Genomic DNA, 138,669 nt, shown 5'->3' with positions numbered 1-138,669 from the left:
CCTGAATTTGCTCCCAATTTGCAGTGGAAACATGACTCAACCTCCATAATTCTCTTGCAGGAGAGCAACAGGTGAAACTCCAAACCCAAGACGAGAATCCTGTTTCAGGTCAGAAGCTCGAGGCTGACTCTTCACCCTGCAACTCCATGTCTTTCTCTTGTTTTCTACTCTCTTTTTTGCCACAGTCAACAACTTCACAATTTGTCACGCTGGTTTGTTTCTGTTTTTTTTATTCTTAAAAAAAAAAGCGTTTACGTTCACTTTTCTCTCGATGTTGTGCAATACCGATGTCAACCACCCTTTAACGGCCAGTGTAACATTACATCACCCAAACAAACTCGTGCAATATGGGTTGTATTACTGTAAGTAGATGAGCAGGTTGTGACACAGTCACATTCAGTGAGAACTTAATACAAATAAATATCCTTGGCATCAGTGGAGCACACACACCAGCCACCAGCTGAACAGTCATTACACGGCTGTTTCCTTTAGGTTTTAAATTAAAATGCATTAATATCCCATTTAAAATCCGTGCTTTAAATCTGTGATCCACAGAGCATCACCATGGAATTAGACTAAATTACGTTATACAAGATCGTATTCTTTGCTCTTTAGGAATGGTGCTGCTGAAAAGCATTCAACACAAGAAAACTTTCTTTTTTTGTTGAGTGTTTTTTTATTCTTTCACACAATTTGAGTTTCTGAAAATAGAAAAGTATCTTCACAGTTTGAGGTCCCCTGTGTCGTCACCAGTGAAAGCACATACTCATTCTACAAGGTTGTTGACACTTTTATCTCTTCTGGAGAATCAAGTGCTATTTGATATGTGATATATTTGATTTTAAAATACATTTTGTTGGAGAGTCATCGACTTTTTGATTTTTTTATCTTGATGCTGTTCTGTCTTTTGGAGACCTAATGCACTTCAAACTGTTCAGGGAAGATGTTAAGAGCCTCATTCAGAAAAACATTATGCTTTACATATCAGTGTAGCTCGATCTCTTTTCTGCAGATGTGCATAAATACCAGGGTTAAACACAATTAGTAGACGTGCAAAAGCTGAGCAGCGTTCAACGTTATGAATGACGCCGCCGAGCTTCTCGGTACACCTCTAGTTTCATATTCGGTTTACTGGTTAGGAGGGCAAAGCGCATACAAGAAAATATTGTTGTTAAAATACATATGCAAGGCACTTAAAGGGGCCCCTGTTATCTGATTTTCGAGGCCGAGGGCCATTGAACGAACGTCGCCATTTAATGAATTGGGAATGAGGCTGTGTTGCTTTCAGTGCGTAATATTTTAATGTGCAAGCACACGATAATTGCAACATGAATAAAGAAGTGCCTTTCATAAAATACTTCAAAAATACATTTCTTATATGTTGACAAACTTAGATCAATTTCATCCTTGTTTATTGCTAATCATAATTTTATATTGGTCGAAAAAATGTTCACCTTAAATATCATGTTGGAAACTAATGTGCATATTTTTATGACACAGTTGAGTCAACTGGAATCCCAAGCTGTGAATGTGTGTGTGCGTGTTTCTCTTTTGTGAAACTATGGATACGCAACGCTCCTTACACAACAGACTTGGTCTTGACCTCCTGAACTGACAGTAATCGGTACGGTCGAACACGTCGTTACGAAGCGGCGTATCTTCTGGAACTGCTATTTATGGCCGATGTTGGGGCAGGTCGTGTTGGTATTAATATTATTGTGACATTTTTATTTTTATGCTTTGGCAACATGAAGCCGCGCTGAATTGTAACACAAATAGAGACCTTCCTAATATGGAAGATAAAAAAACCAATATGTGGCTTAGCTACGCATCATTATAAATTCAATTTAGGCCGAAACATTACAAAGCCCCCTGAACTAGACCCTGAACAGCCCCCTGAACAGCCCCCGCTCCCGGCAGATGTGTTTGTGAATCACTGTTTTAGATAGATAGATAGATATGTACTTTATTAATCCCCAAGGGGAAATTTGTCGTAACAGTCGCAGCACCAATAAACTAAACACACAAGAATAAAAAAATAAGTTTGGTTTCAACATCACGACTGACTGGGTTTAGTTTGGCACTTTCAACCTTTACCGATTTCACGACGCCAACTGTGGGAAGTCATTTTGTGGTACAATCTACATTTTTATTGCGTCAGCAAATTTCCGGATTATTTCTGTTGAGGTGACACTCAAATGTGGTGGGTGTCGAAAGCAAGTCTAAAAATGTCATAGTTTGCATTGCCTGAAACACAATATGTATCATATGTGCATATCACAAGCGTATAGATATCCTTCGCCCCTCTTTAGGTTTGTTTCAACACATTTTATTTAGTGCACCACTTTGCTTATTTTAATTTGTAGATTTGTTTCCTCTTTTGAGTGACCTTCATGACCTTTATGACCTTTATGAGAACTTTGTTATGTATCGTTGCCTGTAAATAATGACTTTTTGTTTGATCCACATCTTCTTTTTATAATCACATAACTGTGTTAATCTGTGTCTTCAAAGCTTCATTTAAAAATATTAAAGAGTTTAAAAGAAGAAGTGTGTTTGAAGTTATATTCTTAAGGTTTCGGCCTTCTTTTACCTCTCTCTCCCTCCCCCCCCCCCCCTCTCTCTCTCTCATTGGCTTCTATTTCAGGGTCAACGGAGTATTTGGTTCCGGCTCTGCCATCTCCCGGCTCTTTCACTCTTTCAGACAGTTCTCAATCCAAACCGTTATCTTTCCTCTCACTTCGTTATCTACAACTTCTCTGACATCTTTTACTGTCTTTTATCTTTTGTTTAACCTGTTATCTTTTCTTTTACCCATCTCTCCCACCCATTGTTTTTTTTCTTCTTTTTGCACCATTTCCAGTCTTCTTTCCCCTCTTTGACACTCTCTCATCCTCTCACCAGCTCGTTGTCACCTAATCTCCTTGTCTCACTCTCTTTATCTTCCCCTCTCTGCAATGGTATATACACTATTTGAACTTTATCCCACATGGGCTAAGTCCAGCTCACATGTTCTGGCAAAGCCTCTGTCCATATATCATGCCCACCTGCTTGAACTCGTGTCACTTCTCTGCAGTAAATACATTTAGGTCAACTACATGGGAAAAAAAGTTCCACGATTGAATTTCATGTCCAGTATAAGTTGCATATCTGGACTTTAATATGAATGGAACATTTGTTTAAAAAGATCAAACACAGTTTGAGAACTAAATGCAACCTTTTCTTCAGGAAGAAATGCACAAAATGTCCACATGTCAGCAGCTCTGATAAATATCACCTCCTCTAAGATAGAAAAAAACCAGAAGCGTTTAAAGAGTAATTCTGGAGCCGTTTCTGTTTACTTTGGACAGACTCAGTCTTTGAAATGATTTATGTTTTCCCGGGCGCATCACTGCAGCCCACTGCTCCTTAATAACTAAGGATGGGTTAAATGCAGAGAACTAATTTCCCCTTGGGGATTAATAAAAGTGTATATTTTATTTTTATTTATTTAACTTTATTTGGAAAGTTTTGAAACTTTTTGTTTTTGAAAAGTTAGCAGGCCCAATATTATAACTAAATATGCTTATTGTATTGAATCCCCCTATAAACCTATTTGTTAAAAAATACATGCCAAGTTGTATCCTTTTAACCATATTTTACAGTTTGTCTACGTATAATCTACAGTTTTTATCGAGATTTTGCCAGAGGCTTAAATAATACGATAACGACAACCAGAATTAAATATGCGTATAATAACTGGATACAATACCATGAATTTGGTCTCAAATTAATTAAAAGATTCATTTTGTTTTGCTGAAACTGATATTAAAATGGTCTTTTTTACCCCCCGTCACTCCGTCTCCCTCGCTGCTGCTGTGACGCGTCGTGTTACATTTCGCCCGCGATGCGTGGGGTCAGCACCGTGTCGTGTGACTTTCAACACCACCTAATCAAGTCCACCTCATTCCGCACCTGTTGTGCTCAGCGAATAGAAAAAATTCCACACTAGATGTTCACCGATCAAACAATTAGTTAAATGAGGAGATCTGTGTGTGATTTGTGTCGTTGACATTTTGCAGATGCTGATCACCACTGACCCCAGCGACAGTAAAATAGCCTAATTAAAGTGTTAACTACCTATAGGTCAGCCGCCTCTTCAGCTCAGTTCAAAGTAAAAGCGACATTGAATCTCCCCGTTCCTTCACTCTGACCCATTTGGCATTTGACCTCTGAACTCTGACTTAAAAATAAACAGTAGAAAAATGTGTGTGTGACGAGATGTACACATAGGAGCCTCAGGGACAATACGTCTTTGTGTTACTATGTTTGCCAGGTGGAAGTAGAGTAAAGACCACGGGTGACAACTGCTCACCCCTCATGTGCGCATGTGTGCTTGTTTGTTTGCATGAGATTATTTTTGTGTGTGTGTGACTTGATGAATCTTCTGCTCTCTTTGTCCCTTTGTCTATTCAGAAAGACTCACGTGGATTCTGGTTCTTTTCAGACTCTCCTTGTCACATTTCTGTGACAGCAGACACAACAAGACCCCATTAACATTCTCTCTCAGATAAACACCGACATCGCTTTCCTTCCCGCGGGTGCATTACTGGCGCTAATGGATGCTCGTAGTTTGAGGCTATGTAGCGATTTTTCTATCCGTCCATTTCAGTATTAATTATAGATCAGTTCTTTTTGTTTAATGCAGGAAAGGCATGTGGAACACATTCTGACGCTCATTTACGCTCTTGTAATAAACCCCCATAAATCCATTATTCATCATAATGATCATCTCAAAGGGGTCCCGTGGACATCAGATACGGAAATGGTCCCCAATTCCTAATGAGGATCCATCGGTGGCAAACTGTGAACTCCAGCTGTACTCAATGCTCTGCATGGAAACTGATAGGAACTGTGTGTCTGAGGCCCAGAACTCGAGACCTTATTGAATTCCAGACGGAGCCCTGTGTTGACAAGGTCAAGTTGAGGTCAGGACTCTGAAAGGCTCTTTAGTTCTCCCTCGCCATATCTCTCTATCTCCTTGTCTCTCCAACACTCCTTTCAATTCCCTTCCCCCGCCCTCTACTCACCTCATCCTGCACTGCAATCCTAAATGAACCCCTCTCCCTCCTCCCCCCTTTCCAGCTGATCACGCTCTCACAGCGTGGACCCCTAGCGTGGCATCGCGTTACAGCTGCACACTTCTGAGGCGAACCCCCCACCGGCCGCGCGACAGGAATAGCTTCTCTTCCTTCTCGTTGAACGTGACTCCAGCTGGCACGTTGAGGAGGAAATATCGAGATGGCAATTATTTTCACACTGCGGTCGGTTAGCTTTTTGTTAGATCTCGAAAATGTTTGCAATTTAAACATGGACATGATGACTTAAGGATCTGATTTGATGACCTGAGGATCTGAGTTGAGAAACACATTGTGTTTTCCTGCAGTGTAAACAGAGCCTCAGGTTTGAGCTATTTCTGGCCACAACGTGGTCAAAGTCAGCAGCTAAGAGATGATGAGAGCTAAAGAGATGGTCAACGGGTTGTCGACGAGCGACGCTGAGGAGATCACGAGAAAATAGGTCGAGATGTGGTGAGCTAATGATCATTTTCATGGCTTCTCAAAAGCATGGCTAACTCAAGTTCAAAGTTCTACATTTCTTTAAAGTCTTATCTGTTGGAGGTTAACGTATTGATACGGGCTGCTGAGTTAAACACCCACTTTAGAAACCAGGTACAAGGTAAAGCTGATAAGAGACTCACGTTCCTGAGTGATAAATGCTCCCATTGGATTAAAAGGTAACCAATCAACTCCAATTTAGTACGTCAGTGCAGTTTTGAGGTTTTGCAACTGACTAGTATTGTAAATGTGAGACACTTTGTTGGCCTTGAAGAGAAAATCTAAAGTCTAAAAGCTTTCGGAAAATGTAATTAAGTGGTAAATAGACTTACTTTTTTCAGGGAATCTGCATTTCAGAGTTCGTGTTCATTTCATGTCATCTTTTAAATAATGTTTGTCACTCTGTAGCTGAACTGTGAAATGTTCTGATGAGCCTGTACTGACTACTTCCTGTATTGCACCTCTTGCTTCAAGAAAGCCTATTTGCAAGTTATCAGATGTTCTTTGTTTCACGACCCTATCTGCATGGGTCTCCATAGGTAACTACGTAGCTTCACTGGTGATGGGGCTTGTTTCAATGTCCTGGCAATCCATCCAATAATTGCTGATATTTTTCACACAAAAACAACAAAATCTCGACCTCATGGTTGTCCGAGAGGAAAAGTCAGAGGATGACCTAAGGTCTCAGAATTTATCCTCTGGGATGAGTGTCTGTGCCATGTCAATCCATCCAGACGTTGCTGAGATATTTCAGTGTCAACTTTTTTTTTTTTTTTTTTACATGAATGTTACTGATAGATTTGACAAAAATACTCAAAAGTGTAAGGAAAAAACAGAAGCTATGTCAGGGACATTAATCAATGGTCACATTTTAAAAATTTAGCAGAGCCAGAATGCATTAAGCCAAACAGGTATCTAACTAAAATAAAGACTCTTTAATCAACATGTGTATTTAATGGAGATAAACAACAAGTTAATTTCTCCTCTCTACCACTTCAACAGTGTTTGTCTCATTTGAAAACCATATGGATGGAATACACAACATGTCAGTCATTATTGATTCGTAACCACTCGTTTACCATCAGTAAACACAGTGACAGACTGAAGTTCAGTCAGATTATCAAACTTCTCCTTTTCAGATGTTTTTACTGGGTTTTAAATAGTTAACTTTTAAAGAGACTTATCAATTAATTGAAAAATGACAATATATATATATAATCTAAATATATATAATATATATGCTTTTGAAGTGAAGTCCAGAGTTAATGTAAAGTATATGTGATGTGTAGTAACCTGACTTCACCATAGATAAATACTGATATGGTTCTTTAAATCTGAGGGACATATTTCTGCCACAGAGGAATGTGATCTTGTGTTTTTTGAGTTCAGGAGACTAAATACTTCTATGCTGTTTGACCTTTAAGGCTGAGCCAGACACAAATACACACACTGACGCACACACTTTTCCCATGACACGGACATAAACACACACACAGCGACAATTCAGTCGATGCTAAAACATACTTATGACCTTATAAACTGAGCAGTCTTCCCAGCTCCCAGTGTTTAACGTCAAACAGCGCTGCATACAAGCAACAACTGGAGCGAGGCAGGACGAAGAAAAGACCTCAACCTCCTCATTCCTCGATTGACCCGAGATTGTGAGCACCAACAGTGCAAACAACGCAAACAGCTCTCACTGTGCTAACGGTGCAAACAGCGCTGACAGCGCTAACAGCTCTAACAGTGCTAACAGCTGTAACGGCTCTAACGGTGCAAAAAAAGCACGGCCATTCTGCATGGCTATGTCAACTCTTTGTGAACTCAACTCTTAAGCTCTTGTTGTAGAGGTAGAGCAACTTCATTTTCTCCTCAGGTGGACATCTCTCCAAAAACAACCATAGAAAGTGGTCAGTAGCCTATATACAGAAAGCACAATAATAAAGTATGCAGGACTCTTCCTCTCCCCTCAATAAATCGACTTATATCCAAACTAGGTTTAACAGTAATGTATCGACTTTGCATGACAGAGCAATATGAGCATGTGGACTTGAATAAAAGTGAATAACTAACATATACAACTTAGACTAATGCAGTAAGCACACACGTTTCTGAATTTGGTTCCTTCTTTTTATTTTCTACCTTTGTCATATATGTCTCCCAGGCATTGGTTGGTTCCATTAAATAGAGTGCTGCTGACTGGCTGACGGAGATTATTCAAACACAAATTGCCATTAAACTTTCTTTTTCCTGTATTATGTAACTGGACTTTTATTAAGATGTTCTTAAGGGACAGGCAACAGTCATCCAGTCTGCAGTTTGTATTACATGTAAAGGTTGATGAGGTCCGGTGATGCATAAAAACATCACACTTGACTGTATGTGAGGTTATCTCTGGTCCGAGTTAAAGCCAGCACCACATACAGATCACGTAAAGCATGTGCCAGGAACATTCCCAATATGAAACTCCCAGCACAGGTAAAACTCTGACATCGGCCATCTTCAATGCTACTTTAAAATATGTTCTTTTCTGCAGCAGCTGCGGATTATTTAGTTCCGTGGAGCTAATCTGGTACCTGAAACACCTCTTTATACCCAAATGTGATGCAGTGGCCAAGACCACAAACCACATGCAGGCCTGCTGATGTGCCATACGATCCCGACCTGAAACCAGTTGCATGGCCCGCTCTGCCTGTCTGCCATCTCCAAATTGTGCATGACTCTCTCAAAAGCTGAGGATTTCAAAGAGTTGAGGCTTTTCCATAAATGAGAAATCACTTCCCAGCCGTTGTTAAGGTCCTGATATGTAAAAGGGGTAAGTGTGTAAGCATGGAAACAAGAAGGTCTCTGTTGTTAGTTACTGTTTTAGATTTTAGCCTCACCTGAACGCCATAGAGACCTTTCTGTATTTGTGCATGGTGGCTTGTGTACAGAAGTGTTTCTGCTTTGTAATTCGTCTCACAGCATTTTGAAGAGATATACACCAATATACACACACTTCTGAATGACTATTGTTCTATATCCTTGAAGACTAAAGCTCTCTATTGAGATCTCACCAATTAAAATTTAGGAGATCTTTTAGACAGAGACTCTACATAGCTGTGCAATGTTAGGAAAACCCTGGCTATTAATTCACACTTTCTCGTTAGCTTTGCATTATATATATTTTGTTTTTTTATTTATTTATATATATATATATTTTTTTTAAAATATATATATATACTGTATATACTGCCCACTTTCATTCATTCTCCTGCAGATTGAGTTATGTGTTTGCTGCTTCAGGTTTAATTGCTGCCGGTCTGCTTCTTGTTCTTTTGTTCCTTTTGTGTGATCTTTACCTGAATATGTTTCCCTTACCCTTCCTTGGCCTTACCTTATTCCTTTTGTCTGTTTCTGGCCACAAGTCAAACTCAACCTTTATCTTTACCTGCCTGAGTCATGCTTTTGAGTCCAAACCTGGTCATACTGAACCATGACATAATGGCCACGTTGCGACATCATTTTTTAATGAATCATAGTCCCCAGACGATAAATCCCAAGAACTCTGTAAACTCTTCAAACCTCACTGTGTTTCATTCACCAATCTTGTGTCTGCGATTTCCTGACACTCGTCTTCTCGGCATGGTTTTGCCGACTGTGGGTCGTTTTCATTCAAATAACTGATATTCACAAAATATAAAATATTTGGATTATTGTAGTTTCTAAATAATGTAAAAACGGCATGGGACCAGCATACAAGGCACTGTATAGATATGCTCTCAATACCATAAGTCATGTCTTCATGCTAATGATACTTTTTTTCCCAGTGTGTGTGTGTGTGTGTATTTCGGGCTCACATGACCTCCTACATACCCAGTCCGTACATGTCTCCTTCATGCACAGGCGGCCCTCGTGGCTACCTTCCAGCGGGTCAGACAGACAGTCTGCTGCATCAAGCAGCTCTTCAGCTATTCCCATCACGGTTAACCACCGTTACACTCCTCCTTCAGACAGAGCAGAACCTTTGTGCGAAGAGAGATGTGTCCTCAAACCTGTGAGCCTTTAAAAAAGAAGAAAAAAAACCAGCTCTAAAATTCTAAATTCATCTCCGCTGCTGTACTCCCTCCTGGATAAATCTATATTTTGTGTTTTATGTATGAACACCATACGCAGCTCGAGCAGCAGCAGTGAAGTGAAGCTCCTTGTGCCTCCTGAAGCGAGGGTACTTTCTTCTGCCTGGCTCCACTCCTTTTTTGGCCTTAAATAACACTAAATGTAACATTTACTTTTCTACGAGGGATAAATGTCCTATAAAATTACACTGGTTTTGTTTTATAAAAAAATGCTCAGCTTTTATGAACTTTCAGGATTTTCTAATTCTAACAACTGATACCACAACCATCACGTTACAGTGAAAACCATCTAAGGACCTTCTGTGATTGGCTAATTCTGTATACTGTTTCAACCCCACAGTCTTGAGGATTATATCCACAGTTTTAAGGGGGAAGTCAAGTCTGTCAAGCCACATTGAAAAAAAGTCTCGGTTTCATAATATGAAGAGCAAAAAAAGAGAGAGAAAGAAAAAGATGAATATAAGTTTCATGAATTGCATTCCTTTTATTTCTGTCACTGGTTTCTTGTTGCACATTGTGTGTGTGTGTGTGTGTGTGTGTGTGCTCGTGTGTTTGTGTGTGTGCGAGTGCTTTACTATTTTATTTTTAAATGATTTTCAGAAGTTCCACACCAACATTTCTTTCCAGAATAATCCCTGGACATCATTGTGGACACTTTATATCACAACATTCACCATTCGAAAAGTACTTGCAATTATTGAAAGCCAATTACTAAAATAATCCATTTCTAACAAGCATCGTTTTGAAGAAGTTAAATCTGCTCAAACTTTGACCCCCTTGGGATCAATACAGGGCAATCGATGAAACTGATCAAACACACTGGCACACATACACACACTCTAAAATAAAACCTTCTGTCCCGACTGAATGCTTATCTAACTGGTCACATGTTGACACTTTAAACACACACACACACACACACACACACTCACACACACAATGTAAAAAAAGACAGAAACGGGTAGTTCAGTCTAAAACAAACACACACACACACTCACACACGCACACACACACACACACATACACACACTCTAAAATAAAACCTTCTGTCCCGACTGAATGCTTATCTAACTGGTCACATGTTGACACTTTATACACACATACACACACACATACATACACACACACTCACACTCATAATGTAAAAAAAGACAGAAACGGGTAGTTCAGTCTAAAACAAACACACACACACACACACACGCACACACGTGTATCTTCTTGTCAGTACAAATGTTAACTTGTTGAATTCGTTTATTAATGTTAAATAATTTGGTCATCCTGGTCCAAAATAATTGCAACATTAGAGCTAAAAATACCCACTAATACAAATATTATTACCTAATGTTGTGTTAGATGACTTTATGACTGAAGTTGTTGTGAACAATACATGTTTTTACCATGTGCTCATACATCTTTTTAGCAGAAAGAAAAGCATAAATAATAAAGTATGTGATTAAGTAATGAAACCTTATGACAATCAGATTAAATTAAATATTTGTTTCACCGATAACACTTTTAAATTGTTCAAATTAGTTTAGAAAGCAACCAAAGGGTTACGCATATTATTGAATGTCCTGTCAAAACAAATCTACAACCTCTACACTATCCACTTGACCTAGTTTTCTTTTCCTTTTTTCACAGGAGGAGTTGGTTGCATGTGTGTGTGTGTGTGTGTGTGTGTGTGTGTGTGTGTGTGTGTGTGGGGGAGGTTCCCTCAGCAGTTCAATGTGGTGTGTTCATGCCGGCCTGCACGTAACGCCTCTGCTGAGCCTCCTCCATGTGACTGAACACAACCGTGATGATGTATAATTATGTTTTCTCACTTGTGTTGACCTGTTCATTCACCCAGAGGTGAGATGACTACTCTACTCCTACACCTGTGCAAATGAAATCCTTTGTGAATTTCATAGGCTCTTTGTTCCCATATCTGATAACTGATTAGCTACCATACATTGCCTTTAATTGCAATTAATAAAGTTGGTTATTTGAAGTGTGCACCTCAGTAGACTTGTTATATCTGAAGATGAATAATTATTCATTCAGTACTATGGAGCACTTTCTCTGACTAGCAGAGGAACTGGACTGGACTCAGTGTGGATAACAAAAAACACTCTTTACTGAGGTCAAAAAGGTTACAAAAAACAACAAGGTCCAAAAAGGGGCAGGCAGGGGATCAGAACAGGCAGCATACACACTAGCAACAACAAAGACAGGATTACTGACAAAAGACAACAATCCAGCAACAGACAAGGGAAAGACTGGCACAATATATAGGGGGGGGAACAGGTGTACGACATGAGACACTAACAAGACGAGAGTGGCTGAGGGCAGGTGCAGGGAATTAACCAATCAAGGAGACAGGAGTGGCTGAGGGCAGGTGCAGGGAATGAAACAATCAAGGATACAGTAGACAGAGGAGACACCGAACAGAGCCTTACATAACAAGTAACTTTCCTGGAGGACATTTTAACTAAACTGTTTTTGGTCGCCATAAAATAATAAACAGTTTATCCTTATAACATTTTTGGGAAACCATTCAGACATTAGCGTTGGTTGTCTTGGACTTTTTTCTTCCACTTGACATTTTTTTACATCCCATTCCTTCTTTATTCTTCAGTTTCCTTTTCTCTTCCACAAGCGTACACACACACACATACATACACACACACACACACACACACACACACACACACACACACACACACACAGACAGACAGACGCACACAATTCTCCTTCCTGTGCAAACACTTTACGTTCCATCTTTACGGTTCCTGACCAATCACTGCAAGGGTGGAAGATATATGTTTGTGTTTTGACAGACTCTAGAATCCTATAACTTGTCTGTGAGTCTTGCCCAGTAAACACAACATTTTGTCCACATTTTTCTTTTTGCATTTATTTCATTTTTTGTTTGTTCTGGAAAGCTTTTACTTCCAACTCTATTTCCCCATTTTAATGATCCTCATTGTATGAATTCTTACATAAAATAATGTCTGTAGCTTTAAAACAACAGCACATTTGAGTAAATAAAAATCCTGAATTGCCCTTAAAGGACTTTTGAGTAACTTGTGTTTGTTTGTGTGACCTTGATATCGCTGCATGGGAGATTACTGTCTTGTTTCATCCTCATTGCATCATCCGGGTCCAGTCATTCTGTGGATGGATTACAGTTTGACATGTGACTGTGAGCTCCATGACACTCCAGCTGCACATTTCTTGGCTGTGGGTGAGGGCGGAGGGCATTATCGGTAAAATCACTTTTGAATTCACTCAAAGAATGTAAACAGCAAAAGAAAAGGAAATGAGAGAAAACCACGGCCATAAACACAGTGAATGCTACGTAGGTATGCAGAGGGGATGAAATCAGAAAGATGGAGGATTGGAGAGAAAGCCGCCGGCTACGGTGATTCATCAGGAAATGAATGTATCAGCCGGCAGTTGGAGATGAGCCGCCGCCTGAAGGCCTTTTCAGTTCACCACGACGCCGCCTTTTGAAGCTGATATTGGATTCGATTTTCCATCTTCCACAATAAACCCCATTCTGAGAACCGGAGGTCCAACACACCTCTGAAGAGCCCCAAAAAAGAAGTGATGCATCCACAGTATGCATTACACCGCAGTGATTCTTTTAAAATCTTAAGAAAAAACTGAAGTCAAGGTTAAAAACACCAAGAATATGTTGTATATTAAAGATATTTCTGCATAGACATTACAAGTCTGTATCAGTTCCAGCTATCATCGACATGGCAACTGGGTAAAATACCACTATGAGCCATGAAAATAGCATGGCATGGTACTTTTAGCTGCTTTAAATGATGTATACCTTTTGTAAACATAAAACAAGGACATTTAAGGCTGTAGTCAAAGAGTTAAAACTAATAAAGCAGGAATTCTCAAGCTTAAGAGGGTTGTCCTGGTCCACCCGGAGGCCCAGAGGAAGGGGGGGAGCATTATTCGTGCTGACTGAATAAACAACATCATGGACAGTTGAAAAGAGTCAGAGGGAAGAGACTGCTGCAAGCGAGTGAGGCTTTTCTTCCTGCTTTCATCGTCATCCCAAATATACAATAAACAGAGGGGTTTTGCAATGTGTTCACTGATACAAGTTTGTTTTTCACTATCATTTGAGGTTAAATAAATAATGTAAAGGTCATGCAAATTAATAAGGAGTATTGCAAGTTATACATTCAAATTGCATGAGGTAGATTGTGTGTACAGGATGCAAAATAAGTTACATTGGGCGCGTATACTCATGTGTGACTTAACCTTTTAAGCTCCAAGCTATTTTTAGGCCTCTGCTCTGAAAATTCCATACCCAAACTGTATCTCTGCAACCAAGAGGGCTATTTAAATAATTTTTTTAATGTTTACCTTTTACATTTTTTTCTTTTGTTCAGATGTGTACATATCAGTCTTTATGTTACTGGGTAAGAGTAAATGAAGATGGCACACGGAAAAAATATTAAAATGTCAGGTCCGAATTGAAAAAAAGCACTATGTGTGGAATGAGGCTGATTGTACTGGTGGCTCATGCAGGAATGCATCATGGAGGTTGCTATAAACCGGCCAGCTGATGATTGGTAACATTATTTTGTCGTGTTGAATTTGTGGGTGACCTTTATTTAACCATAGTTAATATGCTTTAGACAAACAAAATGAATATGTTTACCTAATACTACAGTAGCTGTCAAAGTAAAAAAGACTTGTCGAGCTCATGCATTGCACCTCCTCCCTTCACAGCTGTAAGGCTTCTTATTGGTTTTCCCCCTGAGGAGGAATAAAGTCAAATCTAATCGAAACACATTTGTTTATCTGTACAGTTTATCTTTGAACTAAAGTAAACAGTACATCCACTTGACCAAAAGTTATAATAAAGGCCTCATTATGTATGCGTAATATATTGATGTAGCCCTAACTAAACACGAGACTGTAGTTTATAATGTTTACTCCTACAGTGTGTTTACAAACATCCCCTATCTTAGTAAACCTCCAACAGGTTTTATTGCATGAGTACATTTGTTTACATTGTTTACATGTCTGAGTTTGTTGAATCGTTGTTTGATGATTTGACTGATTATATATTTTTTTATCCTCATATAGCCATCAGAAAAGACATTGTGGAAATACGGAAAAAAATACAAAAGAACACCTGTAAACATGTATAAAGAGCTGATAGAAATTGAGAAAAAATAATAAGGAAATGATTAATCGTTGGACTTTTATTTCTAAATCGTTCGTACATTATTATATTAAATGTTATGACACACTTAAACACTTGGTAGTCTTATCTTGATCATCATACTGAGCAAAACAAACACAACAAACCAAAACATTCAAAACAAAATCTTCGTGAGTCGGGAATCTTGAGCACAAATATACAAATTTATTTCTGCTGCACGGCGTAAACTTCACACACACCTTCAAGTGAAACAAAATGCTGGGCGAAAAGACCTTTCTTTATGTTGAGAAAAAGAAAAAAAAGTTTCTAAAAAAAGAGAAATCCCACTTCCAGCCAAACACACTGTACACTCATCTCATAATTGCACTTCTTAAAACAGGCAAATATAAACATTCATCTTCCTTCATTTTCTTTCTCGACATACTTGAACCACCAATATTTCAAAACCTCTTCCTCATTCGAGACAACCAATCACGTGCAGAGTCTCTCCTCTGTTCTTCAATAAACCCCAATATTACATCTTTCAAACACGACATGTGCAATTAACATAAAAGGTAAAATAAGGGTTGCATGAGTCGAAATTAAAATAATTACGGCCTTTTGAATCCCAGTTTATTGTTTTGTTTGGTGCAAAAGTTTAGTGTGCATTTTCCATTAGAAATGAATCAATTGCGTTGAGAAGCGCTGTACCGCCATGCACTCCCCGTACCTTCCCTTCATTATGAAGGACTTAATCAGCTCCATTTCCACATCTTCAGTTTACAGACATCACATTGAGAGGGACATGGCAATCAGTGCATATTTAACCATTACATCAGGCCCTCACAAAGGGCTCAACACTTCTAGTGGGATGTACAACTTGTCTGTATATTAGTGGGCAGGCACTCTGAAAAAGGCACATTACTATTTTACAAATGAGCAGTATGTGAAAAATTACATGTCTTTTTTCCCTCCATTTATTTGTCCTCCATCAACATTTCATTAGGCCTTCACACCATCCCCTCCCCCACCCCAGGCCAAATGGCCCTGTTACAGCAGGAAGCGGATCAGTTGAGCACATGTCAGGTGTCTGACTAGTTTGTACTCAGAGGTCGCTCGCTTCAGTTTCAGTCTATGCACAGTCGGATTCCAACGACATTTTCTTCAAAACATTCGTTTTTTCACCAATAAGGCACGGCGGTAGCGACCTGGCCCCAGCTCTGCCATCCCGGAAAAAGACCGTTGCACATCCTAGGGCTGCCGAACTGATCGAACTCCATCTCCAGTACCTTCACGCCTCCGTGTTTGTGCTCCGCTGCCTTCCTCTGCTGCACGGCGTAAACGTTCGAGTCTTCTCCGTTGCAGCCGCCGTGCTTGACGACGTAGTTCTTGCCGTCGTTATTGTCCCAGAAGGTCTGACCCTGGGATTTGAAACAGATGCAGAACTCCACGTGATTCTGCGGCTGGATGTCGACGGGCAGTTCCAGCACAAACGCAAAGGTGTCCGTGTCCTGGCAGCTGTAGATGTTGTTCATGAAGGAGCATTCGATGTCGGTGAAGCCGGCCCACGAGTCGTACGTGGCGCGCAACTGCACCGACTTCTCGAAGCCCATGTTCCGGACCTTGATGGTGCCGGTCAACGAGCGCTCCTGCAGCAAGCAGTTCTCCAAGCAGACAGAGTTGTGAATCAGGCGGTTTCGGAAATCCAAGTAGTCGGCCGAGGGCTGTTTGAAGTCCAGTGCCAGGTTGCGGATCGGGCTAATCTTAAGATCCATCGTGGCCGTTTCCAGGTCGGTCATGTCGAACTGCAGGTCCTCGCCGATCCCCCTGCAGTGCTTTCTTTGATACGGCTCGTCGTCGAACTTGGAGAAGACGTGGATGGCGGTGAGTGACATGCCCTTGGTGTCGGCGAACACCACCTTCTTCTTGCCGGCCTTGCTGTCGTTCCAACCCACGCGACCGCCGGCGTCCACGGCTTTCGGCGGGTTGCTGAGACACGGCCGCAGTGGTTTGTAGAGCCGCTGGCTGTGGCTGTGGGCAGTGGACTGGTTGACCCGGTTCCGGTTCCTCTGGAGCTCCTCGTAGGAGCTGAGGAAACCTCGGAGAAGAGGCGGAGACTGGCTGATGTAAAATCTCATGGCGACGTCCATAGGCATGACTGGGCCAGGCATCGATGGACTGAACGACCTGAGCAAACTGAGGGAGGGAGAGGGGAAGAGAAGTGGTGCAAGAGAGGGAGGGAGAGGGAGAGAGAGAGAGGTGGGGAGGGATTAGAACAGTGGCTTTACTTTTCTCACGAAAGAAAGTTCTGGTTTGATGTAACTCGACACTTCTGCAATCAGCAAAATGCCCAAACTTTGACATTTCTGTCCCCCATTTCACAAACACCGCTTCTTTATTACACGACGCTCAGATACTAAACCAGACTTCTCGGGAATCGAAATCATGCACACTAAAAATATGTTTGAAGATGTTCAATCTTTTCGATGTTTTTCAGAATTACTTTTGCAAAAAAACCCTCTTTGTGGTCCTTACCTTGCAGCACTCATGGAAGAATGAAATAAACAGTTCCAGGGGAAAAAGGCGCTTTAAAAAAGTTTTCTGTCCCTTAGACTGGTCGCATACTGTCGTCACGCCTCCTTCTCTTCCGGCTCACTCTTGCTCTTTCTGCCTCACAGTGTGGGGGTTGCTCAGCACTCAGGGATTTCAACTGCCACATAGAGACCATTTGCATACGCTGTCATATGGTTCTTCAAACAGCCAATGAAAGGGTTGAGGAATCCCTCGCCAACCAATCGGCACACACATGGGCCTGGCCAAAGGCCAGCTGATAGGGGAGTGTCACCCGCATGGGCCTCATAGTTGGGATGCCTCAGCCTGTTGCCTCAGCTGCTATATGAGAAACATGATGGACCCCTGCTGGTGTTGGAGATGACCTTCATGGCAGAGAGTGCTGCATAAACCCCTCTGGCTCTCCATGACTGGGATTCTCCATTTGACAGCAGGATTATGTACAGTATGTCCCGGTGACTTTGTTGAAAGCAAAGTGTGACGCATGAAAAAGACGATTGTCCTAATTCCTGAAACAAATCCCTCTTTTTGTATTTAACATATTACGTATTTATTAAATAATGTATAATGTCAGTGTGAACTTATAGGCGTTTCTTCCCCAGTCTTGGTGTCAAAACAGAGCAGACCAAAATACGTGAGGAAGAACAACATACTATATTCATTTAAAACTTTAAAAGTCAAACTTGAAGGTTTTGGATTCCCCCTGTTGGTCAAAGTAGGTTTGACTTCCACATTATTGACATATGCTATTTATAAAGCTTCATTGATTCTTCAGAGTTGGGTGGAACATCATGCTCAAAATCATCAAATGGAACTCAGCTGACTTTATTTGGGGAATGGAGGCCAGTCAGCAAGGTTTTATCAAGAGTGACATTAATGGGTAAACTTATTTTAATTTCACCGTGTTAAATCTTTTAGTTATTTGATCATTTAGTAACAATGCCAAGAGAGGTAAATGCCCCCTTTGTGCCCCCTGGAGGTTGTGCTGCTTCAAACCAGAACAAAGAGGTTTGAACTGAGGGACAGACGAAGAACAAATGGCCACACATAGGTCCAACATCGAGTTGATTTCCCTGATTGTGTTTGTTTCTTTAATTAAATATAAACTCTTTGATTTTAGAGCCAGATACCAGCTTCTTTCTGATCTTTGCAAACCTCCAGGTCAGAGGACATCTGGGATGGGTGCCTCTGGATTATCTGCAGAGAGACTTTAGACTTAAAGTATCAAACATGCCACTGGTGCATGGCCATAAAGACAACAGACTTGTCCGGCTGTCGACGGGTTACTAAAATCAATCTCAACGTGGCTTCAGGGTCGCATCAGAAAACATATTTCTCTATAAAGCAGCATTTACAACCAAGTAAACTTAACAATGACCAAAACGGCACATAGAAAATGTTAACAACCTTTTAAAACACGGATAACAGGTTTGTAAGAAGAAGACACGATTAATATTGTTCATAAACATGGTATGTAAAGAGACTTTATTTTTACCTATAAGATGATAGTTGGCGGTGAATTTCTTTCTAGCAGTAAAGTTGATGTTATTGATTTTTGGTGGTGAAACTACTGTGAGATTTCGATATTTGATGTTTACTCTCTTACTGTCATGCAGTGTTCATGTGATCATGCCAAAGTTAATACAGAAGAGATAACATTATGCACATTGAATTATATTAATATCTCTTTCATCTGTCCATGCGTGCCTTCAACCATCCAGTTTCTGTTGGATTGCACCAATCACTTCATTTAGGGAGTAATTGTTTCTCTACATTATTTGAACAGGGTTAACACAGGTCATCAGTTCCAGCATGGACAAAAAGCAAGTAAACAGCAAGGACTGCCATGGCATCAAGGACATCATACTAACACGTCTAAAATGACCAATGGCTATGTTATATCCAGTATAACTATAAGACAAACATTTTTTTCTGTTTTGTGCTCTCACATTTTAGTAACTTTTCATCTTTAATTTAATCTCTCTTTTATTTAGCAATTCAAATTCAGTGACCTTTAAGAGCTCACCAGGACTGCATGTGTACACATTGCTACATGAGGAATACAAACATGGACTGGGTGCAATGATGAAATGTGTAATAAGATCAATAGTTGTATATTATTTGTTTTAGAATACAGCATTTAAAATATTATACAGTAGAAAAATAGTATCAGTAAATGTTATGCAACATAAATACTCGTACACATTACGCATTAAGCAAATTAGTAATCCTAAAATGTAGCATATATATATATATACACACATATATATATATTATATATATATATACTCAACTTTAGGATTACTAATTTGTATATATATGTATGTATATATATGTGTATATATATATATGTAAAAAAAAAAAATTATATATATATACACACATATCTATTGTCAATTGTAGGATTACAAATGTGCTTATTTGCTTATTGAGTATATATATATATATATATATATATATATATATTAGGGCTGTGAAACGATTAAAAATTTTAATCAAATTAATCACAGGTTTCTGTGGATTAATCATGATTAATCACATATTACCGATATTCTCGGTATATTTTTGTGAGAACATAAAGATTTATGACAAAAGACGGATATATACATTTATACACAGGGGTGCACATAACTTGCTCACCAGTGTGCGCGCATCGCGGCTGAGCTCTGCCGCGCGCGAGCCGAGAAGAGTTGTTTAACGCGTTTACGCGTTATTTTTCACAGCACTAATATATATATATATATATATAACCTCTGATATGTATATATATATATACATCAGAGGTTCTGTGAGACTCCAACCACAGCTGACACCTGTGGAGAGATTGCAATAAAGATTAAGGTGACGATGCCTCCACGTGTTATACACATCCTATGGTTGTCTGACCTCAATATTGCAGCAGGAAATATGTCTTGTGGGCGTGAACGTCGATAAACTTCAAGCGTTCCGGTTTTGCCGAGATATCCAATCTCAACGTCATTATTATTGTCAGAATTAGGTGTGCCCTGTGCATGGCTTGATTATCAGGAACTTCAGGTCACCATTGACTCGAAGGTCAGGTGACCTACCGGTACCTCTCCGTGTGCTCCGTCTGGAGCAGGGCGACATTCCAACGTCCAAGAGTTCAGTGGAGGAGAGTTTTTTTTTTTTAATCGCTTGTTTGCTATCAGTCACACAGTGTGAGCATGCTGAAGGTGTGTATCCCTCTTTAACCCTACACCGGCACACACAAGCATTGTGGGGAAATGAGGTCAAATGTACATGAGACAGACATGCAGCTTTTAGTATCTAACCTCCGTTTGTGTACAGGAAATGACTATGAACACATTGCATTTAAACTGTAAGGTACATTCCATCCACCACACAAAATGATGCTTATTATAGGCTACTTATACATATTTCAGTCCAACATTATCTCTCTTGAAATATTATTTTTCGTCGTGTATCGGTGTTATGTATAAAATAATATATAAATATATATATATAGATATCAAAACGACATCTATATTTCACATATTAATCTATGCAACCAGGGCATATGAGGTGAGTAACAACAACATTGCTTAAATATATATATTTTCCAGACTCAAGGACCGACTCCATATCATCCTGCTGCTCAGACAGTGTGATAATACGAGTGTACCGGCGGGGCGGGGCTGATAGATGAGTAGCTAGACATGTTAAACTCATTCAACACACCATGCATGACGAGAGCGAGGCCAGTAGTCACGTGCCCCCAGAGTGAAGACAGCATGTAAGAAGCAGCAGCTGCTGCTGTGTGAAATGCCCACGTTTCAGTTCTCTGACCCTCACTGCTATCAGCTGTCAAGGCCCTACAGGTCAAAACCATTAGTCAGCAGTTTGAGACTTTGTCATTAATGAGTCACGTTCTCAACATTTTAGATAGCTCATTTTTAAAAGATGAACATTTCATATAATATAACGTGTTACCTGTGAATAAAATATACACTGCACACCCTGTGTGTGTATGTGACAAATAAAACATCTTGAATCTTGAATCTTGAATCATCTGGGACATTTAAACCTGATCTCTATTTCTGTCCCTCACTAGTCATCATAAGTAATTTCCAATATTATATACACACATATATATAAATAAATATATATATATATATATTAGTGCTGTGAAAAATAACGCGTTAACTCAGTTAATTCAATTTTTCAAAAACTTGTTTATTTTTTGGGTGGTGAAAAAATGAAGGGACAAAATGACCAATCGTTACAAAATAGGTCGTCGGGAAAAGTCACTCAATATAAATAGACTTCTTACTGTTTCCAATCTGAACTTCGCGGTCTCTGTTCTACAGGCAGGAACTTTTACTTCCGGTGATCCTGGGGTCTCCAATACGTCTTTCACGACCTGCCACCCTGCAGTCTGACATTAAACATTAAAATCCCCCCTGAGCCATGGCGTCATGAGGCTAATAACCGCGTTAACTCAGTGACACATTAAAGACTGGCGCCCCCCCTGAAGTGGCGCGCCCTTAAAAAAAATATCCGGCTAAAGCCCGGATGTTTTTTAATTAGCCCCGAATGTTAATTTCAACAACAACAACAAAAAAGATTTGGCACACAAGTGGTTAATACCTCCAGGTCGCACGTGACGTCATTCACCCAAAACAGCGGAGTCAGACTGGCAGCAGGCGCACGTAACAGCAAGCTGCTGTCTGAGAGTGTTTCTATGTCTACACATTTCTGCTTCACTCCTCTGGGCTAAGCCCAGCGCCGCCGCTCCCATAACCCATCGCTCTGCCGTGATGCGCGCCGGCACATCCGCACACAGGTGAGCCCACTCACTAGAAACTCACTAGCACCCCCAGCAATTAAAACCTCCAGAAAATTATTAGAATTAATATTGCTTCCCAAGTTTAAGTGTGAGGTACTTTATGTTTGTTTGTTGACTACCTAAATAGCCCTTTAAATAAATAAAAAAGTTGATATTTCTTATATGTTTGACACAGTGAAAAACAGCCTGGGGTCAAATTGACCCCAAAGAACACCGACATTAAACATTGAATGGGGTCAAATTGACCCAAAAGGTAACAGGAGGGTTAAACATTCTGTTTAGGATGAAGATGTATTAATGTTCCATCTGGAAGAAAACTGCTAAATAACTGCTGAGTTGCAGCACCATTGTATAGAAGAATGTATAAATGTATATATCCGTCTTTTGTCATAAATCTCTATGTTCTTACAAAATATACCGAGAATATCGGTAATATGTGATTAATCATGATTAATCCACAAAAACCTGTGATTAACCCGATTAAAATTTTTAATCGTTTCACAGCCCTAATATATATATATATTTCATACATTGTACATAAGTGGAACTCCATGAGTATCTTGTACTCACTCTTTTAGTGTTTCTATTGCAGTGATCCAGTGGGACCTCTGGTGGCAGGTCTTCATTGGCCATGTGTCTGTTACTGTGCAGACATTTTCATTCCGTCAAAAAGTTCCATAACATCATTTGAGAATCAAATAATGCTGGTTAATAACATTCATATTGTTTGGGGAGAGAAAAGCACTCTAAAATCCACAGTAAAGCTACAATGGGTCAGTTATTATATGCTGCAATCAATCTATAAATGTATTACATACCAATATTGTGTAGGCTGACAGTTATAACACTTCACTCATATGTTATCCATAATAATGCTTTATTCTGGATTTGTTGAATTGGATATTGACCAACATTATGTAATTTTAAACCTTTTCCAGCAGAGAGCAGCAGACCGACTGAACTCAGGGGTCAAACTCAGGGAATTTAAACCAGCATCTGAAGTGCTGTCAGGCCTGGACTAAAATGTGGACTCAGATGCAGAGAATATAACGTATAAGCCCACTTTATTGAATTCCGAACCTTTTTGAGGAGTGACAAATAAATGGGCTATGAAAAAACTCACTAAATATACTAGGGCTAATCTAAAACCCAAAATCACTCCAAACGGGAGGACAGCAAAACGGCTGACAACTAAAACAAAACTAAACTAGAAAGTTTAAAAATCACTCTCAAGGAGGAAACAGAAAACAACATATGTGGCGTGGCAATACTCAGGGAAACCGTGACTATGGCTGTGGCAAAGGGCTGAGGTGCACGGACAAGGATGAAACACTTTGGCACAAGACAAAGGGGAGACGCAGACTATAAGCACATGAGGGTAATGGGGAACAGGTGGAAACAATCAGGGATCAGGGGAGACAATCAGACCGGTGACACATGTAGAAGACCTGAAACGAGAGGGGGAGTTAGGCTTCAAAATAAAACAGGAAGTTACGAGACAAAAACCCAAGACAAGACAAACGTCACCGCGGTGTGACAAGAGCAAACAGATCTGCAATCAGCTGCTCTTGAGTTCAGCTGCAAAGAAAACAAATCTGATGTCTGCCCGCTGATACATAATTTTTGTCAGATCAGTCAGATACTTACAGAATTTCCGTTAAACTCTCTCTTTATTAAGTTAATACCATTGCACTTAATGCTGGGCATATGAACATACTCTGTTGATGGAATGACCTCCCAAAATAAGTTACCATTGGATGAATTTCAAACTTTTATTTTTGACTTTTATCTTAGACGTGTGTGATTGTTTCTGATACTTCTTGCATGTGTGTGTGTGTGTATTATTAATAATAATACAGTATATTGTTTGTTTGCAAGTTTTTAAAAACTGTTAAAAACTGACAGTATCTTCAACTTTGAGTTATCGTTACTAATAGTGTTGTTTCGAGATGTGCCGACACTTCGAAGCGTGTGTCGAGTAATGGAGGGGGCGTTTCCTCGAAGCGCGTATCGAGGCTTGCTTCATTTAGGGGAGGAGCCAAAAATGATGACGTCCGAAGCCTCGCTGCCCGGCTGTACCACGTGACTGCTTCTGGAAGTGGTTCAGATATTTCCGGGAGGTTTGACAGCAATATAAACCCCTCAGGCTCCATTCAAAATGTGGGTTGTTGGTTGAGAGTTTGGAGAATTTAGAGAGAGAGATAGTTTGGAGAGTTAGGAGAGTGAGGAGGGAAGGATAGGTGATAAGATGGAACTGTTGAGAAACTGTTATTTCTGAATAAAAATGAATAAAATGTCCCTTGTCCTGTACATCACTGTCCAAGTTACACACGCATATGCAGTCCCCTCTTCCTAGTTACACACACACACGTTCACTGTCCTCTGCCTGCTTAAGCCCATGCCATTTTCCTAAAGTGACATAATAACATTATTACACAACCTGCCATATATGATACTACCATTTTGGGAACATTTACACACAGAATACATTCAAAAAATATTTTATTATGCACATATGTGATAATTTATGCACAGAAATGATTTGGTCATACATTTGTGTCATTCATAGTCATTCCCAGCAGCCATAACAGACACAAAAATGCAATGCATCACATTATGTGGTTCAGATACAGCTGCCTGTGATTATGCACTTGGCCAGTAGGTGGTTTCGTGAGCACATGAAGCTTCGAGAAATGAACCCTTTCTCGAACCAATTGGCTGAAGTGGTTCGATGCCTCATGAGGCTTCATCTCACCATCACTAGTTACTAAAGTGATACAATGTTCTCGTAGAGCTAGGTCTGTAACACCCTGTTCTGTGTGTCTCCCCAGCCTCTCTTGATTGTTCATTCCATTCACCTGCCCTCAGCCACTCCTCTCTCTCCCTGATTGCTCATTCCCTTCACCTGCCCTCAGCCACTCCTCTCTCTCCCTGATTGCTCATTCCCTTCACCTGCCCTCAGCCACTCCTCTCTCCCTGATTGCTCATGCCCTACACCTGTGGTTTTCCTCTTTATATATTCTCCCATTCTTTCCCATGTCCCCTGCCAGATTCTTGTCTTTGTTAGCGTCATTAATTCCTGTGATTCTTACCCGTTGTAGATTCTCCTTGTGTTTTAGCCTCTATAGTGTTACATTGCTTTCAAGTAGAGTTTCTATGTTTAACTTGTTCTCAGTAAAGAGAGTTTTTGTTCCACTTAACCTGGAGTCCTGCTAGTTCCTCTGCACCTGAGATCTTGCCCCGCCACGAAACCCGTGACAAGATCATGTAAAGGGTCAGACTGTGTTGTTTTTAGAGATTGTAATGACAAATCTGATCAAATTGATGAGATTGTTTAGCTGAAGAATGTGTGCTATAGTTCAGATCCAGTGTGCAACTTAAAATATAAAGTCCAAACAACCAGCAGACAACAAATCAATGATCCCTGTTAAGACTACAAAGTTGTGTCTTGATGTGTCTTGAAAAATGATATTTTATTGCCTTCATCTCTGCAGAACCGTGGATCTGTTTGACAGTGTGCATGGTGGTGAGTGCCCACAATGACCAAAGGGGGAGAGGAAAAATGAAGATGGTCGTAAAAAAAAGCTGAGGAATAAAAGCATAGCTGAGCCAAGGCAGAGAGCTGCCAGACCCTCACTATGCCCGAGTCCGTATGGGCAGACAGCCAGCGTCCAACATGGGGGTCTTCGTGTCCACATCTATGGAGGATTTGACCCATGCTGCACCCTGTGTGTGTGTGTGTGTGTTGCACAAGGACAATCAGGCGACTATGCAGTCGTGAAGTGGATGTGAGGTGATTATGATTTGTGGTTATTTGAGTCCCGGATCTTAAAAGCCTATAATAACGGGGAATATAGACAATCCACCTGATTACTGTGTTCCAATGTTGCTCTTATGTGACCTTTGTGATTTTCTACATGTAAAAACACTGTTGTTAACACGGAGGTGGTCTAGCAGAAAGCCTCAACGTCAGCACGCACACACACAAAGCCTGATACATTGAGGGTGTTGCTCCACTTTAACATGACATATCCAACATGTGGGACAATTCATAAGAACCGGTATAGAGATGAGAAACATAGGGAGTGCAGTTGGCTTCATTTAGAGTTCCCTGGATTGTTCGATTGGTATGCAGATGATCAGCTCTCAGCTCAGTTGAACACCAAATGATGGAATATATTTTGGAAAATAGCTGCGCTGTTCTGCCACGGGTGGTTTAAAAATGTAAACGCTGTCCTCGAGGCTAATGGTGCATCAATAAGACGCCTCGCGTTTGTTGTTATTGGGGATCTATTCAGCAGCGGCGTGTTTATTCAAGGACGCAGCAATCAGCCTCTACCTTGGGGTGGCACATCGGCAACTATTCACTGACCGAATCACAAAGTAGTTAAGGGGTGCTCAATACGTCGATCGCGGCGACCTGCCAGTCGATCGCGGCGTAGTATTGGTAGATCGCATGACATAAAAAAAAATTGGCCCGCCCCCCTGTCACTTTCTCTATAGCGCCACATTACAGCAGAAGCATGTCATTTCTGTCTCTACGTGTCGCGTTAACAGTCCTCTGCCTGCCGTCTCGTGCGCCGCGGAGCTCCCGACACCGGCTTGCGCGCATCGGGACGGAGCAAAGAAAAAGTCACGAGCACCCCCCCCCCCCCCCGTCAACAAATCCTCTCGGCTCGCGCGCGGCAGGTGAGCACACTTACTAGCACCCCCCCCCCCCCGTCGGTCGATCGCCTTGACTTGGTCACATAATAAGTAGCTCGCATGCTGAAAAAGTGTGAGCACCCCTGCTCTAGTTTATCAATTGTGCTGATTGCAGATCTGCTTGGTGCCTATAGAGCGTATTCACTCACGTGACCACAACAACCTTTGGCGGCCATGTTGGGGTCCATGCACGACATTGTTTTGCTTTTTTTATGCCGCTCTTCTTTAGAAATGACCATCATATCCTGAAGGAGACACAATTTCAGTTCAAAACGGTGTGCCTGGTGATTATGGTACTGTGCCTCATTGTTGAATGTGGGACTAATGATTCAGAATATGGGTTTATCAGCTCAACAAGACAGGCTATTACTTCAACTTGTTATGCATCTACTTCGGCTTCACTCGGCGTATGAGCGTTAGGACTGTTCTTGTGTGTTTTTGTTGATACATCGGGTTGTGGGCACGTTTCCATTGACACACTCTCGTCAATAATCTCTTTTTGCTTTTTCGCAGAGCGAAAATCAATGTCTTTCACTTGCGCAAAAGGAACTGTGGATGGAAACTTGGGAGGAAGCCATGAGCATGGCAACTCCGTCGGGCGATGTCTGCCTTTACTCTGTGATTCATTTCAAGGTAAAATAAAACACTGGCTCCATGGGAACAGCACTCAGCACGGCCAAACAGGCACTGCTGGTCCTGAAGGAGCTGCAAGCGGCTTCATCCAGACACTCGTCCTGGAGGCGGAGCTGTGCGACTACGGATCATAGTATGAACCCAGACACGGGCGCTTGATGTTCCGACATTTGTGGTATTTCTACAACAAGTATAACGCAGAAATAGTTGTTGATGTCCCATGGTCGATAGCGGAAATGAAAACTGTTTTACAGGAATGTGACCGGGTTATGTGCTGGTAACTAGGGGTAACTAGCGAATTAACCACAGAGTGTTGAGCGAGTAAAATCAGGTAAAAAAACGTTGCGAATATTCAATTCCAACCGCTGAAATCTTTCTTTGGTAATGTAGAAGGACATGAGGTTGCTGGGCTCTCGCATAATCAGACAGCGGACACGATAGCCAGGTCAACTTCTTCTGACATTTAATAAGTGGGACCCCAAGATGGCGCGATTGAGATGCTGACATGACGTGAATACGCTCTATAGGTTTGGATATGGATCGGCAAAATGCCTGCATTCTTTATTATTATGGACACTGCAAGCCCATTAACGTTGCTTTTTGTATCATGCGAATGGACACAGTCCGAAGACGTGCAGCTGAGGTTAATTGAGGACTCTTGATTGCCTGTAATTGTGATGGAGCGTGAACGATTGGCTGTCCCTATAAATGTCAGACCTGTGATAGTCCGGTGTGACGGGTTTGTTGCTGTCACCAGTGGGTTTCTTCCCACAAGCACCGAAGGATAGGTGTACGAGGATGGATATTTTGGAATATCGATTATTATTGTTGTTGCAGACCGCTCTTCAGTCCCCACTGCTCCTTTATGGAGCCAGACTTCCAGATACACAAACACACACTGATTGTCCTCAGTTGGGCTGATTACCAATCAGCCACACCTGAAGACAATCAGACACTGTTCCCTGAACCACACCACTGCTCAACCCACTCTGCAGCCAAGCCTAAACACACCCCACTGCCACGACCCGTCCAGGCTGAACTCCGCCTTTGTCCAATGTCAGCTGGGTATCTGCAGAGCTGTGGACTTGAGACTTGGACTTGAGTCCGATTTGATTCCCTAAAAATATAAGAGTGTGAGAAGTCGTTCATGCTTTCGGTCTGACGGCCCGAAGATGCTACTTGAAACAAGAGGGTGAGAACTTTCCAAAAAAGCAATATTTTTGTTGTTGTCAGCTCTGCAACTCTGAGCACTGACAAACTGGTGCGGTTGATGGGGATGCACAATGGCAGTCGAGTGTTGAACGCTTTGAAATAAGGTATGGCAGGTACACGGTACAAATGTTTCTGTAACAAACATATAATAAACATCAGTATGATGTGATTTGGTAATAATTAACATCTTAGAATTGTAACTTCATAAAGTTAGGAGGACCGGTGAATAAATGTTTAATGGATACATGGATGCGCGATTCAAAGGAATATATGATCACCATGGACTCATTAAGAAGAGAGGAGTCCTCCCAGTTCACATTGCAGTTCTTTAGATTAGTTTGGGTGGGCCAGTGTGTGTGTGTGTGCATGTATCTCACACACAAACACATACACACGCATACACACTTGGTCCTGCAGGGTCAGACAACCCTTTTTAACAAATTGCAGGATACAATAGGCTATACATCTTGCCAAATTGCCACAGAAACCACTACAACACGCACACACGCACACATACACACATACACACACACACACACACAAACACACAAACTGCCTCTTAGGCCGTTGCCATGGGGACATCGGAAAGTTGTCCAGGCTTTCCAAATGCTCACTTCTTTTTTCTGTTCTTGGGACTCCTTCTCCTGCTAAGTTATTGATGTTGTATATTTAATGCCCTTCTGTAGACGGCGTGTTAGGTGGACAGGCACAAGTGGTACTTGTGTACATATATATTTACATAATTTCATATGAATGACATCATACAGCCTCGCTGTCTGTAACTGCCCTTCTGAACAATTTATATCAGCGTTTACTAATCTGAGCAGTTTCCAGATCAATGTAAGAGCCATAAAGAAACGAAAAGTGCAGCTGCGGTGATCACTCGCGTGCAACAGTGGCGCTCGATAACTCCACCAACCAATTTTCATTTCTTTACCTTTCTCCGGTTTCTGCTGTATTTTCTCCATTCGTATACTACTTGACTATCACTGGCAATAAATCAACAAACTGGAAATTGACAAGAAAAAGGATGGAATGAGGATAAATCAATTTGAGAAAGAGTGGGAGAGTAAGAGAGGGAGAGAGAATAAAATAACCAGACTGAACTGAAAATGGTAACGAAATAAAATAAAATATGGAACTTGTGCTTTTTCTTCCAGTAATTACTGATGATTTACTGGAGTTTGCACTGGACACTTTTTTATTAAAAATAATATCACATTAGTATAATCAGATGAGCTATTACTACCATGGTGCTACTGAGCTGTAATAAGTCAATAGTACCCTCACCCTCAAAAACTAAACCTTTGATTGATTAAGCAAAATATGATATGGTTAAACCTCTTTAAATTCCACTGTATATGTTATCTCGTATTTACCCAAAAAGTCAGCCATTATATATTTTTATAATAATGTGCATCTCTGAGGTGAATGTGAGTGTTTTTCAATGGCGAGGTAGAGATGAAAAACAAATATTTGTTTATTCAAAGAATTTAGCTTTAATAAAAAAAAAACTCCGGAACGAAAGTTAAAATGTATTTATTTATTTTTTAAACAATTCCTCTGGGGTTCAACTTCCACAAATCACATCCGACATCAACCAGATTGCAGAACAGTTACACAAAGTGTACACAAAATATTAGAAACACGTCACAAAGATAAACTAATAATCACTATTGTTGCCATCATCGTCAGTGATGACCATTGCTTGATTGTTCACCAAAACACAATTTACATTATTTTTAGTCAGAAAGTTCCAACATGACACAGTTTATACAACTCAACTACAACAACGTATATATGACATAACACATCCAAAAGCTAAATATAATTAATTAACTGAAAACTGAAGTCAAATGTAATAAACATGTTGTTCATCAGGAGGGGCATCTAGTGGATTGTGGCTTTTAATTAATATTGAAGGTTTAATATAATGGTGTTGTATGATTCATATTGCCAGGTCTTAAACATCCATCATTTATTTTAAAAGCTCATAAATAAAAAAGAAATCAATTTCTTTTCTTTTTTTTCACAAGTAAGCTGCCTGGTATTTCCTGTAGATTGATTTATTTTTATTTTTATCCTTTATAATTTCCTATCAACCCTCAAAGAACTTGACAAAGAAGGAGCAGACGGAGTGCCACCCCTCTCTGCAGTAACTCTGCACCGGCTCTATGTCGTTCACCACTCCTTCCTCATCAAACCCAGTCCAATCCTCCGTCTTGATCTCCTCTTCCTCCTCCTTCTTCATCCTCCTCCTCTCTGCCTTCCCTCCGTCTGAGCTCTTGCTGGCCGGCGGCACTCTCTTCTTCCCTCCCTTCCTCTCCTCGTCCCCGCTGCGTTGGGCGAGCTTCATGTGGGCCTCGGCGGCAGCCTTCTTGCAGGTTTTGGCCTTCAGGACTTTCTCTCCTTCGCAGGCGTTCTGCCTCTTCTTCAGCTTCCCCACCAGCTGCTTCCAGTACTGGCTGGACTTCACTCCGTAGGCCTGGCAGAGGTCTGGCTTACCGGCGTACCGACACCAGTACCTGGAGGGGAAGGGACGCAGATACAAAGAGTACTTCCTGATGGCGCCGCGGACGGTCGCCTCGGTGTGTTGGTGCGCGATGTTTTTTGTTGTTTTCGTTTTAAATACTGTTTTCTGCTGGGATTCCCAGAGCTCTTTCACCAGAGAAGAGCTCTTGAACATCAGGGGAACAACTCCAGCGGATTTACTTCCAACGTTTTTAACTTCTGTGGAGTTACTGGACATTTTTGTAAAAGGTGTGCTCACCTCGGGTGAGTGTTAGCCGCCCGGAGAGGAAACGCTCAGGGCGCTTATGCGGCTACGGAAACGGGATCTCGTACAGCGCTGCCGGGCATATTTCTCTCAACGTCCGCTCACTGTGCAACAAACTGGACGAACTCCAGCTGCTGGTGGGAGAGACAGAGACTTCTCCTCATCCTCCGTTCTGTGCTTCACGGAATCATGGCTTAGTGGCTCGATACCAGACTCTGCGCTCCAGCTCGCTGGCTTCCAGCTGTTCGAGCGGACGGGTCACGGAGCTCTCCGGAAAAAAAAGGGTGGAGGAATCTGCTTTACCTCAACAACGGCTGGTGCAACGACGTAACGGTGATTCTACAGCACTGTTCGCGGACCTGGAATCTTTATCATTCACTGCAAACCCTTCTACTCCCCGTGAGTTCGCTTCATTCATCCTGGCGGAGTTTACATGCCGCGTGACGAGGCACAACAGACCTCGCCGAACAGATACGGTGTGTGGGCGGACCTTCCGGACTCTTTAGTTATTGTACTGGATTTTAACAAAGGAAACCTCAGCCACGAACTCCTAAATATAGACAGTTAATTAAATGCCCTACCAGAGAAGAGCATTCTGGACCACTGCTACACAACAATCAGCAGGGCCTATCACGCCGTCCTCGAGCTGCACTGGGAAACTCTGACCACGTCATGGTTCATCTGATTCCCTCATACAGGCAGAGACTAAAGCTCTGCAAACCTGTGGTGAGGAAGTTCAAGAAGTGGACCAGTGAGGCTCTGGAGGATCTCGGCGTGCTTGGACTGTACTGACTGGGATGTCTTCAGGACTGCTACCAACAGCCTGGATGAGTACACAGAGGCTGTAACTTCCTACATCAGCTTCTGTGAGGACAGCTGTATTCCATCCAGCTCCAGGGTGAGTTATAACAACGACAAACCCTGGTTCACAGCGGAGCTCAGGAAGCTAAGACTGCAGAAGGACCAGGCATTCAGGAGTGGGGACAAGGACCTGTACACAGAGTCCAAATACAGGTTTAGCAAGGCGGTGAGAGATGCTAAACGACTGTACTCTGAGAAACTGCAACAGCAGCTCTCAGCAAACGACTCTGCTTCTGTCTGGAGAGGCTCAGGCAGATCACCAACTACAAGCCCAAATCACCCCACTCCATGAACAATGTGCTTCTGGCAGGAGGCTAAATGAGTTCTACTGCGCTTTGAAAGACAATGGAGCAGTCCTGAGACAATCCCCACAGCCCCACCAACAAGCCACAGACCATCAGCCCACCCTCCCCAGCCCATCAGGGGCTCACACCTCTGGAGCACCTCCATCAACTCAGCGACCCCTCGTCATCCTGGAGAGCCGTCAACAGGCTGTTTAAAAGCAGAACCCAAAGCAGCGGGCCCGGACTCCGTCTCCCCTCCACCCTGAAGCACTGTGCTGACCAGCTGTCTCCGGTGTTCACCGACATCTTCAACACCTCCTGGAGACATGCCACGTTCCAGCCTGCTTCAAGGCCTCCACCATCATCCCGTCCCAAAAACCCAAGATCACAGGACTCAATGACTACAGGCCCGTCGCCTGACCTCTGTGGTCATGAAGTCCTTGAACGCTGGTCCTGTCACACCTCAAGACCATCACCGACCCACTCCTGGACCCCTGCAGTTCGCCTACAGAGCCAACAGGTCTGCAGACGATGCAGTCAACATGCCCTTCACTACATCCTCCAGCATCTGGACTCCCGAGGAACCTCGCCAGGATCCTGTTTGTGGACTTCAGCTCTGCCTTCAATACAATCATCCGTCCCTGCTGCAGGACAAGCTCTCCCAGCTGCACGTGCCGACTCCACCTGCAGGTGGATCACAGACTTCCTGACCGACAGGAAGCAGCACGTGAGGCTGGGAAACACGTCTCAGGCTCCCGGACCACCAGCACGGGTTCCCCAAGGCTGTGTTCTCTCCCTCTGCTGTTCTCCCTGTACACCAACAGCTGCACCTCCAGTCACCAGTCCGTCAAGCTCCTAAAGTTCACGGATGACACCACCCTCATTGGACTCATCTCTGGTGGGGACGAGACCGCCTACAGGTGGGAGACTGACCACCTGGTGACCTGGTGCAGCCAGAACAACCTGGAGCTCAACGCTCTAAAGACAGTGGAGATGGTTGTGGATTTCAGGAGAATGCAGCCCCACCCGCCCTCTCATCCTGTGTGACTCTCCCGTCGACGCTGTGAGTCCTACCGCTTCCTGGGCTCCATCATCTCCCAGGACCTCAAGTGGGAGCTGAACATCGGCTCCATCTCCAAGAAGGCCCAGCAGAGGATGTTCTTCCTGAGGCAGCTGAGGAAATTCAACCTGCCAGGAAGATGATGGTACAGTTCTACACGCCATCGTTGAGTCCATCATCTGCAGCTCCATCACAGCCTGCCACCCTGCAGCCACAGCCAATCACAAGCGCAGGCTGCAGAGCTTCATCCGCTCGGCCGAGAGGGTTATCGGCTGCAAAGTGCCTTTCCTCCAGGTCCTGTTCACTTCCAGGTCACTGAAGTGGGCCAGAAAGATTGTGACCCTCCCACCCTGGACACTCCTGTTCGAGTCCCTCCCTCGGGAGGAGGCTGCGGTCCATCATGACTAAGTCCACCCGCCACAACAAAGCTTTTTCCGTCGCGGTCGGGCTCATGAATGGACCCCGGACTGACTGACTGTCACCCCCAGGACTACCACTCTTCTTCCACCTTCCTCTCTCCTCCTTCTTCCCTCCTTCCTCTTCCTCCTCCTCCCTCTTCCTCCCACTCCTCCTCCTCCTCCTTCTTCTTCCCTCCTCCACACACGTCACTTTAACATGCACTTTAACTAAAACACACCACTTGAAGCACACACCCAAACACTCTCACATTATTTGCTGTCTTTCCGTCGCGTTGATTGTTGTTTGTTTGTCATGTCCAAATGTTGCACCTTCCACCAAAAAAAATTCCTCGTTTGTTTGTGAAAACATTCTTTGGCAATAAACCTGTTTCTGATTCTGATTCTGATTCTGATTCTGATTCTGATGAGGACAAGGGCGAGTAGAGGTCGGAAAAGAAATTGAGAAAGCCGAAGAGTGGAAGACATGTTGAGAACAACAACAACAACAAAAACAATGTGGGAGACAAGAAAGTGCATACACTTGAAATAATGAACGAAAGAATGAAAGAAACAATCTTCACTAGGTACGTTTTTTCGAATGGCTTATGAATGCGAAATAAAAGAATATGCAAGAAAGTGCATCTCTAATATTCTAAATATTTCAACTGTGCCACACATGTCTCTCCAGCCACAGCCCCTATTCTCCCACCTGCTCACCTGTGTGCCCCCTTTTCACATAACACCTCCCACTATTTCCCTTTTTCCCTTTGTCAGTTCGTTTTCGTTGCTTTGTTGTCGTTTTCTGCTTTTTGTTTTTGTTTTTCAAGCCTCTAGTATATCTGTATGTTGCCCTGTGACTGCGTGGCTGTCTACCTGGCTGGTTTCCATCCCTGTTGGCCTGCATAACCAGGTGTGCAACCTGACCCTCCCCATGTCTATAGATGTTATTTTTGGGGAGTTTTTCCTGATCCGATGTGAGGTCCTGGGACAGGGATGTCATATGTGTAGATTGTAAAGCCCTCTGAGGAGAATTTGTGATATTGGGCTGTACAAAATAAACTGAATTGAAATTGAATGTGGGTCCTGGTCTCCGGGGGTCAAAGGTGATGAATTTGACACACATGTCACTGACAAATATCTCTTTTAAACATCACACATGTTGTGTTCCTGCTCCCATCAAACCAGAACCGGCTCAGTCTGACTCAGCCGCCCCGTATAAATGATAAATATGTATCAAATTACGTAGAAATCACCACGGCAGTGATTTTAATAATCATCTACAGTTGTGAGTATCCATCCCAATTCACACAGTGAGAGTTTAAAGTTTAAATGACTGAAGATGGACTTGAATTGCTCACCTCTGCTGGACTCCCAGTGTCTCCGTGCTGCAGTTGACCAGCAGGCTGACCAGGCCCTCGCCAGACGTCTGCCAAACGCAGCTGTGGCCCTCCTTGGTGGTCAGCTCTCCGGAGCCGGGCACTGAGCGATTCCTCGCTCTCTTGGCCGGTTCGGGCGACGGCGGAGGCTGCCGGGGTTTTTCGGGTTTCCCCTCGCCGGGCTGCCGCTTGGCCTCAGCGACGACGGGGAGGCAGAGGAAGAGGAGGAGGAGGAAACTGCTTGGCAGGACACTCATGGTGGCTGGAGACAGTTGGAGACATAAATACAAGCTAAGAGGAGAACATATAGAAGTATATCTCTTTTTTGTTTATTTTGAAAGTCAATGTCATCCATTGATTTTAGTTTTGTGACAAAAAAGACAAAAAACTCCATCCGCCTGGTGAAGAAAGTGTAAAATGAGTCAGGTAAAGAGACAGATGTTTCTTTAGGAGTTGGTAAAAACCATAAACAGAGTGAAACAAAGGGAACACTGGATCCTATATTTCCACTCAACTCTTCCTGGGGAGCCCTGAGGCCATCCCAGGTAGGACAAACCATGTCAAATCACTCCAGTGTGGTCTGGGTCTTCCGCAGGGCCTCTTGGCATCCTGGTCTGAGTCTTTTAATGAGCTCCCTCCGAATTTCTGAGCTCCTCCAGCTATTTCTAAGTGCCGGCCCAGCCACCCTCCAGCTCACAGCCTGAGGCGAGCGTCGGAGCACAGACGGTGGAGCTTTGACCCGATGGCTCCGTTTCCCCCCTCACCACAACGATCAGAGACGAGGACGGTTCTGAAGGAGCCAACAGAGCCACATCGTCTGCAAAGAGGAGAGACGAGTACCCACCAGAGGACTCCCTGGGGCACACAGTCTTTTTAAAGATGGGGACCCCTCCCCACACACACACACTCACACACACACACACTGTCGGCCACTCCGAAGCCACTGTCCCGACCTGTACGCCACACTGAAGAGGCGTGTCAGTCAAGACAGCCCAACAATGTCCCAAAGCTTTCCCCCATTGATGAGACTTCCAGTCTTTCTTAACACATATTCAACAGAAGGCCAAAGGAAATGTTTAGAAAACCTATGACAGCGCTATAAATCTGCATTGTACTTCAATACACCGAGCGAGAGCCAAAATAAAAAATATTCGGGCACTTGTAGTGTCAACACGAGCACGTGCAATTTAAAGTAATTCTCTCTTTCTGAAGTGATTCAACAGTATAATCTTTGAAAAGATATCTTTTTTTTCTTCTTTTCTTGCCTCATCAGTATCCAAGAGGTCCAGAATGTCATAAAGTGACACAGCACGAGTGTTAAATGTGTCCGAAAAAAAGAGAGGACAAAGAACCCAGCGGGGGGGGGGGGGGCGTGAGTCTCTGCCAGCGACTTATTGAAAATCAGTCAAGCGTCAGAAACTCTTTCCCAAGATGTCTCAGACCGGACGTGCAGCTACAAAACATCAAGCAAGGAGGGAGGGAGGGAGGGGAAGGTGGAGGAGAGAATTACAGCTGGACTACGATTCATAGTTAATTTCCACAAAAAATACAGTCGTATCAATGCAACAAAACAAAAAATAACGGGAAAATACAGTCGATGATAGATACATTTATATTATATATCGTATATATTATCATTCTAATGTGAAGATGAAGTTACATCCTTTGTCTCTTAGTTCTGCCTGCAGCTGATTTCTCAAGTTAGCTGTTGTGTGTTAAATTAACTGAACTGGTTTAATGAGCATCCGTATCCTGTGGCCCCCGCGGGGTTAAACGCGTAGCAGGTTAGATACCGTTAATTATGTTGAGAGGTTCCATAATTACTCCCATTAGTAATGTTTTTGTTTGTGTTGTTATGAGCTGGGACATTAAAACAATAGTACATGATGTTTCTGAGCTGTGTTTTTTTTTCAGGTATAGCCGAACACTTTGCGATCAAATGAGCCAACAGGCACTTAAGTATAATTATTTAGTTTTATTTATCTATATTGCACATTTGGAAGCAAAATATAAACCCAGAACAAAATAGACTGATCACAGAGCCTTCCTGCTCATTGTCTTATTGCAAAACTGTAAAAAAAATATAATTATTTTGCTAGCATGATGAAAAAGGCGAGTTATTTTATATTCCAATGCCACCAGGAGTACAGAAAAATACAAGTGCTGGTTTGTCCAGCAAGGAAACAAAATACCACATGTACAAAGGCATCGCACATATTCCAACAGCATGTTCGGTTTACCACGACATCTCCACCACTTTTATAATACAGAGAATTATGCGACACATGTGAGCCAATCAGAGTTGAGAATTCTCTGATGACATGGTGTGCAATTGATAAGTCGTCATGGTATGAAGGTTATAAGCCACTCTGTCCTGTGCGGTGACAAAATATAACGATCGGATGAATGTCGGCCAACATTTCATTTCATTTTTCAAAGTGTTGCTGAATGTAAATCGATTATAATTATTTTCTTGTTTTAATAAGAGTGTGACCCTGCACTGATCTAATGTTCAACTAGAATGTGTACTCAGTAGAGAGTATACAGGACTGTCTCAGAAAATTAGAATATTGTGATAAAGTTCTTTATTTTCTGTAATGCAATTTAAAAAACAAAAATGTCATGCATTCTGGATTCATTACAAATCAACTGAAATATTGCAAGCCTTTTATTCTTTTAATATTGCTGATTATGGTTTACAGCTTAAGAAAACTCTAAAATCCTATCTCATAAAATTTTAATATTTCCTCAGACCAAGTAAAAAAAAGATTTATAACAGCTGAGTGTTTGTCAAGGCTCAGGAAACCCTTGCAGGTGTTTCGAGTTAATTAGACAATTCAAGTGATTTGTTTAATACCCTACTAGTATACTTTTTCATGATATTCTAATATTTAGAGATAAGATATTTGAGTTTTCTTAAGCTGTAAGCCATAATCAGCAATAAATCAGAATAAAAGGCTTGCAATATTTCAGTTGATTTGTAATGAATCCAGAATGCATGACATTTTTTAATTGCATTACAGAAAATAAAGAACTTCATCACAATATTCTAATTTTCTGAGACAGTCCTGTATATCTCTGCCAGGTGTGTCTGCTGTAATGAGTAATAGAATCAATACAACACACAATTGGGTAACACCCTGGAAAACCCATCTATTCTTTATAACATTATATTTATATATATAAACATTTTAATATTATATATATTTGTTTTATATAATTTATTTTTTACATATTATATATATTATATATAATATATATAAAATATAATATAAAAATATATATATGTATATAATATAAAAAATTATATATATTATATATATATATTATATATATATATATATTACATATATTTATATATATTTTATATTTATATATCTTTATATGTTTGTATTTATATATAAAATATATACAAAAGACATCAAGTTGCTTTTGTAAATGACAAAAGCCACTTCTGATTTTAGCAGCTGTGTGTCACGATATAATAGTGTCCCTTTTTTCTCTTAAATTGATTTGGGCTTTCAGATTCCTCTGACAACATATTTAGGATTTATTTCAAGTTCATATTGAAATAAGAATAAAGTGTGAAATGGCTTTCCGGTTTCTGGGAGATGAAAAACAAAGACACACTGCACCCAAACAAAAACAATCCCCCCTTCCACACACACCCACCCCTCCAAATGCTTCCTTCATAAGTCATGACAGAATAACCTACGTTTTTTCTTCTTTGTCTCTCGCGCTCGAATATTTGATTTTAGAGCCTTTGGAAGATGCAGAAAAGCAGAGTTTAGTGTTCAGGGTTATTTAGTGTGAGCAGAGGCCCGGTGTTCTTACCATGTGACGTTCCACGGCTCAGAGTCGCTGTGGGAATGTGGGGACCACAAACACTTGGATAAAAGAGGGGCGCAGACGAGGATAAAGGAGGAGAGGGTGGAGGAAGAAGGCGTGGAGGGGAGGGGGGGGGGGGGGGTGAGGAGGACTATACGAAGAACTCACCCAAAAAACAAAAACGCCTCCCACATTCACCCCTCCTGAGGAAAACCCCTATGTGTGTGTGTGTGTGTGTGTGTGTGTGTGTGTGTGTGTGTGTGTGTGTGTGAGAGAGTGTGTGTGAGAGAAGAGGACAATGGATACACTTGCCAAGGTTTCGCACGCTGGGAGACACTGATGACATCTCAGGGGTTTGGATGCTTCAGTTTTATTCATCTCCAGAGCAAAACACTTTTTTAATAAAAAATATAAATATATAAAAGTAGAGCATCTTGATTTAGTTTGATCTTTTTAATAGGAATATGATAACGTCATTCTGCAGTCGCAAAAGGATTCTGATGTAAGCGTGAAGGATCTGGTTATGAGTAGGGCTGCAACTAACGATTATTTTGATAATCGATTAATCGGTTGATTATTTTATCGACACTTAGCTCCGTGAATGTCTCCGACTACGTGAATGACTTCCGCATCCAGCGCCACGTGAGCAGCAGCAGCCAATTAGATTCATCAACAGAGGAGCAGCTCAGCGCTGATTGGCTCTCACAACGCAGCGTTCCGTCTCTCCTCTCCCTCCACTCTTGTTTCTCCTGCGCCGCTCTGCGCTCAACTCAACTTTATTTATACTCCGTGACTTATTGACCGCCGTAATAATCGCGCGACACAACGAATCGATAATGAAATTCGTTGCCAACTATTTTAATAATCGATTTTTATCGATTCGTTGTTGCAGCCCTAGTTGTGAGTGTTTAATATTTTCGGTGCGGCCATTAGAAAAAAAGCACCAGACAGCTGATGTTCAAACCACAAACAGTGAGACGGATGAAAATGAGAGTGAGATGTATAAGATATATAATCTCTGATGAGCTGTGGTTATTACAAAATAATGAGTAACATTACTGTGAATCTGGTGCATAGATTGGGAACCCCTATGTACTACGACAGCGTGTCATTATGTGAGGATTCAACCAGAAAATACTATCAACTCTTCAGAGTCACGGCCTTCGATAAGTAAAACAAATTAAGGATTATATAAAATCATCAGGTTCTGAACGCCATCATTTTGCCCAAATTCAATACACTTGCTCCGAAGAGAAGCAATACTGGACTTGGGACGGGGATGTCAAATCTGTGGAGATTTTAAATCCCTCTAAGGCAAATTTGTAATTTGTGATTTTGGGCTGTACAAAATAAACTGAATTGAATTGGACTTTAATCTCTTAAAATATTCATAATTTCTTTATAGTCTAAAACCTCACAGATAGTGTCTGTATGTCATAAATTGGGCAGAAACAATAAATAAGCTGCTGATTATGTGCCAGACTCTCTCGACAAAGCTAAAACATAGATTTGAATACATTAACCACATCGATATAGAGTGGTTAAACCCAATGCATGATCATTTGCTGCAAGTCTACTGTTTTTCAGGTTGAAATCAGCAAATATTGATTTATTTTTGATTTAATGTCTGCCTGCAAAAGACAAAATGACAATTGCAGCATATGGCTGCAGTCATATTGATATTGTGTCGGGCGTAACTGGATCATAGCCTCCCGTTAAAATGGAGATCCTCGAGACGGCGATGGTAAATATGTATATTTCTCAGGACTGTGACACGAGCTCCTGCAGAGCCGGTGACCTTTACAGCATAAACCTGCACAGCTCGTTCTGGAACCTGAGATATACAAATACAATATGAACAACAACAACAAAAAAAGCTTGTGAGCTTCTCATTATACACATCCCAAAAAGAATCCATAATGCATGACCTGTCGCATGAAGGAACATCGAAACTCAAAATCACTCTTTTTCTACTGGGCCCTCGAGTCTCTTTTCTCTCTTCCCCCCGCCGGCTTTCATAGCAATCAGCATCTCGGCCCTCAGCGAGATGAATGAGGAGAATCTTCTCTCTCCTCCAGCACAAAGAGTCGTGCAGGAATCTGGGTCACGGCTTAACCCCCCGTCGACGGCGTGTCTTCGCCCGCCCCGGCTGCCTCTCATTCAGCTCAGACGATGCTTTGCCGGGTCCAAAAATCTGCTTGGCCAGAGAAGGATGTTCTCAGCATGTTGTTCTAAACATGTTGTTCTAAACATGACGTTCTCAACATAATGTTCTCAACATGTTGTTCTTAACATGTTGTTCTAAACATGACGTTCTAAACATGACGTTCTAAACATAATGTTCTCAACATGTTGTTCTTAACATGTTGTTCTAAACATGACGTTCTAAACATAATGTTCTAAACATGACGTTCTAAACATGTTGTTCTAAACATGTTGTTCTAAACATGTTGTTCTAAACATGTTGTTCTAAACATGACGTTCTAAACATGTTGTTCTAAACATGATGTTCTAAACATGTTGTTCTAAACATGATGTTCTAAACATGATGTTCTAAACATGTTGTTCTAAACATGTTGTTCTAAACATGTTGTTCTAAACATAATGTTCTAAACATGACGTTCTAAACATAATGTTCTAAACATGTTGTTCTAAACATGTTGTTCTAAACATGACGTTCTAAACATGACGTTCTAAACATGTTGTTCTAAACATGTTGTTCTAAACATGATGTTCTAAACATGTTGTTCTAAACATGATGTTCTAAACATGACGTTCTAAACATAATGTTCTAAACATGACGTTCTAAACATGACGTTCTAAACATGTTGTTCTAAACATGTTGTTCTAAACATGATGTTCTAAACATGTTGTTCTAAACATGTTGTTCTTAAACATGATGTGCACATGTTGTTCTAAACATGTTGTTCTAAACATGATGTGCACATGTTGTTCTAAACATGATGTTCTAAACATGATGTTCTAAACATGTTGTTCCGCCCGGTCCGGGCCAATCAGGAACAAGCGTGTCAGCTTGTTTTCAGCTTGCCGGTACACTCTGGAGCCGAGCAGCGGCGGACGCAGCGATATGAGAAGCGTGAGGTGTGGTGTCAGGGTTTGTGTGTATGACTAATAGAGGAGGGAATAAATTATGTGGAGAAATAAAATGATTTTGGCACCTGTACATTTTCCAATTTCTTTAATTTTGTATAGATTTTACACCAGTGAGAGAGTGATTTATCATTTAAATGTATGATAATCTCCATTTAGCTGAATCACAGTGTGATATAACTGGATGGCAAGTGGAATCTTGCATTTAATCTTTTACTAAAGGCTGCAGAGATGACACGTGGTCGGACTCAGGCCGGGCCCATCCAGCATTCGTAGCGATTCCTACAAAAATATAATGCGCCGTAATCCGTCGATATCCCCAGAATTTGTGTTATTAAGACGTAACTAAGGTGGAGGGCTCCACCGAAACGTGATCAGTCTGTTCCTTCCACATGTGAAACTGGAAATCAATGTCTTATGAGGGTAAGTTGACTGACAAAGTTGGAGGAAACGCACAAGGATGGAGGAAACACACAAAGATGGAGGAAATGCACAAATATGGAGGAAACGCACAAATATGGAGGAAACACACAAAGATGGAGGAAACACATGAAGATGGAGGAAACACACAAAGATGGAGGAAACGCAAAAATATGGAGGAAACGCACAAAGATGGAGGAAACACACAAAGATGGAGGAAACGCACAAAGATGGAGGAAACACACAAAGATGGAGGAAACACACAAAGATGGAGGAAACACACAAAGTTGGAGGAAACGCACAAGGATGGAGGAAATGCACAAATATGGAGGAAACGCACAAAGATGGAGGAAACACACGAAGATGGAGGAAACGCACAAAGATAGAGGAAACGCACAAAGATGGAGGAAACACATGAAGATGGAGGAAATGCACAAATATGGAGGAAACGCAAAAATATGGAGGAAATGCACAAAGATGGAGGAAATACACAAATATGGAGGAAATGGTGGTTCTGGCTAACCAGTTAGTGAACTTACTTCCCATCCAGCTCACAGAGAGCAACATGATCATCAGGTGGAGCGGCGTTGGTGACCACATGATGAATTACGTTCAGTATTTACCTTCATTTTAGCTCTGATTTTGTCTCCATCACCTCCACCCATTACCTGACTTATGGACCAGATCTGTTCTCGCAACCCGACTCTATAGTCCTCCAAATACACGACTCAGAGCTGGACTACAGGACATGTTGTAAGGGAATGCTGGGTACTGCATAGGTCGAGGAAAGTAAAGAAATAAATGATCAAATAATAGTGACACATATATATGTATAGATTATCTTTACTTATCAAAACAACAATGATGATGATTTTTTTCTGTGGTATACATTTTCAATCTAATGGTGGATATAAATAGACATAACAATACAAGACAGAACAAGTGGAAGAGAACAACCTCTGGTCAGTGTGTCCAGATTCATTGGAGAACAGATCCGCAGCTGTGACTCTGTTGCCTCCTGTTGGTGGATTCCAGAAACTCAAATCCAGAGAGCTGATTAGAAAAAAGTTAACTTTTAATCTGGAGCAAACGGTTTAATGTGTACGACCTAAATGGCATGAAGAGCAAATAAGTCAAATTCAGTTGTTCTGAACAAAGAGCTTTTCATTTCCTTTTAAAACATTAGTTTTTGCCACAAAGCATGAGCAACACCATGTTGTCATTCATCATGTCTCCTATCGTGTGTGTGTGTGTGTGTGTGTGTGTGTGTGTGTGTGTGTGTGTGTGTGTGTGTGTGTGTGTGTGTGTGTGTTTGTGTGTTTGTGTGTGTGTGCTCACGATGAGCTGGTAATTACTTGGAGCACTTGACAGCAGACAGAGTTCTCCACTTTCTGGTGTCCAACAGTCGTTGAGAGATGGCCGCAATCAGCGCTCTTTCTCCGCCGCCACCTCCTCTGCCGTGATTGCTGCATTGATTATGACACCAAACCACGACCTTGAGTGTGTGTGTGTGTGTGTAGGTGTGTGTGTGTGTGTGTGTGTGTGTGTGAGAGAGAGATAAAAGGGCAATAGGAAGGAGGTGAAGTGGAAAGAGAATGAGATGGGATCGGATCACAAGCTGCCTGAAAACATGTAAAGCTGAAAGAGCTGTCGTCTGATGGCATGTTTAAACTGCTTGAGGGCATCAAGGATGTTACATGTCTGTCCTGAAGGATGTTACATGTCTGTCCTGAAGGATGTTACATGTCTGTCCTGAAGGATGTTACATGTCTGTCCTGAAGGATGTTACATGTCTTACCTGAAGGATGTTACATGTCTGTCCTGAAGGATGTTACATGTCTGTCCTAAAGCATGTTACATGTCTGTCCTGAAGGATGTTACATGTCTGTCCTGAAGGATGTTACATGTCTTACCTGAAGGATGTTACATGTTTTACCTGAAGGATGTTACATGTCTGTCCTGAAGGATGTTACATGTCTTACCTGAAGGATGTTACATGTTTTACCTGAAGGATGTTACATGTCTGTCCTGAAGGATGTTACATGTCTGTCCTGAAGGATGTTACATGTCTGTCCTGAAGGATGTTACATGTCTGTCCTGAATGATGTTACATGTCTTACCTGAAGGATGTTACATGTTTTACCTGAAGGATGTTACATGTCTGTCCTGAAGGATGTTACATGTTTTACCTGAAGGATGTTACATGTCTGTCCTGAAGGATGTTACATGGCTTACCTGAAGGATGTTACATGTTTTACCTGAAGGATGTTACATGTCTGTCCTGAAGGATGTTACATGTCTGTCCTGAAGGATGTTACATGTTTTACCTGAAGGATGTTACATGTCTGTCCTGAAGGATGTTACATGTCTTACCTGAAGGATGTTACATGTTTTACCTGAAGGATGTTACATGTCTGTCCTGAAGGATGTTACATGTCTGTCCTGAAGGATGTTACATGTTTTACCTGAAGGATGTTACATGTCTGTCCTGAAGGATGTTACATGTTTTACCTGAAGGATGTTACATGTCTTACCTGAAGGATGTTACATGTCTGTCCTGAAGGATGTTACATGTTTTACCTGAAGGATGTTACATGTCTGTCCTGAAGGATGTTACATGTCTGTCCTGAATGATGTTACATGTTTTACCTGAAGGATGTTACATGTCTGTCCTGAAGGATGTTACATGTCTTACCTGAAGGATGTTACATGTTTTACCTGAAGGATGTTACATGTCTGTCCTGAAGGATGTTACATGTTTTACCTGAAGGATGTTACATGTCTTACCTGAAGGATGTTACATGTCTGTCCTGAATGATGTTACATGTTTTACCTGAAGGATGTTACATGTCTGTCCTGAATGATGTTACATGTTTTACCTGAAGGATGTTACATGTCTGTCCTGAAGGATGTTACATGTCTTACCTGAAGGATGTTACATGTCTGTCCTGAAGGATGTTACATGTCTGTCCTGAAGGATGTAACATGTCTTACCTGAAGGATGTTACATGTCTGTCCTGAAGGATGTTACATGTCTTACCTGAAGGATGTTACATGTCTGTCCTGAAGGATGTTACATGTCTTACCTGAAGGATGTTACATGTCTGTCCTGAAGGATGTTACATGTCTGTCCTGAAGGATGTAACATGTCTTACCTGAAGGATGTTACATGTCTGTCCTGAAGGATGTTACATGTTTTACCTGAAGGATGTTACATGTCTGTCCTGAAGGATGTTACATGTCTTACCTCAAGGATGTTACATGTATTGTCATAAAACAAATACAAAATAGTACAAGTAATAAAATTGTGAAACAATCAAGGTACATTTTTTGTGGCATTTGGCTTCCTCCAAAATATGACTCAAGGCTAATTGGAGCTTTCTGAACCCGGTTCAGGGGATTACCCATGATGCAACAGCATTTTATTGACACACATATAGACTGTACCAGCCGAGTTCCACCAATTGGCATATGTTGTAAAAATATTAGTTGAGTTTATATATTAGTTTTTCCCATTTTTTTGTGTTTTGTATGCAGGTAAATGTCTTCAAAGAGGTAGATACAATTTCACTTCCTCCCAAATAAAGACACATTAACAAAAACAATAAATGACTTTAAGATTAATACTTGAAGCTCTGGGTGAATGTATTTGACCAGTCCTCCCGAAGGACCATGACATGTTTCTATGACAACTTTCTGTCTGACCCTCGGCAATGGGTTTAAATAATGTTAAAGTGTGACGGTATGGCGCTGTGTGATTACAGGAAACAAAAATGCCGCGAGCTATTCTGAAGTGCTTTCTCAACTGTTTCTCAAGTGATTTCACAAGACCAATACGTTTCATTTTCAAATATAAATATGTATTCACAACATTTGTTCAGGGTCCACAGTGCATTGTGGGAGTGTGCTCGACATAAATACATGACCACGCACACTCGATCAGGAGTTTTTACTCATTAAAGCTGTTCTGCAAATATACAGAATCAATTAAGCGTTTATAGCTCGCTGTGTTACGAGGTCACGGCAGTGTGTCATTTTAATCTTCTTCAAATAAAAGATTGTGAGCGAAGCCGCTGATGCCTGACAAAAGGAAACATCATTTTTCAAAGCAATAACTTTCACAGAGGTTGTCATCCTATCTTGTGTGATCTGTGACAGGTGTGCCATGAAAACCATCTTAACATTTTTAGTTTTGTGTTCCTTATGGCCCTTCTTGGCTAGATGCATGGTTAATTTTTACTTTATTTTTATTATTTTCATGTTTTATTACCTTCCCATTGAAAATGCGGTGTTAGGGTTCCTGTCTGCTCCTAGTGTGTGATTCCCTGTCTTGTTTCCCTTCTGTCTGTGTGGTGTTGTCTGTCTATAGTATCCACCCCCGGTTTCCGCCCACTGCCACGCCCGCTTCCATTGGACCAGCTGTGTTGAGTTCGGGTAATCACCAGCAGTGGTTATAGGGACCATGTCTTTCTCTGGCTCACTGTCAGGTCGTTCCGGTAAGACCAGTTGTTCATCAGCAGCGTACAGGCTCGGTTGAGTTTCCTCCCGACTCCACAGGCTCGGTGGAGTGGCCCTCCCGACGCTGGAGTGAGACTGCCAGTTCCCCCGTGTTGAGATTTGTTTGTTTGTTGTTTTTTTGGTTTTGTGACTTCAGGTTAATAAGATCCTGAATTGAATACTGAAGCTACTGTGTTAAATGCGTTTGGGTCCTCCACAACGCTCATAGCATAACAGAACGACCTGACCATAATGGACCCAGCCGCAGCAGCAGCTTCACTTTCTGCGGATCATCTGCAGAGGGCGGTTAGCTCTCAAGGTGTCCTCCTCGGCCGACACCACCAGGTATTGGAGGACCTACTGACGTCCCAGCGAACTTTCGGGACCCAGATGACGGAGATAGGAGGCCTGTTACAGGAGTTCACACGGCCGTTCACCTCGAGCAGAGCCGATCTCGGATGACGGGGAGTTGTCCAGCACCCATGAGTCTTTTGTTCCTTCACCCGTGCCCTATGGTGGAGCATCCGGAGGTTGCAGAGGTTCATGCCCAGTGTGGTTGTTTTCGGTCAGCAGCCCCGCATGCACGCATCGGACAATGCGAAGGTGGCGATATGGTGGCGTGCCGACAGGGCGCTGGTCTGGGCTGAGGCATGGCTCACAGACGCTCAGCTCGGGTCGCCCACGCGCTTCGTGGAGGAATTCAAGAGGGTTTTGATCACCCGGTGTACACCGGGACGTTGTTCAGCGACTTCAGCCAGGGTTCCTCCAGTGTAGCGGAATATTCCGTGGAGTTCCAGATTCTGGCCACAGAGCTGGCTGACAGTGAGGCGCTGAAGGAATATACCGCTGCAGTCTGTCGGATCTTCTGAGGGATGAACTTCGCCGTCCGGGAGGAGCCAGACTCTTCGAGGAGCTCATCACCCTCACAGTCAGGTTGGATAACCGTATGCGGAACGTCGGGCCGGGAACCACGGGTCACCGCATGACCGCTCGGCCAAAGGAGCTCGCCAGTAAGAGTGGGGTGCTGGCGATAACACCAGGAGAATTCCCATTCTGGGCCTCAAGCACTGTTTCCGTCACCCTGCATTTGTCATCTGGGCCAGTGCAACTGTTGGCTCTGATTGATTCTGGGCTGAACAGAACTTTTGGACACTGGGTTTATTAAGAGCCAAGGAATTCCTGTCGAGGCACTAGAGTGCACTTTGCGGGTGAACACTGGATGGTAGTTCACTGGCGGAGATAACGCACTGGACTCAGCCAATTACCTGCACGTGTCCGGCAATCACAGTGAGACGACCCGTTTTGCGTGTTTCCGTCCCCTGACACCTTTGGTCCTGGGACTTCCTGGCTCAGGGCCCATAATCCTCAGATCGACTGGGCTCGGGGCAGGATCACCGCTGGAGTTCCGCCTGTCACCACGCTGCCTCAGATCTGCTGTGCCTCATCAGGTTTCTTCGCCCAGCAGACCGGACACCGTTTCAAGAGACGCGGCAGTGCCCGAGAATATGCAGATTTGGGAGGCATTCAGCAAGGCCGGGCCCTTTCACTTCCTCATCGTCCCTATGATTGTGCCATCAACCTGCTCCCGGTGCTCCACTTCCCACTAGCTATTTAATCTCTCCCGGCCAGAACGTGAGTCTATGGAGGTACATTACAGAGTCAGTTGCTGCGGAATCATCGCCCTTCATCTTCACCTGTGGGAGCGGGTTTCTTTTTGTTTCAAGAAGGATAAGAGCCTCCGTCCCTGCATTGATTACCGAGGTCTGAATCAGATCACCATCAGGAATAAATATCCTTTACTAATCTCCTCTGTTTGTGAGTCCTTAGCAGGTGCCAAGGTTTTCACTAGCTGGACCTCCGTAACGCCGTATCACCTGGTCCGAATTCGTGAGGGTGATGAATGGAAGACGGCCTTTAATACACCCTGGGACACTTTGAATACCTGGTAATGCCGTTGTTGACTAACGCTCCTGCGTTTTCCAGACCCTGGTGAGCAGCGTCCTCCGCGATTTCCTTAACCGTTTTGTGTTTGTGTACATTGTGACATTCTCATTTTCTCCCGAATCCCCAGGAGCACACTAACCATGTCCGCCTGGTCCTGCAACGACTGTTGGAGAATAAACTCTTCGTTAGAGAAATGTGAGTTCCACGTCACTGTACAGTTCCTGGGAATCTTCATTGAGGAGGAAGGGACCCATGAAGGTTAAGGCAGTAACGGATTGGCGGTGCCTGCCTCCCAGAAAGAGAAAGAAGCTCCAGCAGTTTCTGGGGTTCGCAAATTTTACCGCGTTTCATCCGGGACTACAGCCGGCAGAACCATTGACACGACTCACCTCCTCCAAGGTGCCGTTTTCGTGGACCCCAGAGGCCGACAGGGCTTTTCGTGGCCTCAAGGAGCGGTTCGTCTCGGCCCCGATCCTGGTCCACCCGGACGAGACTCGCCAATTTGTCGTCGAGGTGGGCGCTTCGGACACGGAGTCGGAGCTGTACTTTCCAGCGGTCAGCTTCCGACTCAGCTCCATCCTTGTGCTTTTTCTCCCGTAGACTGTCCCGGCGGAGAATTATAGCGTTGGCAACCGTGAACTGTTGGCAGTCAAGTTGGCCTTGGAGGTGGAGGCACTGGCTGGAGGATCGGTGCTTCCTTCATAGTCTGGACGATCACCGAACCTGGATATCCAGTCGGCGAGACGCCTCAATTCCGCCAGGTTCGCGGGCGTTGTTCTTCACCGTTTAAGTTCACTATCACCTTCCGCCAGGGCACAAGAACACCAAGCCAGACGCACTCTCCCGTCAGTTTGCCCGGAGGAGGAATCCACTCGACACCATCTTACCCGCTCATGCATGCTTAGTGCGGTTACCTGGGAGATCGAGAGGTGGTAGGCGAGGCTCAGCACACTCAACCTGAGCCCGGAGGGGACCCCCTGAACCGGCTGTTTGTTCGTCTGGCTGTGCGGTCCCAAGACCTTCGGTGGGCCCACAGTCTCGTCTCTCTGGTCACCCTGGCATCCGTCGCGGATGATAAGTTGGCTAGCTCCGTTTTTTGGTGGCCGTCTCGGGGACGCCTGCGGCATACGTGCTGGCATGCACGGCGCGCCCGCAACAAGACTTCACGCCGACCACCCGTGGGGTTACCACGACCACTTCCTGTGCCTCGACCGTGGTACACATCGCGATATTTTGTACTGTCCCCGTCTGATTTCCGCCTGATGGAATACGGTCATCCTGACGGTGGTGGATCGGTTTTCATTTCATTCCCTGCCCAAGCTTCCTTCAGCCTGCGAGACCGCCGATTTACTGGTCCAGCATGTAGTCAGACTTCATGGCATCCCGGCGGACATAGTTTCGACCGCGGACCGCAGTTCTCTTCCCAGCTTTGGAAGGCTTTCTGCCACACCCTCGGCGCCACGGCCAGTCTCTCTTCAGGATTCCATCCCCAGACTAATGGCCAGGCGGAGAGGATGAACCAGGTGCTCGAGGCCATCCTTAGGTGCGTGATCGCCACCAGTCCCTCCTCATGGAGTCGTCATCTCCCTTGGGTGGTCGCCCACAATCCTCCTCCACCGCCACCGGGCTATCCTTTCGAGGCCTCTTTGCTATCAGCCCCTGTTCCCGAGCCAGGAGGTCGAGGTTGCGGTCCCATCCGTTTTGAGCACTGCCCGACGCTGTAGGCGCATGTGGAAAGTGGCTCGGGCCGCCCTGCGCAGCTGAGCAAAATAAGAGAGTGGCGGATCGACATCGAGTGCCAGTGCCAGCTCCCACCTACCAGGTCGGGCAATCGGTTTGGCTTTCGACCAGGACATTCCCCTTCGCACTGAGTGCAAGCTCTCCCCAGATATGTCGGCCCTTTCCCATCATCTCCATCATCAACCCTGTCTCGGTGAAACTTCAATTGCCACGTTCCATGAGGGTTCACCCGTTTTCATGTTTCCTCCTCAAGCCCGTTGTCTCTAGCCCCTTAATCCACCGCCAGACCCTCCACCCCGGCTCATCGAGGGGCCCATTACTGGTCAATCGCCTCCTGGAGGTCCGTCGCCGTGGTAGGGGTATCAGTACCTGGTTGACTGGGAGGTTATGGTCCGGAGGAGCGGTGCTGGGTTCCCTCCCGAATCTTAGATCCAGGCCTCATAACTGCCTATCACCGGCGGAACCGTTAGACCTGGTAGTTCGCCAAGAGGCTCCCGTTGAGGGGGTACTGTTAGGTTCCTGTCTGCTCTAGTGTGTGATTCCTGTCTTGTTTCCCTTCTGTCTGTGTGGTGTTGTCTGTCTATAGTATCCACCCGGTTTCCGCCCACTGCGCCCGCTTCCATTGGACCAGCTGTGTTGAGTTCGGTAATCACCAGCAGTGGTAGGGACCATGTCTTTCTCTGGCTCACTGTCAGGTCGTTCGGTAAGACCAGTTGTTCATCAGCAGCGTACAGGCTCGGTTGAGTTTCCCTCCCGACTCCACAGGCTCGGTGGAGTTGCCCTCCCGACGTTGGAGTGAGACTGCCAGTTCCCCCGTGTTGAGATTTGTTTGTTTGTTGTTTTTTTGGTTTTGTGACTTCAGGTTAATAAGATCCTGAATTGAATACTGAAGCTACTGTGTTGCGTGCGTTTGGGTCCTCCACAACGCTCATAGCATAACATGCGGAGGGTTATGTTTTGATCACCGTGTATTTATTCATTTATTTATTTGTATGCGTGTTACTTGCATAACTCCGAATCGCATGAAATTTGGTGGGATAATTGGTTATTATCCAGGGACCATTTGATTAGATTTTGGGATCGATCGGGTCAAAGGTCAAGGTCGTTAAAAGGTCAAAATCTTCTTTTTACCATAGCGCGGTCAATTGACAGGCAACTAATGCCAAAATGTTCATAATTCAATGCCCGATCTTGTAATATGCGAAGGTATGCGCTCTACCAAGTGCCCGTTCTAGTTATTATTATGCATTCTTACTTTTGAAGGCTGTATTTCTGTAAAAAGACCTAAATAAAATATTTAAAATAAATAAATAAATAAAACCATCATTCTAAACCCAGAAATTCAACACCTTCTCAAATGTGGCATTCAGATATATATATATTTTTATGTGTTTTTGCATGTTTATTTGTCCCAGCTGACGGCTATAGCTACGCACCAACGATGTAACAACCCACGCGGTGATCTCAAATGTCTTCTTGTCCCTCATCTCTGAAAATGTTGTTCATTTTTTGCTCATGTTAAAACATTTTCAACTCACTTGGATGCATATTCACATCGATTGAGCGTTGCCCTACACACAAAAGTCCACATCTGCACAAGTCCCGTTGCTGTAATGCGTTTGATGCATTCACATTTTGTATATTGAAATATGTCAAATTGCTTTGCCTTGCATACAGACACGACTGTCCCTCCAAATTTAACATGTGTTGTTTGTCCATGCTCAGAACGGCACACAGTGTTTATATGCAACGGCCCAACCAGCCGGACAGCGTCACCAGGCTGTGATTTCCTTCTGTTTCATCATGTGCCAACTCTCTGGTTACGGTTTGAAGGTTTAGGCACCAAAAAATAAATTTTTGAGGGCATCGCCCCTGTTTCCTCACCAGCTTTAAATTATGTTTCACCAAAAACAGAATGATGTGGGCAGAGAGGAGGGACGGAGGATGCAGACAAATATCAGGTTTATATGCAAGAGCTGATATTAGTTATTGTCTGGATGGAGCCGATGCAGATTGCATTTCATCGGCAGCTCAAAAGGTACAGGAAATGGTGTGTGTCTGCGCGTGTGCATGTGTGTGCCTGTGTGTGTGTGTATGTGTGTCAAGAGCGTAGAATGGTGCTCGTTCTGGTTCATTATAACCCAGATGTCACAGAATTTAGAAGATAATCATAGAATTGTGAAATATTAACACAGCACATGGTATACATGATTAGTATAGAGCTTTAAAATATTACTTCATAGGAATTATTAATAAATGAAGGCCGTGATGGCATTAAGGACAAAAATAAGTGTTGTATTTGCAACTATTCTGTATTTCAATGCATTGTAAACTATGTTCATTAATTTTTTTGATTTATTTTTGGCAAATGATAGATGATGAAGCTGGCAGTGCTTAGCATAGTCATCGCATCTCTGAAATGAGCTAAAAGAAGTGAAATAGGAAAGGATGAAAACAGAAAGGTCATATCCATATTCAAAGCGTAGAACAATGGTGTAATAAAAGTATATTGAGTGTCTACTTTATGTGTCTTTATATTTTCACGGTAGATGTCATTAAATGTGGCCGTGTTGATGTGTTTTTAATTTGACTTCGGGTAATAAAGCGAAACATTGTTTGACAATTTTAGATTAATTTTTAATCTGTACACAACTGTGAGAAACCAACTGAGTAGAAACCAGGAACGTTTTCTTTTGATTTGTATGTATTTATTACATGTTTTAAATTAAAATTGAGTGAAACAATATGGTTGTTAATGGACACTCATATTTGTTGACATGAATCCCAAATCAGTGCATGATTGTTCAATCTATTCAAGGTCGGCATATTGTTTGTTTTCATTAACGGTGGAACGACAGTCCGCTTTAAATGTTGCTGCTGCAAGGAATTGTGGGACATCGCTATCTCCTTTCTTTTGATCAAGGATGGTCCAATGTATCCTTTGCTAAAGGAGATAAGAAAGGAAGCATTAAAGCACCCATCACAAGCATTTGGAGAATTAAACTCACTCTTATCACGGCTGCCACTCAGACACTTCAAGGTCATTTCACTTAGTAAGAAAGATTCCTAATTATAAAAAAAACATTAACCGCAGCTTCAATGCTGCCGATCCTATAGCGTGGAAAAGAATAAAATATAATAGAAATGTGTCTGTTAAGGTCTGGTTATACGGTTTGACATTTCGTTAAGTCAGGGGAAAGCTTATGGTGAAAATGATGAATGCAATAACATCGAATAAATAATATAAAATGTCATATTATCATTGGTTTAAACACTGGACGCATTTCCCATCCGTCAACCGCCCCGACCGACACACACGTCATGTTTTATGGAACTATATCTTCGACACATCTCTCTCATCCGCCATACTAATGCACTCTGCCTGAAGGAGACACCTGTGGGGGTCAGGGGGTCGTCCCCTTTCGCGGCCCCCCTGCTGAAGATTAAAGGAGAGAGCAGAGGGATGCTGGGGAAAGAAAAACATTCATCATCCTTTTTTCATCTATCATTTTTGTTTTCTTTTTTTCATTCATCAAGCATTTGTGAGAGGTTCTCAAGACCTGACTGAAAGGTTTCCTGTTGGTTCATTATGTGAGAATACGAAGCGCATTCTGTTGGTGAAACTCAGGATAACATCAATAGTGAGATAATAAATAATTAAATATTAAATAGTATTGATGATGTCATCCTTCCCGAATGACTGAAATGATTGTAAAGCATTGTTCTCGCGCCAAATCACATTTTATGATATATTGCCTCTGCACCACAGGTGTCAAACACAAGGCCCGCGGGCCGAATCCGGCCCACCGCATCACTTTATGCGGCCCCTGGCGGCTTTAAAGACACGTGATCACCTTCTCTTAAAAATATCCCGTGCTTTTATTTTGAAGGTTTTAGCTTAAATGGATTTATGTTGTGATATTATAGACATTTTTTTACGTACAATATTTCTACACTCAAATAAACAATAATTTATTAAAAAAAGAAAAACTGAAATATCACATGGTCATAATGAGAAATAAAATGAACTTTTTGTATTCTTTTTTTTTTGGACCCGATCTTCATTAACAACCACATCGGTCCTTTAATGAAGCAGCTTCAGCAGTACTCAGTATGAACTACTAACCGGATCAGCTGTTCAATTCTGAATTACGTTACATCATCTTAAAAAAAGGATCATGATTCTACATTTCAGCCCAATAGCTACACACATTGAATTACCACCAACAATACACCATTTTTATTCTTTTTGCTTTGGACTACCTCATATTTCACTCGGTTAATTATAACTATGATAAAAGGATGTTATATGTGTCCCAAATATGTCATCCCTCAGTAAACAACATGTTTCCCACCAGTTAATAATCTGGCGGTGTTTGTCGATGGCGCTTAACACCTGTGGGATATCTAGAGTTGCTCTTTGAGGTTGGCTGGTTGCCCGTCCAGCATACCTGGCACCGCGTAATGGCTGAGAGCAGATGTGGTCTCGTGTCCCGCACAGCTTGTACCAAATGTTTACAGATGGCCTCTGAGTAACATGCATATTAGATTTGTTTATTATTATTAGCAAAAACAAAGGGGTGGGGGGTAAGTATTGTAATCGATGTACTGCCCGAACGCTATGTACTATACCAGGAGCACTACAGAGACAAGCACAGCGTCAGCCACATTTAATTTAAAAATGTACATTCAAGAGAAAACCTGAGAAATGACAACCAATAACCAAAACGGTTGCGCTGATGAACGGCGTTGTGGGAAACGTGAAAGAAGGCATGAAAACATGTGCAGCGGTCGATGCTGCAGCAGCCGTCTCTCAGTTCTCAGATGCTGGGTTGTCACAACTCACATCTCGCCTCAGTATCTCTGTTAGATCAGCAATTCTCTACAGATCTCTACAGATCAGCAACAGCAATAGCAATGTTAAATACATATGTTAAAGACAAAAAAATGGAAAAAATGAAGGTTAAATAATCTCTGGTAACCCTGGGGAAAATCAGCATTTCTGTCAATCAAATTGTTCGCTGAAATTGCTTAAGTGACCTTCCCTTCTGGAAAGCCAATAACCTCGAGGTGATTCATTTGAAATATAGGACATTTTTAAATAAGTACTGGTATTGCTACAAACATTTTCTAAATCTTAAAATGGTTCTTAAAGATGTTTAACTCCAATTAAATTTCTCCATCAGCCCTTAAAAGTAGGCCAACAAATCAATCATTTTAAACCTTTTTTCATATAGTATGAGATAAAGACAATGAATAATAAACATGTGTCAGTGGGCGGTTCAGACTTGTATGAGTATGCTGTCGGTTGTTGTCACTCTATGGGGAGATAGTGGGATATTTATGTCCTAGACATTACACTTCAAGGTTGGGTCGTTTTATAGCAATACAATGTTCAGAATGTTAAATACAGCTTCTTTAAGCTCTTATCTTACAGCTTCTTTAGCTCTTATCTGAAATCAAACTAAATCGCCCATTTAAACAATGTTTAAACTAAAACTGAAATAGAAATATCCAGCAGTCACACGGAAAAAACCCAAAGTGTGATGTCGGCATATCTGAAGCTTATGCTTACAGCCGAGGTGTGGTGTGTTTCACCAGATATTTAAGTGAGTGTAGAGGCTGTAGAAACCCCACATGTTTTGATATTTCGTCAAGCCGACGCTTTATTCTGGAAAGCAACACAGCATAACTTCCTCCTGTTTGGTTATGGCCTTCAGCCCATGCACTCTCCTGGTGGACTTGTCCCAGTAGCTGCCGCCTTTAGTTCTTTACCACCGACGTGAACCGCCGTGATCGCCTCCAGAGATTTCCGCCTGTCCTCCAGTTTCGGACGGTGGTTGAAGAAGCAGTCCTCGTCGTTGGCCGGAACCGTTGACACGCATCAATTGGCCAAACTGGGGTCGTCCCTCTCCAGGTGGTCGGACACGCTACGGTGCGCTGTTGGTGATGCTGCTGCGCTGCGCCGGGCACCAGCCGCCTTTGTGGAGCGCCGGTCGCAGTGGGTAGACGCCAGCTCGTCGAGTCGGTCTAATGAAATCAAACTAAATCTACGTCCATTTAAACAAGCGCAAACACGAAAACTGAACAGAACGATCCAGCAGTCACACGGAAAACAATCTGTAAAGTGTGATGTCGGCATATTATCTGAAGCTTATGCTTTACAGCCGAGGTGTGGTGTGTTTCACCAGATATTTATGAGTAGCTGGGCTGTAGAGTCCTGCGATGTTTCGATATTTCGTCAAGCGTACGCCTTTATTCTGAAAGCAACACAGCATAACTTCCTGTTTGGTTATGGCTGCCAGCTCCATGCACTTCCTGGTGGACTTGTCCCGGTAGCAGAGCGTCGCTCTCGAGCCCCGCCGCCACCGACGTGAACGCCGTGATCGTCTCCAGGGAGATCTCCGGCTCGTCCTCCAGCTGGACGGTGGCGGGAAGCAGCGGCAGTCCGTCGTGGCTCCGGGAACCGTTGGAGACGATCGACTCCTCGTCAAACTGGGGGCTCATGTCCTCCAGGTGGTCGGACCCGACGTTGATGGTGCGCTGTTGGTGATGCTGCTGCGGCTGCGCGGGCACCAGCGTCTCCTTGTGGAGCGTCGTGTCGTGGTGGTAGGACGCCAGCTCGTCGCTGAAGTTCACGGCTTCCACCGCGTTGTTGGGGCACATCTGGTTGCAGCCCAGAATGGTGGCGAAGGCCCGGCGGAAGTCTGCGTTGAACGCGTAAATGACCGGGTTGAGGGAGGAGTTGGCCCAGCCGAACCAGACGAAGACGCTGAAGGTGGTGTCGCTGACGCAGGGCGGGTCGCAGAACGGCACCGTGCAGTTGAGGACGAAGAACGGCAGCCAGCAGCAGACGAACACGCCCATGATGATGGAGAGCGTCTTCAGGACTTTGGTCTCCTTCTTAAACGCCGACTTCAGCGAGGCCTCCTCGTTGGGCCTGTGCGGCTGCTGCTGATGCTGCTGGTTCCGGTTCCCTGCGTGGCCTTGGTTCTGGGCCTGCTCCGCCGCCCTCTCCAATGATGTGATCCGGCGTATTTGCGTCTGGGCGATCCTGTAGATCCGGGTGTAGGTGGCGATCATGATCACCACTGGGAAGTAGAAGCTGATGAGGGAGGAGGAGATGGCGTAGGTTTTGTTCAGGTTGGCAATGCAGCTCTTGGCGCCCGTGCTGGCGTTGAGGTTGCTGCTGTTGGTGAAATTCCTGCCACTGGCCACCATCATCTCCATCACGTCCGCCATCGCCTCTCCTTCCTGCTCCTCTTCCCCGACCTGATGCCAGTTGAGCTGCACCGGGATGAAGGAGATCAGGATGGACAGCGACCACGCCACGCCGATCATGACGAACGCCACGCGGTGAGTCATCTTCCGCTCGTACTTGAAGGGGCTGGCGATGGCCCAGTAGCGGTCCACGCTGATGATGCACAGGTTCAGGATGGAGGCTGTGGAGCACATGATGTCGAAGGCGATCCAGACCCCGCAAAAGCGTCCGAACAGCCACGTGCCGGTCACCTCGGTGATGGCCTCCCAGGGCATCACCAGCACGGCCACGAACAGGTCGGACACGGCCAGCGAGATGACGAAGAAGTTGGTGACCTTGGAGCGCAGGTGGCGGAACCGGACCACGGCGGCGCACACCAGCGTGTTCCCGAGCAGCGTGGACACGATGAGCAGGAAGAGGACGCAGCCGACGAGGACGCGCAGTCCCCCGTTGGTACCACCGCTCCCGCCGCCGCCCTCCTCCGCCTCCTCCTCCTCCTCGCCCGTCCCGTCCAGATCCGACAGAACTTGGGTGAAATTACTCCACGTCGAGTAGTTCTCCATGTTTTTTTTCTCCCCCAAAAGTTGTAACAGGTGGTTATTAATATCCGCTTCGCTTCTGTCCAGCTGCTCCGGACGCACAAAGCATCCTCTGATCTCTCAGTGAAGAATAAAAAAACAGTAAGATAAAGTGTCTACAATAATAAAATCCTGCATGTGACTTTCTTCTTTAAAAACAAAAAACTCAGATCCTTTTGTCTGAAGCGCAAAAAAACAAACAGAAGAGAGATCCGCGCGTATTTATCCTCAGAAAATGTTATAATTATAGAGATTTTCTTCTTTTTAAAATATAAATCCTATCGACGGTAGATGTCTCCACAGGGACTGAAGGGGTCTCTGTCCCGGTCTCTGTCCCGGTCTTCGGTCCCGGTCTGACTCGCACCGACTCACCTCTGTTGGTGTGAAGCTCAGACTCACCGTCAGGTGGTGGAACCCTCTGCGGGGATCGCTCCCTCCTTAGCACGTTGGTGCCGTCCAGTGCAGCGTCGAGTCCAGAAATATGTATATCATTTATAAAAATGTAATGTCTGATTTATGACATAATCACGATTTATGGCCGAGGGACTCAGCGTGAGGCACATAGCCTTTGTGTGTTTGTTCTCGTGCGCTTCTCTGTGAGAAATAAATAAGTGACTTAGAATAAATTAAAAAAGAAGACAAATATGACAATAGAATTATTTACTTTACTATTATTTTAACTCAATCTAAAATGGTGTGCTGTTCTTTACCAGGAACACTGAGGATGATGTCATTAGGGTATCCAAATATCATGCAATCAACAGGTTTAAAAAAAATAACAATCCAGAATAATTACTATAATATTTACGATAATAATAAAAGCAACACACAAACACACACACACACACACACACACCATACTCTGGATTATCTAATAGTATGACATACAAACAGAGTATTTAGATAATTTGTTTTCATAAACAGTTGGAATACGAAGCATGCAGTAATGGCTGCAACCCTGTCCACACTATTCATATCCCACTTTTGAATACACACACATACACACAAATAAGCACAACATAACACTTCAGTACACTGGACAGCTCAGTGACGCACATTCAAGCCTGTTGTTGATGTTGTGGTGAAGTAAAAAAAAAAAAACTCATTAACCATCTATATATTATCAACAGAACATCCTTAATTGAGGGATGCGAGTGTCCCATTCCTCTCACAGATGCAGAATCATCCCTTAAATGACATCTTAATGGCCAACGTGTATTTTACATTACATTATTGTAATTAAAGAGAAGTGTCATTTTCTAGTTCTAGCACATTCTCATAAAAAAACAATAATGTTAGATAATATTACACAGAATGGTCATCTCTGCTTGGTAGAAAAATGTGTATGTATATATGCTTTTATTTTGAAAGTTGAGGATTAAATGGATTCATGTTGTAATATTAAATACATTTTCTAATGTATAATATTTCTACACTCAAATAAACAATAATCAAATGCAAAGAGAGTTATTTAACAATATCATCGAGGAGTTTATAAAGTGTTTCCGGCCCTTTAAGAGGGCGGCCATGACGCTGATTAGGCCCACGGTGAACATGAGTTTGACACCCCTGATTAAGACCATTACAAGCATTGTTCTTCTGAACTTCTGATCATTCTGGGGTCGCTATGAGGCCCTCTGCTGGTGTCGGCTGAGAGTGAACAGCGTTTAGGGATGGATCTATATTGCATAATATAAAACATATACTTGTAGTTATTCTCTTTTCACGTATTCCCCACAGCTCCATAGAGTTGGAGAGAAGAACATGTTTAAAACAAATCTAAACATCATCAACGAATCAAGTGTAGGTGTCAGTTGAGCTTGAAAAAGTGAGGGCATCTTGTAACTCGAGGATAAATCCATCAGCAAAGGGGGGAGGATTTAATAGAGCATTCTCAGAATATCAAAAATGTCTCCAGAATAAAGTTTCATCCAGCTATTGAGTCATTTGTAGCCATAGATTGACACATTTCAGGATGGAAGAAGAAGCAAACGCATTTGTTTTCATGCTACAACTTCAAAAAAGGAAATTTATTTTATGACAAAGCATTGTCAACCGTACTCTAAAGGTTATACGGTTATATTATTTCAAAAACGCATGAGACACTTTCATTAAAGTTGAGCTGAACATCTTTCCGAATCCTCTGATCGTCCACTTGACTTAAAAAAGCTTCCTGTCCAAAATAGCTTTAAGGCTGATGGTAGAAACCTTCATTGTATCTCCTTCATGTGACAGTGTTCCTCTCCTCATCTGCTATTGGTGGAGCTTTAATATATCTGATGGATCGCATATTAACTAATTAAAGCTGGGGAACATATGCTTCAGTGAAGGACATTTAGTTGCAAATATTTTATCTGATTTATCAGAAAACTAAACGTTTTAAATGCTGGAAGTTGTGCAACGTCCACTTCTGACCACTCGATGGCGCCCGATAACCAGCTGTAACTTCAGAGCGGCGTTCTTCAGACTTTCCAAATAGACACATCAGGTCACTGTGAACATCTCATCATTATCATCATTACCTTGTGGGCAATTAGCCAGAACATACCATGTGAGCCTCCGCCCGGGGGTGCAGTTACGACAGGTGTAGTATGATGGATGTGTGTTTGATGATAGTGCTTGAGCTTTACATACATAAAGGTGTAATTAATGTTGACTGCAGCAGCTGATGCTTTGTTTGGATTAATAACAGAAAACCTGTTTTAGCTGTTCATAAAACAACCCCCCCCCCCCCCCCCCTCCCGGTCTGAAATGGTTTGTGTGCAGGATTGCATCCTAGAACAGATAACATCAGTATCTCAGTGGGAACATCTGTGGTTTGCACCTCTTGGCAGGGAATCGTGGTCCGAGCACCGCAGATAAACGCCGACCTCACTCAGGCTCTCAGGTATTTCCGAGGCCCTGCGGTGGAAGTGAAGGCGTACAAGCCGCGAGGGGCCTCCCGCCGCATCTGAGCCACAGGAAGAATCTGTGGAGGTATTTGGTGGCAGTCTGGGGGCTTTCCTGTGGAGGGGGGGGGGGCTGGAGGGGGAAAGAAGGAGCCTGCTGCCCCCCGGGGGGCCTCTGGGATACCACAGCAGGGAGGCAGCGAGGGCCGAGGTCAGGGCAAAGGAGGCGGCACTGAGAGGGGAATGGAGGAGAGTTTAAAGAGCAGGAAAAACACACCGGCTGCAAACGGGAGTGGAAATCTGGAAAGAGGAACTCAGAAATAAATCAGATGTCAAATCAATCAGGAGCAGCGTTGATGGACACGGCGGTCCAACCATGTGACGCACGCTAGGAATAGACGGCAGGAAAAAAAGGCGAAACGACTTTCATCTTATCTGAAAACATGTTGTTTACTGGCAGTTTGTTTACTTGCCATCCAGGTGCACAAGCTGTCAACATGTTTTTATTTTCCAAACATCAGCTAATTCTACACATCAAAACTATCATTGTAGGTGCTCCTGATTTCTCTGCTAATGGTTAATATACTTGTTTTTTATTATTGATTAATTTGTTTAACCCAGAGTAAGTAAAACGGTTTATTTTGATTGCCAAGATTTCTGATTTGTTTGTCCAAAAAATTGAAATGGCATCTGTTGTCACATGTGCGGTATTGTTAATACAAAACAGTAAATTAACTTTAAAAAGGGATTAATATGAATATCATAATGCACGGTGTGTATTTTTTTACAGGCCTATAGTATTCATGTATATATATATATATATATAGTCATGGGTGCACATAACTTTTTCAGTGAGTTACTCAGATGAGTACCGGGAGATGGTGTTTGGTACTCACTCCATATGTACCGTCAGCTTTTGTGACGTCCACCTACGGGGGGGTGCTCGTGAGAGTGTGCTCACCTGTGTGCGCGCATCACGGCTGAGCGATGCGCGCGCCGGCATCGGAGCTCTGCGGCGCGGGAGACGGAGAGCGGAGAAGTGTTAACGCGACACGTAGAGACAGAATGACATGCTGCTGGTTAGAGACGATCAACATCAGATCGGTCAAGTACGCAAAGGCGTGAAGTAACACAAGTGGCATTACGCATTGTTGATTATTTTCGCCCATGCGTACCTGCGTACCAGTTATGTGCACCCCTGTATATAGTGACCAGGCACGTGCACAGATAGACCCCTAGTGGTGCTCAAGCCCTGGATGAGAAAAGTGCCCCTTCTGCTGGAGACAATTTCGAAAGTATGTTGAACTTATTAATTTATTTTATAAATTGTTTTTATAGATCTAAAGATGTAGATCAATCTATGAGTATTGAAGAGGATTTAAAGATCAATCTATGGGTATTGAAGAGGATGAAAAGACTAAACGCAAGAAAAAACAACACTTGTAATAACTACTTACTAACCGAGAGTGTGGTCATTTATAACGTTTTTACAGAGGTTTGATATTTCCCAACATTTTCCCGCATTTCCAGAGCGGTCGAGGTTAGTAAGTTGTTTATTATGGCATTTTTCGCTCCTATCATTTTTTAACTAAAAACAAATTGTATTGTTAATAGAAAAAATGTCATTTTGTTCAGCTCTCATGTCTTCTCACAACACAATGTGTTTCAGGTGTTGCTGGCAACCAGTTACTTAACTTCAAGTTGCAGTGATCAATAGAAAAATCCTTTTGCCGATGGGAGCCCTTTTTTTTGGTTTGAGCACCTGCCCCCCAAAATGTCTGTGCACGTGCCTGATAGTGACGTTGAATCTTCTTAAAAGCTGCAAAATTGCCAGTTCAAAATGTGTTTTGAGAAATTAAAAAATATATATCTTAACAAAAATATAATCTATATATCACTGACCTCAAGGGGTTTAACTTCTCACTTAGCTGCAGCGAAGTGTCCTTCAGGGTGTGTCGTACACTATGACATCACTGATGGGCGTGGTCACAGGTGCGAGCTGTCACTCTTTCAACGGGCAGGTATAATAATAACAAACTAAACTAGGGGAACCAAAGAACTGAATAAAAGGACGACATCTCTTAAAAGCTGTTCTATAAAAATGGGTTTTATGAAGTGATTTAAAGTGATGGCCCTTTAAAGGAAAAGGACAGTTCATCTGAACTAATGTGTTCTCCTGTCTGAAGGTCTCATTCATCTCAGCCCTAGAACATCCCATTGAAAACACACTTGTTCATTTATAGATGATTATGAGTGCAGTCATTATTACTACAAAAAAATTGCAAGCGTCTGGACAGTTATCATTAATCAAATCACTTAAATGATATCAGAATGTTTTGTGTTACTGTCCCTTTAACAATTATCGTAAGACGCTAAATCTGTACTCATTGATAAGAATGGACATGACAAATAAATAAATATTATACATAAAAAGAGATATTTTCAACATGGACTCGGTGAAAACGAAGACGTGGGAGGAAGGCGGGTGCAGACGATGGGTCAACACGGTGTTTCCTGTCCCCTGGGATGTCTGGTTGCTCTGGATGACTGGATCACTCATCTCTCCTCCTGCACTCTTTCATCCCTCCCTTCGCTCTCTCTCTCCTCCTCCTCCCCCTCTCATCACTCCATCGCCACGGGCGTTTTTGGTTTCTGTCCTCGTTAACCTCTGCAGAGGGTTGTCCAGCGATCACGCCGCCGTTTCCACGACTACCACGCCATTTGATTGACAGGTAGAAACTGGGATGTCACCTGTTGGGGGTGAATTCTGATGAACCCTGAATTCCAGTTCTTCTCAAGCCCGTCACATCAGACTCAGAAACTGGATTCATGTACAACTTTGAGGCAGTTTTTACTTTTTTACTTTAATTTCATAAAATGTTATACTCCACGACATCTCAGAGGGAAATATGAAGTTTTTATTTTTATTTGACTGCTGGAGTTTCTAAGTTTACAGATAAATTAGAATTAACTATGCAACAATATGTAAATGAGTTCAAATGTGCTCCGACTCCACAGGTAATAACATTTAAATAATATAACATCACCTTTCTTCCACCATTGTATACATAGCATGTATTAAAGTATGAATTTCCTCATCAGGATGCAGTTATTCAAATATTAGGGACACCTTATGACATCAGTCTGTAGACTCAAAGTCAACGTTTCAATGAAAAGCCAGCATTTCCACAATTGTTTAAATATTAATGTGCCATTTCTTTTCTTGTCTGTTGGAGTGTAACCCTTTGAACTCTTTGCTGTTCCTTGTTTTGTTTTTCTTTATTTGCAGGTTAATGGTGTTGACCAACATATAAGAAATACAACCGGTTTCCTATTCTCAGAATAAGTTACTCTATTCACAAAAGCCATCATTTGAGATAATTTGGAGTTCCTGTTCCTGTGACTGAAACATAGTGACAGGAATGTCTTTTTCTTGTTTACACTACAGTTCCCATCATGCTTTTGGTGAGTTTTCCATGTTTTTAGTCCTTACTGACATCGGGTGCTTTCAAAAGAACCTTCCATCTTCACAGGAAGGTTTAGATAGTTTAGTTTTAGGAGCAGAGCTTTGTTGAAGTCAACTAACAACTTACCGCGGTCGCGAGGGAAAAACGAGTTACGTGAGTCACATGACCAACCGGTCAGGTGACAACATGTCAACATTAGCCTTTAAATGGTGAATGGACCTGCGTCGCGCTTTTCTAGTCTTCCGATCACTCAAAGAGCTTCACCATGTCATCATTCACCCATTCACACACACACACACACACACACACACACACACACACACACTGATGACAGGGGCCACCTGCCCATCAGGACTCTAACCATACATTCACGTTCTCACACACACACACACACACTGCCATAGTGATGACCCGGCTCCACCACTGAGCCACATTGGACAAAAAAAAACAGTGTTGACAAACACCAATATCTTTTTTCCCCTTTATGTAAAAACTACATTTCTTTTGTCAACAAATCCCAAGAAAACCCCAAAACCAACAATGTGAGTGAAAAACAATGAATAAATAAAAAGTCTCCAGTGTGTGTGTGTGTGTGTGTGTGTTCATGGCAATGAACATGTCACTCGGTGCAATAGTGTGGCTCATAGACGTGTTTGAAGATATGACATCAGGTTTTGATGCACACTACTTCAACATTTTTTAATCACACATTTAAATTGAACCTGCACATTGGGATTTGTTTCCTCTTTTCTTATTTGAGAGTTTATTTTGTAGGTTAGCACGCGACGCTAAGATGGTCGACACGTGGTAAACACAACACCTGCGTGAGCAGGTTAGACCACCGCTCACCTGCCAATCAGATCGCCCTCACCTTCCCGCACGACACGCCTGACTTATTTTTTAAGGTTCGCTTTTAAAACTTATCACGACTGGATAATTATTATTATTACCACGATACCGCTGATATGCTTCTTTTAAAACCTCCTAATAATTCATCTTTTCAGGGTGACTGTAATAATGTGACATGCGTCCCACCTGTGTTCACGCTCAGACCTCAAACAGTGGCAGAACAAGCAGTTTCCCATTAGGCCGGCGGTCGCCCCGGGAGCCCGATTCTCTTTAGCTCCCTTTTCACTCGCCGTGCAGCGGACCTTGCCGGGTCGGACGGAGGGGAAAGCCGCTCAGCGCCGAACTGCAGCAATTAGACGCTCCATTATATAAAGGCATATTCAGATAACAGGGGCACCAATGAGGTCAGTACATGCCTTTTGTTGTGGGATTAATGAGATTTTTAATTAAGAAAAAAAAAAAAAGCCCCCTCCTCTTATTGTAATGACCTAATGAGTGTCGGTGGCGCCGGGCCATGTTGGTGGGAAAGTCCCGTGGTCGAAGAGGGTCGCTCTCTCTCGGTACCCCCCAACCCCCCCACTTCATTTCCCTTCGTTTCCCCTGCACCTGCATCAACCCAGTGCTGCCCCCCCCCCCCCCAGTGTTTGTATTCAATGCCAGGAACCAAAAGAGTGTTTAATTACCATAAAATGCTATCGGCATTTAGCCCCCATGACAATATGAATGGCAACATAGAGCTCATTGAGGTTATCAACAAGGGGACCACTGGTCAATTGGGTCATTAATTTGGATTGTTTGAGGCCGCAGGAGCAGGAGCAAGCAAATCGAGAAGTTTGTCACAGAATCTGTTGGAAGGGGCTGTCAGGAGCGATTAGGGGCCATGAAAGGCCTCGGCGATCAAACGTGGGCCCGTCCCAACGCTGCACATTTAATTAGAATTTGCATGGCTTTGTTCCTGACCCTTCAGCAGGCATGATCTGATTACAAGGGTGAACAGTTACCGCCAGGGGAAAAAGGGGAACTTGCAATGTGCAACTGCGTGCTGATTTGTCTGAACACAACTAATCATTATTTTTTTTTTTACTTCAAAAAAATCCTCACTCGGTGAGGATCCACCAAACCGGGGTGTTCGGGTGCGCCCCTGGGACGATTTACCTCCTCTTCTGCTTTATTTTTTCGGTCTCCCACTGAATTGTGGGAGTTTGGGAAGTGGAGAGAGGAGGTGTGGGGGGGGGGGGGCTGAGGCGCTCTCTGGCTCATTAATTGGGAGGCACAGCGCCCTTTGACCCCAATGATGCAGGGTGACAGGGGAAATGAGGAGAGGCGATTGGCTAGCAGCTTCAGCGGTTGAATGTGCCACAAGTGGTGTTCCAGGATGGAAAAGGGCAGCGCGGGACAACACATTGCTCTCTTCCTTTTTCTTTTGTTCTTCCTCTCAGTTTTTCTCTGTCTCTCTCTCTCTCCCTCTCCCTCTCTCTCTCTCAAATGTTCCTTTCCTTTCTGGATTCCTCTGCTTTTCTTCCATCTTTTACCAATGTTAGAAAAGGAATTTGTATTTCTTTTTTTATATTCATTACGTGTTTTTGTTTTCTTGTTTTCTGTCTCCTTCTGTCTCTTCCGTATGGCCGACACCTCTCGCGGGTCTTAAATATATTGTAAGTTGAGATTGTTGTTTCAAAACTCACTTGACTTCATTTCAACACCGATTATAACGAAAAAAATATTTTATGAAACAATCAAAACAAGCGACAAATCGGAAGGGCTGATAACGGAAATCCAGAAATAACTGATCATTTTAAAGGGATGTAGATTACCACACTGTACCGTATTCTTTTATTTAGTTACTTGGAAGAAAATTGACACATTGTACCACAATATTTGTGAAACAATATAAATTTTTTGTTATGTATATATATGTGTATGTATATATATATATGTGTGTATGTGTATATGTGTTTGTATATATATGTATATATACTGTATATCTATATGTGTTTGTATCTATATATATACACATATATACATATTATATAAACATGTATATTATATATTATATATTTTATACATATATATATATATTATATATATATATATATTTATAATATACAGTATATGTATATATGTATAAAATATATAATATATAATATACATGTATATATAATATGTATATATGTGTCAATATATAGATACAAACACATATAGATATACAGTATATATACACACACATATATATACAAACACATATACACATACATATATATACACACACATATATATATATATATATACATACACACATATATATATATACATGCACACACATGTATATATACACACATATACATATCTACACACATATATATATAGACATACAGTACATATATATATATATATCCTTATTTTGGCCCTCCTCCTCTCATGACATCAGTTAGTTTGTCTACTTTTATTGTAACGACAGATTTTATTCTGTTAATATCAGCCTACATCAGTTTTCATATATGCATTTACTTTATATTAGTTTATTCACTCTACACTATTGTATTTTATATTACATTACATTTTTTTTTTTTCAATATTTTAAATTCAACTTTCATCAATACTTTTAGACTTCACCTTGAACATGTTAGAGTAGCATTGTTGGATCCCGAGAACAACAATCACATTGCAGCAACGGATTATTTGTTATTGTTGTGTAAATAAATATGCTTTCTTTAAATAGTTAGTAATTATAAAGGTGTCATATTGTTTTCTATTGTTAGCTTATAATTAGTTGTAAAATGAACATCCTTCTTAAATGAAGGACAATATGTACATGTGAATATGTACATATATATGTTTTAATAGTTATATAAATACACATTTAACTCAAGAAATTAAGATAACATTATACATTTGCATTCTTTTCCCTCTAGCATAACAGAAACACTTTATTTATTTAACATTTTGTCATTTAATCTGAATTATAAGTAATAGTTTCAATGTAAATGTGCATACCTCAATTAACATCTAATATAATCAATATTATTTGTCACTATGATCATCATTTATAATGTTATATGGCATTTAAAATCTATTTATGTATGGATACTTAAAAAATATATTATTATTGTTTTTCATTATTATGACTATGTTTTATTATCTGAAATTTAAAGCACATTTAGGCATGGATGCAATAATACATAAACTTAATTTATTTGATTGGTTTAGTGGGTTTCTCTTGATTATTTCTTCTTACATTTTCCAACATTTATATCTTTCATTAACTGCCATTTAATTGTCCATTTTAGTCTAACGTCTTTTTAATTAATTATTTTTCACGAGTCCAACAAGTTGGTACGCGCACACACTCACACACACACTGGTGTTTTGGAAGCTACGTGTAAACCCAGCTTCAGTAAAAGGTGATCTGATCTGTTCTGAAGGATTTCAGCGTTAGGGCAGAAACTTGTGTAATTGTGTGTTTTTGGTGTGCATGGAGGTCATTAGCGTGTTGCATTTGCATGTCGTCCCCTCTCCTGTCTTTGTTGACGTGTCTCCAGTGTGTCTGGGATGGAGGCACGCACCCTGTGCTGCTTCCACGTCTCTCTACCTCCACCCGCCTCTTGAATAACCACCTCCTCTTTATTTTCTGCCTCCTTTACCTCTACTCATCCGGCCTCCCCGCTTTCTCTCCAATTTTTTTCCCAAGCTATTAGGATATTGCTTTATTTGTTTTCTATGGAGCGGAAGAAATATGCTATATTAATTAAATGTACAGCACATTAACTGTTGGAAAAAATATGACTGCGTCCACCTTCTTTCTGCCATGCGACGATGCAACATCCCTCTAATATATCATTCATTACAGTTACTTCACTCTTCATGTGAACAACCGTGTGCAACATGAGGAATTTCTTGAAGAAATGTGTCTCAAAAAAGGTGGACCGTCACATATTTAAACTATGACACTTAATTTCCAATAACTACTCCTGTTCAAACATAACCCATCTTCTCCTTGTCCACCTCCTTTCCATTGACAACCGTCCCCTCCTCCATCTTCTCCACCTTCTAGTCCTTCTTTTTGATGTCCTTTCATGTCCCAACTCTCGCCTAAATCTCATCGATCCGCAACTAACTTTTTGTATGATTCAACTTTGACTTCCTTATTTATCTGCTTCAGCTCATTTCACTTCCCCACTTGTTCCTCCAAGTCTTTGTGTTAATCCTCATTCGGCAACTCCCCAATTTTTCTTACTTGGTGAGATTTGTTCTAAACCATTTCCGGTAGTATCTGCATTAATAACTTAAATGGTTATTTATGATTATTATAACTATGCTTGTCCCCTAATTTCCTTAGGAAAATGCAAAAATAAAAATACACAGACTTACATCAAGGTCATTTCTATACCTTGCATTCTACATTAACGTGCCACATACACTTTACATTTTTTTTCATTTTTCTTTCACAATGACGTTTGCAATAAGGCCTTTTTTTTCTCGGCGGCGTCACAAGCCGCCATCTGCCGGACGCCGACGGTCCGCTTGTACCTTTTTGATGACGTTTTTCGCTTTGTCAACGTTTCCCACCGACGAGAAAAAGACAACAGCGCTCTGGGAATCGCTCGATGACGTTGGAATGACGAAAGTCGAAGTGATATGAGTTCGCCCGCCAAACTTGCTGCGCCGAGGCGGAAAAACAGGCTCCTGCTCCGCTGCTGTACTCCCTGAACCCTGAAATAATGACCCTTCCTTGTTTATTAGTGTCAATCATAACACATCAGAAATGAGTTTAGCATTCAGGCGCAGGACAATTGACCTTGTATGTGCCCTTCCTCACCAGCGAGCTGTCACAGGGCTTCATCCAAATTGAGGCAATTAGCTGCGATGTGTCTCCCCCATTAAGCTGAGTGTCTCCACTGTGTCCTAATGACAGCGGCAGGACATGGCCTAATCAGCCACAACGTCTCCACAGAGTTCACATCCACTCCAAACTGGCACACCCAGGGAGAACAAGAACTGGGTGTCCCAGTCCAAAAAAAACCTACATGCAAACCAACCAGGCAGCGGGAACCATGTTCAGACGTGATGACAACATGAGAAAACAGGTCGGACTCGCAGTATAAAGTACTGAAGTGAAGCCAAACTCTACAGCGGTTCTGTCAACTTTTTGATCTGTTGATTTTCCTTATTCAATTCAATTCAGTTTATTTATACAGCCCAATATCAAAAATTAGGAATTTGCCTCAGAGGGCTTTACAATCTATACACATATGACATCCCTGACCCAGGACCTCACATCAGATCAGGAAAAACTGCCAAGAAATAGAAAAAACTCTCTTCACGGGGAAAAAAGTGAAGAAACCTTCAGGAGAGCAACAGAGGACGATCCCTCTCCAGGATGGACAGAAGAATAGATGTCATGTGACCAGAAGGAATCATTACAGAGTTACAACACAATCAATGAGTATGACAGAGTGTATGAATAGTTCATAGTCGACATGGGCCACCAAATGATGTAATAACTGCTCATGAATCGAATTGTTTAGGCAATAAAAGACACTTCAAGTTCTCTTCTAATAGAATTTGGGAGCTGCAATACATATTACTCAGTGTGCCGTGGTTTTGCAGAAATTTTTGGGTTTTCGTGAAGAAGAAAAAAGAGGAATCGGAAAGGGAGATTTTATGCATTGGCAATAATTCTCAATTCCAGACTGGAACGTTAACCAAAACAATTCATCCTTCAGCATGAAGATGGACAGAACAAACAACTCTGGCTTCATGTTATTAAACAGCACGACTCTGCTGTATCATCTTCATCTTCATCATTGTTGGTCCAAAAGCATGAAGCCTTTTGGTGGCTGACCAGTGCATGGCCATGAAAAATGCCATGTATCAGGTTTGATTCTAGCCTTGGCATCTTTGTTTCATATCATATACTTTGGTTTATTTGATAAGGGACAGTGCACATTAATAAAAACATGTCTCTAAATGTGCCAGAGTTATTAGCCAAGAGGCTATTTTGCATCTTTGTTTCATGTCATGTCCCAAATGGGATCTGCACTGTTGTAATCCCTGACCGGTTGACCTCCCCTTGGCCTCTTTCAGTTGAACCGTCCAATAATATACTCTGACCTCCACACGGTCAGAGTGTCGTTGGGTTATGTAAGCTGAAATTCCAGCAACACAGAAGAGAGAGAGAGAACATTGGAGGTGGCGTGTACGACCGATGAAGCGACTGAAGCAGAAGGACGGTAGGTTACATGTGTTCTGTCCCTGAGGCACGGAGGAGGGAAAGCAATTCAAATACTTTACAAGGACGACAGGTAGATCTGATCCGACGACTACATCCTCCTCACCTTTACTTGATGGTCTTCTTTCAATCACCCCGTGCAACTGTAGCATGGAAACAAAAGCATAGTGTGTTTGTAATAAACACATTATTTATGTAGGTTTGCAGGGCTCTCAAGTGGCACGCATTGAGCGTGAGACTCACGCATTTCGGTCTTAAGTCACGCACTCCCGCCACACATCGTATTTCTCACGCTGAAAAAAACTCTCGGCTATTTAATGTTTTAATGTGCCGCAGCGCGCAAACATGAGCTGGCCGCGCTGCCCTCACCGTGGAGGAATCAAGCGGGGGGGGGGGGGGGGGGGGGGTGATGGAAATGTCACTCTTGCCTGTCTTCAAAACTTAAGAGCCCTGGGTTTGCTATGTATGTATTATCCCGGCTTAATTGACCCAAAAATAGCAAAGAAAGAAAAATTAGATGCCAATAATATTACCTGCTAACTACAAAGGCTAAGGTCAAGCTAAGTGACACAAAACCTTCCAGGCCTCACCACATGCAGGAGGATCCTGACCCAACATCTACCCTACAAGGTCACTTACACACGGTTGTTGAGACTCATTGCAAAAGCAATAAAGAAATAATGTTTTATATCGAATAGCAGAGTTTCTCTGGTGGTTTCCCTCATAAGCTAACTATACGTTAGCATAGCAAGCTCCACAGAAAACAAAAGAAACCACTAACATACCTAATTACTAAATAACGTGCAGGGTAAGACTGGTCCAGGTAGGAAGAAGTGTGCTTTTAAAGAAGCCCTCAAAGAAAGTCCCATTTAAATTACGAATTAGGAAAAAATACAGCATGAATGTAATCAGTTTACTGCAACAGGTGTTTCCAGTTAACTAATTAACAACACAGGTAGCCACTCCAAGAAACTCCATCGCTCATGGTTTGACAGGCTTTACTTTTTAATTCAAACAAGCTTGTATAATATATCACCTTAAAACATGAATCATACCATCTGATTTTAATGTATGACTCCTCTGTCTATCTCCTTCCAGCAAAGAGTTATTAAGCAAATTGTAGTTCCCATGATCCTTTGCAATCACTGTTGGTGTTTTCGCTCTGAAACTGAATAGGAGGGGTGCAGCAATTATTATTTGAAATAAGGAAAAAGAGAATAAGTTAATTATAATCGGAGAACAATATTTTTCTAAATGACCATGAATTGAAACAAAGTGAGTTACAGAGCTTGTAGATGTAACCGCATTTGTGCCTGCCTGATTAGTCAGTGTGTGTGTGTGTGTGTGTGTGTTTCTGTGAGTGAAATAAAAGCTTGTCTTGTTTAGCAGGCGGTTAACAGTGAAAAAGGCTAATAGGCCTGACCCGCCGCTCACCCTGGAGCAGCAGCAACAGAATGGGAAAGAAAAACAGAGGGAAGAGGAGCCTGTATTCTTCTTGTGCACGAACGAGAAGGGTGAACGAGGGACCGAGCCGGCGCCGGGTGGCAGATTAATTTAGATCGTGCCCCTTTGAAGAATGGAGGGACGGCTGGGAGGCTCCAGTCAATAGAGCCGCTGATGAGAAGAGAGAGGAACAGAGGGGAAGGGAAGACACAGGCCGAGGAAACGTCTTTGCGTGTTTCTGTCCGAAGGAGAGTCACGAGTCGAAAGAAACTAAACGGTTTGGCGTATAGTTCAATGTTTTTATTGTGACCGCCTTGTCACAAATGTCATATTTGTTATACATATGATAACTCTGAAAAATGAGATCATCATGTTTTTATCAAATCTAAAATTCAGCACTACAAGCTACCAGTCCCAGCTGTGGCGACACTGGTACAGCTGTCTATTTATAAAGCATGTGTAGGTTTTTTTCTTTGTTTGTTTTTTACTTGTGATTTTGTATGTTTTTTATTACATTTTCATGTTTGGTACTGTCTGGACCTTGAGTCTGTAATAAAATATTGATTCATTGATATCAAGATGAACATCTGAGGATGGAGGACACTTTTTGCCGTGCAGTTTGTAGAGAATATTTGCAACAAATAAACACTACAGACATAAAAATGTCTGTGCATTAGCAGTTCAATGAGGTAATCCTTCACCAACTGTAACCCACGTAATGATTCATCATAAGAATTAAGCGTCGCTGCAGTTTGGAGAGCACATTTGTGATTTTCAGTTATATAATTAAAACTGACTCGACTTGACGAGAGTTCAGGTGACGTCCGACCTATTTTCAAAGTGTCCATTATTTGTGATATCATTGTTGTTAGTTGATGTTAATGGTGGCTCATATACAAAGAAGAATATAAACACATTTATTTGACAATGGCTGCAAAAACTATGGTTCATCGTATTATTCTTTTATTTTTTATTTTACAAGCTGCCAACAACATATACGCATTCATGAAGCGTGTGCGAGTGAAAGCACTCAGAACGTTTGATGAAGTTAAACGTGACGTGGAGCGACGGCTCGTCCAACAGGAGGTTCGACTCGAACTCCGGAAAAAGGCCGACAACACTTCCTGCAGCCGGTGTGTATTTGTTGTTCTGACCTCATCAACTCGATACACCTCAGAGGGAACTGGCGCCCGACCGGCCCCTCCTTTAATAGTACGGGATGCCAAACCAGGAAGTAACTCCTTCTAATAATCACTGATGTGTTGTTGTGGAAACAAGCTGTGATGGCTTTTCTCACTCGCTGCCACCGCTGCAGTCACGGCAACCGCCTCCCTGCTCTCATCAGCTCCCAGTCGGAAAGAGACGAGGGGCTGCCAGCTACTGACAGAGCAGGGACAGCCTGGAGTGTGTGTGTGTGTGTGTGTGTTTGGTTGTGTCATGTAGTCAGATTGATTGGGTTATGTGTGTGTGTGTGTGTGTGTGTGTGGACAGAGCCGATCACAGGGTTGCTGCATCCAGTCTCAGTGATTTACACAGTCACACACACACACACACACACACACACACACACAAACAGAGTCCGGAAACAGCAGTAATTTAAGTGTTGACGTTGTAACAAGACAAACACAGATCCCTGATCAGCCGGCCACAGTCTGTGTTGTCAGACGAGACACAGAGGCACTTTGTGGGAGCACATTGGTCACATGTAAGGATGAGTGTGAAATTAGCGAATAAAAACCTCTCAATTCAATGGATAAGATAGTTCTTCCGACATAATGACTTCACTTGGAAGGGCCGCCCAGGTTTACTGACAAACTATATTTGGCGAAAAACATCCTTGCTGTCATTTATGTGGATTGCGTGAAGCCTTCACCTCGCTCTCCGAATCAATAGAAGCAGTGTGAGCCGAAGCGGCTGCGTAACAATAATAATAATAATACATTTATTTTATAAGACGCCTTTCAAGGCACTCAAGGTCGCTGTACAACACATTAAAAACAGTTAAGACAACCGGAGAGCAGCGGCAGCTAAATGCGCCAGCGTTCACTGCCGGAAGAGACGTAAAGGATGAAAGATTACAGCACAACATGAGGGTAAAGAGGAGAGAAGAACAACCCTCAGACTACGCTCCTATAGGAGGACAGTGTGGGAGCAGGAACACACACACCTCAGCACATAAGCACAGACATTTAAACATGACTTGCAATGGGAAACAGGCGAAGGCGTGTTGAAAGTTCGTGTGTGAGTGGCCTGTGTTGTCGTCTTCCCCCAGGCCACAATCAGACAGTTCTCAGTTCGCAAGATGGTCGTTGCCATGGAGACAGCCTTGAAAAGGTCCCGGGAATAGTCAACAATCCACAGGTGTCTGTGGAGAGGGGGAAGGGAATGCGAGAGATTCTCACTTCAGTGAACTTCAGGGGAGTTGTTGTTCCAGTAACGGTCTTGGCTAAGGCCGTATTGGTTGAGGGAGCCGAAAGCAGATAATATGACCACTGGAGGAATGAAACGTTCACAGTAACCAACGTCGTCTCTCTGTCGACCATATAACTGAACACATCGTGGACCATTTCAAAACTAATTTGTGTTTTTGTGACAACGTTGAAATCCCGGTCGGTGCTCATTGGGACACCTGTCACTAGAGGGGTCTACTGACAGAGGAAGAATTCATGAATAGAATCAATCCATTCACACACAATTAGAAGGCTTTCATAAACACCTGAGCATATACTGTTCAAAAGTTTGGGGTCACCCCCCCGAGACAATTTCGTGTTTTCCATGAAAAATCTAACTTTTATTTATCAAGTTAATTGCAAAATGAATAGAAAATATAGTCACAGCATTAGGTTAGAAATAATGATTTTTATTTTAAATATTATTGTTGTTCTTCAAACTTGTCGCTCAAAGAAAGGCCAGTTTTATAGCTTCTCTCACCAGCATAACTGTTTTCAGCTGCGCTCACATAAAATGGGTTTTATAACCCTCAGTTTGTCTTCTAAGGTGATAACACAATGTACCATTCGAACACTGGAGACAGGCCTCTATACCAGTGGCATCCCTAGGCTAAAACATCTAGCCCCGGATGTTTTTTAATTAGCCCCGAATGTTAATTTAAGAAAAAAAGACGTGTGACGTGTGTTTAAGTTAAAGTGCATGTTAAAGTGGCATGTGTGTGGAGGAGGCCTCCAGGAGGGAAGAAGAAGGAGGAGGGAGGAGGAAGAAGAAGAAGAAGAAGAAGAAGAAGAAGAAGAAGAAGAAGAAGAAGAAGGAGGAGGAGGAAGAGGAAGGAGGGGGAAGAAGGAGGAGAGAGGAAGGAGGAAGAAGAAGGAGGAGAGAGGAAGGAGGAAGAAGAGGAGGTAGTCCTGGGGGTGACAGAGTCAGTCAGTGGGGGACCCGGGCTCCATTGATGAGCCCGACTGCCAGTCAGCGTGTAAGAAGCCTTGAGGATAACTCTGGGATATAATGCAGCTCGGTGGTCGTGGTCAGCACACTGTATGCTGGGTGTGCCTCGGTCCTCGCACACATGAGACAAAAAATAATCAAGACAAAAGATGACACAAGTCTGAATCCACAGCGGTCAAGATTTGCTTTCATTTCAAACAAAAATGGTGTCTATTTAAAAAAGAGTAAATTAGAGTGAAACTCCCTTTTTTGTGCTTTTCTGTGTGAACACACACACACACACACACCACCCAGTGGTTAGTGGTTACCAGGCGGGCTTACTGGTGCGGAACAGAGGACCAGTAAGGGGGTCTGAGATGCTAACTGACAGGCCCAGTGTCTGATGGGGGCAGAGGGGCCTGAGGGGTGTGGAGGGCTGCTGGTGTTCTTATTAGGCAGCGCTGCGTGGGCTTTGACCTCTCACACACTTCACGAGTTCACTTAATGAAGCCCTGAGCCTCTGCGCCCCGCTCTGCTCCCGCCGGCCTCACATGTGTAATACAGTCGTGGTGATCCGCCGTGAATCTTTCGAAGCCCTCCGTCAAAGAAAGTATTAAAGTTTTGAATGAAGCCGCAATGATGTCCATGAAAATAAAAAATGCATCAAGGTCAAATGCAAACCCCTTTGATTCCTGAAACATGTCTGTGATGATGTTGTTGGTGTCAAACTGGTGTCAAAGCAAACACACACACACACACACAGCTGCTCCTTAAAGCCCAAATGTCAATTAGGTAAATGTCAAGTTCCTCTTGTGCTATACACTTCCCCTTTTCTTTTCTTTTCTTGTGTCTTTTCTTCAGAACTAGAATATCTTGCTGGTTGAGCCCAAACATACACGCTTTGTATTCTAAAGAAACAGAAATAAGAACACGAATCATTTCATGTTGATAACAGCTATTTGCTGATTAACATAGCTGTTTTCCTAATTGTTGATGGATATTTTATATTCTCATATATTCTGATGAGTTATGACAAACTGAACAGCATAAAAGGTGCGTTCAGGTTGATATGACGTCATGTGACTGCTGCAGTGGTTTCTGCAGGCTGTGTTGACTCCTGTCCTCAAACTTTCACTTGAACACACCTTAGTTCTCCCGGATGCTGTAGGCGTAGTTTACCGACACGCTGACCGGCTTCTCTTTGACATTTTTTGTGGAAAAATGTAGTCTTTGGGTTAAAGTCATGAAACTCAACATGTAGATCTGGTTTCCAGGTCAGCAGAGCAGTCGGTCTGCCTCCCGTCTACCTCTTGACCCCTTCTGCATCAGCCAGGTTACGTCAGCTTAGCCTTGAGTTCGCTATGCCGTGTATTAAAAAGGACTTAGCGGCATGCCGGGTCCCTCCGTCAAGAGCCATGGACACCATCCCCACCCCCCTCCCCCTGTGACGACCTCACAGGGATCAAGTGTTCCACTGCGGGCAGAAGACACCACTGAGTTCACTTAACTCACTCTAATGAGTGTTTTCATGCTATAGATAAATATCCTGACATATAACAATAAAAAACATTTTTGTCCTCATTTATTTCTGACATCAATTTCTAATCACTACATCAAATTCTACTCATATACATGATGATGATGATGATGATGATGATGATGTCTGTATTTGGTAACCTGCTGAGACATTTGCTGAGAAACTTGTAACTTTAGAAATGACGTACATGACGTAAAACACAATGCCTTTGAATGGTATACAAACCATAAAGCACTTAGCTATTGGGCAGATCAACCTCCTCAATGTGTTATTTTAATAATAAACGGCACCCTGTGTCATGTTTGGGCTATTGGTCTGATTATGTAAAATAAAAAAGGAGATGACTGGAGTGGAATGTTTCATGAAAGCCAAATCTAATGTAATTAGAGGGGGGGGGGGGTGATGACAGCCGCAGATTACTGATAATAAAAAATTAGTTGCACAAATGAATTATTGGAGAACATTGGAGTGAACATCAAGTGAAGAGACAATTACACCCACAAAGAAATGACGACGGACGAGAAATATTACACAATATCTCTAATTATAACAATGAAAGTTGATTTATAGAACTGGAAAGCGGAAACATAATGGTACGTGAACAAAACATTTAATAAGGAAGAGATAAAAAAAAGATTAAACACCATCAAGATCAACGCTTTTTATTTTCTGGGTTAGTCGGATGCAAGCCTATATTTATATTTGGCTGAAAAAACAATGATAACATTCTGTACCTGTACACACAGGGACAGACAATCATTTTGATGATTTAAGAATGAATATATTCTGGCAAGGAGTATTAGGTCTACAGAAGTTTGTGTTAAATTCTGAGGATTGTAATTTTTTTTAAAGGCTCAAATGATCACAATTAGTAGATTTAAATGTGTTCACAGAGTCTCAGTGATCTATTCCCACCATCACCAGTGAGCTGTAAACATCAACTGGGCTACCTCTATTTCAAAAGATTCAAGAGGTCCTTTCTGTGCTAGGCCACTGGTAGAACACTGGTAGAACACTGGTAGAACACTGACAGGCCACTGGTAGAACACTGGTAGACCACTGCTAGGCTACAGCTAGGCCGCTGCTAGACCACTGGTAGGAAAATTGGTATGCCACTATAGACCACTGGTAGGCTACCAGTTGGCCACCGGTAGGCCACTGGTAGGCCGCTGCTAGACCGCTAGTCGACCACTGGTAGGTGCTGCTGGTAGGCTGCTGGTCCACGCTGACATCAGCAGAACCGCAGAAAGAAGCCTGGAAGTTTCAGAGAAGCTCCTGAACTCTCAGGCCTTTATGTTGACGATGAATTATAGGCTGTAATGATAGCGTGAACGCTTGCACAATCCGGTGTGTGTATGTGTTTGTGTGTGTAAACGTGTGTATATCATTCATTGTTATGTATCGTGAGGTATTATTTTGTGTGCGCGTGTATTTCGTCAGTCGCTGTTTGTTGTTTGCCTCCCGGCTGCAGGCGTCACCAGCTGAGCCCCGCCCACTTCTGTGTAATACGACTTAATGGAAAGAAGGAGGCGTAGGGTGTGTGTGTTTACCTGCACGAAGGTCTGTGTGCGTGTGGAGAAAACCTTTAATTAACTGTGGGGATACCACAGAACACATCATTAGTGTAAACCCCTCCATTTAAATATTAACTTGAATAAAAGTAAACAGGCTTTGAGAGTAGACGGGATTCAACAGTCGGAAAATAGTGACGGTCGACGGATCAACAAAGTTTTGTTCATCCGACTAAAATGCTTACGGTAAATAGAAGAACAACGTAGAAGCTTGAAGAGGTAAAAAGTGCGATAAAGCTGACGTGTTGGTGATAATTATCTGTATATTTGTCACGCAGCCAGTTTGCATTGCTGACGCACGGAGCAGCCTTCAGCCTCAGGATGAGACACATTTGATCTTTTGTTGAACTCAATACATTTTTGGAGCACTGTGGATTTGTACCCAGGTACCGACGGGAGGTTATTAAAGCCATCAAAAACTCTCTATTTGTATACATGTTTTTTTGGGAAAAGATACTCTTTTAAACATGATACATGCAATCATGGAAAACCACGAAGCATGATCTAGGTTTTGCTTTTTAATTGTTCATTATCAGGTATGATTTGTTTATCTGGGGATAACAATATTACTGAACAACTGAAGTATTGCTGTTTCCAGCTAAAATATACATTTTATTATTATTATTATTATTATCTTTATTTAAAAGGCACCATGTACAGTTGAAACATAAATGTCACCATGTGATCCTCTGTACCAGATTTTAGCTTCAGCTAATTTGCATCTGTAGTCCCTTGACAGACCGAACAAACATAAACCAATAACACACAGTACAGGATAAGACACAACGCCTTATGCTTATGTTTATATGAAACCAGGGTGTCGGGTTTTTTAGGTTCAAAGTTTTGAAAATGTCTCCTCCTTCAGCCTTTTTCCTAGCGCGGTATCGAGAATGTCTTATTATTGCTCTGACTGTAAAACTCGAGGCAGACACACAGTTTTTGTATCTGTCGTTAGACCTGCATGTGTGTCTGTGTGTGTGTGTGCTCGCCTTACTTTGTGCTTAAAACCTGTGTGTGTGTGTGTGTGTGTGTCCCTGCATCGGATCTGACGGTGGGTGTTTGTGAAGCTCAGATCTGTCAGCAGGCGGGGTTTCTATCCCCGGAGTCCAGGGGGATTTGACCCCCCCCCCAGCTCCACCCCAGAGGTTTGTTGACTGACCAGTAGGTCTCAGGCTTAAATCCCGCCTTGACCTTTGACCCCGACACTAATTACATATAGCCCGAGTGCTGACGGCTATAATACACCCTGGGATGAATAGAAAGCCTCCCAAGGTTGTCTACAAAAGACACGGAAGCTGCCGAGCCGAAGACGCCTTGAACCTTTAAGCCCGGCCTGAGACCCGCGACTGTGAGGGGAACCGGTGATCACTGGAGGGACGGAGGCGCTTCCAGAAGAGCTAACGGGACCTTTTGTTCTTCTCTAATCCCACAGACAAATAATATGATGTCACGATGATAAGGTGGCGTAATGGAAAGCGGGTCATGATTGTTCAGAATCAGTGGGGGGTGGGGGAGGGGGTGGGGGGTGGGGTTTTGGGGGCCTCAATTAGAAAAAAAATACTTTCATGTAAAGACACGTCGACCAATTAGATCAAATCTACATGCGTGTAGAGATTCATACAAAAGGTGAAGCTATGATGAATATCCAACACACACTCTGTTGCAGGAGTTGATGGCATGTAAAAAAAAAAAAAACACACACAAAACTGGTACACTCATACTACACACCGGGCCAAATGGTGGATCGTGGTCCGATCCGGCACGTGACCGGTTTCTGATAAATTCATGGGAATATAAAAACAACCTTCACAATTAGAGAGGCGCAACTGATCCAATATCTTTCCTCAATTGAGCCCATAAAATCGATTCTTCCTGGTCCAACCCTGATCTGATGTGAGGTCAAAGGTCAGGGATGTTGTATGTGTACAGATTGTAAAGCTCGCTGAGGCAAATTTCTAATTGGTGATATCGGGCTGTACAAAATAAACTGAATTGAACTGAATGAAGTGCATTCATGGTAAAGATAGATATTTCAATGTGTCTAAATGTTAAAGTATCCTACTTTAAAAATTAGTTATTTTTTCCAGACAATGTCAGATGACTATTATCAAACCTTATTGCAGCACTTTCTTTCCGCAGTTGTCAAAAGAGACCTGGAGGGCATCAACACACTGCTACGCTAACCAGTTGTCACAATAGCTCATGAGGAAACAATCCCAGACGTCTGTGTTTTCACCTAAAAATGTACACAGGGAGGGAATTAAACCCGCGGCCCAGAATCAACACAAGCTGCCTGGAAAAGAAACGGATGACTGTTGGAAAAATAATGAGAGAAAAGTGAGATAAAGGAAGGATTGAAGGTTGAGGGCGGATGAAGTTAAGTTCAAAGCCCACATTCCCCGCGATGACAGACATCTGCATCGCACAGTGGAGGATGGGCGGGGCCACCTCCAATAAAACCATAACCACAATGCATTATTATGACTATTATTATCTTCTCATCTACTGAATCTGTGACTCATTGTTTCAGCGTTTGTTGACTCAAACCTGCATTTCATCATTCAGTCATTTTATAAAATGATGATTAAGCTCCATACAGCTTGTGGGTGAGCATCCACCCTGCCTAGGAATGGATGCATCAATGGAGGTGGGTGCATGTATCAGACAGTATTAACGTATGTCAACGCTGTTTGTGTAGGATGTCGTGTGCCGGAGCCTCTGTGTGTGTGTGTGTGTTTGTCACACGTTTGCAAAACACGCCTCCCAGAGCAGGTATGCGTGTTCTGCGACGCCGAACAGGTAAGAACAAATCTGCGGCGTCCAGAGGAGACGACGCGCTGCCTCCGCCGAAGGAATCCTTTGCATTCTTTCTTTTGTTTGCAACCGAGGCCCCAAAATTACACTTCAAGATCTGGGCTTCGTCTTTTTGTTTGGCGACAAATATTCGGAGGAGAGCTTAAGATCGCCGGGCGGATAACGGCATTATGGTTTTATTCATTTTAATCTGTTGAGTGAGCCAGAAGTATGGAGGCACTTCCAAATGTCATCGGTTTAAATACCAGACGAGCCTGTCGGAGGCCGGGGGAGAAGGAGCAACGGAGCCTCGGGAGATATTTGAACTTTGGAGCGATGCCTTTGTGTTACTTGTTTGTAACCATGCCCACGTCAGGCCGGAGAACAATACAACACAAACACAACTACCACTACCTTTAATGGGGACAATCTCATTCCATTACTTTGCTTTTGGTTTGTAATCGTTTATTTCTTCTTCATTTCTTACGTGTATCTCCTCCTCAAAATATTTATTAATTACACAAGAATTGTTGGAGGAAATTGAGAATTTATTTTCTGATGCATTAATTACCTTATACAAGATAAATTATAATCAAAATATAGGGTTTAATTTGAGATATTACCTTCAGCAACAGCAGCATAAAGCTGGTTCTTTAACTTTCTTTGATGAACTTGATGATTTTGCTCAATCTATACAAATAAAAAACCTTCTCAAATGGAATTTAAAGTTTTGGTACAACATAATTAGATTAGCTGTTGTTTCGGGTAACACCTAAATTGACGCTTAAAAGAAAAGTTCAGATTTAGTTTTCCAATGTCTTGGATAAGATGCTCGAGACATTTGAACAATCCCTGAATGAATGAACCCGACTCTGGGGCTGCCGATCGGTAATAGTTTCATTCATGATTTTATCAGGACGGACACAGGTAACACCCCCTTCCAACACACACAATCACACACACACTCACACACACACACACACACACGCTCCTGCTAATCAGCACAGTTAGCCTGCTGTCGCCCGTTGCAAATTGAAAGGTTTGTTGTGTAAACACTTCAGCACGACCGGCCTGATTCGGCCTCCACCTCCATCTCCTCCTTCCCCCGGCTCGTTCGTCTCTTGCCTTCGCACCTCACCTCTCCTCTCCTTCCTCACTCCTTGTTTCTTTTGCAGGCGACACGTACCCTGCACAAGGCCCTAACCAGCCAAACGGATTTCTTTAACTTTCTCCGTGGCGCATGCATTTCAGGGAGGGAAGCAGATGTGTCAGAGTTTCAGTCGAGTCAGCACAAACAGATAAATAAATAATCTGAGCCGCCGGCCTCCGAGATCGAAGCAGATAAATTGATCCGCGGGCATCTGGCCCCTCGGGGGGAGAGCAAATGCAGACAGCAGGCGGTCATCAGTGCTATCAGCTCGCTAACGGCTCGGCCGCTGATAACACACCACACACACACACCTAAACACACACACACACACACACACACATGTGATAACCTAAACACACTCATTAGAGGAGAGGATTTTCGGTGACTGCGTTTAATCCGTGGGTGGTTAATTAGAGTGTGAGAGACACTTTACAATCACACATATATTCAACCGATCATTTTTAAAGAGCCGCCCAGGAATGCACTGGTGTGACCTTTTTGGGGTTACTGGGAGACACCCGACGAGGGTAAAAGTGACAGCCTTCAGATAAAAAAGAAGAAGCGTCGTCCCTGGAGTGAATGTAATTAAGTTTGTGGCGTCATGCCACGGAGGTTTGCGTCAGGTTGGGGTTGCACCTCCTCCGCCATCATTCCCCATGATGACTCACTGCAGAGTCACAACAGAGGGATTTAAATACTGGACTGAAACAGATCTGAGCTCAATGAGACAGATCAGTGCGGAGCTTTTTAAAGGCTGCTATAGTTAAACCCACACACACGCACGCACGTTAATACACATTCAGATACGTACAGATGTATCAGCTCAATTTATTAAATTGCTCATTTATTTATCATTTATGTGGAAGTGCTGATCCATGTGTTTGTAAATGTTTATACATTAAAGAAAGCTCAATTTAAAAAGGCCTGTTCACAAAAAAACTGAATTTTCTGTATTTTTATATATTTCGTTTCAAATTGTATGCACACATATTCATTTTCTTTGATTTATTATATGTATTTCAAAATAAAGGCCAAGAAAGGGTACATTTCTCTTTCCCAAAACGCCCTCACTCCAAACATATACTTCACATTCTTCACTTTCAAAACACAACATGTCTTCCATATTTAAATATGAAATACAAAATAAAAAATTCTCTTTCAGATTGTAATTATGTATGTTATTTTATTCTTAAAAGTATAGTGGAAGTGTAGATGTTGGAGAGAGAATAATGTGGATTGTGTTCCTTCCGTATATTGTGGCTTTTTAACAGGGTTTTCTTAAATATCCAACTTCGCAGCATCCTTGAACCCATCATCACATTACAAAGTCTTTCTGTGAGCAGATTTGAATAGAATGTATCTGAAGCCAAAGGCGGCTGTTGCCATGTGTATGAACTAAACCACACAAAGCAGTGGTATGGCCCTTTAAGCCCCAAAGTGCACAGACTCAGTGTGAGGCCTTCAGCTGTACCTCCAGCACAGGTCAACGCACCTTCCTCTGAGTCAACACGCTTTAAACACGGCCGGAGGGCAGCAGCACAAGATATGTCGAGTAATTGCTTGTAATTAGCGCCATTAACGTGTGAAGATGTGTATGAGAGAATGTGTAAAAGTGTGTGTTGAGGGGTTAACCAAAGGTAAGAAGAAGCAGAGTGGAGGAGGAGGAGGAGAAGAAGCCTTTTAACTTTGAATGTGTGCGGCCAATCGACTGAACGCCTGGAACTAAGCCAACTGCCTGCTGATCTACCTGTGTGTGTGTGTGTGTGTGTGTGTGTGTGTGTGTGTGTGTGTGTGTGTGTGTGTGTGAAATACTTCTATACTTGTGAGGATCCTTTTCGACATAAGAGGAAGAAGAACTTTCCAAGAATGTCTCACTCTTCTCAGTGTCCTCGCTACGTGGAAACATTACACATATTTTTCCACAAAAAATATCTCCCCTTTCCAATGTCTTCAAATGTCCTCAGATGGAAAAATATCCAAGGTCAGATGGATGCTTCCACAAATATCCTCACTTGCAAACCGTGTCCTCCCTCTCCAAAAAAATGTCATCACATTCCTAAAGATGTTCAAAAATGTGACCATGTCCTCGCTTTCCCCCAGAAAATGCCTTCACTTTCAAGGTTTTAAAACTCAATCCGGTCCTCACAAAGATGGAAAAACACCAACACACACACTGAGTTACTACCGCGGTGCCTGAGGCCATTTCATTCCCCGTAACCTCTCCGCTGTGATTATCATATCAGGTTCACAAAGTGGAGGAAGAGAGAGCGGTTTAATACACAGTATGAACAATAACTCACTGATGTACCGCACGTTATGAACGGAGAGATGATGAGACCACCTACCGCATCCATGTCCTCCTCTTTGTCCACAAGGAATCCCTCGGTCGGGTATCTGATCAGTTAGCGCGGCTTTTTAGCGGCTCAGGGCGTAATCTGTGTAATTGTTTAAACGTCAGGAACGTTTCTGTCAGTTCATGATCTGGTAATTGCCGTTGTCTGCAGTTTGGGTTTTTGTAAGAGTGTCCTGTCTGAAAAAAATCCCCTATGACAAGCACGTTGTCTGTTTCCCCTCCGCCCGAAGGCCCTGACACGGACATTCATATGAACGCTTTATTCTACATCTGCATTTTGCATCTGGTGATAATGACAAAATATTCGAGTTAATGTTAGAAAAAAATCCAGGAATTTTTTTCTCAAAACCCTCCCGAAAATATGTGGAAAACTCAGGACGTATACCCCTGAAAATAATTATTCTATTTTATTGTCTTGCTGTCATTTTATACTTAGAGACTCTGTATACACTTTAATTTTCATTAAATTGTTTACTTTTCATTTATTATTTAAATTCTTAAATGTATCGTGCCCTGCTATTTTATTTCATTTTATTGTATTGATTTAATTTTTTACTGAGAGACTCTGTATACACTTTATATTTTATTACATTTTTTACATTTCATTTATTATTTAAATTCTTAAATGCATCATGGCCTGATATTTTCTTTTCTTTTCTTAAATTGTAAAAAAAAATGTTTTGCTGCTGCGGCAAGAACTTTTTGGGGGATTAATAAAGTAAAATCTAATCTAATTTAAAGAAGACATAGACACATAAGCCGTGTGGACAGAATGCAAACTGAAAACACAAAGAGAGCTTGCAACTCAAAATAGTAGAAATAAAAACCTCTACTCTGTTTAACAAGTTGCCAGTTCAGTACTCATTACATCTAAATCTTGTAATTTTATAATTTCACAGCCATATTCCCCCCTCTCCCTCCATTGGAGGAGGGCTTTAACTCATTACAGGTTAAAAAGTGGCAATTAAAAAAAAGTTGTTGCTTTCAGATTTGGCACGCTCTACTGGTGTCATGCCCTAAAGTCACAAATAAACTCTTCCTCCACTCGATGAAGACGGTTTACGGGATGCACACGTACGGTACCAGGCTGCGGACCCTCTCTCTCTCTCTCTCAGACGTCCAGAACCGCGGAGGAGCTCGGTGACCCCGGCTAACGCCAGCGCTCGTCCAGCTGGCGGCCTTCTCCGGTCGGCATGGTTGACCGGTGGGCTGAACCCGCCACACCGCTGGCCTCTAATCCTGTTAAGGAGGAAAGAGACAATTACTCTGCTTTGCCCCGGCTCAGTGCTCAGATCCGAGCGGCTCGGTGCGAAAACACTCACCTCCAGGGGAGCGCTCGGCTTCATCAACCTCTACAGGTGGATCTCTCTCCACGTCTTTTATCTCCACTTCTGGGACTCAAAGTGAAACCAAATCAAAGCGACACAAACAAAATGGGACTTGGAGCGACTCAGAGTGTCGTTAAATGGACCAGAACCAATCATTTCATATCCGTTAATGTACTTTCTATGCATATCAACCACTCAATGACATCATCGGTGAGTCTATAGCGTCACCTCAGAGGAACACTTGAGAGTATGAGTAAAAAGCTATGGATTATGAACATTTTGTGTTTTGTCAAGGCCTTTTTTTTTGGAGGGGGGTGGAGGGTCGGGGGGGGGGGGGGACGAAACCCTGAAGCCAGTTAATAGAGTGGTTATTTAATCGTTTAATTCAAGATCAAAAGTAAGTTGATTCCTTGGTGCTCGCGGCGTTCTAGAGGTGATACACCTCTATCGAAGAAGACTCACACACACACACGGATCACACACACACACACACAGGGTGGATGTCTTGTTTCGCCCCCTTGGAGACAGACGCAGGGCGGAGCTTGGAGACACAAACACCCGCTAATCACCACTTGTCACAACTCTCTGGGTTTGGTTTCCAGAGCGGCGCGTCGCTGCATCAATCTGCGTGATCCCCCGGCTCACCTCGCCGCAGCTTCAAAGATCTCACCCCCGTCTCCCTCCGGCTGTGCGCCCGGAGGTGTGTTTGAGGCCGCGTCGTCGTGGAGAGAGCGTGCGTGGTGTGCCTGTGGGCGCCATCAGGACGTGAGCCGCTTTGATAAATGTCTCACGGCTGTTAGATTAGACTTGTTTTACAGGAATGAGGAAACCTACCCATGGGGACTGGACCCGGTTCAGCCACTCTGTCACACACACACACACACACACACACACACACACACACTCACATGTAGAGAGACCCTGGAGCAGAGTGCTGCATAGTGGAGTTTTTTTGTCTGATTGTTTACAGCAGGCCCTTTTTTCTGTTTTTATTGTCTTTATTTGGTTATTTCTAAATCTAGTTCCTCATAACTGAGCCATGCAATACATTACTTTACCCAATCCATCTGGTTCACACACACACACACACACACACTCAAACATAGGTGTTACATTAAATTAGCATGGTGTCATTTTCACATAATTCCCGGATTCAACAATACAACAGGAAGTTGCAGCTTAGTCTTAGTGTGTGTGTGTGTGTGTGTGTGTGTGTGTGTGTGTGTGCGTGCGTATCTATATGCGTGTGTGCGTGCATGAAAGAGAGAGGGACACTATTTGGGGGATGGCACCCTGGTGCACATTGTTAGAATGATTGACAGCTTTAGGAACCCAGCGGAGCACGTGCACACACACACACACACACACACACACACCGCCCCCCTCATGTCTGTGTGGACCTTTCTACATTGCCAGAGTGTCAATCAAAAGTGTGTGTCGCAGGCTATGGCTCAAGCATGTTTTTCTTCACTTTTTTAAAGGATGGATTGGGGCTGTCACACACACACACACACACACACACACCAGGCCCTCTCTGAGCAGCTCAATACTAAACACATTAGCGGACAGTAGTCATATTTCTCATTCAGAAGTAGCCGGCGGTGCCCGAGCGGCCCATTAGTCACGCCGTCCACCATGGTGACGCTCACAGGAAAAAAAGTCCTTCCCTTTAACTTCTGTCCTCCCTTTCTTCTTCTTTTTCTTCCCTCTTCCCTTTCTGTCTTCTCATCTTTCTCCATTCTCTCTTTTCTTCCAGTTTTTTGTTGTTTTTGTTTTCTCAAGCTGTAGCACCCCTGCCCCCCCCCCCTCCTCCTCTCCCCCTCCCCTCCCCTCACCTCCGATAAGAAGAAAAGAAATGAAAGAAAGACAGAAGCTAAGGGGGGAAGAGAGGAATGCATTGAGTGAGTGTATGATTGACCCCTTCAGTGTATCTGCGTTGCCTTTCAGGAACCGCGTGTGTCAGCGGAGTCGGACCCCGTCACGGAAGAAGCCGCAGAAACTGCAACTCTGCTTGTTTTTCTTTCTCTTACCTGAACTGAAAGTTGACCCGGTTGTCTGCGCGTTGAGTGAGTTTCGTGACCCCGTCAGACCCGTCCCGATACCCCCACGAGGCCCTGAGCTTCAGAGGAGGTGTTAGCACTTTGGAGGCAAGGGTCTTTTTTCCATCGGAGAAACTTTTTTTCATTTTCTCTTTCTTCTTTCTGAAGGCTCGGCGTGTTGCCGTTTGCACTAATGTGGTGACTTGTCTTCTTCTGAATATACATAAATATCACTGAAAGTTTAGTCATTAAATGAACAAAAGAAAGAAACACAAAACAGACAAAGTATAGATAATTTGGATGATTAGGCTGTATTTTCTGTTTTTTTTAATTTTCTGATTTGTTTTACACTTATCATGTGATGATAAAAATATTAAATTAGATAAGCAAATGAGCAGAAAACCCACCGTATTAACAACGATATAATATGAATGCATAATGTTAAAATTTGAAAAAAATATCGATATATTTTTCCATCATTTTATTCTTCTTGTTTTGTTTGCTTTGTTCAACTGGGGGACATGTTGCTGTTTAATTTGGACCTTATGAGTGTCGTCAAGAATATGATAAATAACTCTGAGTTGTCATTTTCCATTCGTGCCTTTTGTTCGTCTACATCACAGGTGTCAAACACAAGGCCCGCGGGCTGACAAATATCCTGTGCTTTTATTTTAAAGGTTTAAGATTAAATGGATTTTAGTTATAATATTAGAGAAATTTACGTATGTACAATATTTCTACACTTAAATAAACAATAATCAAATGCAAAGAGAGTTATTTAACAATATATTCGAGGAGAATAAAGTGTTTCCGGCCCTTTAAGAGGGCAGCCATGATGCTGACGTGTCCCACGGGGAACATGAGTTTGACACCCCTGGTCTACAGATTGACCTCAATGCTGACGAAGGTTCAGGTGATCATATTTATAGGTACATAGCTGCGTAAAGTAAACAAGGGTTAAGGCTCCTCTGTCTTGGCAAAGGAGAGAGGAAAGAAGTGCAGCCGAGCACCTGTAAGGGGGAAACAAGGAGAGCACAGATGTTCAGGGTGGGTGGGTGGCATCATCTCGGTGAGAGGGACAGATTTAAAGTGTCGACTCCAGGGGGGGTCGATGCTGATCGGGCACGTCGGACACAAGCTGTGTCACGAGCTGCGTCCGACTGCGGCAGAATCCATTCAGCGGGAAGGTCACCGGAGTTTTCTTTTGGTTTGAACTTTGACCTCATGCTCCTCAGACAGCCGACCCAACATCTACAGTCCGAACAACAGAAAGAAAATGTCCGATCGGCACTGTTTTTGTTTGTCTTGAGGTTTGAATACGTAAAGAACCCGCCTGATCATTTCAATCTCTTTCTCTTTTTGCTCCTCCCTCTCTTTCTCTCTGTTCGGTTCATTCTCTGAATTTCACTTTCTTTTGTCCTCTAGATTTCCATCTTGGTCATTTACTTTCTTTCCTTTTACTTTGACTCAGTTTCTTTGACCACACTTGATTAATTGATCACTGTAACATATTGCGTGTGTGTGTGTGTGTGTGTGCGTGAGTGATTTCCTACCCTGGTATATAATGCCCCTTTTAACTTTATCCGACAGATGATTCATCAACCTGATTCTTAATCGTGTTACAGCGGCGCGGAGCCAGAGGTGATCGAGGCCGAGCTCCGACTCAAACGTTACATTTCACTGGAGGCTTTTACCCAGACGCCTCCCGGTCCCACGAGGGCATCCACTGTAACTACGGTGGGACTTATATCCCTTCAAAAGTACAGCTGTAGTGGCTGTTGTATGAACAGACGGTCGGGAGTCTGTGATAATGTTATTTCATTAAGCTAAAGAAATGAAACAATATAATCTGCAATTTTGGTGATTTGTTTGTATCGCACTTTGGCACGGTTAAAATATAGACATGTGAACATGTTGTATTTATTCAAATTCAGGTATGTAACATTATACATTGACTTACAGACACACACACACATTACAAATATACGTAACAATAGTCAGGCGAAAAAAAGCAAAGTGTCCCTTGCTATCATTGTTTTAAACGAGCCAATGAGATCGATGTCTCAGTTCTCAGGTGCGAACAATCAGCTGACGGCACCTAGAGAGAGAGAGAGAGAGAGAGAGAGAATAGTGTCTGCTCATTTAATTTCATCAGGTTCACGTGTGTTGAGCTTAGAAGAACAAGACTGAACCAAAAAAGAGAAAGAAGGAAGTTTCTTTGCCAAAATTGTTCAGGAAAGTGTTTCCTCTTATTTATATGAAAAGTAAAGACAAGAAACAACAACAATGGCTTATGACAGATAATTTAGCCATCAGATTATATAGCAGTTACTTTAAAACACACACACACACACACCCTCATTCCTCTGCCATCCATCAAGCAGGACAAGTGTTCCAGTACATTAAGAGTCTCTGAGGTTTTTTTTACTTTCTCATTAAATCAGCTTTTATTCTTCCGGGCCCAACGTCCTTCCTCCTCTCTTTTCATAGTGATCGCGACCCTCCCTCACCTAGCAGGGGAGAGCGCACACACACACACACACACACACACTCACAGCCAATACAATTACCATGGAGGGCATTAGGAGGGGCAGCTCCGCGTGTGTTTAGCTCCCTCATTGTTGCTGCTGTTTCCCTGCTGCTCGTCTCATCTGTTTGTGTCAGTCTGAGCCGAGCCGGTGCTCCGTCCTACCTGACACCGGATCATACACTTAATCTAACTATCCAATTCATGTATTGATAACACATCAGTCTGCTCCTTCACAATTTAATCTCCTTTAACAGGCACAATCTATGCCGCGGAGACGGTTTTGAGGAAAAAGAGCAGCCGGTAGGACGACCTCACAATCAAGCGAGTGAGAAATATCAACGCTTACATTGTGTTTCTTGCATTTTCCATCAAAAAGGAACATATTTAGAATATTTTGCTTGTGTGTAAAATTCCTGCCGGTAAGGAACTTTTGTAATGAAAAAGCTTCAATGGAATACCGATGCCAAGACATGAACTTTATAAGTAAACAAGACCATCAGTGAGATGATTTTCTAGAGTTATTATTGATGTTTGGGTCGGTTTACGCACAAAATGCGACAAAATCATGCAGATTCTTCAGCGGGGCCTCCGGGAGCAGAGCGCCGGCCCCCATTGGGAGGGCATCAATGACACCACGCGCTGGAATTGCATTGAGCGTTCAGTTAAAAAGTCTTTAGCAATGTCGGTGATCAGCCGACACGCTGAACATTCCTGCGGAGAAGATGACGCGTAAAAAGTATTCAGGATAACGTGCCGGTCTCTGAAGAGGTGTTACACTTGCAGGTGTGTGTGATCTTAGTGCGACGCCGTGGTTTAGAAGGTAGGAGGGTTTCAAAGGCACACACACACACTACACTACACTACAGGTGGTTATGGGCCAGACAGTATAATTACAGCTCTCAGCTTCAATCAAAAGCAGAGTGACAGGATAGGATAGAGTGGTTAACCGAACACCCACTCACACACACACACACAGTGATATCAGTGTGGGCGTGTTGTTACTCGTACAATTGAGACTGTAAAATATGATCCAGAAAGTCCGAAACATACTAAATGAGTCAAACGTTTCCACGAGTTTTAACATTGCGCAATCAAACAGCTCATCTACGTCGCCACGGGAACAAAGTGATCCATCGGGATTGTGCATCTTGAGTAAATTCGATTGTGTCGCTGGAGGTTTTTTTTCCTCTTCATCCGGACTGCACACTGGGCCTCAGAGCGCCATCTGGTGGGTCGCGGAGCTACTGCCCTTTGTTTAAATTACATTTAAAAACATTATTTGGTAATACACAAAGCTAGTGGTTTTAATATCTAAATGCGCTTAAGAACACATTAGTTTAGAAAAACGTTGAATTAAAATCATTTTAATGACCAATCAAATGTTGAACATCGCCGCATGGTGCGTTGCCGCTGTTAGCTGTTAGCTAGCTAACGTTCAGCCAGATGCAGGGACTCAGAAATGGATCAGTTATAAAATGAAAAAATGTACGGCCAGAAGAGACTCCAAAGAGTAAGAAAGACAAAGTGTGTGGGTCGGAAGAGAATTGATTTTGGTCGTTATAGCCGATATAGGCATAACACATATTTAGCCCGGTTTATTTGGGAATAATGGTCCTCTGTAATGTCAATTTATTTCCTGTAATGTCTCATTTTAAGTGAATCTGGAGGCTGGAACCTGGTCGTGACTCTTCCATATCAGGACATAGGCATAAACATGTCCACAGAGCAGCGGCTGGCTGGTCGTGAGGACAGTGAAGGTGAAGCAGAGGTCGTGGCTGGGTTGAACTGATGGATTCTTCAACAGTGTCTATGTGCTGGAACTTCAGTGTGAGGAACAGACAGGTGAACAGATAATACAAGATTTAAACAATTAAATTATTCAATTTCTTCTCGAGCTGAAAGTGTTAATTATTCACTATCAATTAATCTGATTATTATTTAAAAAAATTACAACATGACAAATGCTCAACACCATTTTCCATCTTCAAATGTCTCGTTTGGTCGGACCAACAGTTCAACACCCCCAAAATATTAAACTGACAATTCTATAAATTATAACGTCATTATGTTTGAAGAAAATATTTTACCCTAATCCTTGGAGAGAATCCATTGTAAAAACGCAGGAAACACACACACAGAGCTGCAGGGCAGGTAGCACCTCGGTTGATGGATGGAGGTCAGAAGTCACTGGGGCAGCAATTGGAGAGCAACCAGAAATTAGTGTGTGTGTGTTACAGGTTTTGTTGGACGTGAGTGTGTGTTAGTCCAAGTATGTGTGTTTGTGTGTGTGTGTATGTCGGTGGAGTTCAGGTGTTCATTCACAAACCATCCCTCTGATTCATTATTTCATATTGTGCAACAGTCAGCGTAATTCAGCATCAACTTGTTTCTTTGTTACTTTACTACTGACACATTTTTACTGAGGAAAATGTGTGTGTGTGTGTGTGTGTGTGTGTGTGTGTGCTGGTCGGGGGTGGAGCAGATAATTCACTGCTGGCAGGTTGCTTCCTACTGTAAGTGATAAATGGATTAGGGAGGAGAGGGAGGAGGACACACTGCTGAGAGAGAGAGAGAGAAAGAGAGAGAGAGAGAGAGAGGGAGACCGTGAGTCTTTGTCTCACAAACACAACGTCTTCAGATTTAGAGCTCAGTGTGAACTCAGTCTTTTGATCAGGAGTTTGACAAATGGTGTTCATCACTGTGTAAATAAACTAAACAGTTAACTTTATTTCCACATCACACCCGACGCTCACAAACTCTCACACACTTTACACGTGTCCTTCGATTCCTTCACTTCCACCCTTATGCGTCTCCCCGCCTCCTGCTCGGGGTCCCGGAGCGAGCAGCGGCAGGAAGCAGATGGTGGACCGAGACCTGACGGCAAAAAGCTTCACGTCTGGACCACAGTGTCACACTCGGTCCATCAACACCTGACACACACACACACACACACACGCACGCACAGCAAAAATGTGTGCGTGTGCCCTCTTGACTCCGCCCTCTCATACTGAATCTCACACTGAATCTTAAATGTAATACAGATGTAAATCATCTGAATCATTTACACTTTCATTTAGTCCGACTGTGGGTGAAATATAACTTGTTATACTTACTTTACCTGGTGGAGCATGAAGCTGTTGGATCCAGCTCACAGGGCAACGCTGATGGACACAGAGGAAACGAGTCAAACCCGGGAGTGGGCACATTGAGTTATAGAACAGTGTTTTATAAAACAGGTGCATTTTACCACCAGATTATTCATATTGTATACTATTTTTGTATACTATATCTTTTTGCAATAAAAGTTTGCTGCAGAAATGCTGTTGCTGTCGCTGTAACTGAATTCTGACATTGATTTTATAAAGTTTTTCCCCTTCAAAACAAGAGACGCGTTACTTCTAACATGACTGTACGTCTTTCTTTGCACACACACACACACACACACAAACACACTTCAATCACATTCCCACACAAATTCAAACCGCAAGGGGAAGAGATACTTACCTTGTGGTTCACTGTGAACGTCATCTCAGCTCGTAAAACACACACACACACACACACACACACCTTAACTGATTCAACTCAGTGCTGATTGGAATCATTGCAACAATTGTTGTGTGTGTGTGTGTGTGTGTGTGTGATCTGTAATTGTAGCCTGAGGACACTCCTCTGTGTGTGTGTTTGTGTAACAGGTGGTCTTGCTATGGGTGTGTGTGTGTGTGTGTGTGTGTGTGTGTGTGTGTGCGTGCGCACTGCACTGCAGGGCTGGATGGAAACCCGTCCCTCACATAAAGGACACTTCCTCTCTCCTTTGTTTACTCCCACATCACAGTAAACAAAGAATGCTACTTCCTACGCCAACACACATACGCAGGTAGGAAGTGGAGCGGAGTCATTTCCCTCCGTCAGGTATGTCAGCCCCGAGGCCACGGCGAGAGGTTCAGGGACACCACCAGTGTTCGGTGGCAGAGACGCCCCAGCTCCCATTGGACACCGTCACAACTCGGAGAGGAGACACCGCGCGAGTGTCTGAGTCCCTTATCAAAGCCACAGCTTCAAACATCTGGAAGTAAAGTTGAAAATAACTGAAAATCAGATATAAAGATCAGTTTTAATCATGAAATGTTCCTAATTTAAATATCCAACCAGAATATGGGGATTTGATCCACATTAGATATTCTCATTCAGAACTACTCGTTCATATAGACTGGATGAAGGGTAGCTGAACTTGTGTTTTGACGGTCATGGACTGTAGAAACATCATCTCATCACTCACAAAGACCGATTACTCCAACAAACAATGTTTGCCAAGTGCAACAAATCGGCAAAGAGCTCATTAACCAGAATGTTAGCCGAGTTTCATTTGGTCTTTGGTCAAGCTTCCCATGGAATTAACGTTTCTGATTAAATGCAGCTGATACAATCGGATGTTTAAGAAAAGGTCGGACTAGTGGTCGGCTGTCCGTCTCTCGGGGTAAAAAAGATTCGATGGCCTAAAAGTTTTTAAAAATCTGTATTTTGCCAACTTGGATCAGGTGCCCCGAATGCACCACTGGGGAGATATCTCCAAAAGGTACCCAAAGCATTTTAAATGCCCTCTCTAGTTGATAGAAGAACAACTCACAGAGTTATTTTAATAACAGTTAGGTGCCGTAAATATCAGTTTGATCTTTGCAGGATGTTTACTTCCTGATTTGATCGTCATTATCACATAAAGGGTTTTTCCTGTGCACGAAACGTTGGACTCGCTAGCCTCCTCTCCTCTCGGACAAAAAAAAAACAGGCGCCTCTTTTTAAAGCTCGAGTGGAGCAGAACAGTAGCCCTTGTTCCCGGCAGAGGTCGCGACCCCCTCGCCCCGGCCCGAACCCGATACGAGGGCTGCCCGCTCGGCGGGGCGCTCCACCTGAAAGATAAGGAAGTGGACCACCGGTAGTCCTGGTGTTGCCCTTCAGCCTGGGGCTGCCCCGGGGGTCAATCTCAGTGCGCCTCACCTTACTCACCTTCCTCTCCTTGCTCACTTTCCTCTCTCCTTCTGTCTTAGAATACACATTCCTCTCTTACATTTTTGGTGCAATCCCCAATGTATTTAAGTTTTGTAAGTTGATAAAAAAAAACTGTTTTTTAGACCATTTGAATATAAAAGTTTCTTTTGACATGATGTTATTGATGATTAAGCTAAAACCAGTGGTTAAATGGAGAGATTAGCACATGTTTACATTTTGTGTGTGTGTAATAACACAGTTACATACTAAATCAGACAGGTGTCTTGCATCTCAAAGCTCCTTCATGTAAAGTCCACTTATCTGATGTCTTGCAGATGTAAATGAGGTATATATCTTTGTTATTCAAGTACAGTACCTACATATAATTCTTAAGTACTTTAAGTGAGTATTTTTTATTTCACTTTACTTTATATTGCTGCTCCACTGCGGAGCAAATACGGGACTTTCAACCAGGAGACCGGTGTTCATGTCCTTAAGAATTTGAAAGATATTTTGAAGTTTTCCGTTCTTACGTTATCTTGTTTTACTAAGTTAACGTACTCATTTTCAGCATAAACATGATGTTTTTACCGAAGACTAACTAAATGGTGCTGTTGGCATGTGTTTATCTTTTTATGAACAATGTTAACCACGTTTACTGCGACCGAGCACCATAGTGTGTCACACTGGGGCTCCCCAGGTCCTCAGAAAGTGACCCAGGCTCAGTTTGAATCGGAACATATCGACGCTGTTTGTTTTGTGGCCCTTTTTAAATCAAGTTGTTCTCTTTTTGTTGGCTTGTTATGTTTCAGAGAGTTTGGATGTTCCACAAAAAACATTTCACCTCTAAACCTCTCAAATTGTTAAATTAAAACAAATGTTTGAGGCTGAGGCAGTTCTTCTTCTTCATTCCTCTGTAATCATTATATATAATTAATTAATTCATATTTATTAATAATAATAATAATATATATATATATATATATATGTAATTATTTACATTAAGTCCAAATCCTTCAGATTTATGTGGTCGCCATCCGGGCCAAATAAATGTTGCGAAGCTACACCAATAAAATGCTATTTTGTAGATTTTATTGCGCAATGCCACTTTTAAAAAATAGAAATCGTGTGAATATTTCTGAACGATGTTTGTGAATATGATCTGGTTGAAATTGCGGAAGACCCAAAAGTCAAAGTCGTCACGTTGAAGCGAACGCTATTAAAGTGAACAAATAAAACGTCCTCAGCTAACAGGTCAACACACACACACACACACACACACACTCACTCCCAGGAGGGAGCCGCCGATGACAGGTAGCGACTCAAACAAGGAGAAAGGAGGAGAGAATCAAAGAGACGAGGAGGGGGAGGAGGAGAAGAGACGGGTGGAGGAGGAGGGGAGGTGAAGTGGAGTCGGGGGGGGGGACCACTCTGTGTTGCCTCACTTGTGAATGCGTCGATGTGTTTGTACAACAGAGTGTTAATTTAGAAGACTCCCAAAAAATAGCACAAATGTTTCTCAGTTTAGTTTTAAATGTTAAAAGGACAACTATCGCCTCGCAGAGCGAGAGGTGACACGAGTCAGACCTTTCGGCCGCATTCCATTCCACTTCCATGACGTCTTGAAGGTGAGCACTAGTCCGGCCACACAGACCACGGTGCAGTGTGTCGTCTCTTTTCTCTTTCACTCCCTCTCAAGGACCCATTTTGTATTATTGTGAAAGATTGCCTTCAAAAGACAGTTTTTAAGTGAAGTTCAGGCTAAACACTAAAAACTAATACGATACGAAACTTAACAGATCTTGAACGCCTCACAATGTCAATGCTACCTCCATTAAAGTCACAAGCTGAGCAGCTCAGCAGGACAGCGCGTGTTTACTGTGTGGCATCGTCATGCCGATTCCCTGATTTCATACTTTGAATTCATGTTGGCTGATGACGAGCGATGGCCGATCCCACGTGGAATTCTTTAACGACAAAAAGGGGGAAACAAATCTGCATTCATTCGTTTAAAGTGACGACAATAATTTTAAAAAAAAATTATTAACAGTTCATATATCTTAGACACTGAAGTGTTTGTATTGAAGTTTTTTAGGCCGAGGTTTTTGTGAAAGTTACACACATAGACGTATCAGGAATGCATCTCTTCTCGTAGTTTATCTCTTTTCCGATCCGATTTTTTACTTGTTCGGTTTCCGATTCTCTCTTCTTTTTTTTTTCTTTATCGAAATGTCGAAATTTTTATATCCATGTCTTACATTGTAGGGATACGATGAGCGTTTGGATTCTTCTTACTGGTGACAGTTCTAACTTTTAAATGAATTATCTAGGATCTTTGCACAAAATATCTCCTCTGAGAGCCAAATTCCATTCAAATGAGACAGTTTTACATCCTCAAAACTCAAAAAGAAGAATACAAGAGACCCCGAGCCTCTCGGTGTGTGATGACAGGACCTCTGGTTGTTCTACAGTCTTTACTTTCGTTTTAACTTACCTTATTTTTTTTTCTAAAATCAGGACCAGAATCACAGCTCTAGAAAATAAACCTACGTAATGACAGATGGATAATATCAAATATGATGATCCACATTACCCTCGTTGTCACCCCCCCCCCCCCCCCCAACACCCACCAATCCCCTCCTCATTCATCTTCTCTCGTCTCCGGGGAACAACTGAAAACTTTCTCCCTCTTCCCTCCTGCTGCTCGTTGGCGTGTTGGGTTTCCAGGAAAGACGGTGTAAAATATCCGACCGCCGCTTCCGTTGTAAATTGACAGCCGCTCCCCTGACTGGCAGCTCTTTAACAGGACAGGAAGTCTGCGTCCACCGGGCTGCCGGCGCAGGTCAAGGGACCAACACAAAAAAAGCTTTTGAAATGTGGAGCTCCCTCGGTTCACGTTGAATGATTCTTAATGTATACTGATTGATTGGTTTTGACTGGTTTTCGGGGGCAAACAGACGATCAAAACACTCTTCAAATCACTCCAAATTCCCTCGTATACATCGTTATGCGCAGTCAATTTAAAATATACACTTTTCTTTTTGTTCAGACCATTTGAATTGCACAGGAAGTGTTCTTGTAAAGCACCTTTCTTGTCTTCCAGCCACTCAAAGAGCTTTCACACTCCACGTCATTCACCCATTCACGGCCATTCATACAGCGATGGCAGGCCACTATCCATCAGGGCTAACTAAGCATTCACACACACACACAGGAGCAATGTGGGGGTCAAGTGTCTCGCCCAAAAGACACATGGAAAAATAAATCCACTCTCAAGGCTGGGAAGGGAAGATGATGTGCAGCTTCTCTAGAACAACTAATACAACTGTAAGACTCTGTTCTGTGTCTCCTCTGTGTCTCCTGTCTCCTGTGTATCTTCTATGTCTTCTCTGTGTCTCCTCTGTCTCCTTGATTGTTTAATTCCCTGCACCTGCCCTCAGCCATTCCCGTCTCGTTAGTGTCTCATGTCGTACACCTGTTTCCCCCCTATATATTGTGCCACTCTCTCCCTTGTCTCTTGCTGGATTGTTGACTTTTTCCAATAGTCCTGTCGTTCGTGTTACTAGTGCGTATTCCTGATCCTGCCTGTTTCGACCACGCCTGCCTGCAGTGACGCACAATTATCTGCCTTTCCCCTTTTTGGGCCTTATGCCTTTTTTCGGAACTTTTGCCTCATTAAAGAGCGTTTCTTGTTATACACACCGAGTCCTGTTCGTTCCTCTGCACATGAGCTCCTGCCCCTCGCTACCCGTGACGCGGTTCAGCTTGGTCTGCATGAAATCCTTAAACAGATGTTACAGTATTAAAGTCTGTTCATAAAGGTCACAATTTGGGCACAATTTGGCATTTTATCACAATGATAACCGGAGTTTACTGCACTATAATCCAAAGAGATGACTAAGATGATTTAGATGTACTACCTGTTTGAGTCCTTACGCTCTAAATTTGATTTACGACGTAATTCCTCTCCTTCTTCTGCACAAACAATAGCAGTAAAGACATTAGGCATCATTTTTTTAACGGAGGTTAGAAAGGTGAACCTGACTGTACAGGGTTTGAAATAAATGCCTGTGTGTGTGATGTGTGTGTGACGGTATAAACGTGTGTGTGTGTGAGCACCTCCCTCGAAAGTATGTGTGGGGCAATTACAGATGAAAGAAATGTGTGCGTAATAAGCACGAGATATTACTTTATAATACCCTGCAGCGTTTTGATCTGAAGATGTAAAGTGACAAAGACTAACTCAACAAAAGGATGACATCATCCGTTTCAGCTTTCACTCTAAATATAGAGTCAACAATAGAAATGTCTGCGTAACTGGCTGATCCATTGTATGAAACAAATACAAATATAAATAGCTGTGTGAATGGGAACGTACTCATCATTGATATACAAATGTTTATAACCACCTCTTTTTTTGAAGACGGTCTAATGTGATACATTATTAAAGTTTTAAGAGTAAAACAACCAGATTTGATCTTAAACAGATCACAATGAACCACTACACGTTGCTTGTGTACGTCAATAATGGAGAGGGAAAAATTCATGGTGTGAATGATACAACTCAATAAATAAAACGATAATACAAGAAATATATACTAAAAAAACAAAAATCTGGAAAGTAAAATTAACTTATTAATATGTGTAATGTTACACAACGCAGGACCTCACATGTTTTACTTCAGATGGATGCAAGACATTTGGAGGATGGCAATGGATGCAAAACATCACAATGGCGGTGAAAAGGTGGTGGTGGTTTGTTTTGTGTGTGTGTGTGTGTGTGTGTGTGTGTGTGTGTGTGTGTCAGCCTCAGGTAGCAGGAGCTGAAGCTGAACAGATTTTAGCACCTGCCAGACTCCGTCGGCATCAAACCTAAAAGAAGACTCCTCTGACCCAGAGAGGCATGCTGCTACACTACACACACACACACACACATATATGCACATCATATGCACACAGTGGCTCAGCACTCGGACACACACACACTAAACTTTAGAAAACACATATCTACATGTGTACACATATACACACACAACACACCATGTCAGACTCTCTCTCTGACGCACACACACACCACACACTTGTATTCAGCAGGACCGGGATCAAAGTGAAGCCTTCAGACGGGGCCGCGTCGCCTCGGGCTGACAGCCGCCGCAGTTCATCCAGTGTTTACATTACAGCACTTTCTACTCTCTGCACACACACACACACTTCACCGGCTGATCGGCGGCCTGATAAGATGGCCGACATCTTCACACACACCTGAATCGTCCCGCGGTGAGGGGAGTGCAGCTCGTCTGGGGGAGTCAGACATGTTTGACGGATAGAAAAGGGGGATTTTTCACAACATGAAAATAATTTTTTTCCCGGGGTAAAAGTAACATGTGAGCATGCGGGAGTCAGTAGGTCAAAGGTCAGGGGTCACAGGAAAGTCAATAAACCGGAAAATATACTGGATTTTGATTTGATTTCATCAAATTCAGAAAGTTCTTCTGGGAGGCTTCATCCTCTGCCCTGTGAGTCATGACGCGGAGACATTTGTGAAGGTTATAAATCAAACACTTTATTAAATTTGAAGAAATGCTCATGAATTGATTTTTCCGAACGTGTTTTGCTGTGGAGAATCTAAATGAGCGTATGTGTTTGGCTTTTGTGTGAGTGTGTCCGGCATGCTCCTACTTGCCTCCCTCGCTCTCTAACGTTCTACTCTCTCTCTCTCTCTCGCTCATGCTTCCCAAATACAATAAATAATGGAAGATGACTGGAGATTATTGACAAAGGAGGATGTCTCGCCCAAGAACCAACAGAGGACTAACCTCAGCCTAAACATAACTCAAAGCCTAACTCTGAAACCCCATGAAGCCTCAACTGTGAGGACCGACCGAGATGGCCTCTCTTTCCAGAGACGTCCTCGCTCTCAGACGACACAAGACAACCAAACAGGGAGGGCAAAAAAAGGGCAAATGTTTCATCGAAAAGAAAAAAGTATATGGAGCTTGAGATCAACAAATATCCACAAAGACGTTTTAAAATCGGTCTTCTAAATGTTTACAGCATCACTAATTAGACCGTCAGAGTCCGACGGAAACAGCTGTGCACAAGACGTTTTCAGTTTGTGACCCGTTGGAGTCTCAGTGAAGACTTCCGAGACTCTGAAAGCAGAAAAGAATCCACCATCTGAGCCAAGATGGAGGATCTGCACACAGTTTTAAACTCAGGCTTAACCTATCAACTCATCAGCCTTCGGGCCTGCGAGCGCACGCACACACACACACACACACACGCACACACACACACGCTTCACTCTCAACTCTTCTTGTTGTTGCCTCATGATAAATTCTTCCTCTGCTCCTCCACCTTGAGTCTCAATACTGTGAACATCCCTCTCGGTGAGGCTCAATGAGACGCCATCTTTTCTGTTCCCTGGTGTTTCTGTTGCAGAAGCCGAAAGGCATTAGATCTGATGTGTTTCTGGGTCTCCAGAGTGTCTGAGGTTGAAACCAGAGATGTGATCTCGGGAATAAAAGCGCTGTGGAGGTAGCGGCCCCGAGGCGCCGCGCGCAGGAAGATCTCCATTACAGAAGCTTTTAAAAGCTCAGGATTAGGATTAGTGGAATGGCCCTTTAAGTGTCCGGAGCAGAGCGGTATGGTGTGATGGGACAACAGCACGGGAAATGCACGTGTGTTTAGAGAAACAACGAATGCTAACAGGTCAGAACCAACAAGTCTAAGGGGTTATGTAATAGTTGAAATATTACTGATTTTTAGTTGTTTTTTCTTCATGTTTTAGAGAGTAAATGCCAACGTTGAACACTTTCAAAATGACTTCAAATCACTTTTATAAACTGATTTCCAAACTTGAGTGACATTAATGTCCGCTTTGTGTCATAATAAACTTGCAGAAATGGATAACTTGTGTTGAGAAATGGATAATTGTTGTTGAGTACAGGTTTTTTTGTATTTGGTGTATAGATGTTCTATGCTTGTGGACTTTGTGGCAGCTGGTGATGCGTTTCCTCAAGAAGCAAGAAGTTTAGGTTGTCTATCTTCAGAGAGGTTCACATCTCTAAAGCCCATTTTCAAAGAAGATTTCTATACATATCAAACATAAGGTGTAAACTCTGATCGTCAGTAATATGTCCCCAGTTCTCTGCTTCTTGATTTGCTGTCACAACTGTTAGAGATGCCAGACGAAGCTCTACGCAAAGCGATAGCAGGAGTTCCTTCAGCCTCACACTCAAATGAAGCTCTCCCGGGATTCAACAACCTGACCTGCAGGAGAGCGCTGACGTCACACCGCCGCTCTTCCTGTCTGAAAACCTCCCTGCTGCTGTTATTAATGATTCGGCTCGCTGTGATGGGAGCTGACAGGCAGCAGCGCTCTGACACAAGTATATGAACTGAATGTGATCACAACGGGAGGGAGGAGGAGGAGGAGGAGGAGGAGGAGACGAAAAGAAACGCTTTTTTTTTTAAGAGCTTCACATCTGAACTGAAGGGATTCTAACACACCGTGGTGGAGCTTTCGTCCACCATGGTGTCATTTAAATCTCGTGAGGCATAACTTTTTTGTTAAATCAAAGTTTTTTTTCTTCAGGTTCCTGTCAAGATATATTTAGTAAAATGCCCACCAGACATTTAATCCCTCTGCAACTTTTTTTTTTAGCCGTGCATCTGAAACACATGTCAGATTTCTGTAAAACCCACTCATGTTTGAGTAGGCTCGACTGAAGCAGAAGCTTCCTCTGGTTATGGCAGGCTGTAGTTTCACCAACAAAAGTCAGGAAAAGGTTGTGTAAAGTTGTATATTTGATAACAAATTCCAATCTGCTCTAAACATGACATTTATCATGTCAGGACTCAATTAAGTTAAATTAATTAGTTAAGATCCTAATACCTGCATTTTTAAATTTTATTTATTAGTATTATTATTAATATTAATATTAATATTATTATTATTATTATCTATGTCCTACTCTGTATACATGCAGTTGGACTACAGGGATTTTAATTAGTTTCTAAAATATGATTTGAGCATATATAGAAAACAGAGAAGAGGGAGAATAGCTGCAGCTGAAGGAACGTGTGCCACTGTTTTTGATACCAAGGCCTAAAAACAAGAAAGTAGATTTTTAATGTATAATAATAATAATAATAATAATATAACATGAATCCATTTGCATTAATCTCGTGATGAATTCGGTTACAAAATTAATTTCCTTTCATCTTCATTACAAAACAGGTCTCTGGGAATTCAACCGGAAGTCTTCTTCAAAGGCATCACAACTTCTTCACTCTCATGTGATTTGTGCATTTTGGGGAATTTCCCCAGAGTTTATACAGCTATTGATGTCAGCTGGAGATTTACTGCTCTGTGAATATAATATAGAACTGTTTTAATCATCAAGTTCAAACATGTTTTCGTTTTTGACAGGAGCACAAAGTACTGAATTTGACTTAAAAACATATTGAATTATATGTTATATAGTATTACTATTATTGCAACCTGGAATGAGTTTAATTGATTCACATTTGAAGGGACCCCATGCAGCAGATTGATTGTTTGCTGACTCAGAAAGCGAGTTTCCTCCGGTTTGCTCGGTCGGATCTCATTCACCGCCCACGCGCGCGTTCACGATCACAAAACGTATTCACACAATGGTGAAACGTAAACATCGCTCGCTGGGAAAAAAACAGCGTTCTGGAAGTGTGCGCACGTGGCGCTGATTGGTCCGATTTTACAAATCCAGCTCTAATGCTCAGATCTCAGTTTCATCACACGACTCAATTCATGAGACCCGAATTATTCACATATAGGCTTTCGTTTGAGTCGTGAAATAAAAACACCGACTCAACCGACTTCAACCGGGACAGTGTTCGGATCTTCAGGACATTACGCACCCGTGCCTCTTCGTCACCGTCACAGCCGGTTTATTCCATATACACATACCCGGTTTAGAGACTTTGAGAACAGTTTTAGTTTTAATATCATCGAACAAAAACAAATATATAGGTTTTGGGGATTCAATTGAGACACCAACAACATATAGATCGAGTGACGTAAGTACAACTATTTACGCACACATTTTGCACTGGTCTCGACTCTCTCCCCAAAGCACATCCGACACCGCACCGACCTGCACGGTGTTCAGTTATATCTGTGAATAATGTAGTTGTGTCGTACAGTTTTAGCGTGTTCTTTACTTTAATCATATATAACCTACTCTGGGAATTCTCTAAAATGTAATATTAATATTATCACCGTTATTCTTAATTATTCTTATCATAAATAGCCTCTTGACCTTCTACACTTTTAAATGGTATTTAAATGGTTTTCAAATGATATCCAGAGCGACAACTTCTAATGTGATGATCAGATGTCAAACCTCTGTGCCGGAAAACCTCTCGAGAGGCACGTGCAGGCAGTCAAATTAGATTCACACATAGTTTTCAAAATAAAGTAGAAATCTAGATGATCGCGCAGACTGTTGGGAGCCGCAGCTGCGACCTGACACACTGCGCTCTCTCTCTTAAACCTGCGCCAAACTCTGAGCGGCTCCCAGCTGATTGGCTACCTGTGAGTTTCCTCCATCCGCTGCCATCTGACCCTCTCTCTCTATGTCCTCTCTCCCTTCTACTCCCCCCCCCCCCTCTCTCTCTCCCTCTCTCAGAGCGCACCGCTGCGTCTTTGCGCTGATCTCCAAACTGTTTTTTTCTTTTCTTTCGGTATTTCTCTCTCTGGTCTGCGCAGTGAATGAACGAGCCTCTTTAACATATTCAGACCAACGTCATCCTCTGAAGGTGGATCATGCCGCGCAGCCTTGTCTATAAAACACCCCGCAGCCCGCTCTCTGAGGAGGAATAGTTGCCGGTTTGGCAGAGAAGGGGAGAAAGAAACTTTGCTTTCAAAGTACACGGATTGTTTTCTCTCTCCCACAGCTGACGGGACGCTGGTTGGAGGTAAGTCCTCTGTCCGAGTCCTGTTACTGGACACAAAGTTGTCTTGTTATATCGTCCTGATTCCTGAGTGACTAATTTCTTCAACTTTGTTTTCATCCTGTTCGCCTCCTCTCCTCTCAGCTTTCGTTTACTTCGCCAGGCCTGTTAATCCGCTCCATGCTTGTAGCCTACTGTATTCAAATCCCCTTTCTTCTTCTACTAAAAAAAAAAATGATTTATTGCCATTGCTCCATAAACCTTGGGCCGCCCGGGGGGAGTTGGTGGCTGAGCCCTCTGAACTGTACCTATAAAGGGGCATAACCTAATAGACAAGCCGGCGCATGTAAACCTGTAAAACTATTTGGAATAGTTGACAGCTATCCTCATTTTGAAGGAGTAGCCGCAGCGGAATGGAGGGGAATTTCCGCACAGGAGAGAATTAAGCACGTTTTTTTTCATATAAACCACGTGAGCCTGTGCAGGCGCATCCATCCGGTCTGATTACTGTTGTATTATAAATATATTTGGAGGCGCGTATGTCTGCGTAACAGACTTAATTACATGATTGAAGGCATACATTATTGTTGTTTCTTCCAACAAAACAATTACTTATTTTGATTTGAGGTATTGCACATTCATTCCAGAAGTGGCCACAAATAAACCCAGTGCATCCTCACTGCATATTTCAGATTGGATAGGGAGGCCAAAGTCCAGCTTGTATGATAACTGTTATTATTATCCTTTAACTAGCTGTAATAGCAGCTTATAACGACTCTCCGCCATTGGCTGTCTCCATGGGTTCAGAAAGAGTTGAGATTCACACTGCCCCTTTCCGCTTTGTCTGGCTGAGCTGGTGAGGTAAAACCCACGCAGACCAGGCTAACACACATTTATTTTTTATGTGGACAGACCTTACGGAGGAGAAGAAGAACAAGAAGTAGAAACTGGACACAGAAGATTTGCGCAACGCCGTCGTTTTTGAACGGGACAGAAGCGCCTTTACGCACGGACACAGGTGGATGCTGGGAAGCGGCCCAAGCTCTTTTAGGAGATGTTACCCATGGCCCAGTTTGGGGTGCTGTCGGCTCTGGCCACCGCGCTCACATCGATCCTGTCCGCGCTCTTGCTGCTGGTGCTGACCCGGCAGCTGTGGAGCATCCGCTGGAGCCTGACCCGGGACAAAGAGAGCAGCCTGCCGCTGCCGAAGGGCTCCATGGGCTGGCCGCTGGTCGGAGAGACTTTCCACTGGCTCTTCCAGGTGAGAGTTGACACGTCTAGGCTGCTGTAGTTGTCGATCTTTACATCCTTCTTCTTTTTTTTTTTTTTTACAAGCGTTCCAAAATAGGTTATAGCTTCCGGCGCGTCTCTGTGTTCTTTATTTATGTTCACCGCTTATAGATGAATATCCCATTATTACTTATTTTCTTTTGGTTTACAATGAAATGGAGGTAAACCCCGCATCGCTGTAGGATTTACTCATCGATATTAATTGATAATGTTTCGGGGAGCGCGCGGGAACCTTTGAAAAGCTCCGCAGATTCTTGAGTTCAGAGTTCTGTTGTTATTGCAACATGTGCGGACTTGATGCTCGGTGCGCAATTCCTTCTTCCTGAGGAGAAACATACGTTTTCTGTTCAAAAAAAGCTTCTTGCTCTCTTTCATTCCCTCCCTCTCGCTCTGTCGTTCTTTCAGTCTCTTCTCTAGTGAGGAATGCGCTCTCATCCCGTCATCTCTCTGTCTCTCAAACTATCCCTCCGCTCATGGGCGTCAGTCAGAACGCCTCGTTACACGTGACGAGGCTGTTTCTTTTGTTTTTATTCCTCCTCCCTCGGATTGTTCACCTTCCTCTTAATTATCTACCCCCGGATGTTCCATTACAGCTGGGCTTTTTACATTTTTATATATTTATAAATTGTTATTAAACATCTCTAAATACTATTATAACGCACAGGCAGAGGGGGCTAACACGAATAATTTGTTTTAAAAGAGAGCCCATAAGAACATTATGTGGACACTATCTGAACATTCATCAATCCATCATTTAAAAAAATTATTCAAGTAAGTAGTACTTTTTACTCAATTTTTCTTTATATTTATATTTAATGAGCAATATTGGAGGGAGTCTGAGATCTAAGATTCTCATTGCCAACTGCTGCTTGTGCAATAAAATAAATAACTTGAAACTCAAAACTATAGTTCATGTGAAAATAAAAACGGCCCCTAAATGAGAGGAGATCGTGAACAATATATATGTAGATAAAAGTAGATTTGCACCAACACAAACACACACAACACTACTTAGTGCTTTGGCCCCTTGAGAGACAAACTAGTTGTTTCAAAATCCTGCTGAGCAGCAAATTAACTGGGCCAAAAAAAAGGCGGTTCATAGTGAAATCTCGAAATGCAAATTCATTTGTTTCAATAAAGTCAGCATGCATGTCACCAAGTTGTGGCCTCTAATGTGTCAAACTTGTAATTAAAACGTAATCTTCATACTACAGGGTTCCAACTTCCACATCTCGCGCCGAGAGCGTCACGGCAACGTGTTTAAGACCCACCTCCTCGGGAAGCCCGTCATCCGGGTGACGGGCGCAGAAAACATCCGCAAGATCCTCCTGGGAGAGCACAGTCTGGTGTGCACCCAGTGGCCCCAAAGCACCCGCATCATCCTGGGACCCAACACCCTGGTCAACTCCACCGGAGACCTGCACAAGAGGAACAGAAAAGTAAGAATGGGGGAGGGGGGGTGAATTTGTATAACCAATGACCTTTAAATAACCCACAGGTATAGTAAATACAGTGTGGGGGGGGGGGGGGGGGGGACACTCCCTTTTTTTATCTCATCAATCTGCTAATTCAGATCATGTCTCCATCTTCTCCGAACCATCCAGTGCTTAAACTCTGTCCTCCTCTAGTATCCTATCATATCCCCTCCCATCCTGTCATTTCCTCTCTCCTCTATGTTCTACATCTTTCCCTTACCTCTATCCAGTCCTATCACCCCACCCTGTCCTCCTCTTTAGTGAGTATTTACTGAAAGGTGTTGACTGTCGTGTAGAAGGTTATAACTTTTTATGACACCTCTCTCCTTTGTTTGCTTCACCCTTTCAAGATCCTGGCTAAAGTGTTTAGCCGGGGGGCTCTGGAGTCCTACCTGCCCCGGCTGCAGGACGTCGTCAAGTCTGAGATCGCCAAGTGGTGCTCGGAGCCGGGCGCCATCGACGTTTACAGTGCAGCAAAGTCCCTGACGTTCCGTATCGCCGTCAGGGTCCTGCTGGGTCTGCAGATGGAGGAGGAGCGGATCGTTTTTCTGGCCCGGATCTTCGAGCAGCTGATGAACAACCTCTTCTCGCTGCCCATCGACGCTCCGCTCAGTGGGCTACGCAAGGTGAGAGAGAGAGGATGACGGAAGCAACTCAATGCTAAGTCATCTTCAGACACACTGTCATACCAATCTTTATATCGTCCGGCATCACAGGTTTGAAAACAATATGAAACTGTCCCTTACTCTTCAAACCAAAGATTCACCCTAAAATTACATTATTTACTATCTTATCTCCCAAAAAGGCAAATTCGCATTATTGAATATTAGCAATCTAACAGTCCTTTTTTGGTTTTGTTCTCTATCCAGGGGATAAAAGCCAGAGAAATCCTGCACGCCAACATGGAGAAAATCATTGCGGAAAAGATGGAGCGGCAGCAGGCGGAGGAAGAATATCACGACGCCTTCGACTACATCCTGTCCAGTTCCAAGGAGCACGGCCAGCCACTCAGCATCCAGGAGCTCAAGGTACCCGAGCGACGCAGACACGGTGACCTATTGTTCAGGAAGGACTCTGACAGTAATGATGAGATCAGACTACACGTCTATAAGAGTTCTCTACAACGCGACACACGTTGTGGGATGATAATATGATCACAGCTGTTTAAGGGCCACATCACTTTGAATGTGAATTACAAGTAAATTCATCTGAACCGGTGACTCTGGACGACATTACATCATTCCATCCATCCACTTCCCTCCCGGCAGGAAACAGCAGTGGAGCTGATCTTCGCCGCTCACTCAACCACGGCCAGCGCCTCCACGTCTCTAATCCTGCAGTTACTCCGCCACCCAGCGGTGGTGGAGAGGGCCCGGACGGAGCTGGAGGCCGAGGGCCTCGGCCACGAGTCCCACAGCGGTCGCGGCCCATCCGGTGTCCCCGTGGAGAAAGAGGAGGATGCTGCCGCAGACACGGAGACGAGCTGCCCGCTGAGCGGTGGTTGTGAGAGTCACCAGAAGCACCGGGATGGCTTCCCACAGTCTCAGTCTTACATGCCGTACCTGAGCCTGGACAAGCTGAGCCAGCTCCGCTACGTCGACTGTGTGGTCAAAGAGGTGCTCCGCTTCCTGCCGCCGGTCTCCGGTGGTTATCGGACAGCATTGCAGACGTTTGAACTCGATGTAAGTTCAAGTCTCTGGTCGGGAATTTTTTTTAATGGTTTATTTAATAAGGGACAGTGCACATTGATAAAAACATTGCAGTAAATGTGCCAGAGTTAGCCAAGAGGCTATTTTTCATCTGTAGTCCCAATGTTGCTGATGTTAAGAACAAACCTAAAAACATAAGATTACAAATACAATCTACAGATAAAGCAAATAACCATTCATATGTAGTTATGTAGCCCATTGGTCTTGGTGGGTTTTCTGTCTCCTGCAATTAATAGGCAAAGGATGTAATATATATTCAACAGATACAAAGGAATCCTAATCGATGCTTCCTTCGAGAGCCACACGCAAGCAGAATTTAGGCATACTTCCTAATTTCTTGGAAACAAATATGAAAGACCCCCATCCAAATGCAACAACTTGCAGACCCGTCTCTTGGAGATTGGCATTGTTAGGGTTGTTGAAGTCTGAAGATATGACAGTATGGACCATTAGCCGGCCAACACTTCCTGCTCCGCCTTAGCTTTTTGCCTGTTAAGGCGACTTCTATATGTTCCAATGCAGAATTGGGGGTGGGGGGGGGGGTTTAGTGACACCGTTTTAAAACACAGCTTCTACTTCTACTAGCTCCAACAGCTGTTTGAGTAGAAAGCCGGTTTTATTACCGACAAACAGGAAAGTTCGATTGGTGAGGTCTTTATTTAACTCTTCTTGCAAAATGCAAAACTACATTTGGATTCAATGGATGCTGCCTTCGTCCACTTGTCATGCCGACAGAAACATTCACAAACAGAGTTGGTCGTTGCTGAGAAAGCGCCCCGTCATGGCCTCATCCGGCGGCCTTACGTGACCCTTCCCTGCCCTCAGTGTGCCCCCAATTTTCAGCACTTATTGCGAAGGGATAATTGAAGTTTAGAACTAATTCCAAGAATACTATCGTAGTGCACAACGCCATTTATGCACCTCTTTCTCAGGGTATAAGCTGGGTATATAGCTGAGAAGTAATTGCAGTATTGAGCATGTTATTATGCCTGTTCATTCAAGTGCATCTTGTGAAAGCCTGTTTGGGAATCCAAACTCAGGAATAATTAGGATTAGGTTATAAAGAGGTCTAGATTATTGGAAGCACTGGAATGAATGAACACTTTAAATTGAAAACCAAATGAGAGAAAAGATTAAAGTTCATTAACAAATGGCAGTTAGGGGCCGATCATACCAGACGCGACTCCCAAAAACGCGTCGCTAGCAAAAACATAGTTTTCCTCTCATGTGCACCTATTAACCCTTGTGTTGCCTTAGGGTCATTTTGACCCGAATCAATATTACACCCTCCCCCCGCCTATGGGTCATTTTGACCCGATTCAATGTTTCACCCTCCTGTTACCTTTATATTTACTAACATATTTTACCCTTTGGTTTCAATTTGACGCCAGCAATTAAAACCTCCAGAAAATTATTAGAATTAATATTGTTTTCCAAGTTTAAGTGTGAGGCACTTTATGTTTGTTTGTTGACTACCGAAAGAACACCGACATTAAACATTGAATGGGGTCAAATTAATCCTAAAGTGGGGGGAGGGTGTAATATTGATTCGGGTCAAAATGACCCTAAGGCAACACAAGGGTTAAATGACACTTTTCGTGTTGTTCTAGCGTTTTTTAAGCACGCATAGAAGTTAGAATATTTGTAACTTTTAAACGCAAGGCAGCTCATCAATGTCACACTCAGTCAAGGCAGCCAACGGATCAAGCAGGAGGCGGGCTTTATTACAACTGAAAGCGCTCGTTATCGAGACACAATTCGCGGAATAGATTCGCTGTACTCTTTCCTTTTTTTAAAATATCGTGAACCCAAGAACCTCTTCTTTGGGGCTTTTCTCTCCCCCTCATCCCACAACACAGCAAAGGCAAGAGAGCGACGTCTGCTTGAATTCATTTTGTAAATAAAGTTTTAACGCTCCGTTGAGCTGGAGGCCGCTCCACAGGCTGGTGTGATCGGCCCTTAGAGTCATCATATGGTCCACGAAACCTAGCTGTAAAACAAAACCACAGACATCTTATTATTTAGTCTCATGATATAATGTAACTAATTCTTATAACTTTTTCGAACACACCTTTTTTTGCAGATTTCAAAATATAAACATGCATCAAACTGACATTTTCCCCCTCATTTCACAGGGCTACCAGATCCCCAAAGGATGGAGTGTAATGTACAGCATCCGGGACACTCACGAGACCGCCGCGGCCTTCCAGAACCCGGAGCTGTTTGACCCGGACCGGTTCGGCCCGGACCGGGAGGAGAGTCGGGCGGCTCGGTTCAGCTACGTGCCGTTCGGCGGTGGCGTGCGGAGCTGCGTAGGCAAAGAACTGGCAAAGATCATCCTCAAGACTCTGGCAGTGGAGCTGATCGGGACCTGCAAATGGACTCTGGCCACAAAGAACTTCCCCAAGATGCAGACGGTGCCGATAGTGCACCCGGTCAACGGCCTGCATGTGAATTTCACCTACAACCACCCGCTTTAAAAACACAGTTTGACAGACTTTCAAAAAGAACTCCCCCAAAAGGCATCTCAACCTTCAGTTTGCTTTTGGAAAAAAAACTGTCCGAACCTAAGAAAGGAGGCGCAAGCACCTCGCCGGGCCTGAGTGGGCGATTCGGGCCACCTTTCATATCCACGGGCATGTAGCAGGGGTTTACATTGCTGGTGTGGAGCATGTCATCATCTCCACGGTGGTTCAAACCTAAGAAAACCCTTTTCTGTTGTAGCACAAGTTTATTTGTAACCACCGGATGTGTTCACCTGCATGATTCCTCAGCTTAACTGAATTCATGGAACAAAGGTGCAACTTAAAAGCAAGTCTGTGTAGCCCTATAGAACATCTGGGTATGCCGAGTGAACAGACAACACACCGACTGTCGATAGCAAGAGAGAAAGTCTTTCCATGGAGCCATCACAGCTCCAGATTATTGGCTCTGACCAAGCGCCAAAACATTCAGCCGGTCAAATTCTTCCAGTCCAGGGACGGAGAAGCAGGGACTTGACTTCCGATAACTGCGCAGAATCAACACGATTCACAGACTTTGACACTATATCTTAAAACCTGGCATTGCCTTCCTGAACTGCCGGTGAGCAGCGTACTCTGTGCCTGCCAGCTGCATGAAAATACATAAAAACTCAAAGATAAATGTTCTTTATTCAACCTAAATGTGACAGTTTGAACCCGACTCGAGTCAGGCATACAGTGAAAAGATCTAAGTATTTTAAAACTTGGACTCATATTCAGTTGTGTTTGTCCTAAATTAGTTTTGCAATGACCTCCACCGCTAAAACACGTTTACTGATGGAACTTGTACTTAACTTTGATGCATAACTCCCACAACCAGGAACTACCCAGACATCGAGGTCCAATGCATTCAAACTGTTCTGTTTTTTGAACATGAATGTAATATACAGTATATCCCTAACAGTGCTATTATGTGTGTATGAAATGAAGTAGCATTATGAATAAGCTGTATTTAAAATGCAGATGTATCATTTCCGTTGTGCTTTTATTCTATCTGTAACAATATTTACTGTAATTATGAATAGATAGACACTAACCTGTAATGTAAAAGGAATGTCCATAAAACTTTATTTCACTGCCAGTACATAGACATATTTCATTGTTTAGAGCAGCATATATATACAGAGTAAAGTTATTGTTATTATTATTATTATTATTATTATTAATGGTCTAATTTTAAGACTGTTTCTGTCTGGGTCTTGAAGCCTAATAGACGCGCTGTGAATTCTTATGTACGGATGGATTCGTGGAAGGAGATAGCACTTTCTCTGCTTTAAGGAGTGTGTATATATGTGTCCTGTTTGTGCATTTGCTGAGTGTATCAGATGTAGCTGCTGTACAGCTGATGTAAAGAGTAAATTAGAAGATGAAAAACAAAAAACGTTGTTGTTTTACGAGTTTGTCATATCTTGTTTTCAACGAGGACAAGGAGTGGTTTTATTTGTTTGTTGTCGAGCAACATGTTTATAATTCATTGTATTTTTGTCCAGATATTTAAAAAATATTAGTTTGGGAACAGAAAATCCAGACAAACTATTTACATTCATACTGTTGGACTGATTCATGTCATGCCTGGTTACAGACCTGAAAAGCTGCTTTACTCCCATAATGAACCCTGCACTTTGCATCACAGGCCATCAATGATGCCGTTATAAACACGCCCCTCACCACAACATCTGGATCCCCCTAACACCCATATGTATGACACCATGAAGTTATGCTTTTTCTTGGGGCTGCATGCTCTCTCTTTAGCTCTAATCTCTACAAAAACCAACTCACATCCCACCACAGATTGGTGAACATGTAAATGTCTGCAGATGATACAACTATAGTAGGTTTTTTATCTCCAATAACAATAAAATGCTCTGTTAACATGTCAATCAAGACGTCCCCTGGTGCACAGACCCGAATCTGCAGCCAAAACTCACCAAATTATGGCCCGATATGAGATACAAACTAACCGAATATTTTTTAGTACAGAGTTAACGTAAGTAGTATTAGACAAAAACAAAATGGACAGTGTAGTTTCCCCTGAGGTCACAATGCTGACGTCACTACAAAGGTCATCTTTGGGGTCACCAGGCATTTCCACCATCAGGCAGAGAATGGGGCGAAGCTATGTGGCAGAAAAAATAATGGAAGACAAGCAGCCCGGCCTAATTATGTCCGCTGCAGGGTCCCGGTGCTCTGCCAAGGTTTGTTATCTGATGGGTACTTGGAACTCGCCGACGTTTTGAACCAGAGTTCACCGCAGTGCCAACCGGCTGCGCAGGTCAGCGACCGGTCAACTGATGGGAGGGTGCATGGGAACTAGAGAGGGGACCCAACACAACATAACCGCCATTGCCGCCTATTATACAACTGAAAAAAAGTGTAAGCGATTCACTAGCTCCCTCTATGGGCTGGATATATCTACCCGACTATGTTAAAGTGCTTTAATGAGGAGACTAAAGAGTTACCTCAAAGCTCACAGCTGCTGAAAGGGATCATGCTCAAATTTGGAAACACTTTTTGCTTCCGATAAATTAAGTTTACACTAAGTTTATAACTTACTGTGGTCAATGACTTCCAGAAAGACCCTACAGCCCTTTTTAAACTATGACATCCGTTGTCTATGTTAGCCCACACGGTTGCTTTAATAGGCGACAGGATCTTGAGTTACGTTAGCTACACACTGTTGGCGCTGTAGAGGAGCTGAAGAGAGCCAAGGCACTCTGCAGTGCACGTAAACTTCATATCCTTTGGATTTTTACAGAAAAAAACAACGTCCCGAGTCCTTTATATAGAAATATGGAAGTAAGTCCACAGGTTGTTTTAAGGCAACGGAGAAATTCAGGGCAGGTTTACATTTTTAAGTTTTGTTTCAAATCGTTCACCCATTGGCAATATAAAGAAATCTATACATGTACATTTTTTCAAGTAGAATATAAATTAACATTCAATACAGTGATCTGTGGATTTCACTATCACTTTGCCTTTCATGGGTTAAGTTTTTGAATGAGTTATGAACACAAGAGGGAGAATAGAGAAAACATTTAGAAACAGACTCCTGATGTGTTTCTGCTACATGTCTTTATCCGTCACATGAAATCTATTTATTCTTTCCTTCTGAGCTATAAAAATCAGAACAGGGAAGCTAAAAGTTCAGCTTCCCCTCCCTCCTCCTCTTTTGGGATTTCTGGTTCAAAGGCAGTTCTCAGGCATGATAAGGAACACCAATTTCCAAAATGAGGGGGAAACGGGGTCAGATGTTGACTTGGATTAAACGCTTGGCGGCAAACATTAGCACCTCAGCCAGCATGTCGGTGTGTGTGCATCCAGATACTTCTCCTCCAACATGTCCAGCTTGTTTCTTCTCAAAGTTTATTTCCATCGCTGCTGCTGTCATTGGAAAAACCACAACGCTGAAATCTTGGTGGTTTTGCTTTTTCGTACTTGGAATTGAAAGTTTACTTTGCCATTTATGTGCCGAGTCAGTCAGGAACCTTCAGGGCTTCATTGTGTGACTTTGGAAATAAAAATGGACTGAGTTTAAATTATAGCAGCTATATCCAGCAGTTCATCTATCTTGGGCAAGCAGAGAAACTATGCCCAATATATTCACATTTTAGTTTTAGTCCAAAGATTGACTTACAACATCCTTGAAGCTTTATAAAATCTCAAATTGTGTTCAAACATCTCAGCTTACATCATGCCTAATAACTTGACCACATTATCAGAGACCTAAATATCAGACAAGCGATTCAACTTTAATCAACCAGAACCAGACATATCATTTTTCAAATTATGAATGCAATCATTATTTAATCGGTTTCATGGATGTTAGGCACACATTTAAGCCCCCAAAATCTAAAAAAATTGCTGCTTTTTATGTTATTTAATCTGTTGAATGGTTGGAAGTCATTTCAGTATGAGCACGATTCTTTTTGGGGATCAACTGTAAATCAACAGAATAAAAAGATTCAACCCAAGATATGGCATTTATGTTTATGAAAACTTGAAGACTGATAATGAAGTAAAACTATTCAATCAAATCATTTGGCATCATTTTGCAGACTTCATAACTTCTCACCCGTCGCCTTTACCCGACCTCCCTCGCGTTGCTCGTGTTCTGGTTCAGAACAAAAGATAAGCATCAACACAGATTTCTGTAAATGGCTGTTTCAGGTCATTGGGAGAGCACTTCATTATAATAATCTACCTCCATCTGCCAGATGGATCGTGGAGGTCTCCATCGTAGAATACACCTACTATGAACTATTCATACACTCTGTCATATTCATTGAATGTATTTAAACTCTAAATCTGTCCTTCTGTACACATGACATCTATTGCATCTGTCCATCCTGGAGAGGGATCCTCCTCTGTTGCTCTCCTGAAGGTTTCTTCCCTTTTTTTCCCCCTGAAGGGTTATTTGGGAGTTTTTCCTGGTCCGATGTGAGGTTTTGGGGCAGGGATGTCTATGTGTACAGATTGTAAAGCACTCCGAGACAAATTTGTAATTTGTGAAATTGGGCTTTACAAATGAACTGAATTGAATTGAATAACGAGGTAAAAGAGCAGTCCTTGGAGAAAAATGAATTCACCCGGGCCAACGGTGCACTGCAGCGACCCGCCCACCTCAACAAGCAGGCATGGTCCGGTTTACTTAAAACAAGCTTTTCAGAAGTAAGTTCCAAACACAGTTATACGTTAGCGAGATTAGCTAACGTTGTAGACCAAACGGCACACCATATAATGAGTAGATTTAGGACTTCCCTTTGGGTAAAAACTAACAATATAGCCCAGTTAGCACTCGGGGATAACACTAAAAATGCCAGAAATAATAATACAATCTCTTCCTTCATAATTCTAAATTCTCCCTCAAAGTTTAGCCCTGTAAAAACAGTAATTATTCAATTAATTGCATTAATATGTACGTCAAAGATCCCCTAAATTGAGCAGTCGACATTGTGTTTTAGGATTATCCAGAATAAAGATCTTTACGCACCAGTGTCAGTTTTTTTTGTGAGTGATTAACTCGCATATGAACATATTTTTTTCAGAACTATTGTCAATATTTTCAGATAGAAAGTGAATTTCAGCTGGTAAAAAAATTACACTTCGTTTTCAAAATGAAGCATTCATGAACGCATCAACCAAACACGTTGTGTGGGACGGGTTGATCTGCGTCTACATTTCTGAAGCGATCACCGGAAGGCTCCGTGTCTGAGAGGTGGATGTCGTCACTGAGCGATGTCACGCATTGTTTTCGCGGAATGCCGCTTTGAAGCCTGGAGTTTGGCATTTTGACTGTCGCCATCTTACCTTTTTGCAAACAAAAAGTGACGCAAGAGGGCGGAGCTAAGTACAACCAAATGATGAAAAGGCGACCACATATGTTACAATGAACCCTGATGAACTTGACACACATTGTGTGACAGGGTTCAAGTTGTGAGACAAAAACACAGACAACACAGACAACTCCCAGAGCAGACAACGCTGTGGTGGCGACCTGTCAATCACAAGGTCGCCACGCCCTACATCGTCTATTTTAACCTGAATGGAACCATCATTTATGTAATGAACATCATGCTGTTGGGTGGAGGCAGGAATCTCAGAAAAAAACGATCTGCATGAATAGATGCCACGAAATTGAAGGGAGAAAATATATAATGTTTGGGGTGGAATGTCAGTGAACCAATTTTGAAAAGCTTTTGTCTGAGGCTATGTATCTGCAGCGGAGTCACAGAGCAGCTGGAGGAAACATAGATGGTGAAGCAGTCAGAGGAGGTGGAGGAGGATGTGGAGAAGGAGGAGGAGGAGGAGGAGTGGGTATGGACATACAACCATACCGCAGATAATTATTGGTTTTGTCAGACAACATCTGTTATGTCAGCATTCCAGTCGTCAGCCTCGAGGAGGACGAGCTAAAAACCGCCTGCAGAGCTCAGAGACACACAAAGACAGACAGAAACAAGGCCAGACACAGGAAGGCAGAGCCCTGCGTTCACTTTGGACCCTTTGGAGTTCACCTTCAAGTTTATGTGAGCAGAGCTGCTCAACCTTCAGCCCAAGGGTCAAAAGTTCAAACCCCTGTCTGCCCTGCTGCAGTGTCCTTGACCAACACACACTCCCCTCAGGCTGACCGTGACCTCTGACCTTCCCCTAGTGTCCGAGAGAATGAACACACGGTTGAGTTGTCTGTTTGTTTTCCACAGCCTTACGTTTGAATTCACTATTTAGCACTTCATGTGACTCACTTGGAGAGATTTGCTTTGTCATGTTGCTCTAAATATGTGTTGTTAATACAACGTAGGACCTATGAGTCTGTGTGGGCACCATCTAACAATTAGTTTCTTCTAACTACGGACAATCCATCAATTCCTCCCCCTCCACACAGCAGTGTTTGAGCTTCTCTTCTTCATGTTGACAGTCTTCACACAACGTCTTCCGTCCTTTTTCGTGCAACATCATGAATACCTTCGAGGCGGTTATTTCCATTTTGTTTCACGCCACCCTCAAGTGTGCCGTGTGGACGAGGTACACGCTTTGACATACACACATGATGCGGCAGGTGTGTTGCCCTCGAGGGGTCAGGAGAAGGAGAGTGCGAGCAGGAGGTAGGAGGGCAGAGAAAAGGAAAGGAAAGCGTGTGAGACGGAGAAAAGGATGTGGCAGCCCTGAGGATAGAGGGTGTAGAGGCAGAAGCACAATCGTGTTTGCAAACCAACCACCTGACAGATTATTTGGTTGTCATGGTGATTGATTATGACGAGATGACAGATGACTCGGTCCTGTGTTGGAGGATCCAAAATACAATTCGTCTATATTTCCCAAATAGGTCGGAGGAATCCTGCAAAAACTCCTTCGTGCCGACTTCTACCGAAAGGTTCACTCTTCATCCTTTAAAATAAGATTTGAGGTCTTCGTTGCAGACTTGTTTAGACAGATTGTTGCTGTGCGGTTTGCACGACTGGTTGTCTGAATGACTGTCTTGCCACATACCAGAGTACAGTTCAAGAGTTCAGTTAATTCATGAACTCCGTCGGGGAACCACACCCAGCCGGTGGCTCTTTAAAGCCCCCTGTACGGGTGCCGCTGGGTCCACATGCGTTAGTGATCCTACAGTATGTGAAGATGTTTGTCTACACACGCATGTGCGTTACGGTTCCTCCGCCTCATTCCACCCAATCGGATCTCCGTGTGGGCGTGGGCGGACTGTGACTGACAGGCCTATGAATCTTCTGCTTGTTGTGTTGCACCATCAACGTCCACCAGTCACCTTCTGGTTGTAGTGCAGTTCAAATGCACATGTGGAAGAATTTCGGAAGAAGAACGCCTCAAAGCAGTCGGGTCCAACATTCCCAAAATGGCTTAAAGTTGTCTTTCCAGCACATTGGATACAGGTGTACAGCTCCTTTGTGACTGACGTTGTAATAGACGCTTGGATGTGCTTTACACACCACACATTCTTATCTATATTTACCCTCTGTACGCCAGACAGTGAATACTGGCAGTAGGAAAATGGAAGCATTCCTTCCCCGTTGCAGACTTAGTGGCTGAGTCAAAAACTATTTACAGGTTCAAAGACGCTCAAATATTCAAATCGTACTATTTGCCCTCCCGTCCCCTGCATGGAGGTTGAAGGCTCAATGTACCTATCCTCCATCCCGACCTCCACATCTATACTTTCCCTTATTTCCTACCTCCTCTGACATCAAACATCGTTATAGACATAGGTCAAGAGTCGTGGAATCGTCCAATACCAACCCGATTAATGGTCTGTCTATACCTATCCATCTTTATTTGGTCTAAAGTTACACACACTGTCTGATTTACAGAGGAACATGTATGCTCCCCCCCCCCCCCCCACACACACACACACAGAAAGAGCTATCACACACTAAAGGGCTTAGCAAAGGATAATTGCAGATATTCTACACACATACAGATGAAGACATACAGTGTATTCATAACAACGAGGCGCAGAAAATCAAGACTACGTGGAAATGGTCATTTAACAATGTCAAATATCCACAAACTGTCAGTGTGGATTGGAAGCAGTCCAACCTGTGTGTTGTGCGAACATGAACACACACACACACACTCTCTCAGGGTCACGGTGGGGTCCACTGCCGAGTCAAACGGGCCGCGGCTGCATTCCTGTACGGAGGTTTGTGTTGATACGTGCATCGCCGCGCGGCTGTCTGGGCTCCCAGCCTGCGAATCCAAACACGGAAGGGTCAGGGCCTCGCCATATTTGTTTAGCGTGGAGGTAGGTGTCACCGCGGCGGGGTTACAGAGAAGCAGCGGCGGGCATAACTGGCTCCGGAATGACAACAAACACAGTGCAAGTGTTGTTCCGGGCTAATTTGCTGCTGTTTTTCGGGGATTGGCTGACAACACAGGACGTTTGACCCAATCAGTGTTCAGTTTTTATTATGGGTTTTATTTTTCACATAACATGTTATTGTTGACCCTCGCCGTCCCCTCCACACACAATTTATCTCCGTCCAGCGGGGGCCCAGTTGAGCTCTGTTGTATCAGCTTCCCTTTTATCGGCTTTACATTGTTATGATTGGCTGCCATTATTCAACGGCCTCTTCAGATGACAAAGAACCGAAAGACGAAAACAAAAAAAGGGCGTGAACTGAGCAACCAACCAACCAATGGGGCTGCCAGGTCTTTAACAGAAACCCTTTATTTTGATATGGCATTTTTGTATTTCTTATTTCTCTGCAAATGACAATAGCATGACGTACTTCTGAGTTAATATGGACAGATATGGACTATTTATCTTCATAATTGGGGGAAAAACACTTCAACTGGTTGCTTTTTATTCGAACAATTCAAACTACACGGAATTGAATCATTTGAGAAAGAGATGCCAAACACCGCCTCACTAGACCAGCAAGATGGGGCATATCCTCGAGTCTAGAAAACACTAAATCTTACAGTTGGTTATACATTCTAGTCTGTACACGTGAATGTAACGACACATCAACAAAACACAAACTAGCGATGTTGATTATTGTTGCTTCTCCTTGTTGCTTTTATTCCTATTTTTAAATGTCCACGCCCCAAACCAGCAGGTGCAGGTGCTTTACCTTCGACAGCCGGTGCTCAACACCTGCTGCGATACTGGAGAAATGTGCAGCCCGAGTATTAGACTCGAAGATGGCCTCATACATTGATTACTAGTTATCTTTTAAACAACCGTGACCCGTACCGAACCTCCCCCCGGCTGTCTTAACAGAGCTTACATGACTGCTTCGGATTGAGCTGTTTTTCTTGACAGTGCGTCCGTCTGTGCCAGTCTGTGTGTCTGTGTGACCCGGGGTTACACTCTCTCTCTGTTCCCATTCAGGTAAATATCCCTCTATTAGCAACAAGTGGTCTGAAAGCTCGGATCCCCTCAGAGCTGCTGGAAGCTTTTAGAGGGAGAGAGGGAAAGAGCGGCTTCATCCGTTTAAACCTCTCAGGGACCGTTGTGTCTTTCTGATCTAGTCGAACAAGTCAATACAGCGCTGCAGGCAATGTTGGGATCACCCATCCGGTCTGAATGGGGTCCTCAGAGCTGCAACATTTAAATGTAGGGGAGCAAGAATTATGAATGATTATCTGGGATCAGACAAACATTTATTTTTTAGAAAATATAACAACAAGAGAGAACGCAAAATAGATTATGTACATCTGTTTCTCTCAGTTTGAATACAGATGGTCAGTTTGAGCTAATTTTACACACACACACCCAAACACACACACTGAATGACACAAGTGCACTTTCTTTGACCCCTCTACTTGCTCTTTTATAATCCGTGTGACAAAAACAGAACCACAGATCCGAAATGGCTCCTGTCTGTTCTCACTGTAAATATTTAGGACTGAGGTTTCCTCATCTTCCTGTTCCTCAGACGTTCACTCGGCGTCACCGTCGGACCTAAAAAGCTCTCCTCAATGTTGAGACTCCGGCCTGACAGCTCACTGTTTGGGTCTCCATCTCACACTGTCTCTTTGTCTCCAGATTTACAGAAGCTTCCATGTCCAGTAAGTTATTTCACATTTACAGGAAGACACCAAAGATCACCCAAAAAAATTAGAAGAGAAAAGGTGCATCTTCAACTTGTTACATAATAAAACAAAGGGAAATCTTTGACGTATTTTAATTCATTGAATAGTTTCTGAAAGCACTATGATATTGTTTTTCTTTTTCTTTGAATAAGTCACTGAAATGTGATTGAGGTTTTTAAATTGAGAATCACAGTTAAATTATACATCGAGCAAAAGTCTCCATGTAAACACAGATGCTGTCAGAGATATGTTTCTTATTAGCTGATGCACTGAAATATAGTGCACACACACACACACTCCTCTCAGCCTCTCAGAAGCCAGGGGCTAGAGAGAGAGTGTGTGTGTGTGTGTGTGTGTGTTTTCTTGGTGACCCTGCCGTGTGTTTGCTGTCAAACAGCAGGATTTATGACTGCATCGCTTACTCAATCTCACTGTTTCCGTGAAAATCACAAGAGGGGAAAAAAAAGCGTTTAAACCAAATTGTACAAAAGCTCAATTAGTACAAATGACACTTTTTTGGGCTGGAAAGTAAAACTAGAAATCTCGGGATTCTCTAAAAATCTAGTGATGCGTTTTTGTCACTGTTGTCGGAAAGCCTCATTTCAGAAAAGTAGAAGGAACACTTGCTCTCTTGAACCATGACATGATGTCTATGAGAGTTTATAAGTCTAATTATGATCCAAAGTCTTCTTTATTCATAACAATATAATAATTGTCTAATAATAATCGTGCCGGGTTTGGGCAAATGGATTTGTGTTGCGCTCGGCTGATTCAAGAAAGAAAAAATGTGGATCTAAATTCCTGATTGAGTCGTTATTTTACAATGTGTGTGTATGACAAATAACAACAATGCTCCTCAATGCACCCTTAAGTCCAGAAGGGCGACACACAACCCCCTTCAAGGTCAAATGAACCTGACGAAGTAGAGTGTTTTTAAAATTTAGAGCCAACAAGGCAAGAACTAATAACGACCAAAACACATGAACCCTAAACACTATCGGATTAGATCTAAAACAAACATGGCTGCTTCTCTCTCTCTCGCTCTCTTTCTCTATCTCTCTCGCTCTCTCTCGCTCTCTCTCCCTCCCTCCAGGGTCATTATTCCTCTCGGGTTCAGCCATGGGTCAGCATTGACTTCATTTCCTCCTCACACCGACCACGCACTTAAACTTTCAAACTAACTTCCCAGAAGGTTTCTATCTTAGAAGCCCTTCACTGACCTTACTTCTCGTGAGCCAATCACAAGGATCTGGTTGTGCATAATGACGTCAGATAAGCAAAGGCAATGCAACAACAACAACAAAACCTGCACGCTTAGAGAGGAAACTGTTGCTTTTTTCCATGACTGGCTTGAGACATTTCTGCAACAAATGCTGGGGGGAACATATTTCATCATCCGTGTTGCACTCAATCTGGAACCACGAGGCTCGACCCGGTGGAAACACTTTTCAAAAGCACATTCTTCTCAATGCCAGAAAAATTTGCCAAATTGAAAGCTAACTCCTGACAAGATTTGACGATTTCAAAATGTCAAACAACGCACCGAGAGAGCGTGTTTGCCAGGAAGCTTTCCTCTGCCGACGTAGAGGAAGACTTCCACACCAAAGCCTGAAGGGTAAATAGGAGTTTCCTACAGATAGAACCGATTGACAAGCTCAAAACGACGAGACAGTCAGGCTGTACGCAACTCTCCAGTTTTACATCTGTCCATTGTAAATGTGAGTTATTAGATGTGTCCTCTTTGACCCGCTGGCAACCCGCCATGTCACCGCCACAGATCTTGGAATCCGATGAAGAAAACGGTCGGTATAAATCTTAAATATTGAATGTTCTGATGTGTTCGTCTGGTTTCTCAAGTTCAGAATAACATCGCGTAGCAGCTGGAATATGTGTCTGATAAATGTCTGCTTCTCAAGTTTAGATACGTGCCTCAAACAACACTCATGTTATCGGTATTGTTACATGAGGGGGGGGCTGAGGCCGGTGGACAGCCCCGTCTTGTGAGAAGGGCTCAGGAAAAAGACCAGCGCCAATCAGAGGTCAGGATGACGTGATATGTGACAAAATCTGTGTATTAAAGGGCCGAACTTGGCTTGGGGAAGAGAGTTATTTTCCCATCAACCTGTGTGTTGTCGGAGTGTGATTGTAAGAATAAATCTACCAGATCGAGAAAAGCTGTTGGCTGAATTCTTCCGAAGGCTCTACCAGGTATCACATTTTGATGCACGCTTTTAAAACTATGAAAAGAAGATGCAGTTTGTAAAAACAAATATATCTGATGACAATATTTAATTTTATTTAACTTACAGGACCCAAATTGCTCAGCGTGATGTATTCGTCTCCTCAAACACATTTCAAGTCTCTACAGGTGAACTAAAGCGTCGCTGCCTGAGGAAGGAGCTCAATCTAACCAGTGATTTAAAGTGTTGGTGGAGACAATGGACTCAACCAGCTGTTCATTAAAGGAATCACAGATGTATTCAGTCGGCAGATAACACAATTCTCTCTCCAGTGGATTCAGCATTTATGTAAACTGAAGGGAGCTTGGAAGAGAAAACCACAGTTTCATTTTGTCTTTTTTTATTCATCCAGGTGAGCCGCGCCCTGCGAGCCGCGCCGCTCTGTTGTGTTAGCGAGAGGCCTCCAACAGGCCGAGACACTCACCTCTCAGAGGAGGCCGCACCGCCGGGTTTCGTGTGCGGCCGCTTCATGCAAATTCATCTCTTCTCCGCATACACAGAAACGCTGACACACACACACACACCCACACACACACATACACATACAGGCCTTTGATGAGGGAGATGGAAACATTTATTTATGCATTCCAAATGTTTGTTCCTTTCTCACAGTTATGTGCATTCAAAAATACACAAACACACACGCAAAGACTACAAGAGTATGCACCCGCTTACACACACACACACAGAAATGAACACACACACAAACACACCGTCCCCGTGATTAATGTTTTTAACTCTGTTAGATTTGTCACCAGGTGTAACTGCAGGCAATGAGGAGCAGCCCTCCTGCGTCAGAGATGGCTCTGCCCTCACCTCACGCCAAAGTGCAACACACACACACACACATCTGTGCGAGTAAACATAAAGTGTACTTGTAGCAACCACAAAGAAGTAGAGATGTTGCCATGGGTTATGGTTGTGTTGCTTGAGGCTCACTTTTACTATTAAAACGATGAGTCATCTTTCCCATGCGTCACGCCTGACGTCACAGGTAGTAAGGTGCAGGATCTCATGCGCAGAGGAATCGAGGACTCAGTGTAGATTAACACAAAGATGCTCTTTAATGAGTCAAAAGTTTCCACACAAAAAAAAAAAAAGTCCACAAAGGGGCAGGCAGAGAATCGGGGTTCAGGGCAGGCAGGCAGGGTCGACGCAGACAGGATCAGATACGAAAGACAGGACGACGGAAAAAAGACAACAATCCAGCCACAGACAAGTGAAAGAGTGGCACAATATATTGGGGAGAAAACAGGTGTACGACATGGAAACAGGTGTATGACATGAGACGTGGCTGAGGGCAGGTGCAGGTAATGACACAATCAAGGAGACAGGAGAGGCTGAGGGCAGGTGAAGGGGCTGAAACGATCAAGGAAACAGAGGAGACACAGAGAAGACACCGAGTATAGAGTAGACAGAGTAGACACACAGAGTAGACAGAGGATACACAGAACAGAGCCTTACACCGTGGGTTATTCTGTTGTATTGTTGCTGTGCATCTCTATCTATCTATCTGTCCATCAAATTCAATAGGCATGGTATGGACATGAAAGATATTGCCAATGCACACAAAAAAAAGGAAAATAGTCGTGTTTCCGTTCAAATATTCGGTGAAAACATTTGAAATGTTGCAAAAATAATTTGTGTCTTCCATCAACAGAGTTGCAAACTGAAAACATCAGTCAGCTTGGTCATTTAATCCATTTAATGGAGAGAGGTCTTCAGGAATGTTTCAATTGGGTACGTTTGAGATGTTCTTTCATGTCAGCGTTGGCCATGTTTCCAGACAAGCATTTGCACGTTATGAGAATATCGTCCAAGAACTTCTTGAAAATACACATCAAAATATAGAAAAGAAAACGTGGCTCGTAAACAGTCTCTTTCGGCGTTTCTCAATTCAAAGTACACGAGTACAGACTTGTGTTCTTTTGGAGTCTGGACTTGGGAGTCTGGTCTTGGGAGTCCAGACTCCGGAGGACGAGAGAACGGGAGGACGGTCTTTCTGCGATTGGAACAGCAGCTGACTTGATAACGTCACCACATCAGCTGTTCTTGCTCCTGGGTTTACTCTAATTATTCACTGTTAATTATTTTTTACAGTCAAATAAACAAAACATCCTAAAATTACATTCCGTGACTCAACAACAGTAGTGTTTATAAAAAGTCAACTGTCAGTAGTTTATTCTCTCCTCCGCTATTGTTTCCGGTTGCCTGTGAAATGCATTCTGGGATATATGCTGGCCAGAGTATGCACAAGTCTCCTCTGATGCATCCTCCAGAAAGTGGGAGGATCAAGTCACATCCGGGCATTTTGACCATGCTTTGCGAGAAGCGAACTTTGCATTGGAACATGTACTCGGGCTGCGACTGATGACGTTTCACGAGTCACAAGTAGAGGAAAGTACACACAAGTACGCATATTGAGAAACACCGTCTGTCTCAACTCAAAACAAAATGGCCGCCTGCCTGGAGCCAGGTTCTGCTGCAGGTTTCGTCCCATTAAAGGGGAGTTTTTCATTTATGGCGTCAGATCAGTCTCGATAGTTGCAAATGCACAGAGAGAGACTCACAAATACAAACACAAAGATTCACAAATGCACACAGAACGATTCACAAATACATTCCAATGCACACATTACGATGTGTTTGTCGATCGCACTGCATTTGTTTGTGAATCGCTACATATTTGTTTGTGTATTTTTGAGACTTCTGCTGGGGCTCGATTCGCAAATGCGTTTTTTCAACATAGACCTATCTGTAGCCAATCAGATGTCGCCCTCATTTTCAACCAATCCCATGACTAGTCATGACAACAAGGAAGTTGTTGTAAATCGTTGAAACTTCAGTTTAATCTTGTAGATCAGTGGTCCCCAAACTACGGCCCGCGGGCCGTATCCGGCCCGCCTCCACATTTGGACCGGCCCCCTGAACAATACCAGAGACGCGTTCCGATTTATTATTTTTTTCACCTGGCCCGCTGCCGTTGAGATTGCAGTGAGACACGGAGAAAATGTGAAGTGGTGCTCTTCGCAATAGAACATCAGCGTTCAGATGTCGACAGCGTTTGGGAAGTTAGGTTAGCTTGAATGTTAGTCCGCTACATCTGCTGCTGTCACGCTGCACGGTGTAGCGATACTAACAAAGTACCCGTACGTTAAACACGATGTGATTTAGCATATTGTTAGTATCGATACTCCATTAAAAGAGCGATCAGAGCGCATGCAGGTGAGCCCCCCCCCCCGCTCCGCTGGCCCTCCAGCAGACAAGGGAAATGTTATGTGGCCCTCTGAGGAAAAAGTTTGGGGACCCCTGTTGTAGATCTTGTAAAAAAAATCTTGGCGCGGCGCAAATTACGCGAAAAGTGAAGCGAAAAATTCGTCTCATTCCCCAAAATTGAAATATTATCGTCATTTATTGATGTGTGCATGGGAATGTATTTGTGAATCGTTGTGCGTGCATTTGTGATTCTAATTTATTTCTAAATCCATCTGTGTGAATTTGTAAATGGAATATATTTGAGAATTGTTCTGTGCACATTTGTGAGTCTCTGTGTCTCTGTGCATTTGCAATTATTGAGAGTAAATCTGACCCCATATTTCTTTGCCTCTATCGCACTCGAAGGAACGTGTGGCTCACTGTGAATTAATGATTAATAAATGGTTTTGGGACAGGGATGTCTATCTGTACAGATTGTAAAGCACTCTGAGACAAATTTGTAATTTGTGAAAATGGGCTATACAAATAAACTGAATTGAATTAATGAGGAGTATGTAAAGCTCTATATGAAACAACTTCTGTTGATTGTATAACTGTGAGAACCTAGGAGATTATACCTTTATTAACCTATAGACCTCACACTAAAACTAAACCTTCAAACATAACTTCGAGGATCTGAGGACCCCAAAAATGTTGGTCACAATAAAGTTCTAAAACTAATTGTGATATAAAGATTTAAGTAAAAGAAGACACACACACGACCTTTCTTTGTCTCCCTCTCTCCCGGAGGAATGAATCAAGAACAGTTTAATTTCTCGGCTTCAGGCAGCATTGGAATCAACACTGAGTGTGACCTTTTCATGATCTCACAGCTCCCCGGAGGTATGAATCAAGAACAGTTTAATTCTGCGGCTTCAGGGCAGCATTGGAATCAATGCTTTGATCCCTGAACAGGAATGGCGTAGCTGAAACGGTGCCAATACTCAAGCTACCTCCTCCCTCCTCAGATGTGCTGCCTCACACAGTTCCAATCAATTCCATGGCTTCAGGGCAGCATTGGAATCAATGCATGTTTGAACCCATGACACGCAGAATGGCGTAGCTGAAACGGTGCCAATACTCAAGCTACCTCCTCCCTCCTCAGATGTCTTGCACCAACCAATGACAAGCAGGAAGAAAGAAATTTGAGTTGCACGCATGTTTGAACCCATTACAGCTTTTTCATGTTAGCAGACCTTCCATCAGACCCGTGCAGAGACTTTTGTATCCAATCAATCTTGTCAATTCAATCAGTTTTATTTTGTATAGCCCATTCTTGCAGACCGTATCGATGACTTTGTATCAGTCAATCACTTGTCAATTCAATTCAGTTTATTTTGTATAGCCCATTCTCAAACAACCCTTTCACAGGGAAAAAAGGGAAGAAACCTTCAGGAGAGCAACAGAGGAGGATCCCTCTCCAGGATGGACAGGTGCAATAGATGCCATGTGTACAGAAGGACACAAGAGTTCAAACACATATGACATATGACAGTGTATGAATAGTTGGTAGTAGGCATGGACCACGATACAGACCTCCACGATCCATCAGGCAGATGGAGGTAGAGGAGGAGTGGGCGGGGCATCAACAGGGCCATGGCGTAGTTGGTAGTAGGCATATTCCACGATCCAGACCTCTGCGATCCATCAGGCAGATGGAGGTAATCAATTGTGTTCTATTGATAACGTAGCACAGAGACAACAATGGCCTCCACAGGTAGGACCCAAACGCCAACAACGTTACCACAGAAGATTTAATCCCTTACTGATAACAGGCCAACCCCAAGACACAAACTAAACAGTACGAATCAACACCGGGGAATGAGACAACCACGGTTTACATACGCGGGGAAGGTGCAGGTGATTGGACACAAGGAACAAGACCCAGGTGGACACAATGAGGGCGGGGCTAGCAATCACACAGGAGGAAACAATCAGGAACAGGGCAGACAACCACAGGGACAGGAAATGCAGGGAAACAGGTGACATGAGAGCAGTGGCGGTTCGTCCATAGGGGGCGCTAGGGCGCCGCCCCTCTTAAAATTTGGACATGAAAAAAAAAAAAGAAGAAGAAAAAAGAAGAAAAAATCCTGTCAAAAAACATTATATGCCAAATCATTTAAATAGTAAATATACCGTGTTGACGCGCTAAATATGTGTGGGAGACCGTAAGCCCCTGTCAACAACCACTTAAGTTAATGTGAAAAAATATAATATATCGCCATTATCACGGAGAGAAGCCCCTCCCCTTTTTCGAGGCGCTGGTCTAACGTGTGTGTATTGCATCTATACAACATTTCAGTCGTTTTGGCAATGACCGGCTTCACATTGGCGGATGAAACCGGGAATCTTGTGTCCTTGGTTCGGGTAGACCTATTTTGCATGCAAATTACATGAATATCTTTAAATAAAAATCCATATTTTAAATGAAATAATTTATTCATACCCAAATCCTACCAAACTGACTCCAGATCAGCACGTACACACATTTTATTTATGATAATATACTGTATCTAATTACACAAGGCCATTTTAGGACCTAGGTGAAATAACTTGAGGGAAAACTGCTTTTAATGCTGGCAAACTAAACATATGTTGTTACTTTGTAGATATTACAATACATTTGGCAATGATAGCAATGCTGTTGGACTTTAAAAGCAGTGTATATGGTTTGGCACGGGCATATTTTGAGTTCTGATATTGGGCTGGTTTTATCTCACAGACCTGGCAACCCTGCCAAGGAGCTCCACCTCCACCTCCACGCAGGTACGCGAGCAACATAGCTAGCAGAAGCTTGTTGTTAGCATGGTGTTGGTGACTGAAAACTCTGTGGTATCTCTACGCGAAAGACCTTTCAATCGACGGTCAGATATTGATAAGAAGAGGCTGAAAGAGTTGGGACCCGAACATCCGGAATTAAAAATTCAGCAGCAAATCGCTGACCGCGGGAGGACGTACACCTGGAGATTCTCCTCAAGCCGATATGCTAACCGGAGCTGGTTAGTGGATGCTCCATGAGTAATTCGTTTTTTGTTCCCCCTGTCTGTTGTTCCAAAGTCCTGGGACTGAAACTCTCTGGACTACAACGGGGTGAGGGATCTACAGAGCTTCAGACAAGTGTAAAGCACGAATCTTGCCGCAGTTATCTAGCTAAGAGCATGGAGCTAACTCGCTAACAGCTGTTAGCGAGTTAGCTCCATGCAGAGCAGTAGGAGACCGAACTGGCATCGAAACACAATGAAGAAGTTCTGAAAAACAGACACATTCCCTCAAGAATAATGAAACAGGCTGGTTACAGACATGATTGACTTTAACCAGAGAGTTATTGAGAAGTTTGCCAACTTTAAAGAGAGGAGGCTACTTGTCTTTACAGTAGTGGGTCTGCTCTGTCACCCAATGTAACATGTGCTGCATCTCTTTCTGACTCTATTCTGCTCTGAACCTCTTTCATGTGAGGGTGAAACTCTTTTATTTTGCAAACCTCTGAAACCCAACCCAATGTTCCTTAAAGCTGCTCTGAACCTCTCATGCCCAAAGTTACAGTGTGTTGATAGTTGTTATTGGACAGTGTTGAGCACGCTGTGTTCTTGAAATAAAGCTTTGTTTTTTACTATATTCTACTCAAAACCTCTTTTCTTCTCATTGTTGAGTGCTATTTAAACTGCGCCCCCCCCCAAAAAAAATTTCACCAGCCGCCACTGCATGAGAGACAGGGACTTCAAAATAAGACACAAAATAAGACACAAAAACTCTGGATCATGACAGGAGTTGCGTTTGGATGAGTCCACTAGTCACGCTCCGTTTCCACTTGGTTTGGTCCCCACCGACTCCTGAGGGAAATGTATACACGCTCCAACTGTTCCTGCGTTTGGCTGAGGAGCAGGTCGGGTAGCACAACCAGATGGAAGATGTGTTGCCATAACGATATGATCAGAAAGAAGTTATAAGAGGTGTGTTCATTACACACGTGATATGCCCATGAATCAATAGCTTTAAACTTGAACCACATTTACGTCTCCGAACACTTCCGGTCACATGTTGTCAATCGTTCTTTTAGCCTTGAGATTTATTTCTGCACCTCACAGGCGTCCATCAGTCAATATAGTGAAGTAAAAATGAAAACTTAGCTGAGATATGTCATCCTCACAATGAGCAATACTTTGCATTACATTCAGTTCACTTTACTTGTGACTTGAGGTTATTCTCTCCTTGTGTTGTGCATTCAAGAACAGCTGCTCAACAACAACAACAACAACAACAGTATTTAATCTAGTAGTAATCAGGAAGTTCCAGTGTGTTGACTTCCACTACACGTGTTTATCAGATAGTTTAAAAAGGACATAAACTCTGAATAACAACATGTAATCCACGTGTTGGCACCCAAATAGCAGACAGGTGGCGCCACCTGGTGGTTGCAAAGTGTCTGCTGTGGAAAAAGTCTAAATAACTTGTGTTCAAATTCACCTTCATCACCTCAGGTCATTTCTTTGCCTTGAATCCAGACTCTCAGTTGACTAAACTCTAGCACCATATATTTACTTAACAAGGTGTACTGTCAACAAATGTCATGAAAGATCATGGGATAGACAAACATAATATCAAATCATATATAGCATAGTATGACATCAAAGTAAAAAAAAGAAACTATACGAAGTAAGGGTAGAATATGTTGATTCATAATATAAACAGAAATCCTAGAATAGTTTGTCAATAAAACTTCATAAAAAGTCATAGCATAATATGTCAAATCAAATTCAGCACATAGAAGGTCAAAAGGTCATGTCACGAAAGTGTGCAGGTCGAATGTCACATAGTAAATATAGAAAAGGTCATAAAAAATCCTAGTATAGGATGTCAAAAAAACATGTAAAATATATAGAGCTGCGAGAGTGTCATGCATGGGGTGGGAGGCGTGGTTCATCAGAGACGAGAGCTTTGCCATCATCCTCCCGTCCCCCACCACCTCCACAGTATCCAGAGGACACCCAGCACGCTGCTGGCCTTCTTTAGCAGCTTGTTCAGCCTCTTCCTGTCAGCCGCTGCCATGCTGCTGCTGCTGCTCCAGAAGACCACTCCATAGAAGATGGCAGATGCCACCACAGAGTCCAAGAAGGTCTTCAGGAGTGCTCCCTGCACTCCAGAGGACCTCAGTCTCCTCAGCAGAAAGAGTCTGCTCTGTCCCTTTTGATAGAGTGCATGTGCGTGGTCAGCCCAGTCCAGTTTGTGTTTCAGGTGAACACCCAGGTACTTATAAGATTTTACAATCTCAATGTCCAGTCCCTGGATGCTCACTGGTACCGGAGGAGTGCGTTTACCACGGCGGAAGTCCACCACTCGGTCTTACTAGTTGATGTGGATTTGAGAGATGTTTGTAAATTTACTGTACAAAAGGCTAAAAAAGGGATTAAAAGAAGATGTATTTCTGTTGGAGGAGTCCAATCTTGGACTAATGTTGAAATGGATGGAGAGATGGCGCGGCTGTGTCCAGACGCCGTCGAGGTAGCTCCGCGGAGATTGTGCGCTCTTTTAGTTTTTGTGTTTATTTTACAAACACATCGGCACTAACAGCATCTTTTGGACATAAACTTAAAACAAGGGTTTTTGTCCACTTTTTCCATCGATCCAGCGTGGCGGCCGAGATCGCGAACCACAACAACAACAGTGGAGCCGCCATCGAGGAACAGACTGAGAGTTCGCCCAGCATCCATCTTGCTAACGTCCAGTCTCTGGAAAATAAGATGGATGATGTTAGGATCAGATTCCAACGGGACATGAGGACTGTAACATCTTTTGTCTGACGGAAACATGGCTGACCCGCTGGTGCGGATCGAGTCATATGCCCAACCGAGTCCTTCTCTGTTTTCCGTGCAGACAGAACGGAAGAGTCTGGTAAATCTAAGGGTGGAGGGTTTGCTTCATGACTAACAACAAGTGGTGCGACCCCAAGAACATTAAGACTCTTGAACCTGGAACATCTGACGATCTCATGCCGTCCATTCTACCGGAGTTCAGCTCGGTCATCACCACAGCCGTCTACATTCCACCACAAGCGGACACCACCTACATGATGTGTTATGTCGGCATCAGAACAAGTATCCCGCTGTGGTGGTGGCTGGGGACTTTAATAGGGCAAACCTAAAAAGTCATCACCAGCACATTTACCAGAGGAAAGAACGTTGGACCACTGCTATACGCCATTCAAGAGAGGCTACAAGGCTGTCTCTCTCCTCCGTTCGCAAATCAGACCATGCCGCCATTTTTCTGCTTCAAAGATCGCGGAAGCGGTAGTGACGAGGAACGTGAAGCGGTGGTCTGACCAATCAGAGGCTGAGCTACAGGACGCGACTGGGACATGATCCAATCCAGTTCCAGTGACAAGTAGCAATGAGCCTCATAGCAACCCCCACGGTAAAAGTTAGGGTCTTTCCTAACCAAAAGCCGTGGGTTGATAGATCCATCCGTGAAGCTGTGAACGCCTGCATTGCTGCCTATAACTCCGGTCTTGTATCCGCAACATGGACGAGTACAAGGCAGCGGTCTATGGACTGAGGAGGCGGTGAAGGAAGCCAAAAGGAGGTACCGAGACATAGTGGAATCACAGATGGAGCAGCGCGACACCAGGCGCCTATGGCAGGGGCTACGGACTATCACAGACTACCAGAGCAGACCAATGGTGAGTGCATCCCTAGCGGACGACCTGAACTCATTTTATGCACGGTTTGAGGCTAGCAACAACAACAACACATGAACACACACTCTCTGTGACCGAGCACAGTGTGAGGAGGGCTCTGTTGAGGGTGAACACCAGGAAAGCTGCAGGTCCAGATGGCATATCTGGGCGAGTACTGAAGACCTGTGCTAACCAGCTAGCTCCAGTGTTCACCACAATATTCAACCTCTCCTGGCTGAGTCCGTGGTCCCCGCCTGCTTCAAGAGATCCACTATTGTCCAATAACATCAGAATGCTTCTCCAGCATGTATGAATGACTACCGACCGGTGGCCCTCACCTCGGTGGCCATGAAATGCTGAGAGGCTGATAAAGGACTACATCTGCGCCTTCCTCCCTTCCTCCATGGACCCGCTGCAGTTTGCTTATCGCCCAAACAGATCCACGGATGATGCTGTCTCCCTGGTACTGCACACCACACTCTCTCATCTGGACAGCCAGAGGGGGAGACTGCTGTTCATTGATTATAGTTCAGCTTTCAACACCATAGTCCAGCTGATTGAGCTGGGACTGAACACCCCTGTGTGCTTGGATCCTGGACTTCCTGACCGCCAGGCCACAGGTGGTCAGGGTGGGCAGACACCTCCAAATCCTCACCCTGAACACAGGATCCCCAGCCTCAGCCCCCTGTACTCCTGTACACACATGACTGTGTGGCCAGGTTCAGCTCAACACCATCATCAAGTTTATGGATGACACAGTGGTGGTGGGCCTGATCTAGGCCTACCTGGAGGAAGTTGCTGATCTGTCACTCTGGTGCCAGGACAACAGCCTCATCATGAATGTCACGAAAACTAAGGAGCTGATTGTGGGCTTTACAACAACAGAGGTCACCACTGGGGATTAAGGGACTACTGTGGAGAGGGTGAGCGGTATAAATACCTGGGAGTCCACATCACCGAGGATCTGACATGGTCAACAAACACAGACACTCTGGTGAGAAAGGCAAGGCAGCCTCTACCACCTCAGGCAGCTGAGGAAATTTAAAGTTTCCCAGAGGATCCTTCAGTCCTTCTACTCTGGAGCTGCGTCCTGACAGGAAGCATCACAGCCTGGTTTGGCAACTGCTCCGCTCAGGACAGGAAGGCTACACTCCCACCCTGCAGGACTTGTACACCAGGAGGTGCAGAACCAGAGCCGGCAGGATCATGAAGGATCCTCACCACCCCAACAACAGATTGTTTCAGCTGCTGCGGTCAGGCAGGCGCCTCCGTAGTCACGCTGTAAGAACAGAGAGACTGAGACGGAGTTTCTTTCCTCAGGCCATCAGGACTGTGAACTCCGACCTCACCAGGACCCCCACATAGACCCACACAACTGCCTCTTAGGCACACACACACACACACACACACTTACTGTAAATATTGTGTTGTTTTTTATTGTAAATAGTGTGTACTTGTTGCCCTTGCACATTCCTGCTGAGCATTGCCACTTTCATTTCACTGCACACCCTGTGTGTGTATGTGACAAATAAAACATCTTGAATCTTGAATCTTGAATCTTGAAATGTAAGAATGGTGAACTCCTTTTTGGTTTTCAAGAGAATTATTTAAAGAATGAGAGTTATAAATGTGATTAATGTGACCGAAACACAGGTGGCGGCGCGACTCTCTGCCTGTCTGACCGACATCTCTCAGTGGATGTCTGCTCACCACCTGAAAATCAACCCTGACAAGACTGAGCTACTATTCCTTCCAGGGAAAGGCTCCCCCACCCATGACCTGACGACCACCTTCAACAGCTCTGTGTTGGCCCCTACCCCGACTGCCAGGAACCTCGGGGTGACACTAGACAGTCGACTCTCCCTGACGGCCAACATCACTGCGACAGCGCGTTCCTGTAGGTACATGCTGCACAACATCAGGAGAACACGTCCTCTTCTTACTCAGAAGGCGGCGCAGGTTCTGGTCCAGGCTCTGGTCATTTCACGCCTCGACTAATGCAACTCCCTCCTGGCTGGTCTACCCGCTAAGGCCATCCGACCACTGCAGC

The 138,669-nt window shown here is 43.0% G+C and overlaps 4 protein-coding genes across 26 annotated transcripts; 1 reads left to right on the top strand and 3 right to left on the bottom strand.

Moving 5' to 3' along the window:
- Positions 1-14,916: 14,916 nt before the first annotated feature.
- Positions 14,917-17,540, bottom strand: LOC130207118 (protein phosphatase 1 regulatory subunit 3C-B-like). Its single transcript, XM_056435571.1, has 2 exons — positions 17,406-17,540; positions 14,917-17,066 (listed from the first exon to the last, which is right to left on the bottom strand). Exons 1-2 carry the CDS (start codon positions 17,417-17,419, stop codon positions 16,052-16,054), a joined length of 1,029 nt encoding a protein of 342 aa, XP_056291546.1. The 5' UTR covers positions 17,420-17,540; the 3' UTR covers positions 14,917-16,051.
- A 12,889-nt stretch (positions 17,541-30,429) lies between these two features.
- fgfbp3 (fibroblast growth factor binding protein 3) lies at positions 30,430-44,605 on the bottom strand. The gene is made up of 4 exons (XM_056435611.1): positions 44,267-44,605; positions 43,869-43,964; positions 35,535-35,814; positions 30,430-31,322 (listed from the first exon to the last, which is right to left on the bottom strand). The coding sequence occupies exons 2-4, from the start codon at positions 43,891-43,893 to the stop codon at positions 30,896-30,898; spliced, it is 732 nt and encodes a 243-aa protein (XP_056291586.1). The 5' UTR covers positions 43,894-43,964; positions 44,267-44,605; the 3' UTR covers positions 30,430-30,895.
- A 12,512-nt stretch (positions 44,606-57,117) lies between these two features.
- On the bottom strand, positions 57,118-110,056 carry LOC130207133 (D(1)-like dopamine receptor). Of its 22 annotated transcripts, none has more exons than XM_056435595.1 (6): positions 109,967-110,056; positions 96,357-96,549; positions 95,600-95,647; positions 89,948-95,044; positions 87,668-87,980; positions 57,118-62,051 (listed from the first exon to the last, which is right to left on the bottom strand). In XM_056435595.1, exon 6 carries the CDS (start codon positions 58,914-58,916, stop codon positions 57,348-57,350), a length of 1,569 nt encoding a protein of 522 aa, XP_056291570.1. In that variant the 5' UTR covers positions 58,917-62,051; positions 87,668-87,980; positions 89,948-95,044; positions 95,600-95,647; positions 96,357-96,549; positions 109,967-110,056; the 3' UTR covers positions 57,118-57,347. The 22 variants fall into 22 exon arrangements, with proteins under 22 accessions (XP_056291570.1, XP_056291573.1, XP_056291583.1 ...); XM_056435598.1 differs by having other exon boundaries at positions 89,948-94,673; XM_056435608.1 differs by having other exon boundaries at positions 89,948-92,054.
- On the top strand, positions 107,167-115,878 carry LOC130207132 (cytochrome P450 26B1). Of its 2 annotated transcripts, XM_056435586.1 has the most exons (7): positions 107,167-107,429; positions 108,318-108,666; positions 109,910-110,134; positions 110,521-110,796; positions 111,040-111,198; positions 111,439-111,852; positions 114,015-115,878. In XM_056435586.1, exons 2-7 carry the CDS (start codon positions 108,460-108,462, stop codon positions 114,357-114,359), a joined length of 1,626 nt encoding a protein of 541 aa, XP_056291561.1. In that variant the 5' UTR covers positions 107,167-107,429; positions 108,318-108,459; the 3' UTR covers positions 114,360-115,878. The 2 variants fall into 2 exon arrangements, with proteins under 2 accessions (XP_056291561.1, XP_056291560.1); XM_056435585.1 differs by having other exon boundaries at positions 107,167-108,666.
- Positions 115,879-138,669: the final 22,791 nt, after the last annotated feature.

This window comes from Pseudoliparis swirei, chromosome 17, assembly GCF_029220125.1.
Source record: "Pseudoliparis swirei isolate HS2019 ecotype Mariana Trench chromosome 17, NWPU_hadal_v1, whole genome shotgun sequence".
NCBI classification, from domain to species: Eukaryota; Metazoa; Chordata; class Actinopteri; order Perciformes; family Liparidae; genus Pseudoliparis; species Pseudoliparis swirei.
The sequence above is the reverse complement of the archived record's forward strand: the minus strand, read 5'-3'. Positions and strand labels throughout refer to the sequence as shown.

Excerpts from the sequence above, each read along its gene's own strand:
- LOC130207132 (XM_056435586.1), top strand. The coding sequence starts at position 108,460 with ATGTTACCCATGGCCCAGTTTGGGGTGCTGTCGGCTCTGGCCACCGCG. Across the intron at positions 110,135-110,520 it reads TGCACAAGAGGAACAGAAAA|ATCCTGGCTAAAGTGTTTAG; the intron begins GTAAGAATGGGG and ends CACCCTTTCAAG. Across the intron at positions 110,797-111,039 it reads CGCTCAGTGGGCTACGCAAG|GGGATAAAAGCCAGAGAAAT; the intron begins GTGAGAGAGAGA and ends TTCTCTATCCAG.
- fgfbp3 (XM_056435611.1), bottom strand. The coding sequence starts at position 43,893 with ATGAATCTGGACACACTGACCAGAG. Across the intron at positions 35,815-43,868 it reads TCTGGACACACTGACCAGAG|CCACCATGAGTGTCCTGCCA; the intron begins GTTGTTCTCTTC and ends AACTGTCTCCAG. Across the intron at positions 31,323-35,534 it reads ACACTGGGAGTCCAGCAGAG|GTACTGGTGTCGGTACGCCG; the intron begins GTGAGCAATTCA and ends CTTCCCCTCCAG.
- LOC130207133 (XM_056435587.1), bottom strand. The coding sequence starts at position 58,916 with ATGGAGAACTACTCGACGTGGAGTAATTTCACCCAAGTTCTGTCGGAT.